This window comes from Netta rufina (assembly GCF_964035555.1).
Source record: "Netta rufina genome assembly, chromosome: 15".
Classification (NCBI taxonomy): domain Eukaryota; kingdom Metazoa; phylum Chordata; class Aves; order Anseriformes; family Anatidae; genus Netta; species Netta rufina.
Genome location: NC_140138.1, coordinates 15,311,116 through 15,448,986, shown reverse-complemented (window position 1 = coordinate 15,448,986; position 137,871 = coordinate 15,311,116). Strand labels below are relative to the sequence as shown.

The window sequence follows — 137,871 nt, the reverse complement described above, 5'->3', positions numbered from 1 at the left end:
TCTGTAGCTAGCGCAACGTTTGAGTTTTGCCTTTTCCTTCAGGACCATTATGCAGCACCACTTACTGGTGCTTCCAGATAGACCTTTCGGAGAGATTTTCACCCCAGCCATGCCTGCTGTCATCATTCAGCACCGAGTAGCTGCTCCCAGGGCTTCCAGCAGGGCTTTACAGCCGTGCATGCGGGACGTGAGTTGATGTGTATGGACTTAAACGGGCTCAGCTGCAATCCTAATGAACATCTTCAGGGTGTCTCCCTTAGCAGGCTCAGAGAGAGGAGCATTGGAAGGGAGGAAAAGGGAAGAGCTAGGATTTCTGCTTTGTCCCATCCGTATGCCGTAAAAGTCAAATTTTAAGAGCGTCATCAACATTAAATTGTAAGTTTGAAGCAAAAGTATCATGGACTATGTCTGAAAGGGCTGAGAGTGCCTGCTTAGAGGACAACCAGGGTTGGCATGGCTTTGTTGGGTGCCTTTTGAGCTGGGTCCCAGGTGGCTGGTGATGTTTCTGCATTTCTTCCCTGTACGTCGAGGTCCTTTCTCTTGCAGAGCAGAGCTGAGCTAACGCACGTGCACACGCAGTGTCCAAGGTCTGCAGCACGCTGGGCGTGGAGCGCCAGGTTGTCTTTCTCTCTACCACAACACTTGGGCTTTAATTTGGGGGAATGTGCTGGGAACTGAGAGCATCCCGTTTCGGAGAGCATCCCCAGCTGTGGTGCTGGGGGCTCTGCGCTGTTAGATGCCAGCTCCAGCCCTGCAGCAGCAACAGCCCCGGCATGGGAGCTGTGCTCCCTCGGGAAGCCACGCAGGGCACCCTCAGCAGCCAGGCTGGGAGCTGCCAGCCCTTGTCTTCTGCAATTAAACCACACCAGAAACCCTTCGGTTGTGTTCAGGGAGCAGCAGGGAGGGCTCCCACTGGGATTTTTCTTCCCTTGTCTGACTTGACATTTCATGCACCACCCTGGGATGCCTTTGGTCGTATCTCAGAGTCCTGGTGGGAACGAGTGCCATTGAGATGCCTTTTAATGAGGCTGAAGTGGTGAGGAACTGGTGATTGTGCACAGTCAGTATTTGCATGCCACTCCTTCGCAGTTCTGCGCCGGTACCCGAAACGTGATTAATTTTGTCAGTCGTATCTATTTGCTGGCTGAGGAAAAGCCTCAGAGGGATGCACGGCTTCTAAAATGTCCGATAGATCCTGGACAGGTTATCGAGTATTTTTAATTTACTGCGTTTTAGATCTACTGGGAGGGTTTCTCTTAAGGAAGAGTGCAGGCGGAGCCGCTCAGTGTTTTCTGGGCTGCAGGAATTCATCTCCGCGCGAAGCTGCGCGTATCAATCACTTTCATTAGCTGCGTTTTGTTCTGGTAATGTACATAAAGCTTTATTGCCGGAGAACGTGATCTGCCTTCACCTCCCTGCAGTCCTTGCTGCTTAGCAAAACATTGTAGTTAACATTAAAACCCCCTTAATATTCAGAGATAAAAAAGTTGCTGCATCTGCTCCGCTGGGGAAGGTGGTCACCAAAGCCACGAAGGATTTATGAGCGCAGGGTTGCAGAATGAGAGCTTACGCCTTAAACAGAGGGTATTCCTTAGGCTGGGCATTTGATTTATTTCCTTAATCTAAAACTATATTAACGAATTTGTGTGTTCTTGACAGCATTTGACATCAGGCAGCGACTTAGCAATATTCATCGTCTCTGCTTCTGCTATAATCGCTTCTTAAAAATGAGCGTGGAAAACGCTGATCCTGCACAAAGTTGCGCTAGCAGCCCATTCATTCATTGCTCTTGTGAAGCCCATTTAGTTAAGGTTTATTTTGACAAAATGTGTCCGTGGCGCTGCTCCGTGGCTAAAAACTGGGCTGTGATGGAGACAGCAAGGTGCCGAGATGCTGCTGCGGGTAGGATGGTGGGGACTGTGGTCCCCAATGACCTCGATTCGCATTTCCCATCAGAGATCTGGAAGGGACAGCGAAATCCTCTGTTCCCAGAAAGTTTGCTTACCTTTTAATTCTTTTTTTTTTCCTTTGCATTTCTGTTCTTTAGTTAGCGTAACGTGTGGGGGAGACCGCGTGGGCTCAGGACGCGCGGTTGTCTTTTTTGGAAATCAGCTCTTTTTTCCCCCCCCGCGGGTGCTTTGTAATTCGGAACAAGAGTCGGGAGCTAATTTTAGTCTCTTCTCCGGCGACGGAGCCCACGAGCACTTGTCATGTGTAGCAGCTCGTCCTTTGCAGCGTGCCTGACCCAGATTTGCCGCTGCGCTGCTCTCAGCTGTCACAAAGGAGTTAACCAACGGCGGGGAGGGTTCCTGTGCCGTCTGCTCGAGCAGCTTTACGTAGCCGGGAAGAGCTCCTCCAGACCCAAAGCAGAACGGGCTGTCAGCTCTGCTTTGGTGAAGAAAGGCAGCGTGCTGCACCGAGGGAGTTTCTCTTGCCCGAGTGAACCCTGCCGGGAGGTGCTGGAGGAGCCGGGGAGCTCCGCAGCCTCCCTGCGGGGTGAGCCGCGTGCCGTGCGAGTGGTGAGCCAGGAGAGCATCCCTCGGAGGCCTTTCCCATGGCCTCTCCTCCAATTTTGGGGTTAAACGGCTTCTTTTCGGCACCCTCCGCTTGGGTGTTGCGTGTGCTGTCACCGCTGTCCTCGGCGGAGCTGGTGTGCTGGGGACAAGCCGCCCAAACCCGAGTTACCCAGAGACGTTGGCTTCTTTGCAGATAACATCCCATAATTAGGGCCTGCGGGCGTCGATGTCCTCAGCCGCAGCGATAAAAATGTTAATGGAAAAAAAGCATTGTTGGTAAACAGAAAAAGGGATGTGCGAAGTGCTCGGAGCCTGGCGCTCTGAAACAAAATCTGCCTGGTGCTGGGGACAGATTGGGATGGGATGGGAAGACAGAAGGGCGGTTGGAGAAGATGGTACCTGCGGCTTTGGTTCTGACTTGAAGCGTTTAGAAGCCTTTTCTCGGTTTATTTTACGTTAGAGAGGGGAAAAAAGCTTTTGTTTGCCTTAATTGGATGCCAGGCATCTGCAGAAAACCCAGACTAATTAGGAAGGGAAGGTCCTTTTCAGGTTAAAGCTCCCCTTTTGAGGTCTCCTGGGCCACAGGCTTCACATTGAACTCTGCAGCCCTTCTATTTGCAGGTCGGGTTTGAATGCTGCCAGCGAGAAGCGCGAGGAATTCAGGGGATGTTCTAGGCACCGCTCGACAGAAACCTATTGATTTAGAAGGAAATCCCAAGGAGGAAATAGTTCTTGTCAACTGCCTGCTTGAAGTTACGGCTGCGCTGCTCTTGCAGTCGCCTATAAATTAAACTCCCAGCAGTTGGCATCTGCCACTGTCACAGTGCCACGGGTCAGCCTTCCCCCAGAATTAAACGTGATGCCCGAGCGAGTTACCTGCCGTGCGAGCAGGGAGGATGCAGCTGGGAGCAGTGCACGGCCCCGTTGTGGTTAGGGGATTGGGGACATGGCGTGGGACAGAGGGACGCAGCGCCCAGCCCCCTGGCGAGCTGATATCGAGGGGCTGTGGCACAGGAGTGAAGTGGGACTTTTTTTTTTTTAATTCTTTTTCTATATTTCTTTTACTGGATAGTTTCAGCTCAAAGTAACAGAAGATGGATTGAAGTACCTAATCAGGAGGACGTGAAAAATATATATATTTTTTTTTCTTTACAGAAAAGGCCACAGATGGCTCTCTGCAGAGTGAAGACTGGACGCTTAACATGGAGATCTGTGACATTATCAACGAGACAGAAGAAGGGTATGCTCTGTTTCAGCCTGCTTTGAAAGGTTCATGGACAGGCATCTCCCGTGTTGCATTCAGCACGTGAGGAGGTGCAGTGAGTCTGGGGCAGGTGCTCACAGTTTGCATACGAGTTGTTTGATTCTCCTTTTCCTTACACGTTTCAGAGAAGTGCTGTGAGACTCGGCACACTGTGAGCTAGGTCTCTGCTTGGGAGGGCTGGCTTGAAAAACATTTTGTTGGACTGGGTACCAAGTTTGTGCTTCTGGGATTCTTGTTTTCAGCAGGTGTATCTCTTCTCGGTGTGGCAGTGTTATTAATTTGAGCCACTTGAATAGAAAGCTTCTCTGATGCATCTCCTTCAGCATCAGAAAAGCTGTGCTTCTTGCAGTTTGCCAGAGAACTGGTGGCTGTGAAAAGTGTGTGAGAGCTTTCTAACAAGACGTGTTTCTCCTTCAGCCCTAAGGATGCCATTCGAGCGCTGAAGAAGAGGCTGAACGGAAACAAAAATTACAGAGAGGTCATGCTGGCTCTGACGGTGAGTGGAGGCAGGCTGGAATGCCTCTGAAGAGCAGATCCCTTTTCTTTGGTCACTTTGTTTTTTTCCTGGGACTCTCTTGAATGTGCACACTCTTTGCTTTAACAGTCACTGCTCTGCCCTTTTCCCTCCAACTGCCTCCTCGCTCCCTTGACAGGAGTTACTGGAAGCTTCGCATAGCATTTTCCTGACTCAATTGATTTCTGCTTTTGTCTGGGCTCTTATCCACCCCAAGTACTGACTGAGGAAAGTTGACTAGCCCAAATGGGTCTGTACCCTACGGGGCTTTCTCTTCTGCTTCCATCCCCGTATGTCCGACTGTTTCTCCACCCCAAGACAACATCTGTGGGCACATCTCCAAGTGATGATGATGAACTCGCCGTATTTTCAGCTTCCTAAGTAGCTGACGCGCAGTTTCCCTTGTGAGCGGATCTCTGTAGGAGACTCACTAATTTATGCTGATCTAATTTCCCTCAATAAAGTGTAAATCATATTCTGTGCACTTGCACGGCACCGCTAAGGTGTGAGATAATTTGCCGGTGACCTTTCCTCCTGATGGCTGGAGCTGGGCTTTCCTGGGTAGTGCAGCTCTCCAGAAATCGTGGTGTTGGGCAGGCTCTGCACCGCAGAGGGCTGAGGAATGAGCAGCAGGAACTAGATGGAGTTATGCTGCTGCGGGCAGGTGATCTGTATGGTTCTTTCACACAGCTCTTGTTGCATCTCCCTGATGAAGCGTGACTGTACTTTCTGTCTTCTTGCTATTTCCTATCCTGGATTGTCACTTTGACAGATTACCAAGGACCAAGCCACGAGATTAGCCATTGCACAGGAAAGAGCAAAATTCATCAGGAATGAGTCCGTGTCATCAGGGCTGATGAAAGTAGCTGAAGGAGCAGAGTAATTACAGACTCCTCAGATAGAGAGTTGCAGCGGTTATTAGGCATGGCTGTGAGGAGAAGTGACGCAGTGGATTTATCTCCATGCTAATCATGTTCTTCAGAGAAAAATCAACAGCTGTTCCTCCATGGCAGTTGAATGGCAAGTGGAACGTGCCTCCAGCTAGGTTGCAGGGGGAAAATGTGTCAAAGTATAACCTGCCAGAGCATTCGCAAGGGAGTGTTTTGAATGAGTGGAGATCATTCACCTGAATTCCCAGCCCGAAAACATGACTTGTAGCTCAGAGCAACTGGATCCAGCTGTGTCCCAGGTACACAGACAATGGTGGAGTGTCACAGCACGGTAATATCTCACGGTGACAGGATGTCCTCTGTCTTACCCGCTCTTGATGTGATGTGCTGTATTTAGCTGCTGAGCTGTGCAAGTTGGAAAGTTTTGCTTTGAAGAGGAAAAAACTTTTGCTTGTTTTCAAGGTAAAGAAATATAAAGTGGATCACAAAAGTGCCTCATGTATTAAAGATAGGTGAGCTATGTAAAAATGTGTGAGAAGGAAGCTTTTTGGCAATATTAGGGAAGAAAAGATGAAGAACTGAGAATAGAAGACTAAATTTCCCTCTACCTTTTTCTCTCTCCCATCAAAAGATATAAAACAAAAACAAAATCAGAAGCCAACCACATAGCTGCTGTGTGCGTGATCAAGCTTTGCTCCAACAATAAATGTATTTTTTTTGTGTGTGTAGGTGTTGGAGACCTGTGTGAAGAACTGTGGCCATCGCTTTCACGTCTTAGTGGCAAACCGTGACTTCATAGATGGCGTTCTGGTGAAAATCATCTCGCCCAAGAATAATCCCCCCACGATTGTGCAGGATAAAGTACTAGCGCTGATTCAGGTACGCAGCTTGTCTCTGCTTCCATATGTCGCTGCCTGGAATAAGGACTGTCTGCTTCGGTGCTACGCATCGCTAAACATGCTGTCATCATTAAAAAATGTAGCAAGATTTTTACATGTAAAAACAAACAATATCTCCAGATTGGCAGGGAAGAGCAGACAGGCACATGCACAGAAATTGTAGCCAGGGAGAAATGTCTGGATTCTAGTTAGAGAGAGAGCACTCTGCTCGAAAACAAGAGGACTTAATAAAAGATAAGTGGATGGCTTTGCAATTTAACAGGCAAATCTAGGAGCTGGAGACCTGCTCCTGTGATGGGCTTGTCATCTGAGGCCAGGAAATTTTAGAAGACAATTGTGCTCTTGCTGTTAGTTGAAAAACACTTGCCTTTCTGTCTGTTCCCCTGAATATAAAACAGAGCCATTCCTCTTCTTCTCAAAGTATTCTGAATTCCTTTTAAAGATGGCTACAGGAAAGTAAACGATCATATTGGAGATAAAATGTTTTTTTTTGTGTCCTTTCTCTGGTTATCTTGCAGTGAAAGTGTGCTGTCAGATCATTGTCTGCAGCAGGGACGTTCAGGCATAGGCCTGCCTGCCACTTTTCCTTCTGTGCAGCATAACAATAAACAGCCATGTTAATTCCACAAGCCATTAGCAACACATGAGGAAACATTGGTGCCTGCCTGGAGGAAATTTCACAATTATAGGAAGCTTTATCACTAAGCTCCTACAGGCTATTGCATACAGCAGAGATTAAAAGACACTGCATATTTAAAATTATGTAAACCTGCTGCAGTGTTTCTTGTGGGATGGTATTTACAAACACATAGCATAGTTTTCTAAATATATTTCAGATTTTTGTGGCAAAGCATGCAGTTGCATTTCTGCTGGTTTATTTGTTGTTTGGGTACACAGGCAGGACATTGTTGGAGCATGAGAATGTAAATAAGTGATTTCCAAAGAGGAAACAGTCTGGGTGGGGACACAAGGTGGGCATTTCACTGGGGCACGTGGGGTCCCTCTATTTCTGGTCTCTGATCTCAATGTTGTGCTATTATAAAGAAAGGGGAAAAAAAAAAAAAGCCTTAATGAAATCATTAAAAATAATTCTTGTGGATCTGACTGAGCCCTTGGGCTCCTGCCTGCTTGGGTGGGAGAGCTGATGCATGGGGTGATGGTCAATGCTGTTCCATAAGGAGAAATTTTGTTCATGTTTCCATGCTCGTTGCTCTTCTACACTGATTTAGAGGATATTGGTTATTCTGAGTCCTGGGTTTATGTGGGCTGCAAGGTATTAATGGAACTAAGATGGAGGTGTTTGCAGCATAACCAAAAAGCCCCAGTCCTTGCCTCAGTGTTTAAGATTAAGCAGAGCTTTATCTGAGCAGACGTAGTGCAGCACAGCTAAAAGCCTCGCTGTGTCCGGGTGCTAAATGCCTTTTGGTACAAAAAGCCTAGGAATTAGGAAAGTTGCCTGTGGATGGGTCTCATCTGCCCTATGGACACGTGCACCCGGAGTGTCCAATATGTCATAACCACTTTGCTCAGCTTAGGCTTTGCTCGTTAGAGCTCCCTGCAGTTGGAGTTACTTCTGTTCCAGGGGGGCTGAGCTCTTCTCAGCTCTGCTCCTCTAACATTACATTTATCCCCTTCTGGAGGCTTTTTACAATTTGATATCAGGGAATTAATACGAAGAGAAAGGAGGGGATTAATAACACAGACTTGGAAGCATGGAAAAAGGCTGTACAACCAGCACAAGTCTTCAGCCATATAGCTCTTGTACTCCCGGGCCTTTCCCTAGCAGGAGTAGATAAAGCTCCGTGCAATTTCTTATCTAGAGACTTGCCTGTTTTGAGACATTGGGCATCTTGTGTCTCACTTTCCCAACCCATTTCCCAGTGTACATAATTAGCATGTATTAGATAGTGTTTATCCTTCCTCCTTCACCTTGATAAAAGGCCTCTCTTCCTTACTGCTGTGTCCCTGCTAAGAGCTGCCATATCACCTCAGAGTTCGCACCACCTTGGTGCCACCTTGCTGGGCATCAAAGATGAAGCCCGGGGAGATTTTTAGTGGCATGGCATTCTTGTGAGTGTCTGGGACTGGAAAAAATGTCTCGTGATGGCACTGATTCGGAGGCTGGGTTTGCAATGTGTTTAATTAACCTTTTTGGGCACGCAGAGTGCCAAGTGGGGCCTAGACAGCAGCGTCCTGAAGCGCCTATCTTCGATCGTCTGGCCCAAAGCCTCCGAAGGTCTCAGATCTCAGTTTCAATCTCACCTCTGTCATACGCTGCTTTGGACAATGGCAAGCCTAAGCTCTCTGTGTAGCTCCTTATCTGTAAAGCAGAGCTAATATTACCTCTGCCTCGTTGAATTGTAAGCTGTCTGGGACAGGGATTGTCGAACAACGTGTGTAGCAGCGCTTAGGACAATGGTGCCCAGTCCTGGATGTGACCTCCACGAGACATGTAGGTACAGATAACATCCCCAGCTCAGGCAGATGAGAAGTACAAATGTAAGTATCTCCTTTCTCCAGCAGAGTTGTAGGAGAGGGAATATGTTAGAAAGGCAGAGTGCAGATGAAGTGAGTTCTGTCCTTAATGCCCAGGGAAGCAGGGGATGCATTAGTACATCCTCCTGGGCCAGCAAGCCTCGTGAAAGGAGGCAGCAGGCTTTTGCCTCTATGTTTCTTTTGAGTGACGATTAAATAAAACATCCCTTGCCGAACATTTTTCACTCTTACTTGCAAATAGAATTGAAGTGGGGAGCACCATTATGGAGAAGCAACGTTCAGATGACTCCTGACATAAATTGATAATGCAGAGTCGGTGCAAGAGCAGAGGTACCTGCGCAGTGAATGTCTCCGTGATAATTAGGGATGGTTTTGAAGGTCACTTCCAAGAAAACTGAATGGCTCGTTGCAGTCCGAGCTGGTTTCCATGGCTCACATGGGGCTGTTTGGACTTGCGCTGCATCAGAACATTAATTTACTCGAGCAAAGCTAAGAAGCAAACCCAGAATTGTTAGCTTGCAGGCGATAATAGGTTGTCTCCTGAGCACATAGGGTAGGAAATGCTCTTAGAATAGAACAAATTACAAATGCACATTAAAAGTTAATATTATTTCTTATCTTGTTTTGCTACCTTTGATTTCTCTCCTCTTCAATACGAAGCAGGGTTTAAAAACAGCTTTTAAAATAAAAATAGTCAAAGAACTGCTGTAAAAGGGATGACTAAATGAATTAAGTTCGGAGCCCACACACATCTCTCAGTAGTTCTGGAGCCCACTTCTACTCTACCTCACTTACGTGGGGGCTTGGGGGAGCGCTTCATTTTTAATTGAGTTAAAAATAGAGTTAATATTGCAGTTTTTCCTTCCCCTAAATTGTTAATACCTGGCAAGTTTCCAGAAAAAAAAAAAAGAAAGGGGGTAGACTCTTTCAGGATGTTACGTTGTGAACAGCTTCATGAGTACGGGAGGCTGGCTGGCGAAGAGAAGCACTTAGTGCTCCCGGGGAAGGAAAAGCTCAAATATGAATTGAAGTCTTTTTAGACACGAGAGGGCTCAAGCGGGAGAGATATTACGAGTGTTCTGCTTGTGGGAAATTCTCCCTTTAAGCTTGCTCTTTCTGACACTGCGGGGTGTCTTAGTGTTGGATATGCTCCATAAGAATACGGGCTTCATTAGTTCTGCTGCTCGTGGCACTGCATGTTTTGCGATATAAGAAGCTCAGAAACAGCCCTCTTTATTTAAGTTTGGTCCAAATAAATACTGACAAAAACTTGACAGATGTGTTTTTTTTCTTCCTCGATAGATGAGGATGTTTCACAGAATAAATTAAGGTTATGTAGGATTGCTGTGTGACTTCATAAATGTTGCCTAGATCGATTTAATCTTTCATGCAGGCTTTTTTTGGTGGGTCATTGGCCACAGGATATGAAGAAAAGATCAGCATGCAATCAGTGCTACGGAGAGGAGCTTGGAAGAGGCTTTCACTTGCATTTATAGATCCTGATGAAGCGGGGCTGTACGAAGCTAATGCGCACTGGGTTGCTGTCTGCGTTACAGTCATATAAAGTGCCTACGTGACTGTCTTGATAACGTTTGTAGGATCTTTCAGATCAGGTTTAATGATTACAGCTTCCCTTTGAGGCTGAAATATGTGAAAGCTTTTGTAGTTAGTACCCAAGGTCAGGATGTATCAGGAACTTCACTGGGAAGGTTTGTGGATAATCCCTCGTGTTTTCCAGGCTTGGGCTGATGCCTTTCGAAGTAGCCCTGATTTAACTGGAGTAGTGCATATTTATGAAGAACTCAAGAGGAAAGGCATAGAGTTTCCCATGGCAGATCTTGATGCTTTATCTCCAATCCACACACCACAGAGGGTAAGTTGCAGCATTGCAGTGCCGGGGGCATTTTCCAGAGACGTGGAGATAGTTGGGTAACTGTTCTTTTTTCTCCTCCTGTTTTTCTGAATTGGGCTTATTTTCTCACTTCTGAAAAGACCTTTTTATAGCGAAGGGGCATGTAACAGAAGCATAATACAGCTGCATTTTGGCTGGTTGATAAAGTAATGGTTTCTCCTCCCTGGAGTCAAGCATCATACTGAAAAGAGTTTTGAGGTTTGTACACTTGTCTCGTACCACAAACCCACCAGATAAATGCAGCTAATTTGCTCAAATACAGAGCAGAAGGATATGTGATTCAGATTTGCTTCCTTTTCTTAGTACTCTACTTGTTTCTGTTAGTGATAAGCCTGAACCAAAGCCTGTCTTTCAAAGGTGTACAGCGTCTGAATCTCCCACTGATCCCATGGTAACGTGAGGTCTTTATACTTTTGAACAGTTAGGCCTGTAAAGTTGACAAAACTGCTGCTAGTAAGTAACTTTATGATCACAGGTGTGCTGATTATTCACCCTGAGAAGTTAATGAGTCTTTGAAGTGGTAAATGCAGATGATCAGGGCTGAAAGATTGCAATCCTTGTGTCAAGATCAATTAAATCCGGTATCTATTTATCACATCATCTTTTGTAAGCCTGCAGTTTAATTCCCAGTTTTAAATTATTTACAGTTATTTATCCTGTTTTTATGTTTCTTCTCACTTTTCTTGTAAAGATAAATTAACTTAAATGCACGTGGGTTGGGTCAAAACATACGGGCATGCATTTTTGTTGCAGCTGGCTGTTTATGGGCTGGCCTGCTGGTCTGTTTTCATGACTACACTGACCTTTTCCACAAGGTACAATTATGTTCTATATTTGAACATATCTGGCCTGAGGTTGCTGACAAAGCAAGTGCCGTCACCATTCAGCTTTTGAACTCTTGTCTTTCTGATGTGGCAGAGTGTTCCTGAAGTTGATCCTGCAGCAAATATGCACAATTCACAGTCTCAGCAAAGGATGAGCACCAGTTCTTACTCTTCAACTTCTCCAACGGCGTATTCTGCTCCTCAGGCTCCAGCTCTGAACGTGACTGGTCCCATCACTGCTAACTCTGAACAGGTATTGGGATGATTATTCTTCTGACTGCGACTAAGCAGATCAAATTAAAAGCTAGTTTGCAGAGGAACTCTGGTTTTAACTCTTCTGACTTTAATTGCCTAAGAAGGTCTGGTTCTACTTAGTAATCTTTCCTCCTATTGTGCTGTAAAATCTAGGGTTATTTGTACATGTGGCCTCCTAATGGCAGCAGTTATGAAACCTCAGTCTGATACACCAATCGACACAGCAGTTGTGCTGTAGGTAAACAGTTACTCCCACGAGCCCCACGCCTTCAGAGGCACAGAATGTCTTGCAGATGCAGTAAGCCTTTCCGACAAGGACTTAAGCCTGCATGCCTAAGACCCTAGCAAATGCCCTAATATAAGCTCAGCTTTTCTCTGTGCAAAAATAGTAACTTCAGAGCCAAAGATCATGCTCAAAAGTTGTATATCTTTCCCCATATTTGAGTGAGATACACAAGGTATACTGCAACCAAAATCTGTTTTTAGCTGCTGTTTCCAATTACTTCCCTTCCATACGAGCGTAGCACATCTGGCTTTGTGATAATGACCAGTCCTACAAAGTTCTTTTCTTTTTCTGTTGCTTTTTCTAAAACTGTCTCCTGGGTAAAAGGTTTTTTGCCTTTAACTTTTTTTTTCCCTCCAGTAGAATACCCAGAGCTTCCGATATTAAGTCAGACAGAACCAGATGTATCACAAAGTCAGTTCTTGAAAAATCATCTGCTTAAAGCCACAAGCCTGTGTAGCATCTTGCTGTCTTTTTACCCCAAAATAGATTGCCCGGCTGCGCAGTGAACTGGATATTGTTCGTGGGAATACAAAAGTGATGTCTGAAATGCTGACAGAAATGGTACCTGGACAAGAGGATTCCTCAGACCTTGAGTTACTTCAGGTAATGCTTCCCTAGCAGATACGATTTTGATCCTTTCCATGCTTGAGTGTTTTTTGAGGGGGTGGCTTTTGTTGTAGTTCACTTCAGTGCCTTGGCTTGCTTGGTTTACATAACGAATTTGGGCTGTGCTTGACCCCAGTTAGTCTCATCACTTAATGTTCTTCATTTATTAAAGCTTCTAGTGACAAGGATTTCCTAACTTCCCTTGAAACCTGCTCCAGTGCCTTCTTGCCCATGTAGCTATTTTTTTTCCTAATGTTGAACATAAAGTCGTCTTTACCACAACACAGCCTAAAATTGCCATGGGCTCGGTAAGCACTGAGCGTTTCTGCTGCTTTCAAGTCCTCTGTCATCACTCATGCGATGGTAAAGCATTTCCAGTCACTGCAGGAAAGAACACTCTGTATTTCCAGCTGGACTAAATATTGCCAAGGGTCTGTGGATTCTCTGCATCTCGAAATATATGAACTCTCCCTCCAGATGTGCTGTAGCTTCTCCTGAAGCCAGTGGCTTAAGGCAGGAGCTCAGCTGAAGTTTCCTGCTGTCCAGAGGGTTTGATGGAGTACCCAGAAGAGTTTTATTTCCTGGAAAGTCTCAATCCAGAGCTGTATTTATTATCTCAGAAAACTGTATTAGTCTTGGGTCAAGCTTCATATCTGCTTCCCCAGGCTGGTGGTAGCGGTGTGCCCTTGGCTGAGGAACAAATGCAGCACAGATGAGGAATACTGTGATCTGGCATTCCAGCTGCTGCTCTTAACGTGGTATTTGCCTTTTCCATAGCTTCAGAAATAGGCTGCTGTTTTGATCCTCCAGCAGGGAGGATGGGCTCCCACAATAGTACATTTGGAGGGAGGCAGGGAATTGCTCTCTGTGATACATCAGAGCTTGAAATCCATCCAAAAGCCGGTCTCTCCCATGCAGCGGTATTGTGTGTTTGTCTCAGAGCCACGATGGCATCTGATGAGAGGCTTTGCAATAAAGAGCCTTTCAGTTCCTGCCCAATTGGGTTGGACGGCTCAAAGCAAAAGAAGCTTCCAGGAAACCATGACAGACCAAAACCGTGTAGAACGGTTTGCTTACATTCAGAAATAACTACTAACATCTTGACAGCGTAAGCTCACGGCGTAGCTCTAAGGTTAAAGAACTTGATCGTAAAATGGAGCAACAGCAGCGATTCTTCGTTCCAACTGGTTCCCTTCGACGGATGCGTCCTAAATCTGAATCACAGAGCTGGTGAGAACCCGTTTTTGATGACAAAGGGTGGTTAGTCTTTTGAAAGCTGTGAGCCGGGTGCCGTATGCAAGGACTCCTTGCTTTGAGGTTTATATAGCCATCCTCCTTAAATAATTCCTGACATTTTCTCCAACAATCAAATGTAAACAGCTTGCTAGAGAGCCAGCTCTGAGCAGAATAGATAGGTACTGTCAGCCCTCTCGGAAAGGCAGCAAACAAACCTCTGAAATGTCACAATCTGCTTCTAAAGTGATGGGATCAAAACTGACATTGGAGAACACATTCTTCAAGCTGTTAAGGCAGCTGGATTGCACTAGGTGAAATTTATCCAGAGCTTAGGATGTCAGACCAAGCAAGGAAAACAAACACATTTTTGCTTTCATCCCGAAGGTTGTGTACCAACAAGTCATCCTTGTTTAGTGCTGAATTTTTGCTCTGAAGTGGAGCTGGGGGGGGCGGGAGATGACGAAGGGACATGCTTTAGTTGAAATGTCAGTGCTTATTGAAGTAAAACCGTGGGTCTAGTCAGTGGCGCCGTGCCATATGTCACGTTTCTTCTTGTAGTTCCTCCTCGACATACCAGTCGGCTCTGACCTTTGGTCTCGAGGCCTTTCAGACCAACGGGGGTAAAAAAAAATTCTGCTAAGTAATTGGTGATCAAAGAGGTGTCCTGGAAGCAGGAGAACTCCTTCAGGCAAACTCACACCCAGGTTTCTTGGAATGAGACACTTCTAAAATAAATCCCCTTACTCTATATTCTTTTAAAACGTTCTTCTGAAACTTCCCACTGCCTTTTTGCCGTCCTTGCCTGTGGGCTCGCTCAGGTGATGGGAGTGTTTCTGTGTGCAGTGCAGTTCTGAGCGAGGCGCTCATCTTTTCATGCTCCTGCTCCTTGTAGTGTGTTCACCCTCATCTTCTCTGGCAAGTTCTGCGTCCCCAGCCCTTCTCTTCCAGCTGTGTAGCACACATTTAGCTACCTGTGGCAGCCCTGATGAACTTTTTTCCCCACTTGCTCCACCGCGTGCATCTTTTAGTTTTTGAGGGTGATGCCGTCAAAAAGAGCAGATGGAGTTTTCGTTGGAAACTCTCTTCTGGAAAGCTGTTGTATTACCATGTTTTATTCTTAAAACAGATCACTAAAGTACAGTTATTTATTTTCTGAAGAGCTCAGAGTTAAAGAAGAATCAGGATGTTGAATTGTAAATAGGCTCTCAAGGTTTTATGCCATCGTCTCTTGAAGGGCATGTTTGATTAGATGTGCTTTTGGGTGACATTTAATCATGCAAAGATAGACTTGTCTTAGTGTTTCTCAGCTGGGGGATATGTTTGGCTGTGAACAGAGCTCAACTAAATCTACTTATTGCTAGCTGCTTATCAGAACGTGTGTGCACAATGCATTCCTTGTAGGAACTGAACCGAACCTGTAGAGCTATGCAGCAGAGAATTGTGGAGCTTATCTCACGAGTGTCCAACGAAGAAGTCACAGAGGAGCTGCTGCACGTGAATGATGATTTAAATAACGTCTTCCTCAGATACGAAAGGTGAGGCACCTTTTTCTGTCAACTGTTTACATTCGTTCCGGGATTTCATTCAGCTGTTAAAGAGGTCAGTTGATGGAGATGGCCAGCTGGGCCAATGGTCCAGCGTAACAAAATGCGGAGAGCCAAACCCCAGAAAGCATTCACAAAATCCTTCTGTTGTCTTTTATGGTAACGTTCCGACTTCAATTGTTGCTTTAAATCCTAAGATTTTATTTTTTTTTGTCCTTGCAGTTGAATTTTTGCAGGGACTGTCTGTAAAATGCAGGGCAACTTGGTGCAAAACTCTTTGAACTGGCAGAGACGTGAGTCCGTCCGTCCCTGCTGGGTGGTGCTGCACGAATGTAGGAGCTTGGGGCTGAAAATAGCACAACCCCAGCTGCTGGTTCCACTTTGCTAGCTTAGGCTCTGCACAAATGCTTGTGCTGCTTCCTGGCTCAGGGAGGCTCCTGTGAGCTCTCTCTGCCTTCTGATCTCTGAGCTTTCTCCTTTCAGCCCCGGTGCAGGGGGAGCTGCCTGATGCGGGCACGGCCTCCGTGCGTGTAAGGCTTTTTGTTTTTAAAGAACGCTGAAAATCTTGAAAAAGCCCGGCTTGTGCAGAGCTGGGCTTTTTTGAAGAGCTGATCTGCAGGCATCATCCCCAGGGGCGGGACTTGGGTCAGAGGACTTTCAGCATGTCAGACAAAGGCGCTGTCAGCCACATCTGCTGCAGGAGGTGACACGTGATGCGGCAGTCTTGGGAAAGTTTAATCTTCCCCGTAATGACAGGCCTGGGGAGTGAGGCACTAAAGAGTACCCTTTGTTCCTTGTTCTTAGCACAGGGCTTTGTTTCTCAAGCCTTTAAAAATAAATTAGACTCCAGATCTGTGAATCTGTGCTGTCACGGCAGAGGCTGGAAAGAAGGCTCTGTGGCCTCAATTCTGTCTTTGATTTAGCCCTTCAGAGGAGATCGGGGCAAACTTTGAAACAAATGCTGGCTTTTTGTGGGAGATGGCGTGCGTTTCATGCACGAGCGTAATTCTACAAGGGGCAGAGTGTAACTGTCACTGAGGCTTAGTTTGGTCACCCTTCATATTTTTTCCACCTTCCTCCATCTGCAGCTTTGCAGCCCGTAGCCGAAGTGTTTGTAATCGTTGCAGACTGCGAGGTGAGCAGTGTTAGCAAGCTCTTCGTGGTACAGCAGCTGCACTGGTCTGAGCCTTTCAATAAATCCCAGCTCCTCCCCTGTTGTTCCAAAGGCTCCGCATCCATCACACTGATTTCTGGTGTGGGTACCAAGCTCTGGCAGTGACTGAGGCAGGAGCTCTGGCCGTCGCTCTGGAGCTTTGGATGTAAAGGAACGTGTGCTTCATAAGCCTTCTGGTGAGAACTAGGAGGTGGGAGGTGTCGTAGGTTTCCAGTTCAGGGAGCTGGATTTCCAGTAAAGCTAGACACCCACGGTTTCCTAAAATTGAAATTTGGGCCTGGATTTGTTTTTGCTGCCTTTTAAGTCTGCATTTTCCTGTTACTTTAAAAAAAAAAAAAAATTTCAGTTTGAGATTCTCCACGGCATTCTGTTCATCTGGGAGAAAACCCAAAGGATTAAATGATTTTTTATTATTATTATTATTTTTACTAAATAGAGAGGTAATGTGTGAAATTACTTTTGAATGAGGGGAGAAAAAAAAATCTAGCTTCAGAGAAATCATGATGCTTCTCCTGGTAAGGAAGGACAGACTGGGCTCAGATGGGCCTTGGGAGGAGGTAGTTCCCCCTGCTTTTTTGAGCTCTTGAAGGCTGGGTTTATGTTTGGGGTCCCAGCTGTACGGCTGGAGGGGGAAGGAGCAGAGAGGAGACCAGATCTTGACTGGGCAGACTTCTTCCCCTAACAAGCGTGAGGTTTTTTATCCATCATCATTACTTCCTGGGAAGCACCAGTCCATTTGAACGTAGACTCTGATGATCTTTGCGCTGACCCAGAATGGTTTAAGAAATTATTTACTAAGTACTGCTGCTCTTGACACAAGCTGCCTGGATAGGGCCGTGCTGGCATGCGTATGGCTTCTAATTTACATGTATTGCAGCAAGAGGGAGCTGTTAAGTGGGAGTAAGACTCACTGCGGTGCTCAACTTGTTTAGCTGGGAGCATCAATCTTACTGCAGTTGCTCCTGTCCCTTGGCTAACAGGATAGTCTATCAAGAAGCACTTAATGAAAAAAGAAAAAAACAAAGACAAATCCTACAGTGTTTTTCAGGCATGCGTGTGCTGCAAGGTCAGATTAGTCAACTTAATATCCACACTAGCGAGGATGCAACTCCTGTAGCTGTCCTCTCTTCGTCCTAGCTTGGAGTTAAAGCTTTTAAAGTTCTCTTTTGAAGCAATGAAAGCTAAGTTCAGTCACAAGCATTTCACGACTTCGTTATAAACTTGTATTTTTCGTTGTTTGTTGGTGACTTTAACAGTCCGTGTTGATTTTGATTTATTTTTTTTTTAACAGATTTGAACGTTACCGATCAGGACGTTCGACGCAAAATGCCAGCAATGGAGTAAGTACCTAGCTCCATTTATTGCAGCAGTGGTTACACCATACTAGCCATGCCAGATCAGATCAAAGTCCATCCAGCCCTGGGTCCTGCCTGTGGTGGTGGTTAATAGTGGGAACAAAGAGAAGAGCATAAGAATGTGGCAAACGTCAGGTGACACTTTTAGCTCAGGAAGGCGCTGCTCTAAAACATCTCTGTGTTTACAGTCCTTGATGGATTTTCTTTCATCTGTTGACTTTTTTGATTGCTTCTGAGTCTGGGCAGACTTCTGACATTCACAGTGGTCTAGTGCTAAAAGAGGTGGAGAACACAGACACATTAGATAAATCTGAGGAGATGTAGATTCCCTGCTGTCCTGAGCAGTCAAACAGTTCTTTACTGTCTGACCCTTTCTCTTCTGCACTCATCACCCTAGTACCCAAGGGAAGACTCCACTTGGAAGTACACAAGAAAGGTCTTTTTAGGAAGCAACCGTTATTTTTGGGGGGTTAAATGTTGTACTGCAGGAATAAATCTCCGGCATGTGTAACTCACTGTGCTTTTGTGCCCCAACAGGTACTGAACGAGGTGACAGAAGATAACTTAATAGATTTGGGGCCTGGCTCTCCAGCTGTAGTAAGCCCAATGGTCGGAAACTCAACACCCCAGTCTTCACTTTCTTCACAGCTTGCAGGGCTTGGTGAGTACCTGATCTAAGCAGTGTCTATGAGCACAAGGCTGCAATGCATGGATCTTTTCAAGCCTGAGCAGTCTGTGGGTCTTGAACAGCATGCTTGGGGCTGCTAGGAAATCCAGGTGTGTGAGTGTGGGAGCAGGTCTGAGCAATTGCTGAGATCCCTAGTGCGAACTCTTCTCACAGTGGGTTCTTGGGATTTACAAGGAGCCATTTTCCTCTTTTAGTTGTGGAGCAGGCAGCCTCCAGCCTCTTCTGGACAGTTGTGCTCAGCGCTCCAACTGCTAACCAGATGACGTTTGTAGCTGTATTGTTAGTGACTTCCTCTCACAGTCACGGCAGCGGTGCTTGCCCGTGGTTTGCTGTTTCATTGGTTCGTTTCTTTTGCAGACTTGGGTACAAACAGCGTCAGTGGCACGCTCGGCTCCCTACAACACAGTAACCCTCGTGATGACTTCGACATGTTTGCACAGACGAGAGGCAGTTCCTTGGCTGAGCAGCGAAAGAAGTATGTTGGAGTTTGTCTTTACTGTTTGAGTCATGGCCCTGCTGTTTTCTAAGGTCATAAATCTGAAACTTCTTTGCTTCGCTCCAGACTGCAAAAGTAGTCTTGATGTATGTTTTTGTGCTTTTAATCCAGGCCTTATCCTGCTGGTCTTTATGAGTACTAGAAAATGGGAAAGTTCTTACTTCTGGGCAGAGCAGACCGGCTGAGTAATGTTACTTGACCCATCTTAGTTAGTGAGCTCACTGGAAACTTGGAAATGAGCTTGCTTTTACTTCTGCAGATGCTTCCTCTCACAAAAGCTTGTCACCCCGTCCACCCAGCCAGTGCTTGAGGTAGAGGAGCTTAAGGGTCCTTCGTTGAAGGTCATGGATGTACTTTGGTGACTGAATTGCAGTCATCAGGGGCAGAGTTAATATCCAGTTAAACTCTCCCTTTGGCCCAGCAGCGAGACTCTCTCAGGATGTCAAGGCAGCGTAGCTTGCCCGGCTGCTGTACTATCTTTAATTTGTTTATATGTGAAGGGCTTGCATCTGCAGAGCTGCAAATCTGGCAATTTCATGGGTATTTAACAGGTCCAATTATTTTAATGTAAAACAAATCTGTGCACCTATTAAGAAATCCTTTGATCCTTGTCAAGTGAGATTCATTAAAAGACACTCAGGTATTTTTCTTTCATATGTTATTTCTTGCCTCCTCCTGGTCTCAAATTCATGAGGACGTAGTGGCTACCAGCAGTCAGAACATCATTAATGTCTTGTCTCGATCCACGAAATGTTGTTAAATAGTTTAGCTCAGACCTTAACAGCTCTGGAAAACTTCAGCTGGCAAGCTTACTGCGATCTCTCATTTGCAGTCATGAGTATAGCTGCTTGTAGTGCCTCAGCTGCAGTGTCAGTGTTGAGGAGATGTGCTCTACTGTAGAGACACGCGTTACCACTGGAGATTTCAGGCTGAGAGCCCTAATGTGTAGGCAGAAAGGAGATGCATTGCAGAGAGATTTAATGGAGTTCCCTCTGTCTCTTGCGCTAAATGAAGCGCGAAACTAGCCTTCCCACACTGCACCTCTATCTACTTCTCTGAGCTAATAGAACAAGGAGCACGCGATTGCACAGGGGAGGATTGCTGTATCTTCCTCGGACTGTACTCCGTGAGCAACAGCGAGGCAGTAAAGATGCGAGTGTGACATGCCACGATGTGTAGGTGAGAGCCTCTGGGTGCTGTGCTCAGAGCCTGGGAGAAGCCAGCACGCTGCAGGGGAAAGTGCTCGTCCTGCTCAGACCCACGGCTCCTGCCGGGGCAGATTTATGGGCAGGTGCTGGCATCTGCTTCAACTCCTGGTTCACCCCCTGCGCTCAGAGAAACGATATGGTTGCCTCTGTTGGCTGGCTAGTGCGTTTCCTTTCGATGCAGCAATTTAAGAAGCTTTTTAAAAATCCAGCCTCTGCAAACAGATGATGATTAACCAGCTCAGTGCCCTTCTTTGTACGCTTTGCTTTAGTTCTTGCTAGGTTTCACCTGTCTTCAAGTTTCTCTCTGCCTCCTCCCCTCCATGCGTCAAGGTCAGGCTTCCAAATGTCATCCTGAAAGCTCTGCAAAACACAGTCTGTAATCAGGCCTCCTTTCAGAGTCCCCTGCTAGCTGTTGGATGTGCTTATGGTGCCTCATAACCTATTTGCCTACCTTTCATAATGCCAATCTTGCTCCTTTTAATTCAACAAGCTCGCTGGAACCGATAGCCACTCTTTATACAGAGCACATTCCTCTTCTGGAATGCACTTAGCACACTTCAGGTCCTGTTAAGAAAAAGAACACGCTCTCTGATTGCAGGGGAAGTAAATCAGAGCAGCGTGTACGTTCTGCACGGGTGACTGCTGGACTTCCTTCTAGTTTCTGGGGTTTGTTCCTCTCTTTCAGCGTGACATACGAGGACCCACAGGCTGTCAAAGGACTGGCGTCCGCCCTGGATGTTCGGAAACAGAACACGGGAGTGGTAGGTGGCTGCTCTGCGGTTCGTTTTCTGAGGCTGTGTGTGGAATCCAGGCTGGAGACAGCTGCTTTGACTGAGACTTCTCATTCTGTATTCCGGTGACGTGCTGGTACCGGCTATTTTGAAATTGATATCTATGAGCAAGCACTTGCTCAGTAATGATTTCTAAAGAGCTGCTACTTAGTACGCCAGCCTAAAAGACTTCAAAATGAGAGCGGGTAAATTGTCCTGCGTTCACGCAGCTTGCCTGGGGGGTCCATTTCTTTAACTGGAGTTGTTGCTGAGAAGAATAAGTAGGGAACATCGTGTCAACACTGGCGTGCATCTGTTTGCTTTGCTTTTTCTTATGAAAGTTGGTGCAGTCTTAATCTGCTAGCCTTTGCTTAAAGTGCATGGATACAAAAGCAAGTTACAGGAGGAGAAATCGTGTAGACTTAGTGCTTCACATGCCGTGCCAAAGCTGTCCTTGCATGCAGGCTGTTCTGTCCCAGGGCAGGCTCCCACTGCCTCTTGTGGGCAAAAGAGCCCCCCAGGCTGCCTCATCACACTGGATGATCCTAGAAACTTGTCCTGGAGAGTGAGCTTGGCCCCTGTGTGCATGCCCCTATGAAGGCAGACGTGAAAAGAGCTTTTGGATCATCCCTCAACCCCTTTCTACCACCCTGCTTTTTTTTAGAACAGTTGCACACAGCTGGGTATGAAAGAGTGGAAGTTTTTAGATGGCAGAGCAAGTGCAGAGCCTTTCCCTAGGCCAATCCTGGTGTGTGCTGACCACTAGGGAGCACGGGAGAGCCAGCGTAGCAGGGGAGAGGCAGCCTGCACACGCACCCTCCGAGGAGAATCGCCTCCCCACGCCTTGGCCGATCCCACCCTGGTTCTTTCAGAAGTTGAAATGGGAGTGCTCTGGGCAGCTGGCACGCCTGGCAGCTTGTGCTGTGAGCCAGGGAGAGTTTTGTGCTTGGAGCCAGCTGGGGTCAGATCACAGCTGCCTGCCTGCCTTGGCCATCGCTCAGAGGCAGCAGGGCTTCAGCAGTGATTTCTTACGGAGCTCCCCCACCCAACAAACCTGCCTGCTTCTTGCTGCCCCCTCTTGCAAAAAGGGTAATTTAGAGCCCAGGTCAGTCCTGCGGCCAGTTTCAAGCATGAAAATTCATGCCAAAAATTCATTCCTGAAAGGAAAGGGGGAAGCATGGGGAGGCAGGGGCAGAAGTACACCGGGGAGTGAGAGAGGAATCCCTGGAGCTGGTGGTGCCGTCCAACCCCCCAGAGTCACTGAGCTGTGCTACTGGGAAGGCCTGGGGAAGGATCTGGGACTCTGCTCCTTGTTCCCAGCTAGCCAAAAGCAAGGGGCCTGCACTTAGCTACTGGGGCTTGGGGTCACCCCCGTGTTTATTAACACTCAGCTCAGCTGGAGGCACCGCTGTGACGTGTCATCTGCACCAGCACAGCTGCTCTGCCCCGAGTGCTATCAGTTCAAAGGGCTGAATCGAAGCTAATCTGATGGGTCAAAGTTTTTTGGGGACAAGCACTTCATGGGTTAGGGAACTTTGGGCTCTGAGATGTTGTAGGGACTTTCAGCCTCTTCTCAAAGGTCCTGATGACTGGATCAGGTAATCGGAATAGCTTGTTTTGAAACGCAATCCTTGGGTAGTTGGTAAACAAGGCTAGCGTTGTGAGGCTTGTGGGTGGCTCCTCTGAAGGGAAATAAAAAAACGAAACTTCCCTAAAGTTACCAGCCCTGGCATGTGTAGGAAAAAACTGGCAGCGCTCCCTAAATGAAAGACACGCGTTAATTTGGGCAGAGAGCTAATTTAAGAACAGCTCTAGGGAGGAGCCAAAAGCTTTGCAACACATTCTTCACACACGTCTTCTTCCAGCACAGTTGTCCAGTGCTAAATTTCAGCACATCCGACATTTCTAATGTAGTCATTCTCAGAAAGGTCTGTGGAGAGACGGCTGGTCACGTGGCATTAGCTGTCTTTTAATATGATTTAGCAGCTGGAAACGAGACGAGCTAAAAATATGCTGTTTTCTTAATATTGCTTTTCCATGTTGGGAATTGCTTTTGTTGCCACAGAGTTGTTGCGCGATCGCAACTGGGAGGAGAGGTGTCCAAGAAACAATTCTCCAGTGTTACGCAGAGACTGGATAAAGTTGGAGTGATTTTCTCCCCCCCCCTTTTTTTTTTTTTCCTCCTAGCACAAGGACTGAAATGAGAGATACGAAATCACAGCTGATTATCTGTTGTAATGGGGACAGGAGAGGCATCCCACGCAGGACAGGTAGCAGGGTGCAGGGACACAAACTCACACGTGGCTCTGCTCAGCCAGCCCCGTTTGGGCAGGACCAGAGAGCTGGAACTGCCACACGATGCTGGTCCCGAGCAAACCCCTCTGGAGCATCAGAGGTGGCTCTGTGCCCGCACCCCAGCTCGGGGACAAAGTTCTGGAGGACAAGAAGCCATCCTGAGAGCCCCTGCAGCGCTGTGCCACGCAGCCTGCAACCTGCACAGAGGGGACAGGAGGCATCAGCAGTCCTTTAACCTTGGCTGCTCTTAGAGGTGGGCAGCCTGAACGACTGCCAGGATGCTTCTGCGGGCTGCAGAGGGGGATGCAGCTGCTGCCAGAAGCTACCACGGGGTGTGTGTGGGTGTGTGGGTGTGTGTGAAGCTTTCGACTTGCTGCTGTTATGTTACTTTATCACGGGTGTTGCTGTGGTTTCTCTCTTTATGGACCTTTCTGTTCTCAACACAGAGGAGAGGTAAAGGTGGGAACTCAGACATGGAGCCCATAGACAAGTGGCTAATTACACAAGGAATGGTGAGGACTTCACCACGGAAGCGATTCCTCCTGCCCACCCCGGTCCCTTTACCTAGAATAACCACCCTTCATTCACCTCTCATCCTGCCCTACTCAACCACTTGAAATCAGACAGTACACGGAGTTTGTTTCCCACCTACATCGTTACCTGGGGCAAAGGGAAAATTTGCACCGATTTCTGGTTTGTGCAGGACAAAGGCCTGTGAGCAGCCTAATTATTTGTAGCATCACACACCACCTTTGGAAGAGGCCTGGGGATCAAATCGCTTCCTTGTACTGTCTTGATTTATTTATGCAGTATCCACTTTTCGAGGGATAAACACAAGTCTCGTGCAGCTTGTTCGTAAAGGGGACACTTTCTAGGTGCCTTTAAAGCAGCCTCTTCTGGTAGTGCCTAACTTTGTGGTCTGGAAAAAACATCTATAGGTTGTAGGATCGTGTTTAATTGAACTAAATAACGCAGGGGTACTTCAGTATGAAAAGAAGAGAATGGGAGAACTACGACCCAAATTGACATCTTCCACCCCAGTCAGGGAATTAAGCAGGCATTAGGATTCAGACTCCAAAAGGTACAACAGCGTTTCTGGCTTCAAGGGTTTAATTCCTGTGCCTGACGATGCCAGCGTTCTGATAAAATCACGCTTCTGGAGATCTGTCTCCAAATATGTGCACATCTGACCTTGTTTGAAGTCGTCCTTTTTCAACATGCTTGGAGAGAGAAGTTGGAAAGCGTGCTTTAAGTGCCGAAATCAGAGAGGTAGGTTAAAAAATAGCCTCTGCCCTGCCTTAAAGCCAAGTTCCAAGACCAATTTTGTATTTTTGGACTACATAATCCATCATTTCAAGTGTTTGAGAACAGTACCAGTAATGTGACCGAGCTGAACAAAGTCCAGGAAGTCCTATTGAGACCGTCCTGACTGCAGCCGAGTTCAGAAACGTGCGGTGCAGAAATCCCTCGGGGCTGGGACGTGCTTGCAGCCCAGTGCATGGGGCTGGGTGTCCGGATGCCTCTGGAACAGGAGGACCACGAATGCCCCCAGACAAAGCCAGCGATGCTTGACAAGAGAAACACCCCAGAGAATTTCAGGCTGGGAAAACTCAGAGCGTGCAGTGTCAGAGTGCACCGGCTCTGCGAAACACTTGGTGTTTTTCCTGCTAGGTTTAGGGCAATTCCAGGTTATTTCCGAGGGTCATTTTGTGCATTTGGGAGCAGTCTGCGTGCCTGGAGCATGCACAGTGCCTGGGCACACGTATATATTTTTTACAGCCCTATCTGCTGGCCTGTGCAAGCAGCCTGCTACCACCCGTAGGCACACGCAGATGCAGGTACCCATCCTTGCAAGACAGAATTTATTTCTGTGCCTGTTGGAGACCCTCAGCTCGTAACAGGAGCATGGAAGAGCCGTGCAGGGAGCAGCTCGCCCTGCCCCGATGCTCTTGGCTGCCTCACCCAGGCTCGTGCTGCTCGGAGGCTCCGTTGCAGCCAGCGATGCGCGGTGCTAGCGTTAGGTGTTCATCCATAATGAACAATCCTCTGATTGAGTGAGTTCCTCCTCTTTGCCTTTCCACTGTTTACAAGAGCAGGGAAGCATGAAATCGGCACCCCTGCTGTTCACACCGCTCACGCCACGGCGTTATTAAAAAAAAAAAAAAAACACAAAAAAACACAAACAAACACAATATTCCTTCGTTGGCTTGTGGTTATTCAGCCTGGAAAAAGGATACTGCACCACTCACGGAGGCAGAGGGATTTGGGGAGGGAAGGGGGCCCGGCTGTACAGCCAGTCGCTGCTCTTACAAGCTTCTCGCCTCGTTTGTACGCTCCATGTGAGAGAGAAGTGCCTAAAATAAAACCCAACTAATAATTAACCCCGTTTCTCTCCTAACTGGCTGTAGCTCTTACCTAGATGTGTTAATACGGCTGTAGCATTTGCAAAGCAGGTGGAGCAACCAGCGCCCCGGGTACAAACCCGGTGTGTGGGCTCTTTGGCAACTTTTTGTGCTTTTGAGATGAGGGGGAAAGAGGGGTGAGCTGACATTGCCCTAAACTGTGCCTGTACAACACCGAGACCACAGAAAGGGTTTTCTCTCCTGTTCTCCTCTCAGAAGAAACCTACCAGAGCTGTTGTCACATCCCTCTGACCTGACCTGATGTTTACAGACCCATTGAAGCTTAGGGTGGAGCTCTTCGCACTCCACTTCTGTGCGTCCCACTTCCCCAGCACACCTTCATGGGGCAGGCTCCTTCAGGGCTCCCCCGGGCACCCTCCTGGGGAATTTGGCAGCGTTGTTTCTCTTTCAGCTTAACCTCCAGCCCACTTCTGCTGGCAAGATGATGGCAGGACCATGGAGACACAAACCCCTTTTATCCACTAAAGCTAATGTAGTTTTATCCTCAGAAAATGTTCCTTTTTCGAGCACATCTCCGGGATTTTAGCCAAGCTGTCCAGTCCAGCAGTGCTTTTTGCAGGGCAGGCCGTGCTGGTGGTGTGCAGGGGGCTGCAGCAGCACCTCTTGGGCTCAGACTTCACCATGAGGCCACCACCACTTCTTAGCGCAGGTAATTCCAGTTCCCCTTCCCCTTAACTCGGGCTGCTCTTGAGATTTGCATGAATAGATCCATTTGGTAGAATAATGGATCACTCACCTGCCAGCTGGGTATCTGTTGCAAAAGCAAGAAGCAGCTGGTGTTTGAACCGTGTCAGGACAGACACTGGGACGGTGGCGAGGGAGGAATGAAACCAAACCAGAGCGCACAGAAGAAAAACAAACAGCTTTCAGCCTTGCATCCTCACCCCCAGCAGCATGCCAGGCCAGAGGGGAGGTTCTGCCCTGCTGTAAAGTTCTGTGGGCAGGGATTAAGTGAAATCCTTGCTGAGTTGATGTTAATTAGCAGCAAAGTAGGATGCTGCTAAGTCTATTTTCAGTAGAAAGATAGGATTTAGGATATGGAAATGATTTGGGAAACATAAAATTCTTGAAAAAAAAAGTCATCTTGGAGACCAAATTGCTTGAAATCATGTGAAGATCTTGCTTCTACATGTGGTAGGACCCCTCTCCTTTCTGAAGGCAAGCAGGCAACGTTCCCTCATCCTGACGAGGACACGGGCATCCCTGCCTGCCAAGCTGTCGGATTTTAGGGCCCACTGCAAGAAGCGTGATCCCCACACGTGGATGGGGGCATGCCTGTGGGATCCAGCTCTGCAGGTCGGGGTGCCGGCACAACAGGCTGCGCTGGGAACACCTGAGCCCTCGCCTTCCCCATCCACGGGGCGTAAACGTGCTTACAGGTAATCAAGTGGCTAATTGCAGCCCTGCACGTAAAGCCAAGCGCCTTCTACTCTCGAGGCCGGGCAGCTATTTCAAGATCACAGCAGCTCGAAATAGATCATGAGGGTTTAGAGGGGGGGGAGCTGGAGGAGGTTGCTCCAGTTCTGTAGGATTAACAGCCCTTTTCTTCCCTACTGCTCACCTAGGGGGGGAGCAGCAGCCAGCCCCGTACCGGTGTCAGCTTTGTTAAACATCTGGAAAGGAGTGGAATTAACGAAGCTCCTACAAGACAGTAGTCTAGCAACAATTAGCATGAGCCTTGTTAAACACTTTAAGAACATTAATGAGCTCACCTAGAGACCTGGATTGTCATTTCATACCTGCTTCTTTTTTTTTTTTTTTTTTTTCCGGTGGGATCATTTTTAATAGAAATAAAATGTGATAATAATAACCTTAAACTGTCTTTTTAAGGGTAGAATATTGGATTTCATGACTTCTGAGGAAATATATTGGCAATACTTTGGCTTTTGGCTCCTGGTGAGAACACCAACACAATCCAACTTATGTGAGTGTGAGCCCAAAACCCAGGTTCCTGTGGGCTTTGAGGCGTTGATAGCTCCCTTTTGTTCTGCTGGCCCTCCTGTTCCATTTCCCTTTCAGTCCTCTTGAAACGATCCCATTTGTAGGATTTTCCAAAGACTAAACAAAAAAAAAGGAATTTGAACAACGAGCCCATCGTTTATTTAAATCTAGTTAAAGCACCCCAAAATATTCGGTGACTTAATTTCCATTTACAGTGAGCGTAGCCTTTAAAAAAAAAAAAAAAGGGAATCCTGATATTCTTATAAAAACAGCTCTTGCAGCCAGCACTGACTATCTCGGGAGCTGTCTTGCCAAGACTGGGAGCTCCACTAGACCGTGGATGTTTGCATAATCAAAGTATTAACAGGACACTATCCCATTGCCATGTAGTCTGCGGCTGCCACCGCTGTTTGTTCCCATAAATTGTTGTCTTTGGAATGTGTAAACCGGCTAATTTATTTTCACTTTGCTTCTGTCGTGTTTTCGGGGATTAGCTCGAACAAAAGTCCCCTCCGCATTCTTCAATTTAGGGCTTCTGGAAAGGGGAGGCCTGCCAAACGCACAACAGGCTGGCAAAAAGTGAACTTCTGTGTGTGGTCAGTTCCGTAAATGGCACAAGGTTGTAGTTAAAACCTTTCATAACTTTCGGTTGCTCTTGAGAGCCCTCCCCCTCCAGCCCCGTTTCATTCTCGAACAAATTAAACCCGATATGTTTAACCCGTGATTTATGGGGAAAACGGGGCTGAGAGTCTGAGGAAAGGAAATGGGGAGTTTGAGCATGGCAGATACCGATCCTCGGCTTTTCTGGAAGTGTGGTGAAATTCCTGGAAGATGGGGGGAAGCTCGTTAAAAGGCCAGTGCTGAACAGCAAATGTCTGCCGTGCTCACATGTTTATCTTACAGCTCCCTGTGCTTCTTAGACGTGACCCGTGCAAAGCGTTTCCGCACTTCTAAGGCTCTTGTTTGTTTGTTGTATAAAGTAGGTCTGCCTGAAAGTAGATTTTTTTTTCCTTTTTTTTAAAAAAAATCTTACAAAACACAACAGCATAACTGCTTAAACTGCTGAGCTGTTCTCGGAGGATTCCTGCAGACCCGAGAGCCCGGTGATTTTGGGGAATCCATTCCTTGCTCGCTCACCTGGCGTATTTTCAGGACAGCCAAGATCTGAATCCCTCTTCCTCCTGATACAGCGCCCACCGGGCTTTTTAGAGCAGCTGCGCTGACTTTATTCAAGGAAAAAAAAAATTAAAATCCACACATTTTTTAATATCCTTAAAGAAATCTAGGTGTCTTTCGGAGCTGCAAACCAGCCGGCAGCTCGGCAGGCTGCACCTCCCAAAGCACTGCTTTCAGGTTGCTGGAGGCTGAATAAATTCATTGCTTCATATCTCTGAAGCCGGGTTCCCAAAAGCTGTTAAACTAACGAGTCGGTTCTACAAGATGTGACTTGTCCTTGGGAAGGAACACGTTGGGAGATGTCTGGAGAGCTCTCCCCTCGTTGCTCGCCATCCGCGCCAGCTCGCAGCGGCTTCAGCACACGGTGCTAGCACCGTACGTGCACGGCTCAGCTCCCCATTACAAATTTTAGTTATCCTAAACCTGCCCCGTTCCAAACCCAACTGCAGGAGCAGATTTTCTGCTTCGGATCTTCACGTGGTAGCCGAAAGCAAGGCAAAATGTCAAATCGCTGCCTCTCAGTCAGTGTCTGTCTGTCTGCCTCCCCTACAAGTCCCTGGGAAAGCTGCAGCTCCCTCTGGATCCACCTGCAAAGCCTCCGCCAGCTCTTCTGTTCCCAAAAAGCCTCCAGGGAAAGCTGTGGCCAGCCCCTGCCACCTTTTCTTCCTGGGGAAGCCTCCCCAGCCCCGCCAGGCTCTCTCGCCCGCCAGCCCCGCTGCTCGCCTGCCGTGCCCTGCCCTGCCACCTGCACGCCTGCCGCTGCTTCTCGAGTGTTCCTCGGGTTGTCCTTACTAGCCCCGTCGTGGTGCTTTCCTGTTTACTCCTTCCACAGCCCTCCGTTGTCTTTCAGCAGCGTAGTTCACCAGGAAACCCTACGGCTAGCTTCAATCATTTCCCCCCCTGCTGCCCGCAGCGCTTCGTGCCACGGCTGCGCCGCAGCGCCCAGCACACCGTGCCCAGTCCCCTGGCACACAGCACATGGTCAACGGTGTTATCACAGCAGGACGGGCCACCTTCGAGCCTTTTTGTGGAGTTATTTGTGGTGGGAGCCTGGTGGCTGTGCTCCAGCCGGCACTGCACGGTGCCAAGGGGCAGGAGCAGGGAGCAGCAGGAGCCGCAGCCCCGTCCTCCTCCTCGCTGCACCCTGGGGACTCCACGCTGTGCTGGCACAGGCTCGGACCCGCTGCCTCCCCTAGGGCTGCCTTTGGAGAGGAGCAGGGCTGTTTTTTTTTTTTATTTTTTTAGGTTTCCATAAGCTGCTGTGTTGAGGCTCGCCGAGCCCTGCGTGGTGCGGTGGGAGGAGGATCCGGAGGGAAACGTCGCTGTTTGTCTGAGGCTTGGGCCGCCTCCACCTTCAGAAAAAGTGAAATTGCTTTCATACGGGTGGTGCCAGAAGGCTTTGGGCCCCTCTTTCTGCTAACCCCTCACTGTGCCCGATACCCATTTAAAAAAAGAATTAAAAAAAAGTGTAAATTGAACATTTAAAAGCTTAACTGATATCCAGTATTCTACCCTGAAAAGCTTTTCACGATCAAGATTAGAATCATCAGTCCGTCTTGATGGTTTTAATATGTGGTCGAGAAGTTTACCCATCTTGCTGGCATCCAGTCACGTCATTCCTCATAATCTTTCTCTCGTTTTTTTTTAGCCTTGTTGTTCATAAGTTCCTTTCCGAGTGTTTCTTTATTTGAAATGCCATTTATATTTTGTTGCCTTTTTTTTTTTTCCAGCACATGTTACATCTCTGTTTTTGTTTTGTTTCTGTTTTTTTTTTTTTTTTAATCTCCTTTCTGGCATTTTCCATCACTCTGTGGCCATGGTTGTGGATGTGTTTTGGGTTTTGCCTGCCTTGCTGTTCTCTCGCTGCACTCCCTAGATCCCTGTTGCACAGTCCTCTGTCATGGATGACATTGAGGAGTGGCTCAGTACCGACTTGGTGAGACGCTTTATTTTTTCATTTTCCACACGATAATGAGATGATTTTCCATGCATTGCAGTTCCTGGTGTTTCTCATAACAGGGAGCAGAGAAAAATCCAAATCTCATAGCTTAATTCCTTTGGGGGGGTGTATGTAAGCAGGGGGCGATGGGGCTGTGCTCAGCAATCCAACACGTTTTTTTCTGCCCTGTTTTGTTCTCCCTTCTCCATGCTCCTTCTCCAGACATTGCGTGTTTCTGCTCCCTGCAGAAGGAAGCATTTAAACGTGTCCTAGGGTTACCTGAGTCCCCCACCAAACTTCAACCACGTGCTTAAAGCTACCCAAGGACAGGTTTGCTTCCAGGCTCTTGGAGCTATTGCATCAGGGCCTCGGTGCCTTCCAAATCAAGATGCTTTTAAATACGTGAGCAGGAAATCTTGATACATTTCATCATCACAACACCAATAATAGTAATAATAATAACAATAAAAATTTATAACAACGTCTCTCCAGTGTTTACAGCTTTCAGTTTCTCCCGAAAGATTAGCGTCTGGTAATTATCGAACAAACAAACCGAAGACATCAGTAGCTTTTCTTTCTGTCTGGGGTTTGTTTTGCTGTGCCAGGACACACGTGGGTTAGGCGGTGGCACAGCCAGTACACATTTATTCAGGGTTTGGGTTTGTTTTTTTTGATGCAAGCACCTGACTCAAATTAACCGAGAGCGCTTTGGGGCCGGGTGGTGGGTTGCAGTTCAGGCTGTTCTTTCCAAAGGAAAAGAACAAGAAAAAGGAACCAAAGTGTTCCTTTGTGTGGTCACCGTGCCCATCAGGAACACCTCCTCCCGGTGCTCCATGCTGCAGAGGCAGCTCCCTGCTCCCGCAGCCCTCCTCCAGCCAGAGCTGGGGGCTCTGACCCAGGTAAATTAATTTATCAGGAGATATAAAGCTCTGGAGAGGTACCGAGGGAGCTCTGTGCATCTGTTCTGCCCTAAAAAGAGCAAACCAGAGGTTAGGTGATCTGTAGGTATCCCCTCACCCCTTTTGGGGTAAACTGGGGAAAATTACAAGTGCATGTGGCTGCTGCAGGTACCCTGGGGAACCTCAGGACCATGGAAAGCTTTCAGATGCTAGGTGACATTTTGGTGCTCACACTCCCCTGGTGGGAAAGCCCGTGCTTTTTTTAGTGTCCTAACAGACTGACAAGGATGCCACCTCCTTGGACTCAATTTCCTCCTGAAAGAACTGTTGGAAATTCCCACCTGGAAGTGCACACAGCTGGTAGAAACGTCCTGGCCCCACGGCATCCCGGCCTTTGTACCTCACAGCCTGGGCACCAGGAACCTCTGTTATTTTGTAGGGCATCTAAAATGAACCCCCACGGGAAGAACACGGTCCCTAAATTATTTTGTGGCATGTGTGCTTTCTCAGCTAAAAGCACATTTTCTTTGAAAGCACCCCACACCCACAGACCTTTTTAAGGGGCGTGTGGGGGTGCTTTCTGCCTCGTGCAGCCCAGGTTTGGAGCAGTCCTTCAGTCTGAAGTGGAGGCAGAGCTGGGCTGCCTCTCAGCTCCAGCAGGGAACAATTTTGCAGCCAGCTGCCACCAGCAACCTTCAGAGGCATCTCTGGTGCTGCTCCTTCAGCTCTCAGCTCGGTGACGTGTCGCTCGCCACTGGCCTGCTGCGGGGGCCCTGCCTTTTCCCCGATTTCCCCTATTTGCTCAGCAGTTAGCGTCTGGAAGTGAGTGGTGGGAGCCGTCCCGTTGCATTTAACGGGTACGAGGGGTGAGAGCGGGGGCGAGGCTCTGCCTGTGTGTTCACACTCCTTTTTGTTCCAATTGCAGAAGGGAGATGAGCTGGAAGAAGGAGTGACCAGCGAAGGTAAGCGGAGATGCCCGTGGCTGTGAGCCATGCCCTGTTAGTGTCCAGACTGAATGATCTCTGATCCCTGCTGAGATGCCGGCTTCTCCCAGCCTGCTGCTCCCCAACAAATGCTTCTGTGTGCTCGGAAGAGAGCATTTCATTGCAAAAAGTTGGTGTTTATTGAGGAGCCCTCCCCGCTGTAAGCGCTTTCCTGCCATCTCCCTTGGCTGCGCGCTGTGTTGGTGCCCGGAGGGTGCATGTCCGAGCTGCTCAGCCCTATGGAAGGAGGTTTCCCCTCTCCTGCCGTGCTGATCCTGTAGGTTGGGCTTTCATCCCCCTTGCTGCCTGAGCTGGGGTGGCTCAGAGGACATCCGTGCCCTTTCCTGCAATCCCAGCCTGGTGGGACACCAGGGATTTCGGACCCCGGGGCTGAAGGCACAGCCCCACGTCTTACCCGCTTTCCTTCTTTTTTTTTTTTTTGCATTGCAGAATTCGACAAATTTCTAGAAGAGCGAGCCAAGGCGGCCGAGATGGTTCCCAACCTGCCGTCCCCTCCCCTGGAAGCCCCCACCCCGCCGACAAACCCTTCGAGCAGGAAAAAGCAGGAGCGCTCGGAGGACGCCCTCTTCGCACTCTGAGGATTTGCTCGGCCACCCCCTGGGCTCTGCAGGAGAAAAATCGCCGTCCGGCCACCTCGTCCTCTCTCAGCACTCGGCTAACAACGCCCCCCTCGCCCCCCCGGCTCCACCGATCGCTTCTCCTCCTTCTCCTCCCTCTCCATCTCCAGCAACCCCTCCCCACAAAGCCGACTTCTTTCTATTTAAGTCCGACGCTCTTCCTGCCAGACCACGATTTTCCAGCACTTGCTTAATCCCCTCCTTCCTCTCCCGGCTGCACAAAACCAGCTCTTGATGCTGAAAACCTCTTTCGAATGCATGAGTACGTCACACTGTGTTGAAACAAAAGCCCAGAGGGGAGAGAGCAGCCTTGCCCTTCGATTTATGTAGGGATCATCCTCTTCTGTAGGCAGGTCCTGCCAAGTAGACTGCTCTGTCGATCAGCATGTAATTGACTGAGCTGGAGTGTTCAGAGGGAGTGTGGCTTTATTTTTAGATAAAATGTTAATGTATTGGCTTTCGTGTTGGATTCGACAGCAAGGAGCAACTGTTCCCCTTTCAACATGTGCTTCACAAGTTAAAATCCTTTACTCTCCCACTCACACATCTCCTGCTACCATATGGTGGCCGCTTCTCCCCGCTTTGCGCGGCGCTCCGTATTCCTAATCTCACAGGGTATTTTCTTCCTTGTGTTTTATCTGGGCTTGCTCTAATTTGAAAGCAGGCTGCTGGCTCTGTCCGGTCGCTCTGGCAGTTGACAAGAATGAAAAGCGCCGAGCTGAATGGGTGCTGGAGCGTCAGCACAGCGAGCATTTTACTCTTTGGGAGAGCATTCGCGCAGGAGGATTTTTTAATTTTATTTTATTTTATTTTTTTCTAGCGTGTTTGCCTTTTTTTTAAAATAGCTGGGTTATTTTTTTCCTTACCTTAGATCCCTTCCTCAGTGGCTGCAGAGCCCTGCGTTTGTCTGGGCTGGCGTAAATAGCATCTGTGAGGAGAGGAGAACCCTACAGAGGCTCGTGAGGGAATGCTGGTGGAGGTGGTTATCCGTGGAGGGACTGGCCGTGGCCGAGCTGGAGGAGGAACAACTCCTTTCCTTTAGGGCCTGAGAGAGCGTTGGATGATTGTGGCCATGCTAGATGGAATCCTAAATGTTTTTGGAGCGTCCTTTGCAGCCCCTGCCCCTTTATCACTCCCAGCTCCTGGGGGGCTGCTCTTCCTGGGGGGATTCCTCCCCGTGCGCCCACCTCGCCTTGGCACGGCCGGGCTGCCCGGGCTGCTGCTGCGTGCCGAGCTGGCTCCGGTGCTGCTTCTAGACCACGAAGCCGTGCTGCAGGCAGCTGATGTGAGAGCGATAGAGGCTCCTATCCGGGCACGGTTAGTTCAGCTCCTAACAAACTCTCCCAGGCACGCCGCGCTCGGTGCCTCGCGACGCAGAAAAACCTCGTCCCTGGTGGGCTGAGGGCTGTCAGTTCCAGCTCTGCAGGGAAGAATTGTTTGGTGTCAGGGTTTCCAGGACACCCCAGGTCAGCTGGCCCTCTCTGCTGTCCCTGCCACCCTCCCCTCTGTCCTGCCCTGCCTGCCTTGGCCACCCCCAGCTCTGCTTTGCCCCCCCTGCTGCCCCGTAGCCCCCTGCACGGCTTGCAAGCGGCCAAGGAAAATCGGTGTAAGGATGGAGATAGCTTGGGGACCACGCTGCCTCTTCTCCCTGCTTGCTGCCTCACCCTCCACATCCCCGAAGCCCCTCTGTGTGAGTCTGCAGAGGGTTTCCCTCAATTTTTCTCCTCTCTGTGGCTGAAGGAAAGCTCCAGGACAGCCTGCGTTGGTGGCAGGCGTGCCCTGCTGCTCTCCCGCGCCACCCTCGCTCTCCGGCACGAGGTGAGCCCGATGCTCAGGTTCTGGGGTGCCAGACACCCCGCAGCCAGCTCCTGCCAGGCTCTGCCTTCCTGCAGCTGTGGCCCCGAGCTCCAGAAACCCGAGGAAACTTCTGCTGAGGCGCTGATGTGATTCCAGACAGCGTCTGGTGATGGCCCGAGCAGCCTCGCCGGCGCAGAAGGAGCTGTGGGTATTCCCGTCGGTGCAGAAAAAAGCTCCGTGGGTGTTTTTAGGAGTGTGCTTCTGCTTCTAAATCCTTGAAACGCGTCGACCCCGTAAATGGCCGCATCAGGTGATTCTGAGCATGTTAATCCAGCTTCCCTGCCAAGCCCAGGGCAATAAGCACATTGCTCAAGCGCGGAGCGGTGCCAAATGATGCTGAGTGGCAAGAACAGCACCGGGGCTGTCACCGGAGCCCCCCAGAGTCCCCCACAGCTGTGGATTTTCTGCCCCTCCTTCCCCCAGCCCTATGCAGAGACAGGGAGCTGGGAACCCTGCTTCTTCCTCCTAAGCCTGTCCCAACCTCGAGCTGTTGCTGCAGCAAGAACCCGCTCCCTTTTGGGAAGAGCTCACGGAGCTGTCGGTGACTCCCTGCTCCCTGCAGCTGGGGAGGAAAAGAAATGAAAGAAGAGGGCTGGGGCTGAGGGGAGGTGTGCAGCACGTGCTGGCACAGCTCGAGGGGACCCTTTGGTGCTCGTAACCCTCCTGATGCCTCGTGTTACCTGCTGGAAAGCCAGGGCCGTGCTCATGGAGGTGCTGGCGCTGTGCTGGGAATAGGACAGCACCCAGGGGATGCCTCCCTTGGGGGGCTGGGGGGACCCTCGGTGAGGTGCAGCCCCCCGGGCTGGCTCCCACAGCACCCAGCATGCAAGGAAGGGAAATTATGGCAGGGAAAGAGCGCGTGGAGGAGCCAAGGTTTGTCCTGAGCCTCCTTTCACAGACGGAGAGCTGCGCTGGAGCTCCCTAATGTCCTGTATCAGGATCCCCCACCTTCCCCGTCCTCGTGCGCTCTGCGGATAACCTGCAAGCTGGAAACAGCCTGGGAGGAAAGGGAAGGGGCTTTTCGCTTCGGAAGACTGACCCGTGATTAATTTTTCCTTCGCTTTCACCCTAAATTCCTCTCTGCAAGTGGCCGTGGTGTGAGCGAGAAGGGGGACGGAGCTTTGCGCCTGGGGAACCATCCCGAGGCTCCGCGGGCAGGCCGGGGGGCACGGCTTGCTAACGACACTAAATTATTCCCGGGGTCCTTCGTCAGTTCTAATCCAACCCTGTCCTAGGTTGAGATATTTATTTTGTCAGTGTATTCCCTTTCCGGTGTGTTTTTAACCCCTTCTGTGAACCCCGAGGTGTAAGGAATGAATGCTTTCTATTTAAATGCCTCCTTCGTTTTTTTTTTTTTTTTTAATTGCCGCGTGTAGATCGCAGCTGCTCCTTCGGCAGGTGTGGTAGCTCACAACGTGCCGTACGGACACCCAGGGTGCTTCGGCGAGGCTCGCAGAACTGCTCGTAAAAACGTGGCCCGGTGGCTTTGAAAGGGAACAGCCTAACTGGGGAGACTGGTGCGTACTGGGAGCCTCGTGGAGCCTGCTTTCAGGAGCTGGGAGAGCAAAGCCAGCAGCATTTCCAGCCGTCTCCTCCATCCCAGGGGTGCTGAGGTCTCCTTGTGGCTGCTGGGATCCTGCGGGGCGCTGCCTGTGCTATCTCCATCCCCTGGCCAGCCTCATCCAGCCCAGTCATTGTTTACCTCCTCCGTGCTAACCACAAGGCTCGCCGAGCCTACCCTGGAAAAAAAAAAAAAAAAAAGAAAGAAAACAACAAAAAAAAACAGCTCAGGACGGATATTTTTATGGAAATACTGAAGCAGGCAATCGGCGGGCGGATTTGTAGGCGTCCTGGAGGTCACCCTTCAGCTGCTGGGGCACCCACGGCTCCTGCCGAGGAGGGATCCCCAGCCATGCCCTCGGAGGCGATGCTGGTGTCCGCCAGCACAATTCACCCCAAAATGCAGCCTCTGGAGCAGGCTCCCAGCCCCGGCGTCCTCGCTGCTCCATCCAGGAGAGAGGTGAGGATGCGTTTTGCTGAGGGCCAGCTGGATTTGGAGCCTCACCAAGCTCTGGTCCTGCTGAGCCCGCGGCAAACAGGCGCCCACCTTGCAGCTCGGTGTTTTTATGAGTACGAGCTCCTCGTTCCGTACCCGGCATTACGAGCTGTCGTTAGCCCCACAAATGTAACCTGTGTAATAGCTTCTCTGTATATTACAGCTGTAGGCTTTCCAGATGAAAGCGGATAATATTTATTTACTGAAGATACTGGGTATTTTTTTGTTGTTGTTTGGGAAGGGGGTAGGGAGAGAAGGGGGACGTAACTACTTACAGAGATCGACTGCGTAAAGAGGAACAAAACGCAAAAAAAAAAGAAAAAAAAAAAAAAAAAAGCGAAGAAACCCAACACTAAAACGTTGCTGTATTCACCTAGCAAGTGTTCACTTACGGGAGATACACCTGTATTAATCCGCCGTCGTTTAACTTGTTCCAGAAATCATCTCTACTTTGGTTCCTGCATGTGAGATTCTCCAATAAACGCACTACTCGTGTCACCGGGCCCTGCGCTCTCTGTCCCTCGGGTGTCTTGGCTGGGGACGGGCACGGGGGGTGCTTGGGGGACACCTCTTGTGCCCGGGGTGCCCTGATGGCCCTCAGGGAGTGGCTTGGGGTCAGCTTTTGGTGACCTAGAAAGCGGCTGGGGACGAGCTGCTGGGCGCTGCGGTGCCCCCAGGTTCCCAGCCCCAGCTTCTCCTGACTTACGGGCCAGGAATTTGCTTCCCACATCCTCGTTTGTGAAGGATGGGGGTGCTGAGCTCGTGCCTGTGTCAGAAGCGTCCTGGTGGGCGCACAGCTCGGGGAGGAATCCCCAGAAAAAGCTCCGGGGGGAAACCTGCAGTGCCATGCCCTGCGGTGGGCACCAGACGGGTGCGCTGCCCCCCCCTGTGCATGGGGCAGAGATCCCCAGACCCCAAAATCTTCCTCTACCTCCAGCAGGGACCCAGGTGCCTCCGGAGGGGACGGCTGCCACCTCAGCCTCGGGTAACGAGGGAGAGGCTTTGGATCCGCTGGCAGCACCCGCTGGGGCACAGCAACCCCGGGCACGAGGGGCAGGGAGGGACAGGGGTGGTTGGGGGCAGCGGGTGCCAGCTGCACGAGGGGTGCTGGGGTCGGGGTGCTGGGGGCAGCCCCAGTGCTGCGAGCCCGAGGTGGCCACGGGCGCAAAGTGGCCACAAGAGTCCAAAGTGGCCACAGGAGCCTAAAGTGGCCACACGAACCCGGTGTGGCCACGTGCCCAAAGTGGCCACATGAGCCCAAAGTGGCCATACAAGCCCGATGCAGCCACATGAACCCGATGCAGCCGCATGAACCCGATGCAGCCACACGAACCCGAAGTGGCCACATGAGCCCAAAGTGGCCACATGAGCCCAAGGTGGCCACTCGAGCCCAAGGTGGCCACTCGAGCCCATCCATCCGTGCGCCCAGCGCTCGCCGTGGTGGCCGCGGTTCGTTTCCCATCTCCTCCTTGCCCCGTGCCGGGGAAGTTGAGCGTCCCGGCGGCTCGGGCAGCACCACGTGGCCCCGGCGGCGGATCCCGGCGGCCCCGACATGATGTAATCGCGGGCCCCGCGCCGTGATGCAGGATCACTCCACTCCGGCCGCCGCGCTTATTGGCTGCGTGGCGCTGGTTCTACGGGCGGGGTTTTTTTTTTTTTTTTTCCTTACCCCCCGCGCAACCCAACCGAGCTTACCCTCGGGGAGCCCCACCCCGCGTGGCAGCCCCTCCGCCACCACCCAGCCCACCCGGCCGGCCTGGGACCCCCAGACCCTCGCCCACCGCCCCGCGGGTGCCGTTTGGTGGCCCCATGGTGTGGGGGGGGGGCCCCGGGGAGCGCGGCCTTTCTGTCTTTTTTGGGGGGCGTGGGATGGGAAGGGGCCCTGAGGAATCTAGGTTGGAGTGGGAATAAAGCTGTTTGGGTGGTTTTGGGGGGTTTTTTGGTTCCCCCCCCCCCCCCAGTGTCTCGCGGTGGGTTATTAAAGGGGTGCGACCCTCGCGTTTGCGCTCGGCTGCGTTGTGGGACACGGCACGTCCGCCCCCACAGCAACCCTAATAAAATGGAAGGGGGGGAAGAGATAGCGTGCAGCCCCCCTGAGGCACCCCATGGCAAGTTAGGGGGCTCCTGGGGGGGGTTTCAACAGCCTCCGAGAACACCTGAGCAGCTCCAGCCAGAGTGGGGCTGGGCTGAGCCCCCCCAGCTCCGCCACCACCATGGGGTGCCCCACGCAGGGCTTTGCACAGGGGTGCACCGGGGGGGGGGGGGAGGATTTTAGGGTGCAGCCAGCTTTCATTACTTATTGGGCAGCCTCTGTCCTGCTTGGCAGAGCAGGCAAACTTCAGAGGGGCTGCTGGCGCAGTTGGTTTCGTTTTCCCAAGTTATTCCCGGAGCTGAGACAAAACACAAGGGGATCCCCCAAAATCCCAGCACCCCCCCTCTGTGAGCACCCTCTGGCTGCGCTGGGCCCCTCCGAGCTCCCCTGGGTGCACGATGCTGGGGCAGCCCAGGTATTTGGAGCCCAGATATTTATTTGGTGCACGGTTATTTATTTGGTGCCCTGGTATTTGGTGCCCAGGTATTTATTTATTTGGTGCCCACGCATTTATTTGGCACCCAGGTACTTGGTGCCCAGGGATTTAATTTGGTGCCTAGGGATTTATTTTTTTGGCACCTGGATGTCTGGTGCCCAGGTATTGATTCAGTGCCCAGGTATTGATTTATTTGGTGCCCAGATATTTATTTGGTTCCCGAGTACTGGGTGCCCAGGTACTTGGTGCCCAGGTATTCATTAATTTGGTGCCCAGGTATTGATTTGCTACCCAAGTACTGGGTGCCCAGGAACTTTTTGCCTGGGTATTGATTTATTTGGTGCCTAGATATTGATTTATTTAATGCCCAGATATTGATTTATTTAATGCCCAGGTATTGATTTGGTTCCCAGGTTCTGGGTGCCCAGGTACTGGGTACCCAGGGCTTTAATTTGGCTCCCAGGGATTTATTTGGTGCCTGGCTGTCTGGTGCCCAGGAATTGATTTATTTGAAGCCCAGATATTTATTTGGTACCCAAGTATTGTGTGCCCAGGAACTTGGTGCCCGGGTATTGATTAATTTGGTGCCCACCTATTGATTAATTTGGTGCCCACCTATTGATTAATTTGGTTCCCAGCTATCGATCCACTTGGTTCCCAGGTGCCCAACAACTCTCTACCCAGGACCCTGCTGCAGACACGGACACCCCACAGGGGGGGAGCAGCACCCCGAGGAGGGGGTGCCGTTGCCGGAGCCGTTCCGGGGGCCGTTCCCGGGGCCGCCCCTCGTCCCGCCCTCCCCCCCCCACCCCCCCCGGTGGCTCCCGCCCCTCCCGGCCGCAGGTCCCCGGCGCTCATGGTGCGAGCGGCCGCGGCCGGGCGGCGCCGCCGGTGCTGAGCTGCGGGGATGAGCGCCCTCGCCTTCGACGACGGGAGCCTGGACGGGCTGGCCCCGGCCCTGGGGCTGCCCGGGGGCAGCGACATCGACACGGCGCTGCTCAGCGACATCGACGGTGCGGGGGAGCCCGGGGAGCCCCGGGTTTTGGGGAGGTGGGGGGGGGGCACCGGGTTATGGGGGCGCTGGGATTGAGGGAGGTGGGGGAAGAGGGATTGGGGGAGGGTTACAGGGATTGGGGGGGGGCTGGGGGAAGCGGGATGGGGGATATGGGGGCAGTGGGATGGGGGATATGGGGTGCCGGGATGGGGACGGCTGGGACCGGGGCTGCGCGCTCGGTGCGCACCCAGGGCTCGGTGCGCACCCGGGGTTCGGTGCAATAAGGGGGGGCTCGGTGCAAAACCGGGGTTCGGTGCAATGGGGGGGGCTCGGTGCAATAGGGGGGGGGGCTCGCTGCGATACCGGGAGGCCACGCGTGGCCGTGGGGGGTGCAGTGCCCGCTGCCCGGTGCTCGGTGCCCGGCCGGGAAGCCACGCGTGGCCACGGGGGGTGCAACGCCCGGTGCAATACTGGAGAAGGTGGGGGGGGGGGGCAGCGGGCTCGGTGCAACACCGGGGGCTCGGTGCAATACCGGAGAGCCGTAGCACAGCCCGGGGGGGCCCGGGGGGGGGGAACGATTTGGGGTTTTTGGGGCGCGGAGTCGCTGCTGGGTTGCGTCGTGCTCGATCCGGGGGGTTCGGGTACCGGGTGTCCCCCCCCACCCCCGTCCCGGGGGGCTCGGTGCCGGTGTCGGGGCAGCCCCGCCGCCCCCCCCGTCCCCCCCCCCCCAGCCTTGTGTCGCCGCCAGCCCCGCCCCGCGGTAGCGTCACCGCCGGGGTTACTCCCGGTCATTCCTCCTGGCTTCCCGGGGCGGGGGGGGAAGGGAAGGGAGGAAAGGGGAGGGGGAGAAGCGGCCCCGGGGCTCTGCGGAGCATCCCCGGGCCCGGAGCCCTCGGTACCGGGTCCTTTAGGGAGGGGGGCTGCACGGTGGGGATGGGGCCAGCGGGATCCGCTCCCCAGCACCGAGCTGTACCTGATCCCATAAGGGTTCCCATAACCGTACCCGTTCCCATAACCATTCCCATATCCATACACATTCCTATTCCCATTCCCATAACCGTACCCATAACCGTTCCTGTTCCCATAACCATTCCCATACCCATAGATTTTCCCATTGCCATTCCCATAACCGTTCCCATACCCATACACGTTCCTATTCCCATTCCCATAACCATTCCCATACCCATAGATGTTCCCATTCCCATTCCCATAACCGTACCCATAACCGTTCCTGTTCCCATAACCATTCCCATACCCATAAAAGTCCCATTCCCGTTCCCATAACCGTACCCACAACCGTACCTATTCCCACAACCGTTCCCATACCCATACCCATTCCTATTCCTGTTCCCATAACCATTGCCATACCCATACACGTTCCCATTCCTGTTCCCATAACTGTACCCATAACTGTACCCATTCCCATAACCGTTCCCATACCCATACAAGTCCCATTCCCGTTCCCATAACCATAGCCACAACCGTACCTATTCCCATAACCATTCCCATACCCATACCCATTCCTATTCCCATTCCCATACCCATTCCCATACCCATACACGTTCCCATACCCTTACCCTTCCCATACCCATACCTGTTCACGTCCCTGTACCCATTCCCATACCCCTACCCCTACCCATACCCGTTCCCACCCCCGTCCCCATACCCATCCCTCCCCCAGCACCAAACAGGTTCCCCGGCCGGCAGCACGTGGCGCCCGTCCCGGCTGAGCTCACCGAGCGTCGGGGCCCCGAGGCATCCCCGGCACAGACCGGCCCAGCCGGTGGAGCACGCGGCGGGGTGGGGAGAGGGTGTGGGGCCACCCAAACCCCCCCGGCACCCCGCAGCACCCACGGGACGCTCGGGGAGGTCGGTGCCGGGATCCCCCTCTCCGGGGCCGTCGCGGTGTCCCCGCGCTGGCACCGAACTCAAACCCAAACCCAAAGGGGTGACCTTTAACCGGCTGGCAGCAGCGGGGGAAGCGATGCATCCTGCCGCCCGGCTCCCCGCGAGGACTTTGGCTGCGGGGTGTCGTGCCCCACAGCCGCGCTGGCGTCCCCTCTGCCCTCCTTGGCCCCGAACCAGGGCTGACACGGTGCGCCGGGTCACCAGCGGGCAGCCACCGCCGTGACACCCCGGTTTGTTTGGCCGTGAGCCCCGGGAAGCCGTGGGGAGCAGAGGGACGGGGGTGTGGGGTGAGGGTGTCCCTCTGGGGGTGTTTCTCTGGCCCCATGGAGAGGGTCTGGGTGTGTTGGTGGTATTTATGGGGAGGGTTTTCTAGAGATTTTTGGTAAAGGGCTGTTAGAAATATATATGGTCCTGGGGGCTCTGCACGGCCCCATTGCCCTGCCCTTACACCCCACATGGGGGGCTGTCCCCCTGCTGAGGGGCTTTGGGGGCCCTATGGGGCTGCCCCCAGCTGCTCGTAGGGTGGGGAGGTGAGAAGCCAAAGGGGTTTTGCAGTGCGTGGCCATCTGCCCCACCTCCTGCCCCCCCCCCCGTGGGTTTGTTGTGGTCCCCACGTGGCCACAGGGTCCCTGCGCCCACTCTGGGGGTCCTCTGGTGGTCAGGGACCTGGGTGCTCTGCGCGCACCAGGACCCACGGGTGCTCAGCCCTGCCCCACGTGCTCCCCCAAAACAATGGGGTGGGGGCAGCCCTGGCACCTCCAGCTGGGGGCAGAGCCCCAGGGCTGGGGCAGCTGCTTGTAGGGTGCCACGGGACGCAAATCCCTGCTGGGTATTGGGGTGGGAGGGAAGAGCCCCCCCTCTGCGCCACGGGGGAGCCTTGGGGGTCTCTTGAGCTGTGGGGTCTGAGGCTTAGAGCCCCCTGGAAAGCCCCCCGGTGCAAATAGGGGCGCTGACCCCTTATAGGGGTGCAAAGCAGCCCCCTCTCCATGCGGGACATCTCCTCCATCACCCACCCGCAGCAGGCACGGGGGGGGGGGGGTGCTGGGGCGCAGGGGGTGGCGAGGGGCACCCCGGCGTGCCCGGGATGGATTCGGGGGGCTCGTGGCGAAGGTGTCGAGGGCGGCTGACCCCGAGTAACCGCGGCGGGTGCCGGTGGGGTGCCCGCGAGTTACCCGGCCTGGCTCACCTTGGCGCGGCCGCGGGGCTGTCTGGGGGCGGCCGGCGGGCGCGCGGGCGGCGATTGGCGGAGTCGGCATCACCCCATCGCCGGCCCCGCTCCAGGCCTGGCGCGGGCGGCGATGCAGGGAGGGCCCCGCGGGGAGAGGAGGCGAGAAAAAAAGGGCTCCGAAATATCCCAGTGCCTCCTCGGCACGAGGTTGAGAGGAGGCCTCGGTCTCCGCTCGGAGACCCCCCGCTTGCGCCCACCCCGCCGGCCGCGCGGGAAGGTACCCCCGGCCTCATCTTCATCCTCCCCGCGTCTCAGGGGGGGCTTCGCCGCGGTCCCTTCCCGCTGCCTGGGGTGCCCCGGGGTGTGGGGAGCCTCGCTGGGGGTGTCCTGGGGTCTGGGGGTCTGGGGGTGCCTCGGTGGGACCCCCCCTCCCCGTGGGTCATCGCGGTGGAGGCAGCTTTGGGGTGTCTCCGTGCTGGGGGTGCCCAAGTGGGGGCACCCCGATACGGGCATCCCCTGGGGGAATGGAGGGGTGTGGTGATGGGGGGGGGCTGGGGCACGGCTGTGGGGGTGTCCCCGGGTCTGTGCCCCCCCCGGTGAGGGGGGCAGACCCCCGAGATCCGTGCTGTTTAACCCTGCGCTTGCCGTGCTGCTCTGCTGGGGGGAGAGCGGGGCGCATGCGCTTGGCACTGGGGTGGGGGGGGCCGGGGTGTGGCACCTCCCTGTCCCCACCTGAACCTGCTCCCTCCCCCCGATATGGGGGCTGCTTTGGGGGCTGTCGGGGTTCCTGGTGTATGGGAAATGAGGGAGGGGGTGTGTGCCCCCCCCCCGGGCTGAGAGCAGCCCCGCTGAACCCCAGACTGGGCTGGAAACCTCTGAGCCGGGGGGGGGGCAGACCCCAGCCCCACCATGTGAGCGCCGTGCCTCAGTTTCCCCACTGTCAGAGCGCCTGGGGGGAACAGGGCACGGCCCTTCCCTGGGAATTTCTCTCTGGAGACAGCCCCTGGCTGTGGGGATCCCTCCCCAAAGCCCCGAGCAGGCCTGAGCGCCGTGGGGCTGGGGACCCCCGAGGGTTTTGGGGACCCCTTGGAAAGCTCCGGGCCCACCGCTGACGGGCTGCGGGGGGGGGCTGTTTTGCAGACATGCTCCAGCTGATCAACACCTCGGACAATGACTTCTCGGGGCTCTTCGACTCTCCCTTCGGTGCCCCCGACAGCACCGTGCCCCCGGGGCTCCCCCCGGCCCCGAGCACCCTCGGCACCTACCTGGGGCCCAGCAATCCGCCCCCCGCCGCCCCCCAGGGCAACGTGTACCCGGGCCCCCCGGGGCTGGCACCCTTCACCCCACAGCCCCCTGCCCCTCTCCTGCCAGCCCCCGGCCCCCCAACAGCCCCGGGGGTGAAGGAGGAGCCGTCGGCCGTGCCCAGCAGCCAGCCCCAGCCCGGCGTGATGCTGCCCCCCCCCAGCTTCGTCCCCGCGTCCCCCGGCCAGTTCAGCCCCCAGCCCTTGGTGGGCTTCCAGAACCAGCACGGCTTCCCCGGTGAGGATTTTGGGGGTGCACAGAGGGGGTGGTAGAGGGAGGAGGGGGGTGCCTGATTTTGGGCAGGGGGCTCGGTGCGGGGGGGGGGGTCTGGCTTGGAGCTGGAGGTCCCCTAATGCCGCCCTCTGCTCCGTGCCCAGCCGTGCAGCCCGGGGGGGCCGGGCAGAGCCCCCTGCCCACCCCACAGCCGGTCCAACCCGTGGCGACGCTGCCCGGCCCCGTGCAGAGCGTGGCACCCCAACAGCTCCTGGCCCCCGGACCCCCCCCTGCCGCCACCACCGCCACCCCCCAGCCCGTCTCGCCCCAGATCCAGCCGGTGCCGGTAAGCCCAAAACCGAGGATTACGCACGTCAAAGGGGGGGGGGGGTCTGGTGGCACCCCAGCCCCTCTGACCACCCCCTCCCACCCTTTCCCACCCCCCCAGGTGCTGCTGCAGCCCCATTTCATCAAGGCTGACTCCCTGCTGCTCACGGCCGTCAAGACGGACGCCGGCAGCGCCAAAACCTCCGGCATCGCCTCCCTGGCCACCAGCGCCGGCGGCACCGCGGCCCCGCTGCAGGTACCGGTAGGTTCCCCCATGGAGGGGCTGTGGGGTGGGCTGGGGACGCTCGGGGACCCCCCAGGTGATGCCTCCCTGCGTCCCTACAGGCGTTGGTGAGCGGAGGGACCATCCTGGCCACCGTGCCGCTGGTGGTGGACGCCGAGAAGCTGCCCATCAACCGGCTGGCGCCCAGTGGGAAGCCGGCGCTGGTGCAGGGCAAGGGGGAGAAGAGGACGGCGCACAACGCCATCGAGAAGCGCTACCGCTCCTCCATCAACGACAAGATCGTGGAGCTCAAGGACCTGGTGGTGGGCACCGAGGCCAAGGTGGGTGCGCCGCGCTGCGCCGGGGCTCTGGGGGCAAAGGGCGCAGGGGCTGGGGGTGAGGAGGGGGCTGCTGGCAGCGGGGCTGAGCCCCCTCCCCTGGCCTCCGGCAGCTCAACAAGTCGGCGATCCTGAGGAAAGCCATCGAGTACATCCGCTACCTGCAGCAGAGCAACCAGAAGCTGAAGCAGGAGAACCTCAGCCTGAAGATGGCCGTGCAGAAGAGCAGTGAGTGCCATAGGGCGGGCAGGTGCTGTCCAGGATCCTTCTGTGTCGTCCCCCCCCAACCCGTCTCAGCCCTTCCTTGCTCCCCGCAGAGTCCCTCAAGGACCTGGTGGCCTCCTGCAGCAGCGGGGGGGCCAAGGCGGAGGCCCCCATGGAGGTGGTGAAGGCGGAGGTGATGGAGATGCTGACGCCGCCGCCCTCCGACGTGGGGTCCCCCTCCCGGGGCAGCCCCCTCTCGCTCAGCGGGGGCAGCAGCACCAGCAGCAGCGACTCGGAGCCCGACAGCCCCCTCTGCGACCACGGCAAGGTGCGGGGGGTGCACGGGGAAGGGGGTGTCCCCAAGGGGCCAGGAGCCAAGCGGGGAGGGATGCTGGAGTGGGAACCCGGCCCTTTGTCCCTTAGGGTGCTCCTCGCCCCGTGTGGGGCTGGAGGGAGGGGTGTGGGGGATGCAACACCCTTGCTAAGGACCTCGTGCACGTATCCTGCACCCCGTACCCCATATCCATGCCCTGTGCCTCGCCACCGTGCTGCACGCCCAACCCCCATATAATCCATGCCATGCCCATACCCCAAACCCTCTTCTCCATGCCCCATGCTCCATGCCCACTCTTCTGCCCCATGGCCGTGCCCCACGTCCCTATATCTGTGCCCGTGTCCCTGTGCCCCATGCTCTGCCCCATGTGCCCCGTTCCTGAGGCTCACAGAGGGGCTACCCACGCAGGTGAAGCAGGAGCGCCCGCTGCCCTCTCCCGGCAGCCAGGGCATGCTGGATCGCTCCCGCATGGCCCTCTGCGCCTTCGTCTTCCTCTGCCTCTCCTTCAACCCCCTGGCCTCCCTCCTGCGAGGCTCCAGCGCCCCGACCCCCGTGGGGAGCCCGGGCACTGCGGGGCCTGGCAGGAGCATCATGGCCGAGCCCGGCACCGCGGGTAAGCGCCGGCACAAGGGTGGAGGATGTTGGGGTAGGGGTGGGTTGGAGGCTGAGTGGTGGAGGCTGTCGGGATTGGGGTGGGTGGGAGGCTGTGAGTGGGGTAAAGGCTTTGGGTGGAGGAAGTTGGGGTGGGCTGGAGGCTGGTGGGGTGGTTTGGAGGCTGTTGGGGTGCAGGGTGTTGGGGTGGGGGTGAAGGCCATGGGGATGGAGGCTACTGGGTGGGCACCATTGGGGTGGAGGCCACTGGGGTGGACACTATGGGAGTGGAGGTCACTGGGGTGGACACCATGGGACTGGAGGTCACTGGGGTGGGTACCATTAGGGTGGAGATCACTGGGGTGGGTGTCATTGGGATGGAGGCCACTGGGATGGGCACCACGGGGGTGGAGGTCACTGGGGTGGGCACACTGGGGTGGAGGCCACTGGGGTGGACACTATGGGAGTAGAGGCCACTGGGGTGGGCACATTGGGGTGGAGGCCACTGGGGTGGGCACTTTGGGATGGAGGCCACTGGGATGGGCACCACGGGGATGGAGGCCACTGGGGTGGGTACCATTAGGATGGAGGCCACTGGGATGGGCACCACGGGGGTGGAGGCCACTGGGGTGGACACATTGGGGTGGAGGCCACTGGGGTGGACACCATGGGGCTGGAGGTCACTGGGGTGGGCACACTGGGGTGGAGGCCACTGGGGTGGTGGGCACCATTGGGATGGAGGTCACTGGGGTGGGCTGGATGCCGCTGACCGCGGTCCCCGCGCAGAGGAGCCGTGGGGGTGGTCGCAGTGGCTGTGGCCCACGCTGGTGTTCTGGGGGCTGAACGCGGCGCTGGTGCTGGGGGCGGTGGTGCGGCTCTTCGTCTGCGGGGAGCCCGTCACCCCCCCGCACTCCGAGCCCTCCGTCCTCTTCTGGCGCCACCGCCGCCAGGCCGACCTCGACCTCGAACGGGTAAGCCCCGCCCGCTGCCCACAAGCCCCGCCCACTTCCAAAAGCCACGCCCACTTCCCGGTGCCCCACCCATCGTGGCCCCGCCCCCCGATGCTCCCCACCCCTCTCCCCGGCTCTGTCTCCACCCCCTCCCTGTGATTGCCCCGCCCACTTTCCCAATGCCCCGCCCACCTCATTGCTATTAGCCCCGCCCACCCACATTGGCCACACCCCTTCCACCTGGCTTTGCCCCGCCCACCCACCATGACCCCACCCACTTCCACCCATTCACACCCCTTGGGATGGGGCCACGCCCCCACCTCCTGACCACGCCCCTTTCCCTGACCCCTCCCACCTCATGACCCCACCCACATATCCTCATTGGCCACTCCCCTCTCCGTGACCACGCCCCCACCTCCTTGACCACACCCCCACCCTCCTTGACCACACCCCCTGTGGGTCCCCCAACCTCCTCTCCTTGACCCTCCCCTCCCCACACCCCCCAAAAAACCTGACCACGCCCCCAAGCCTTAACCACGCCCCCAACCCTGACCACGCCCACAACCCCTAATCCCGCCCCTAGCCCCGCCCACCTCCTTGGCCCCTCCTCCCCATGCTAACACCCCATTGTGGGGGGGGTCCCCGCAGGGCGACTTCGCGCAGGGGGCTCAGCACCTGCGCACGGCGCTGGGTGCCCTGGGCCGCCCCCTGCCCGCCTCCCACGGGGACCTGGCCTGCAGCCTGCTCTGGACCCTCCTGCGCCACCTCCTGCAGCGCCTCTGGGTGGGCCGCTGGCTGGCCGCCCGCGCTGGGGGGCTGCGCCCGGACCCCCCGCCCCGCGCCCACGTCCGTCAGAGCGCCCGCGACGCCGCCATGGCGTACCACCGCCTGCACCAGCTGCACCTCGCGGGTAGGCGCCGTGCCATGGGGATGGGGATGGGTTACGGAGGGGTTTTTTTGGGGAGGGGGTGTCGCCACGCTGCCTGCTGATGCCCTCCCCGCCCGGTGGGGGTCCCCGCAGGGAAGCAGGCCGGGGGGCACCTGCTGGCCATCAACCTGGCGCTCAGCGCCGTCAACCTGGCCGAGTGCGCCGGCGACGCCGTGTCCGTGGCTGCCCTGGCTGAGATCTACGTGGCGGCCGCCCTGCGCGTCAAGGCCAGCCTGCACCGCTGCTTCCACTTCTTGGCCGTGAGTTTGGGGGGCTTCAAGGGGTGGGGAGCGGCCCCATTTGCCTGCGGGGGGCTTGGCGGGGTGCCCGGCGGCGTGTCCATCCCCAGATGTGCCGTGGGACCTGGTGGCTCGATGTGGCCGCCTGTCCCCAAACTGCAGGGCTTGGTGTCGTGTCCCCCTCCATCAATGGGACGTGGGGACCCCCTCCTTTCCCCACCCCAACGTTGTGCTCTCCCCGCAGCGCCCCTTCCTGTGCAGTGCCCGGCGCGTGGCCCTGTCCCACGGTGGGGCCGTGCCCCCCGCCATGCAGTGGCTCTGCCACCCCTTGGGCCACCGCTTCTTCGTGGACGGCGACTGGGCCGTCAAGGGCGCCCCAAGGGAGACCATCTACAGCTCCGCCGGCAACCCAGGTACCCCCTCAACCCCCCAGTACCCCCCCTTATCCATTTCGGGGCTGGGGGCTGACCCCTTTTGCCCCGCAGTGGACCCGCTGGCGCAGGTGACCCAGCTCTTCCGCGAGCACCTCCTGGAGAAGGCGCTGTGCTGCGTGGCCATGCCCGAGCCCGGCCGCCCCGCGGCGCAGGGAGAGGGGTGAGTGTCGGGGTGGGCACCCCTTCCCTTTGCTCACCGGGGGTCCAGCCCTGCTCACGTCCCCTCTGCTGCCCCACCAGGCGCTTTTCGGATGCCCTGGAGTACCTCCAGCTGCTCAACGGCTGCTCCGACGCCAGCGGCGCGCCCGGCCCCGCGCCCTCCATCAGCTGCGGCTTGGCGGCGGTGACTGGTGAGGCCGGCGTCCCCCGGGCACTGCGTGGGGGCAGCGGGCTGGCCGTGGACACCCCGTTCCCATGTCCATTTCTACCCTGCAGGCACCGACCCCGTGTCCAAGTGGTGGGCGTCCGTCATCGGCGCCGTTATCCACTGGCTGCAGGGAGACGAGGAGGGGGCCGAGCGCCTCTACCCGCTGGTGGAGACCATGCCCCGGGTGCTGCAGGGCTCTGAGTGAGTGCTGGGGGTGGCGGGGCGCAGGGTGCCAGCTCTTCTTCTACATCCCCTTTTATTTGGGGTCGGCGCAGCCCCTGCGCCTGCTGGAGGGGGCTTCACCGTGCTCACCGAGGGGTCCGTGGTCACCGTGCTCCCCGTCCCCGTGCAGGAAGCCCCTTCCCCGCGCCGCGCTGCACTCCTTCAAGGCTGTCCGGGCCATGCTGAGCAAGCAGGACGGGAGCCAGGCCAGCCTGAACCACTGCGAGAAGGCCAGCAGCTGCCTGCGGGAGAGCCTGGAGCTCAGCAGCCCCCCCAAGTGCACCATCGACAAGGTGAGGCTGGGGAAGCTGGGAGCGGGTTTTTTTTTTTTATTATTTTTTTGGGGGTGGGGGTGGGTTGCCAAAACGCAGGAGGCGTCCCCGGCCCTCGCGGGGGTGCATTGTAGTTGCATTGCATGTGTCAGACTGGGAGTGCAATGCCCCTGCCATGCAGCCCGGCGGGGGTCCCGCGCAGCGCCGCCCGCCCACGGGGAGAGGGTGTCGGGGTGCGCCCCGTCCGTCTGTCCCGCTCACTGCCCACCCCCGCTCCCCTTTGTGTGTGTGTCTCCCCCCTCCCCAATTCCTTGCAGGCGGTGCAGCTCCTGCTCTGCGACCTGCTCCTCGTCACCCGCACCAACCTGTGGCAGCAGCAGATGAGCGCCAGCCAGCAGCTCCGCGGCGCCTACCAGGCGTCCGCCCTGGAGCTCCGCGGCTTCCAGCAGGACCTCAGCACCCTGCGGCGCCTGGCGCAGACCCTCCGGCCCGCCATGCGCAGGGTGAGCCCCCCCTCCAGCCTCGGAGAGCCCCGTGGGGACGCGCACCGTGCCCTCCAACCCTCCTCTTCTTCCTCCTCTTCCTCCTCCTCCTCCTAGGTGTTCCTGCACGAAGCCACCGCCAGGCTGATGGCTCGCGCCAGCCCCACGCGCACCCACCAGCTGCTGGACCGCAGCCTGCGGAGGAGAGGGGTGCAGGGCAGCAAAACAGGTGGGTGAAGGGTCTCGGGGAGCCCCCCCTGCACCGGGTACCCCACGGGGACACCCCGCTGCTCGCCACCACCGTGTTTAGGGGGTACGGCATGGATAGGGGGAGCTCCTCCCCCAATATTTTGGGCGGCGGGGTGCCCAAATAGCCTCGCGGCATACCCGGAGAACCCAAAGGGCTGGTGAGGGACTGGTGCCCGCTCTGTCCCCGCAGCTGGCGAACCCGAGAGCCACCCCACGCCGCGGGAGCACGCCGAGGCCCTGCTGCTCGCCTCCTGCTACCTGCCCCCCAGCTTCCTCTCGGCCCCCGGGCAGCGCGTGGGGATGCTGGCGGAGGCGGCGCGCACGCTGGAGAAGCTGGGCGACCGCCGCACGCTGCACGACTGCCAGCAGATGATCATCAAGCTGGGCAGCGGCACCACGGTCACCTCGGGATAGCCGGGGGGGGGGACGGGGACGGGACAGGGGATGGGGTCACCCCAAAGCCCTCGCCCCCGCTGCAGGACGGGCTGAAGGTTTTTGGAGGCGCCGGGCAGGAGGAGCGCCGGGGTGCCGCGTCCCCTTCGTCACCGTCCCCAGTGGGTGCTCCCCGCGTGTCCCCAGGACGTGGGGACATCTAGTGACACTGTCACAGTATTGCATGGCACTGGGGTGCTCGGCCACCCTCCTCCCCGCTGCCCGACACCCCCTTGCTGCACCCCGGCACAGGGCTGGGGCCCGTCCTCGCCCCCCTTTCCCCTGCGCGCCCCTGCCCGTCCCCCTCTCCGCAGTCCCCAAGCCCCAGGGGGGGGACACCCCAGCGTTGGGGAGGGCAGGAGGGCTTGCCCCGTGGTGGCAGCTATGGTGGCACCGTCTTGTCTCCCAGGTGGTGCCCGTGGTAGGAAAGAGGGGCCCCCAGTCCCTCCCCGTCCCTCCCCAGCACTGACCAGTCCCCCCCCAGTTTGGAGCTGCTGCAGCCGGTGCCGAGCGCCAGCTCCGAGCGCTTTTGGAGAAGGGGAGGTTCCCCCCCTTGGGGGTGTCGGGGGGGGCTGGTGGGTGCCCCCATCCCCTCCCCTCGCTGCTCACACCTTGTACATAGCCCCCCCTCCCCGCCACGCCCCAGCATCCCCCCCCCCCATCCCTTTGCCTCGCCTTTTTAAACGGTATTTTCATAGTTGGAGAGTTTTGTACAGACAATTAAAGCTGATTATTTATACCGCTGCGTGCTGGACTGGGCTCTGACACTGGAGGGGGGGCAATCCGAGATGGGTTGGGGCAAAAAGACCCCCCCCAGGCGGGTGGGCAGCCTGTGGGGTCCCGCTTTCCTTGCACAAAATGGGATTGGGGGGGGGACAAAGGGGACAGGGATGGGGCCACCCCAAACCCACCCCCCTGCCCCAACGCGCGTGGGGAGCACCGGAGCTGCTGCCCCCATACCCAAGCTTCCCCCCCCCAAAAAACCCCAACCCCACAGCGAGCCTTTTTGGGGGTGGGGGCCACCTGGGGACAAAGGGCCAGCGGGGCAGGCAGCCAGGGAGGAACACAGGCCACGAGCAGGGCGCCACGTACTTCCAAAACAATCGTTGTATCTTTATTGACGCTCTGAATGCAATGACCTGTTTTTTACTCTTAAGGAAAATAAACATCTTTTAGAAACAGCTTGTTACACACAATCTTCAGTGTGAAGCAATATACTAATAAGAACACTAGTCTTAACATTTACAGTCTTCATATATATTATATATATGTATATGTATACATATATATACACTATATAATGAGGCAATATATAATACACACGGTTTACCATTTTACAGTCATATGTACAAGATGTCACTAAAAATAGCCAGATTTCAGGCAGCGCTGCCAGGGACACGGACGATTTTTTTATATTTTTTTGTAATTGATTATTTTTATTAGTCTCTTTTCTCCCCTTTTATTTTTTTTCTTTTTTTTGTGTGTTTTTCGCCCCCGTGTCCGAGGCAGGCTGCTGAAACGACAGACATTTCTTGGCCAGCAAACCTTGAGGGTGAGGGCTGGGTTGTGGGATGGAGGGGGCACGGGGCTGCCCCTTTCCCGTGGGATGCTCGGCGCTGCTGGGGGGGCAGCTCACGCCTTTTAGGACGGGGATTTGGGGTTAAATCGCCCTGGGCAGCCCCGCTGAAGCAGCCCGGAGTGGAGGAAGCCAAAGGGAGCTGGTGGCGAGGGGCAAGCCAGCGCCACACGAGGGTCTCCTCCGTCCCTCCCCGTGGTGTCCCACGTCCCCGTGGGGTGGGCTGGGGCAGCCCAAATGCTGCCCACCCCAATGGGGACCGGTGCTGCCGAGTGGGAGCTGCTGCTGGGCTGTTTGCGCCCACCTGCACCCGGCTGGAAAGCTGGGTTTGCACCCGGAGCTATGGGATTTACACCCAGAGCCTTGGGGTTTGTACCCAGGACTATGGGATTTGCACCCAGAGCCCTGGGGTGTGCACCCAGAGCAATGGGGCTTGCACCAGGGCCATGGGGTTTTCACCCAGAGCTATGGGATTTGAACCCAGAGCCATGGGGCTTGCACCAGGGCCATAGGGTTTGCACCCAGAGCTATGGGATTTGCACCCAGGACCATGGGGCTTGCACCCAGAGCTATAGGGCTTGCACCCAGAGCTTTGGGGTTTAAGCCCAAGCGCAGGGGACAAAGCCCATCCCCAGCGAGCCAAGGTCTCGGCGAGGCAGAGCAGTAGGAGGGTGGCCTTTTGGGGACCCCAGCCCAGCAGCGCCAGCCCCCCACAGGGCAGGAGGAGGGCGGGTGCAAGCAGAAGGGAGGAATCGGGGCTGGGGCAGCCCCCGGTGGGGTCACAGCCGCTGGCGTAGGGCTGTCCCAGCGCTGTCCCCGTCCTGGGGAGGCCGTGCCCAGCAGGGTGAGGAGAGGGCAGGAGATGGAAGAACGAAACGGGAAAAGCCAAGTGGTGTTTCAGACAGCAGGCCGTTGTTGTTTTCTTTTCTTTCCTTTTTTTTTTTTTTTTTTGTCTTTTTTTTGTCTTTTTTTCCTTTTTTTTTTCTTTTTTTTTTTTTTTTTTTTTCCTTTTCTCCGTCGCGCACATATATACAGACAGACACCATGAGGTTTGCTGAAGGCAACATCTCAGATCAGATCAGTGTGAGATACGGAGACCCCGGGACCCACGCAGGGTCCGGCGGCCCCAAAGTAAGACAACAGCGCCGGGACCCCTTCGTACACGGCCCCCCCCCGCCCCCATCCCCCCCCCACCCCCCCACCCCCCCCACCCAAACCCACCACCCCTGTGCAGCTCACGTAGTCCTGGAGCAGTCTCTGTGTTCTCCATACGGATGTCACCGGGGCTGGTGACCCCGCCACGCCACCCCGGGGGGGCTCCGTGCCCCCCGGGCCCCGTTTTTCCACCCCGGGGGGCTCTCCCCACCGAAGGGGGGGCCCCGAGGAGAGAGGTTGGGGGGCGGCCGGCAGCGCTGCGCCCACCTCGGGGGCCACGCTCCTCCGGTGGCCCCCGACGGCTCGGTGCTGGGGACGGTGGCGCTGCCACCCCCGCGGGTCCCTCGCTGGTGGCGGGGGTCGTCGCGCCTCCCGCGCCGCTACACGGGCTGCCTCTGCGGGGACAAGGGGACAGGGGGGTTAATAGGGTGGGGGGGGGGACACACAGCACATTGTCCCCAAGCTGGCGGGGGTGTCCCCATCGGGATGCAGCCCTGCGAAAAGCGCTGAGCCCGGAGGACGGGGTTTTGGCACAGGTTTTAAATTGTGTCCCCCCCCCACCAGGTCAGTGTTAAGGGCAGGTGGACAAAATCCCATAAAAAACCCCACAGACTGTCTATGGGGGTATAGCCCCTGTACTGGGGGTCTCATGGGGAGCCCCAGGGAAGCGATTGCCCTGTGCCAAGGAGGGGGACGTCCCCGAGGATGGGGGGGGGACACGGCGTGAAAGCAGCTCTGCCTTCCCCTGGGGGTGCACCGAGGGTCTCCGGGCTCACCTTATGTTTGGGACATCGCAGAGAGAAGCTCTCTTCGGTTAGTAAGCAACCTGCGAGGAGAAAAGGCCGTGTCAGGGGGCTGATGACTGTCCCCGAGGAGCAGCAGGGACGCAGCCCCCTCCTCGCCACCATTTGCACGAAGATTTGGGCTGAGAGCAGTCAAATTCGGGACACCAACCACAAAATTCGGGACACGAAGCACCTCGCCATCCGCCACGGGGAGCCCCCAGCCCACCCCGTCCCTGATTTCAGAGGGCGCTGGGGGGGGGGTGTCCCCACGACCCCCCCCGTCCCCGCTGCTGGGGCTCACCTGTGTCGATGGCACACGCGTAGTGGTAGGTGTGGGGACACCCCTTCTGGCAGCAGCCCACCGTGGCTCCCGCTTGCTGGCAGCTCGAGCACTTCTTAACACGCCGCGGGGAGAGGGAGAGAGAGGCAAAGAGAGACAGAGAGACCTCGTCAGAGCCCAGCGCCGAGGTGACGAGCCCCAAACGGCCCCCGGTGTCCCTGCTGCTGCCCCGAGTTGCCCCCCAGTAGCATCCTCCCTCCAGCGCCACCGGCTGCGGCCACCCTCTTTTGGGTGGAAAATGCTGAAAGCAGAGAGTGGGCAGGTGGTGAAGGGACGTGGCCGTGCCATGGCTCGGGGGCAGCGGGGGTAGAAAACCCCGGGGGTCCCCACTCCTGCCCCGTCCCTGTTGCTGGCACAGGCGGGGAGGGTGGCAGCCCATGGACGGACCATGGGGATGATGGATTGGATGTGTTCAGCCCCAAATCTGCTAACGGGGGGCCTGCCGGGCACAAAGACCCCATATCCCCATGGCAGTGTCCCAGCAGTGTCCTCCCTAATTTGCCCTCCCAGTGTCCCCATGCTCCTCGCGGACTGGACAAGGAGCGGGGCAGGGCCGTGTCCGACCCTCCCTGAGCCGCCGCACGGCGTGACAGCACAAAACCACTTCTAAGGCTAAAAAGGAGGATTTTAGGCCTTATCAGGGAGGCAGCAGCACAAATCTCCCAGGAAGCCAGCCGGGTTCATCGAATCCCAACGCCAGCCCCGGTCTCCCAGGACGGCTTGTAATGCCCGGCAGCTTGCTGACCAGCCCTATTAATTTCACCCCCGCTGCAGCCGTGTGTCCTGGGGGATTCCCCTGCTCCCGGGCACTAACACGCTGTTAGCCCTCGGTCTGCTCCAAAAACCCTACAAAACGCGATGGGAAAGGCTGCTCCTGCTTCTCCCTGTTGTCTGGGGACACCCCGAGCCCTGCAGCCAGCTCAGAGCACCCAGCACAGCGAGCCCCGGGGCTCGTCTGCTTCATCCTTCCTAACTGCGCCACGGCCGAGCCCATGGGGAGAGCAGCAAAAAACTCAACAGGGCTGAGCCCCAGGCCCTTTTGGGGACCAGGAGGACGGGCAGGGGGCATACGGGCAGTGCCCAGCTCCGGGACCAACTTCTCTCTGCCACACGGGGCCGGCTCGGCCACCACCGTCTTGGGGTGGGCCAAAAATGGGGTTGGTGACTCCGTTTGCTCCGGCCGTGCCCGTTTGGAGGAGCTGACGCCTTCCATCCCCTCCGTTCCCCCCACGGCCTCTCCGCTACGGGTGGGAGGGCTCGCCCCGCCACCCCGGGGTGCCGTGCCGGGTGGGTGGCTGAGCTCTTACCACGTCGGCAGCCGCCTTGACGGCCTCCTGCAGCCCGTAGAGCTTCCCCGCCACCAGGAAAACCCCAGCGGTCCATATGGCACAGGCCTCGTGCAGCCAGTGCTCCTGCGTGTCGCCCGCCCCCGGCTCCTGCGGGGGGGACTCGGCTTTGTTACATTCGTGCCTCCGGGGCTTTTCGGCCGCCTCCTCGCCCTCTGTCCTCTCGTCACAGCAGTAGCAGCTCTGCAGCCTGCGAAACATGCCCCGGGGGCTGGAGCGGAGCGAGCTCTGCTTGGCAGCCTCGGTGGCACCCTCCGGCCTCGGCGGCTTGCCGCCGGCTGCCCAGCTGCTCTCCGTCCCTTTCGGCCCCCGCTCCGCCGCGCCGGCCTCCTCGCCCTCCGCCCGCGCCTTCTCCTTCAGCCGCGACTTCTTCTTGGGCAGGCAGTCCTCGGGGTAGTAGGGCCCGCACAGGTCCCCCAGGTCCTTGTAGTTGGCGGGGTTGCGGCACAGGCAGCACACCAGGCAGGCGGCGCTCAGCGCCTTCGACACCACGGGCCCCATGTGCATGGTGGACGAGGCGGGGAGAGCCGCCCGCGGCCGCGGCGCCGTGCCGGCGGGCCCCCGCTGCAGCCGGGCCTCGTCGCCGGGCGAGTTGACCACGGTGCAGGCGGTGGTGAAGTCGCCGCGCCGCTCCACGCGGACGTAGGGCGCGAAGGGGGGAGCCCGGCTGTCGGCCCGCAGCCGCTTGCAGGAGATGTACTTGAGGCGGATCTCGGGCTCGGCGGGGTGCAGCAGCGGCGCTTGCTGGGCTTGCCGCCGCCGCTTGCCCCGGCTCTTGCACCGCGACGGCACCGCCTTGGCCTTGCCGTGGGCCAGGCGCTTCCGCTGCCGCTTGGAGTAGCCGTTGTAGTTGGCGTGGTTGGCCCGCGCCTTCGGCCCGCGCGCCGGCCCACCCGCCGAACGCCCCTCGGGGCCCTCGCCGCCCCCCGCCTCCTTCTCCTCGCTCTTTGGTTTCTTGCCCTCGTCCCCGCCGCCCGGCCCGGCCGCCCGCTCGCGAGGCGGTGGCAGCGGCAGCGCGGGGCCCAGGGGCGCCTTGGCCATGCCCAGCGCTGCCGCTTTGCCCTTGCGGTTCCTCTTCTTGGGCAGCAGCGCCGCGTTCTTGGCCACCACCGCCGAGCCGGGCTGCGCCGCCACCACGGCCGGCACGCACGTCTCGCCCTGGAAGCCGTCGGCGGAGAGTTTCTTCCCGCTGCCCGGCTTCCCCTTCAGCGCTCTGCCGTGGGCGTTTCGGCAGAACTGCTCGGCCGACGGCGCCGCGGGTGCTTTCTGCGCCGCCGCCGGTTTGGGCAGCCGCGCGTCGCCCACCGCCGGGGCCACGCCGCCGTGCTTCACCGCCCGCTCCCGTTCCGCCCCCGCTGGGCTCAGGGAGGTGCCGTAGGTGGCCGCCGCCGTCGCCGCCGCCGCCGTCGCTGCCGCCGTGGCTGCCGGCTTGCAGGCGAACTTCTTCAGGTTGGGCGAGGTGATTTTCTGCACGATGGCCTCCAGCTTGAGGCCGCGGCCCTTGCGGGGAGGCAGCACTTTGGTCTTGGTGGCCTCCTGGAAGGCCGCCCGGGAGGTGATCTTGATGCAGACGTCGGGGGCCTCCTTTGGCAGTGGGGGTTTCGGGACGGCTTCCCCGGGGCTCTTGGGGGGCAGCTTGGCTTTCACCTTCTTGGCCACGGGCATCTTCTTGAAGAGGCTGGGGGGACCCTCGGGCTTCTCCTCCTTCATGCCGCCGCTGTTGCTCCGCAGAACCAGGTTCCTCTTCTTGGCGGGGATGGGGGAGATGAAGGTGGATTTCCTCTTCAGCGAGTGCAGGGGCCGCTCGGACATCTTGCTGCCCACTCCCGGCCCCGTTTTGGGCAGCTTCATCCGGGCTCCCACCTTGCCCTCCTTGTGGGGGCTGCCCGGAGGGGCCAGCTTGAAGGCGGGCGGGAGGTGGTTGTTGGAGATGAGTTTTTTGGGTGCCTTGCAGTTCTTCAGCCGCACCTCCGCCGCCCGCTTGCCCCGCCGCCTCTTGGTGTAGAAAACCTCCTGCGTCTTCGTCCGGGAGCGCAGGATCATCGACCGCTGGTCCCTCTCCCCCGCGTCCGCCGCGTCCCCCTCCGGCGGCGTCGGCCCCGCTGCCTCCTCGGCGGGCACCAAGCTGGGCACCAGGAGGGTGGCATCGCCGCCGGCGTTTTGGACCACTTTAGGAGCCGGCCGGCCGCTGCGCTTCCTGGCTTTGAAAGCCACCCTCTGCTTCACCCCACAGGCCGGCTTCTTCCCCAGCTTCTCCTGGTGCACCGGCACCTTCAGCCCCTCCAGCGGGGCCGGGGTGCGGGGCTCGGCGAGGGCGGTGAAGGAGCGGGTGCACATGCGTGCCGGCAAGCCCTCCGCCGCAAACCTGGGCGTCTGGCTGTGGGCGTTCTTGCTCGGCATCTCCACCTGCCCGTCCGGCCTGACGCACGCCACCGGCAGCTCATCGAAGGGGCTCGGCACCGCGCCGCCAGCACCGTCCCCCTCCGGCAGCCGGCAGTGCACCCTCTTGTTGCGGAGGCTCTTGCCCCTCGAGACAGGCTCCGTCTTCCCCAGCACGGTTTCGGGCACCAGCTGCTTCTTCAAGGGTTCGGCATCCGCCCCCTCCGGGTGAGGTTTCTCCCCTCCGCCGCTCTCCTCGGGCTGGATGTGGGGCAGGGAGGACTTGAACCAGCTCTTCACCTTGGTCTCCGTGCCCACCGCGGGGCCCAGCAGGATGACGGACTGGCCGGAGAGGCGCGCCGAGGGCGCCGAGCCCTCCTTCTCCACCGTGCTGACGGTCTCCTCGGCGGACACGGGCACCTCGCTGGCAGACAGCACGGCGGGCATCTCCGGGGGCTTGGGCGGCGAGGCGTCGTAGGGCACCGGCTTCTGCTCCGCGCCCGCCAGCTCGCAGAGCGAGGAGTACTCCTCCGCCTCCAGGTCCGACTCCTTCAGCTCCGGCGACGAGATCATGGGGATCTCGCCAAAGTCCCCGGCCGAGCAGCAGTGCCGGGTGTCCTGCAGCCACCTCTCGCTGTCTGCCTTCGTGGCCTCGTCGTAGGTCAGCGTCTCCTCCTCTTCCTCCTCCATCGCCTGCTGGGCAAAGTCCCGGGCCGGCTCGCTCTTGGCCGGCTGCTCGCCGTCGCACAGATCCAAGCTGCAGGCATTTTTTTTCTCCTTGCAGGACCCCACCATTTTGCTGGGGAACAAGCCCTTGGGGAGGTCGGAGGCTTGCAGGCCCGAGCCCAGCTCCTTCCACCTGAGGCACGCCTCGCCCAGGCTCTCCTCCGGCCACTCAAAGTGCTCCATGGCGTTTTCGGAGTCCACCGAGTTGGCCGTGGTGTTCGAGTAGCAGCTGAAGCTGGAGGCCCCCGCGCTGGAAGTGGCGGCTGGGATGCTGGGCTTGGAATTGAAGGCCAGCGGGGCCGCATCCTTGAGCGAGTCCTTGGTCTCGGTGGCCGCGAACTCCACCTGGGGACCCTCGTACACCTCCTCCCCAAAGTCCTTCCCCGCGCTGCCCCCCGAAGCCTTGTCCAGCTTGAGGGGCTCGGTGAGGGTGCTGGAGTCCCCCTGGCTGGGCCACGCGCCCTTCACCATGGAGTCCAGGCACGGCCGGTGGTTCTCCAGCTGGAAGGGGGACTTGGTGGCCTCCTTGCTCAACATGGGCGAGTTGGCCCAGGCTTTGTCCCCCTTCTCGCTGATGGCGTCCTGCAGGACGATGATCTCGGAGGCCAGCTCCTCCTGGGACAGCGCGCTGAGGAGCAGCCGGGGACAGTCCCGCTCGTTGGTCACGTACTTGGTGAAGGTCTCCAGGGGCAGGCTGGCGTGGATGCTCTGGAAGGAGTCGTCCGATTTGGTGGACATATCATCCGGGGAGGTCACGGAGCAGGTGGACACGGACTCGGGCTTCGCCTTGGAGTTGCTGTTGACGCGGGCAGGGCTGCGGTTCTGGTTGCAGTAGAGGAAGCTCCTCTCCAGCTGGTCCTCCGAGCCGCTGAGATAGTCGGCGTCCTGCGTCTCGGCGTGGACGGACTGCGGGGTGCTGAGCGGGTCGGACAGCGGCGTCCCCACCTGCTCCGCGGAGTACGTGCTGCTCTCGGGGCTGCAGTGCTGCCCCTTGAGCTGCTCGGGGGTCCTCGCCGGGGTCTTGATGCCTTTTTTCTGGGGCACGGCCGATTTGGAGAGCAGCAGCTGCTGGACGGTGTTGGAGATGTTCTCCACCTGGGAGGTGAGCGCCGTCAGGCTCTGCAGGCTCAGGTCCGACAGCAGGTTTTCGGGCAGCTTCTCCTTCGGCAGGTTCTTGCAGTTCCCGGATTGAGCATCCGGGCTCGTCCCGTCGGTGGGAGAAGGGTTCAGCAGCGGCATGAAATGGCTGTGGTCGGCGATGCCGGCCGGGAAGGCGCCGGCGTTCAGCGGCTGCTGGCTGTACTGGAAATTCTCCAGGTTGGGCATCAGCGGGGACGGCGTGGAGCTGTAGGACGGCGACCGGCCGACGGAGCGTGCCGGCGAGTGGCTGGCGCTGGGGCTGAAGGTTTGGTAGTACTGCTCCGGCGTCCGGACGGGCGGCGCGTCGCCCTGGCAGTAGGTCTGCCCCGGCTGGTTGTAATGCTGGTACTTGGCCAGGTTTTGGTAGTGGAGGGTCTCCGGGGCGTGATGCCTCCCCTGCAAGGGCTGAGGTTGGGGCTGGGGAGGCTGCGGGGGCTGCGGGGGCGGTGGCGGGGGCTGCGGGGGCTGCGGCGGGGGCTGCGGGGGCTGCTCGTAGCCGATGCGGTTGGGCTGGTAGCCGTGCAGGTTGGGCACGCGGGGGCCGGGGGCCAGGCTGGCGGCGCTGCCCAGGGGCCGCTCCAGCGGCGGCTGCCCCGAAGGGGCCGTGCAGCTCTTGTAGGAGTGCGCCGGCTGGCTGCCCCCCGGCACCGAGGAGTAGGTGGAGGAGGCGGGGAAGGACTGCGAGTGCTGCCCGAAATGGGGGCTCTGCGGGAAGGGCATGGGCGAGGAGACGTCGTTGGGCAGCTTCTGCCGCTGCAGCTTGGGGTAGGGGAGCGCGGGCGGCTGCTGCTGCTGCTGCTGCTGGAAGTGAGTCCGGAAGGGCAGCGGGGTCGCCGCCGCCGGCTCGTGGTAGGGCCGCCCGCCCGCCGGCGCCGCCGTCTTCTTCATCAGGCTGTCCTCATACTTGGCCACCCCGCCGGGCAGCGCCTGCGCCTGGCTGCCCCACGCCTGCAGGCCCTCGTCCCCCGAATAGCGGGCCGGGTAGGGGCTGTTCTCCTGCACGGCGTAATTGGAAAAGGCCGGCCTGCCTTGCAGCTGCTGCCCCGCTAATTGCTTGTTTCCCCGGTGGTATTTCTCCACGGCGCTGTTCTCGTAGCCCGAGTACGGCAGTTGCTGCTGACTGTAGTACTCCTTCGCCACCAGCCTCTGCCGCTCGCAGTTCGGCCCTGCCTGACTTTGATGCCTGTAATTCTCCAGGCGTGATGTATCTTGTGAAGTCGGCTGGTAGCTCTGCTGGTTGCCATGGAAACCACACCTTTCTCGAAAGGACTGCATGGCGCGGGCTTGTTATCTGCGAAGAGAGAGAGGCGAGAATTCAAATGAAGCACCGCCGCCGCCGCGGGCCCGGGGAGCACGGCCGCGCGCGCAGGGGGCACCGCGGGCACCGCCGCGCCTGCCGGGGCAGCGCCTCGCTGGCACTGCGTCACCTCGCGTGGCCCCGGATCGTGGCACCTGGCGCTGCATCGCCTCGCCTCGCCTCACCCTGCACCGCATCGCCCTGCGTGTGTTGCATCGCCCTGCACTGCCTCGCCTTGCACGGCCGTGCATCGCCTCGCCTCGCGTTGCATTGCTTTGCAGCGGCGCAGCACCTCGCATTGCTTTGCTCTGCATCGCCCTGCCTTGCCTTGCAGCGTTCTGCATCGCCCTGCATCGCCTCGCCTTGCACCGCTTTGCAGCACCATGCGCCTCCTCGCCTTGCCTTGCGCCTCTTTGCATCGCATCTCATCCCCTCGCCTTGCATCGCCCTGCATCGCCTCGCCTTGCATCGCTTTGCATCACACCTCGTCACCTCGCATTGCATCACCTCGCCCTGCCTTGCATTGTTGTGCATCACCCTGCACCACGTTGCCTTGCCTTGCACCAATTTGCATCGCCCTGCATCGCCCTGCACCACCTCGCCTTGCCTTGCCCTGCCCTGCACCACCTCACCTTGCCTTGCCCTGCCCTGCACCACCTCGCCTTGCCTTGCATCGCCCTGCACCGCATCTCGTCACCTCGCATCTCACCGCCCTGCATCGCAGCAGCTGGCTTTGCACCACCTCCCAACGCCCTGCATCGCATCGCCCCGCGTCGCCTCACATCACATCGCCTCGCCTCGCCCTGCAGCAGCTCCCTACGTCTCTCCCTGCATCGCCCCGCTCCGCAGCACCGCGCCTGTGACCTGGGGGACGTCTGGGGCCCTGCTGCCTCCTCTTGCCCTGCTGATGCTGGTGGCAGCCTCTCCCACCCCTGCCACCTGCCCCAGCGTTGCAGGGTGATTCCTCCACTGCTCTGCCCGGCCCACAGCATGCCATGACCCCACCACGCTGTGCTGGGGTCCCCTTGTGCTCCATTTCATGCACCCGCTGCTCCTCGCTCTGGAAATCACTTAACCAGTAACCCCTCCTTGCGTGCCCTCCCCGGGGACTCCAGGATCCCGCGAGCCCCTCCGAACACCCTGCTTATTGCCACTATTTTTAATTATTGCCATCATTACTGGAGGCAGCAGCGCGGAGGGACAGAAGCGCGGGCTCTGCTGCAAAAAAAAAAAAAAAAAAAGTCATTTCAACTTCCTGGGTCTGCCCGTCTGTGCCTGCTGCCGCCTCCCGCAGCCCCCCCGTCCCCCGTCCCCAGCCAATAACCCCTGCATCGGTGCGATACCATCTGGAAGCTGTCTGCTCCCGCCAGCAGACGTCTATTAGCCGAGCGCCTCGGCGCAGTCGTCATTAAATGTCCCCATTTCCTCTCCCTGCTCGCGCTCGGTGCGGGGAAGCACCTGGGTCACCGGTTTGATCTCGGAGGCAGCTTGAGGGGAGGGACCCCGTGCGCTACCGAAGGGCTGGGTGGCGCTGGGGACGCATCCTGCCCGTCCGCAGCGGGTTGGAGACGTGGGGTCCCCCCCTTCTGCACTCCCCCGGGGACTTTCCTGATGCCTCTCCCTCGGCCCTGCCGCAGCGGTGACCCCCACGCAACCCACGCCGTCCCCTCCAGCTTCATTAAGGTGATGAGTTTAATGAGGGGAGGCCGCCAGCTCCTAGGGGCCACCCTCTCAAGGATGCCCTGCCTCTCACCCCACTGACACTACAGCACCCTTGAAGCACATCTCGGTGCTGCCTGCACCAGCCCAGCACCCCAAAACCACGATCCTGTGTCCACATCCTCCCCCCACAGCCCCTTTTTGGTCTTTTTCTGCGTTTCCCCTAAGTCCTGCAGCTTCATCTCGCCGGCCACACGGGCAGCTGGATGCGGTTAAGGCGTACATCTCGGGGAAAAAGACAGGTCAATTAAAATCCGGCCAGCCCGCTGCTAACGCCCCTCGTGCCGAAGTGGTGTGGGGGCTGCCCCGTCCTGCTCGGGAGGCTGGGGGGAGGTGGGGGGGGGGGCGCGGGGGCTGCGAGAACAAAGGGAGCAAAATCAAAGCCAGGCCTCTGGGGCAGCCCGGAGCGGCGGCGAGAAAATTAAAGGGAGAAAAGGGCCCCTACAGCTCCACGTGGAAGCAGGTTTGAAAAATGGGATCGGCTCGAGAAAAAATCCCGGTCTGTTGCTTTAAGGGGTGCTTTCTCCCTCCTTTCTTTCTCTTTTATTATTAATTATTATTACTTTCCACAAAACAGCTGGGGCAATGCCAAGCTGAGCAAAAAAGCACCCGGCGCGAGGGGACGTGCCGCGCACGGGGGGGACGCACGCAGGGGGCACGGTGGGTGTGCAAGGGCTGGAGGCGTGGGGGGAGCCTGCACGTGTGTGGGGTGTGCACACGTGCAGGGCGTGCAAATTGCAGGGTGTGCATGCGTGGAAGCCCCCGGGGCAGGATTGGGCCACGGCCGTGCCCGCACACCAACACCCAGCTGGGCACCACCAGCCTCGGTCACGTCCCCGCGCGTGGCACGGTCTGGGCTCACCCTGCGCCCTCAGGGAGCTCTTTTTGGGGGCCGAAATATCAGGGGCTGGATGAGGCCAGCCAGGCGGGAGGTGCGGATGGGGGCTGCCGGTGGCTTCTCCATCCGAAATGGGATGAAAACCCGCTCCGAGCAAGGTGCTGAGCCCAAGGGGGGGGGACACCCTCCCTGCCAGCAGCACCCAGCCCTGCCCGAGGAGCAGCTCTGCCCTGGGCTGTGCCGCAGCTCTGCTGGCGGAGGGACCGAACAGATGTTGCCTCCTGATGGAGGCTGTTTCCGAGCAAACGCTTTAATGGCATCAAATCAAGCTGTCGACAGCAGCAAGGTTAAGTCCCTTTCCAGGAGGGGGAGGAGGAAGCGGCCGCGGCCCTGGGGCTGCGCGCACGAGGCCCCCCCTGCCACAGCCCTGGGATGGGAATCGAGACGGGGGGCTCCGTGGGTGACCCCAAAAGGGGCTCCGTCTGTCGGAGACGGTGACGTGGGGACACCACGGTGCCCAAAGCCAGCACGAACCTGTCCTGCCACGCAAGGAGCCACGCTCGCATCAGGTTATGGCCACCCTCAGCATCCCATCCCCTCAGCCCCCTTGGAGAGGTGGCCCCCGTGGGCACCCCGCACGGCCCCACAGCCCCCAGCACAGCCCTGCTGTCACCCTCTGGGGACACGCAGGACCCGGGGGACCTCCCGGGGCTGGTGCATGACCTGGGGCCACGCACTGATGCCCGGGGCTGCCCCGGTGCCAGCAGCAGGGCACAGCGCTGTGCCCCCCTGGCCGCTGCAGGTGCCCACCCGCCTCGCAGCCTGCCTCCCGCTCGGCTTTGCGATGCGTTGCCTGGGCTTGGCTGGATTTTCCTCCCCCTTCCCTCCTTCCTTCTCCTTCCTTCTCCTTTCCTCCCCGATGGCTGGCAGGGACAAGGCAGCGCTGCAGCACCAAGGGCCGGATCCGGAGCTCTCCAAACGCAGCCCGGGAGCTGGGTAAGCGCCCAGACCCCCACCCTATCGCCCTGGGGACCCCCTCCCTTAACCCCCAGCCCTGTTTCCCAGCTGCTGCTCTCCCCGCGGGGCCTCATCCAGCGCGGGGCTGGGGCCGTGCTCCCGGGCAGGCCGTTTCTCAGGCTTTTCCTGATGCGCCACCGCCAAGGACTCGCCGACTAAAAATAGCGGCGCGCTCTGCACCAGCGGCAGCACCGTCACCGCGGACCCCCCCCCGTTCCACGGCCCTCCCCACTCCCTCCTCCCAAATCCCTGCCACGAAACCCCCCTTGCCATGCACCAGAACCCCCCCCACAAGCCCTGGATTTTTTTTTTTTGGGGGGGGGCAGCGGTCGCTGGTCCCAACCCTGGCCCCCCCCCCCCCCCCCAGCCGCCTCCGCAGCTCTCAGGGGGGAGAAAAGCGCCTATCGAGGAGTGTCAGCCCCGGATTTGCTTAATTGTGAGCTGGTGGAGTTTAAAGAAACACTTCCTGGCAGGCTGCCACACCGCAAACTGCTTCGTATAATTTTATTATTAAGGGAGGAGAGAAAAAGGGGGAGAGAGGGAAAGGAAGGGGATGGGTGGGGGGGGGACAGCGGGATCTGAGAAATGGCCCCGAGGAGCCGGGGGGACAGACGGACACCCCCGGGAACACGACGCCCAGAGGGACCCGAGGGATCCCTGGGGCTTCCCCGGGGCCAGGATTAAAGCGTCCGGGCCTTTTGGGGGCTGCCCCCGTGCTTCATCCCCCTTTGGCCCCAAATGGTGCCCCCACAGCACAAGGGGACGGCGCCCATCTCGCCGGGGGTCAGGCACCCCTTTTGGGTGCCCCCTCTCCAGGGCACCCCGTTAATTCTCTGCCCAGTGCACCCCTTAACGCACCCACACCCCCACGTACCCCATTAACTCTGCAACGCCCCCCATTAAGGCACCCTCCCCACCGTACCCCTCCATGCACCCTTTTTGCACTGCACCCCTTTATGCCCCCTCCCAAACGCAACCCTTCAACGCACCTTGTGCCCAGCGCACCCCAATAACACCCCCTCTCTCCAATGACCCCATTAATGCCCCCCTCTTCAGCACATCCCATTAATGCACCTTCTCAGTGCCCCCCATCAATGCACCCCATTTCCAGTGCCCCCCATTAATGCACCTCCTCAGTGCCCCCCTTCAATGCACCCCCTCCCCAACACATCCCATTAATGCCCCCCCTCTCCAGCGCACCCCATTAATGCCCCCCCTTTTTAACCCTCCCCAACACCCCCCTCCATCACACCCCTTCCCCAACGCCCCTCTCCAACGCGCCCCACAACCCGGGGTACCCGCGACGAGGGGGATGCAGAGGGCAGACCCCAGCCCCTGGCTCTTTCCTCCCCCCCTCCCCAAACAGCGCGGCCCCCCCGTTGCGCAGCCGAGCGGAGCAGCTGCTCCCTGCACACTCCACTTGCCCGCAGATGATGATAAATGGAGCTGGGGCTGCGCCGCCCCGTGCGCGGGGGTGGGCGGATTGCGGGCAGCCAGGAGGAGGGATGGGGTGCGCAGCCCCCCCCATACACACACACACACACACACACACACACCCCGGACCAGCTGCTCCTCCCATCCGGCTGCTGGGGAATTCCCTGGGCAGGTCCCCCCCTCCCCTCTCCAACCCCTCCAAGATCCTCCCTTTTTAATTTTTTTTTTTTTTTTTTATTATTATTTTTGGAGGGGTCGGTTTGGAGAGATGGGGGCCACCCAGGGAATTCCCACCGCGCTGGGGCAGCGCCTTCGCCACCGCGCGGTGCCCCGTTTGGAGCACGAAGCCCTTGATCCTTTCCATTCCCCCCCACCCCCCCCAGCCCCCCTCCTGCCTTGCTCTGCTCCTCCCCAGCGAGGAATTTTGCTCGGGAAAACATCGCCTGCGCTCATGACTCAACGTTTCTGCTGGCCTCCGCTCCAACGCCGCCTGCCAGGGGAAGCCCGCGGCCTCCCCAGCCTCAGCCCCTCGCCTGGAAATCCGGCTCGGCCCCTGCCCCCAGCTTCCTCCATCTCCTCTTCCTGTCCCTTTTCCTTTATTTTTATTTTTTTTAATTATTTTTTAATTTTTTTTTCCACGGGTTTATCCGTGCAGCCGGACGGAGGCTCGGCAACCCGGAGCGAGTCGCCGTTGTCTCTCCTTGCCTCTGCAAAACGCCAGCTGGCAAGGAAGGGTTTTGGGGAAAAGAAGGGGATTAAAAAATAAAATAAAATAAATAAAAATAAAAATGCAAGCAGCCAGGAGCTGTGCTGCAAAGCAGATGCTCAACCTGAGCTTCCCTGGGCAAAGCCTCCCTCCTGCAGGCGAGCGCGCTCCGGAGCAGGATTCAGAGCCGCGTGTTCCTCGCTTCCCCCAACAACTGGATTGACATCAACCTTGAGGCGCTCACGGGAGAGAGGCAAACAAGTCGATCATCGCGCAGGAAATATGACCGAGGTTAAAGAGGGACTCGGCTCGCCCAGCCTCCCCACCTAAATCTCGCTGCAGACCTGCCCCGAGCTCCCGCGGCGGGCAGACAAAAGCAAGGACACGGCCAAAAGGAGCCCTGCCGGGGGCTGCACACCCAGCGTGGCCCCCCCAGCACAGCCCACGGGGGGGGGACACACGGCAGGGGAGGTCGCCCACCGCCGCAGTGCCCTTCTGCAACCCTCCAGCCCCCAAATAAATGACCCGCGCGGGCTGGCGGCGGCGTGTCCCGGCATCCGGCACGCTTCTGCTTTTCCTCTTCACTCATTTTCACTCATTGGGATCTTCCTGCCTTTTTTCCTTCCTTTTTTCCTTCCTCCATCCCTTCCTTCCTCCCAGCCTGCTATCGGGCCGGCTCACTTTGATCCCACTAATAATTAACCGGTCTCGTAATTTATAGGGCCACCAGCACCAAAACGCGCGGCACATCCTTGCCCCCCAGGCTCAGCTCCTGCCTGGTCTCCCCTCTGCCACGGGTGCTGTCCCCCTCCCACCCCATTTATTTTGGTGACCCTATTAACTGGTGACCCTTTACCTGACCCTACTGCCCAGATTTTTTGGGGTAACCACAACCACCTTCACCCCTGGAGCATCCCCCAGCCTTCAGTAGCCACAAGACCCCAAAACCCACCTGGAAGGTGCAACCTCGCCCCTCCTGGGGGACAGACCCTCAGGCGAGTCCCCTCCCTGCCCCGTGCCTCATTTTCCCTATAAGCCAGGAGCAAAACCAGCCCCGTGCCAGGGCAAAACCTTCTGCAGGAAAACCCTTCAGGAAAAAACCTGCAAAGCCAGCAGGTGCTGGGCTGCAGCACGCTGGGCAAAGACCTGCCCCCAGCACCCACCCCCTGGCACCAGACGCGCACCCACGGGTGCCGCCACCCCCCGGTGCCGGCAGGGCTCACGTCCACCCTTCAAAAACGCGCTCTTAAATCTTCCCCAGCAGGCGAGCAGGCCACCCCCGAGCGTATTTATTGCTCGCTGTTATACCATCGCCCTTTGGGCATAAATGGATTTACCTCTGAACGCTCTCCATTTCCCCTCTGTGTCCTTTCCGCCTTATTTCAATCAATTTTAGCCACCGCCTGGCCCTGCTCAAACCCCCTTCCCTATTATTATGGCAAGGCCACGGGCTGAAATCCCTGCTCCTGCTCGCTGCGTGCAGGATTTGGCCACCTCCTGCTGCAGCCTGGCCACGGTGGCTCTTGGTGGCCCCGTTCCCAGGTGATGGGGACCAGTGCTGGTTGTGTCCCCCCGTGCCCAGCCCCGCCGCCTTTCGCCTTGTCTTGGAGGGGGGAGAAGGGGCTGAAGGTGCCGGAGACCCCATAGACCTGCCCAGGGTCCCCTTCTACAGGGTGCTGAGCAGGGAGCCAGGGGACAAAAAAAAAAGGGAGAAAAAAGGAGGAAAAAAAAAAAAAAAAAAAGAATAAATCGACGTTTGATGTCGCGTGATAAATTATTTCGGTATTACACATTCCCCGTCTCCAAATCCCGAAGACAAATACGCGGGCAGGTTAACCAGGAAAGCAGATTTCAAAGGGCCTTCTTCTATTTCCCTATTATTGACTCTGTCAATCATCTCGGGCGAGACCCTAACCTTTAGCACCCTGCAAAATCTGCCTGTTCCTTTTGTTCCTGCTGGAAAAAAAAAAAAAAAAAAAAAAAAAAAAGAGGGGGGGGGCGGAAGGGGGAGGGGAGAGGAATTTGGGGCAGGGAACTTCCAAAAGGGATGATTAAGGAGTTAATCTGCCTGAAATAGATAAGGAGCTTAGAGCTGCTGGTATTTTACTGTCCAAGTTTGGATTCAGTGTGTCTTAAACACTGGCTGGAATGTACTTAGATATGACCAAAGTACATGTCCCCCCGAGGAATTACTAGGTTGCCAATTAGATTTGCTTCCCAGATTCACTCAAACCTTCACAAGCTTCTTCAGAGCAGGAAAATTGCTGCCTGTCCCCGGGGAGGCAGGGGGGGGGGAGGCGGCGGAGCCGCGCGCACCGCCAGCGCTGCCCTCCTTATGAATGAATAAATCACGGCGGCGCGGAGGCAGCCGGGGGGATTCGTGGCAACGCGGTGCAGCCGAGGAGGAGGAGGAGGAGGAGGAGGAGGAGGCGAGCCGGGGAAACCCGCACCCGGGCACGGGGCACGGCCTCGCCGGGGCTTTCCCCGGGGGTGCCGGGGGCGCTGAGACCTTCCCCGTGGCGATGCCAGCGAGGGGACCGTGGGGGGAGGCGGAACAAAGAGCTGGGTGATGGTGAAGGGGAAGGGGAAGGGTTGTGGTTATCCCCTGGTCCTGGTGGGGTGGTGGGGTGGTGGGGTGGGGTGGTGTGCCGTGGCGTGCCGTGGCGTGCCGTGGTGTGCCGTGGTGCGCCGTGGTGTGCCGTGGTGTGCCGTGCCACCCTGTGCCATGCCGTGCTGTTCCATGCCATGCCGTGCCATGCGGTGCTACACCACGTTGTGCCATGCCATGTCATGCCATGTTGTGCCATGTCAAGCTGTGCCGTGCCGTGCCATAGCCACACGTCCCAGGAAAGCCCCGGGGATGGCCGCAGGGAGCCCACCGGCACAGCCTGGGCAGGGGAAGCGCCACCCAAAGGCGCAAAGCTACCGGCAGCGGCGCGGCGATAAGAAGCAAACGGCCTCCGGCACAAAACCAGCCCTTTGTCCACATGTTTTAGCTCCTCCACTCCATCCTTCATTATTTACAGCCCTCTGCAGCGTGCTGGCGTGGAGCTGGTGAAAACAACGCACTTTGGGGATTTCTGTGCCCATCACGGAGCGGGGACCCACCAAGGGACCCACCAAGGTCCCGTTCCCACCCCGTGCCGTGCCCAAATCCCCTCCAACAGCTCCCACTCCCCCGACACACACACACCAAGCTCCTCCACGAGTCTGCCAGACCCAGGATGAGTTTCTCCATGGGTTTCCCAGCCCGGGGCCTGGCTGGCCCTGCCCCGGTGTCCCCCCGTGCCGCTGGAGCAGGCGGCGCGGTGGAAAGTTGCTGGAACATCAGCTCCGGCTGCAGAGTCCTGGTAACAGTTGCTATGCGAAACATTCAGAGGTGGAATTTACTGTCACAGTTAATAATAGATGAAGGTTTTAGAATTTTTGATGCTTTACATTTTAAGCCGTTTGATTTATAATGTTTCAGAAAAGGAGGGGAAAGAGCAGCGGGAGGGGAGGGTGCGGGGGGGAAAAAAGGCAGGAGCCGAACGGTGGCGCGTGGTAAACACGGCGAGATGGCCGGGGCTGCCTCCTCTGCCCACACGGGGCCACGGGCGAGACCCCAGCACGGCTTTCCATGGGGTCTGCCCCCAAAATCACAGGCAGCATCCCCACGGGAAAGCAGGGCACAACTGGGACCGACCCCCTCAGCCTCCGGATTGCATTTCTTATCCTGTTTTTTTTTTTTTTTTTTTTTTTTTTTCCCTTTCCCTCAAACCTCCGCATCTCTCCTCGTTCCGCAGGCGCGCCCCCGCGGGTGTTTTCGTGCTGGAGGGCTGCTGGGTTATTGACTTGCTGGCGCTGCTCTTCCCTCTTGCAGGTGTATCTCAAGTGGGCGCCGTAAATAGCAGCGAGCCGCGCGCCCGCGGCGCCGTGCCGGTGGGTCGTGCTGATTAGGAACACGGTGCCAAAAAAAAAACCAACAACACCCAAGGGGCTGGTTTCCCCTCCACATGCGCCGATGCCCCGGACCCCGCTAAGGTCCTGGGGTTTGGGGATGCTGGAGGGGCTCTGCTGGAGAAAAAGAGGCTGAAAGGTCCAAAGGGGGTGTGCGGAGCTCTCCTTGCTGGAAAGGAGAGAAGGCACAGGTGCCAGCACTGCGCATGGGAGCGCCGTGTCCCTTGGTGTCCCTTGGTGTCCCTCGGTGTCCTTTGGTGACCCTCAATGTCCCTTGGTGTCCCTCATTGTCCCTTGGTGTCCCTCGGTGTCCTGCGATGATCTCCGAGGCCACCCAGTGCTGAGATGCTGAGGCTCGCAGCTTTCCAGCCCCTTGCTCCAGCTTCTCCCAAATCCCGGAGCGTCCCAACCCAGGCTTGCAAAAAATGAGCGTGTTACCTGGCAGATTCAATCCCCAGAGGCACAGCTTCAGGTAAAAAAGAACGAGCAGGAGCAGCTGAACACCCAGGACCTCCACCGGGCAGAGAAGGTGGCAAAGTCCCGATGAAATCAGGGAGGAGAAGCGGGGTTTCCCCCTGGGTGAGGCACGGAGTGGTTTGGAGGACTTGGAGGATCCAGAGGCGCTGTGACGGGGCTCCACGTGGCCAAGCAGTGGCAGAACCGTGCGTCGGTGGTATCGCTCCCATCCCCAAGCCGTGGCCCCATCCTGGCTCAACCACGGCCACGGGGAGCAGGAGGGAGGCTGGGGCCCCACAGCCAGCCCCGATCCGTCCCACTGCTGAGCTGAAGCAGGATGAAAACCTCCTGGCCGCTGGGAGCCACGCTTGGGGACGCTGCCATGAGCGAGACGGCCAATTGTGCAGCCGTCTGGCGTGAGCTGGCGTTGATTGAAAGCTCGGGGACTCGCCGGTGCTCCCCGCACCCGCTCCCTCCAGCCGGCACAGCGGGCAGAACCCCCGTCCCCTCACCCCGATGCCCCGGGCATTTCCCATGCCCTAAAAATCTCCGTGGCTCCCTCCCGCTCCCCGCACGGACACGGGGCTGCCGGACACGGGGGGTGGCAGGGACGCGTCCCCCGGTGCCCCCCGGGCTCCCCGCTGCCCCCGCCGCGGCTTCCCCGCAAGGTTTGGGATTCCCACGGGTCCCGGGCTGAGCGGCCCCATGATGTCTCAATTAGGGGATTGTGTATGGTGCCATTTACATATGCACAGCCTGCAAGGAGCGGAGTATAATTTCTTTATAAAGCGGCTTTGACACGTAGGGTAGCTCGCCTTAATGAGGGGGATATTCCACAAAGATCCGTTACTAATGGGCTCGAGCCGCCAGCAGACGCCTGCCACCACCACGGCCAGAACCCAGCCGGGGTCCCGGTGACCCCCTGGCTGGGCTGGGAGGGCTCAGCCTGCCCCGTTGTCCCCATCAAGGGTGGGTTTTGGGGGGTCCCGATGGTTTCTTGGCATCCCCGCGCCTCTCCTGCCCGCCCCTGCTTTGCCAGGGAAAAACCCTCACGGGTCCCAACGGGAGTGGGATCCCAAAACCCAGCACATGGGAACTGCCCGACCCGTCCCAAAAGGCAGCGCCGCCAGCTCCAGGAGGGGAATTTCAGGCCAGTGCAGCTCCGGCGTCCCCTGGTGCACCGAAAATCCCAACGCCCCCAGCCCTGCTTGGCAACCAGCCCCCGGGGAGCAGCCGGGGCCACTCACTGCCACGGCGATATTTTTAAAAAGCAGAAAAGGCCTTAAAAAAACAAACCAGACTCCTGCCAGGGAGCTTCACGGGGCCGCTGTGAATCCCTCCCTGACAAATTTGGTGCGCGGATCCAGCCCTGCAGCCCCCCCCTCAGCCCCCGGGACCCCCGTTAGGGGCCGGTGCCTCGTTAGCCCCCGCGTGGCCGTGACTCGTTTGCGGCTGTGCCCCGGCCACCTCCTGGCTCGAGGGGAGGCGCGGGGCGTCCCAGGGCACTGTCACAAGGTATTAAGCCGCGGCGCTAAAAATAAGCACCGGCAAAAATAACCGAGGAAATCGCAGTCCCTGCCTACCCCCGGCGGCACAGCCCCCGCCGCCGCCGCCGCGGCGCAGCTCGGGCTGGGTGGGATGGATGCAACGCGTTTTCCCCTCCCTCCGCCCCCATCTCGAGGAGTAAAACCCGCAGCCACAGCAGGGGAACGGCGACGAATCCTCCCAGGAGGTGTTTTTCTCCTCGAGGTGGTGCCCAGGGGATGAGGCCGCGGGGATGGAGGCGAAGAGACCCCCGGTCACCACGTGCCTGAGCACCGAAGGACGGATGGATTTGGGTGCTGGGCGGCGAGGTGCGATGGGCAGCACGGGGCTGATCCATGTCCCGCAGCCGTCCCCGTTCCCACAGCTCCCCGAAACCCATCGTGTTCCCCTCGCTCAGCCCCCTGCTTGCTGCTCAGCACCGGGGAGCAGCCCCTCCTGGAGATGTCTCGGGCACTGCGGCCACCCCAGCACCCGTCCGACCCCTCAGCGTGCCCCGATCGGGTCCCACGTGGAGATTGGGGACGGGGACACGGCCCTGGTGGCCCTGGGGGAGCGGGGGCCAGCTCCTCGAGTGGGATCAGCCCCGTGTCCGCAGCCGAAGGCGTGCGTCCGCCCTGGTGCCTGGGCTCCGGCTGGAATGAATGCATGCACATACCTCTGCCTCAGCATGTGTGTTTGCTCTTCTCTTCCGCGGCTGTGATTGATTAAAGGATCAGGGACATCTGAGAATGGAGGCAGCAGCGGCAGCAGCAGAAGCAGCTCCCTTTGGACTTGGAGAGCTTCCTTGCCTGCTGCTTGCTGCTGCCGTTGCCTGTCAGGCAGCTTTTAATCAAGGTTTGCTTATATCTGCAAAGGCCTTTCCCAGAGGGATGAAGGGAGGAAAAGAGGGGGGGAGAGTATATTAACATGCCAGCCACCCTCCCTCTCCCTCTCCTTTGTTTATGGAGAGGGTCAGTGCTTGGAAACGTCTGATGGGGACAGGGAAAAGCGCTCTGGGGGCGCTGGGGGGGTTGGTGGCGTGCAGCGGCTCTCCAGGTGCCGTGCTGGGGCTGTGGGTAGGACGGGCACTGAACCCGGCCAGGATGTGCTCGGTGGCAGCCCCGGCACGTGGAGGGAGCAGGAGCTGGTGGCCTGGGCTCGGTGGCTGTCTCCTGGTGGCCCTGGGCTCGTGGCGTGGCTCCAGCGGGCGCTGCAGCGGCACGGCGGGGACACAGGGCCCACGCTGGGCATCCCCAAATTGGGGGGGTCTCAGCGCAGTGAGAGCAGCACCATTCATTGAGTAAGATCAGGGGAACGCAGGCTCCACCACCCACCCTAACCCCACACAGGGACAGGGTCTGTTATCACCCAGCAGCCACAGCCAGGAGCTCTGGGGTGGCCACATCGTGACACCCCCACATCCCTTTGACACAGAGCACTTTGGTGGCAATATCGGGGCTCCAAAAGAGCCAACACCACCCCGTAGCTGCCCCAGAGCATCCCCAGGGATGGTTTTGGCCACAATCCTGGGATTTTGGCACTGCACAGCCCCGGCAGCAGCCGTGGGTCACCCTCCCCAAGCAGCCTCCGAGCGCATCGGCACCGGTCACGCCTGGCAAGCGGCGCAGGAGGACGGGTGACCCCAGCCCCCGTCCCCCCCCATCGAGAGCGTGTCCATCTCTGCTGCTGCTCAAGCGCATCACTTAGGCTCTCCATGTTATCTTATTGCTCAGCTAATGACCTGCTAAAAGTATTATGTGAAAAACCGCACTCTTAGCCAGCCATTAAACTGGTTAGGACCAGCGGGTCATGCTTTATTGCTTTAATAACTGAGTTTATGAAAGGTCGTCTCATAACTGATAACATGCATAATTTTTGTAACTTAATTAATGCTGCTAATATACTGGAGTCTCCATCAGCTGCTGGTGCAACTGATGTGCAGTTTGCATCCCGAGCGGGGCCGGTGAGCGCAGCACGGAGTCCACACGGAGCAGGGTGCGAATCCTCGCCCAAACCCTGCCACTTCTCCACCTCGGAGAAATGCTCTGGATGGGAAGGGGATCGCTGCGAGCACGCCGAAGCAGGGAATGCGAGCAGAACCTGGCCAAAATCTGTGGTGAGGATACGGAGAAGTGACTTCTCCACCTCCCCTGCGCTCAGGAGCCACGGGTGCGTGCACGACCTGCAGCTGGGGAGAGGTTTCCCCAGGAAGGATCAAAGCCTCTGCACGATGGGAGTCACTCCAGCAACCCCCCCACGTGCCCACCTGAGAGGGGAATTGGGCAGGAGTCAAAGCCAGCAAGTGAGCTTTGCCCTGAGGAGGAATTTGGGGCTGTGCCCATGGTGGTTTCTGTGCCGCGAGCACCGGCACTCATCCTGCTGCTCCCCGCGCTGGCACTGGGCAGGTTCCCGGGCGCCACACATCAAACACAGCCCCACAGAGGTAAATGTCACGGAGCCGGCTGCCTTTCTTCCCAGCCCTGTATTTTTTAAGGACAACCTCCTCGACGAGAACACATTTTTCTCATTAGGAAAAAAAAAAAACAAAAACAAAAAAACAACACAAGAAGGCAAACAGCTTCTCCCCACCGGCCGAGCGCGCGCGCGCACACACCTGGAGGGCTGCGTGCGTGCGAGGGGAGCGGGGAAGCTGCCAACCGGAGGCATTTTCCAGGGAGCAGAGCCGGGCCCTTCCCCTGCAAAAAATGTAAATAGGAGCCCAGGTGCATGCGGCGTGCGAGTCACTGATATGCTGCCACCAGCAAATATGGTGAGCTGCGAATCCCCGGCACCGCGCACCCGGAGCTGCGAGCGCGAGCTGCTCCAGCCGCCTGCTTAGTTTTGCAAATTCTTTCCTGCTGGCTGAGAAAAGCCAATATGTCTGCTGCTACCGTTACATCGCAGTAATTGTTCAGCGCTGGTTATCATCCTGCCAGAAAGGCACGAGCTACCGCTGGGGCACTCTGCTTGCTGTAAATGCAGCTAGATGATTTCCTAGCAAATGCAAGTTTTCCAAGGAAGTGGGTGGAATCTGCTTGTCTCTGATTAGACAGCTCGGGTGTTGTGTTGTTTTTTTTTTTTTTTTGTTTTGTTTTCCTGGTGCTTTGGAGAGAAAGGGAGAGAGGAAAAAAAAAAAAAAAAAAAGAGGCATGAAATATGTGGCTTTCCATCCCCTCTGCCCTGAAACACAGGCTCGCACGCATCCCGGCGATGGTCCCCCTGGGACGCGCAGCTTTGCCCACACTCTGAGCAATGATCCTGTGGAATGAGGCTATGATCTTTCATCAATCACCGCCGAGCGCTTCTCCCTCCCTCGCACACGCGCTGTGCCCGCTGCTGGAGCACGCTCCCGCAGCTCCGCGTGCCCTCCTGCCACCCCAAAATTAAAAGGCTGGGACGGGGGGATGGAGCCCCTTGGCACGGGCAGGACCCCCGCAGCCCCATGGATGGGGATGGGAGGAACCCAACGGTGGATAACGCGAGGGAGGGGGGATCAGGATGAGGCCCGGGGCTGCAGGCAGGTAGGTCTGCCCCCCCTGCCCTTCCCGGGGAGGAAAAAGGAGGGGAAATGAAGATTTCCTGGTGTCTGGGGGCTCGGAGACCTTGACGCCCGTGTCCATCTGGCTCGTCCCCTCTCCCGGTGGCGTGCTCCCGCGGCCCCGTCTATCCGTGAATACCAATTATGGTTTGGGAGAATGTATATCTGAGATGTGCAAATACAAAAGGCAGGAAATAAAAGTCATCTCTTACTGAAGAGGAGAGGTAACCATGACTACCTGGGACCTCATTTAAAACTGTGCCGGCCGCAGGCTAAAAGGCAACGCTTCCTATTGTTACACACGTTTACGGAAAGCTTTGAAAACCCGAACCCCCCTCAAAACCAGCTGGGAAGTAAGAATGGAAATGAGAAACGGATGGAGGGGGGGGTGGGGGGGGGGGAGAGAGCGAAAGATATTTATTTCTGTTTGCGGGCTGCTTCTGCATCCCCCCTGCGCGAGCCCAGCCTGCGAGCTGGAACTTCAAATGAGCATCGCCGAGGGAGCAGCAGCGCCGGCGGCAGCGCCATCGCGGCTCCAGCGCCACGTGGCAGCGCGCCGGGGGCTCGCACGGCACCGGCACGGCCACGGTCAGAGCACCGGGAGGGCATCGAGCAGCAAGAGAGCCCGCGGAGAGCTCCCACGGCCACCAGTGTGGCCGGGATGCGCCGGGGGGTCGGGGTCCCTCGGTGCCGTCCCCGGCCCCGCTGCGGCGCGTCTGCTTCCCAACAGGGCCGGCTCGAGCGTTTTCTTCTTTTCCTTTCGGAGCAGGAGCCGAACAAATGGTGAGGAGTGAGTAATGAATCCCCCGGCTCCCCGCACAAACGCCCTTTGATGGTGGCTGTGAATGGGGCATTGACGGCGCGGGGCCGCCCGGCGCAGCACGCTGCCCGCCGCCTCCTCCCCACCTGGGCACGGCCGGGTCCTGCACCCTACAAGGGGGATAAAAGCCTGCGGGAGGTGCAGGGCTGGTGCCCAGCCTGGGAAGGATGGGAACCACCAGGATCACCGAGCTGAGCCTCCGTGCAAGCTCGTTTGCCGGCCGCAGAGCCATCTGCTTGCTCTGACTTTTGTGTAAGCGCGACCTGGGCCATCCATCCCAACGACCTTAAAAAGTCTCCTTCAGAAACCAGCAGTTTTCCCAGCCTGGGCATTGCGCCGCTCTCAGGTACTAATTTAGCACCAAATTCCCCATTTTGCTGCTTGGTTCAAGGCTGCAGCCTCCAAAAGAGGAGCTGGAGGAAGCAAGGCCACGCCGCGGAGCTCCTAGGCTGCCGCCAGCTCGTCTGAGGTTTTGGGGACTTATGGGGGGATGGGATGGGGACAGCCCCCCTGCATCAAACAGTGCCAGGGAGGGACGTCCCCGCAGGGCCAGGGCACAGGAGCTGGCAGCTCCTGCACACCTGGGCTGTGCTGGAGGCACCCTGGAGATCCCACCGGGTGCTGCTCCATTGCCAGGGCGGGGAATGGAGCTGTAGGTTGGGGTGCCAGAGGGTTTGGGGCAGAGGGGTGATGTCCAGTGGTGCTGAGCACCCAATTCTGCCCCCATCCAGCCGGCGTGAAGCCTGACACGTGTGTGAGCTCGGAGCACGTTGGGCACGTGGATGTGCCCCTTCGTCCCCAGCACCCCGGGGAGCTCACGCGGGGCCCACACCTCGGGCCACACACCCAGGCTGCAGGCAGGCACCCAAGACAGGAATTATGGGCTGTACAAAAGACAATGACAGTGAATCTTGTTACTGGCTTTTCAGCAAACGTAATTCCTTTTTATTAGAAAATTAAAGGGTATGAAAAGCTTTCCAAGGCTGAAGAGCTGAAATGTGCTTTCATAAAATATGCGGCGTCTGATAAAACGGATTTCCTTGTCTGCCTGCCCCTGCTCCCCGCCGTTATTCTGCCCGGAGAGGCGATGCCTTTTGCCAAAAAATTGACCCTGCCCTGGCTGCCTGCCCCCTGCTGCTACAGGAGCACCCTGAGGACCAGCACTGCCCCCCGGCACCCCGGCTGTGAGACACTCACCTAGCTTGCGCCTGCTTGAGGGTCAGTTTTTAATTTTTCAAGCCAAATAAAACTCTGAAGGGCGATTTATCCCCTCCGGGGCTGCAGGTAAAGGCTGGTGAAGGCTCCCCCAAACCATCACCCTGAGCCCAGCCACGACGATGCAGTAATTACGGGCAGGAGGGCAGGTAATGAGAGGCAGTGTCGGACAGCAGGACACAGAAGCTGGGTCACTAAGGTAACCCGAGGAATCTCATTTTCTTCCCTTTCATGTTTCTCCCTCCTGGTCTTTCATCGTTCCCAGGGTCCAGGCCAACCTAGGAGGTTCCCAAGCACGGCGGTGCCCATGGTGCGCCCACGAGTGCGGCAGTGCCGGGACGGCGGCACAGCTCCAGCCTCCACCTCACCAGGGCAAAGAGCGCCTTGACAGCCCTCTGCGGGCACAGCCAGCACTGCCAGAGCCTGGCTCGATGCTTGGGATTTGCATCTCCACCCAGGGCTTTTCCCTGCGCAAGTCCTCAGGGATGAACACGAGGAGATGGCCACGGCCCTGGGATGGCGCACGGGGACCTCACTGACACCACCGTGCCGGCGGGGTGGGCGCAGGTTGGCACCCCCCTGACATTCATCACCTGGCGGAGACCTGGGGAGGTGAAACATCAGCTGGGAGCAGAGCTGGCAGTCCCGGCCGCTGTCCCCAAATGACTCTGCAGGGACACTGGGGTGACACAGGGATGGGGACAGGCGCTGGGTGGCCAAACAGCACCGCTGCCCACGCCGCTCACACCACGGCAGCGCGCGCGTCCCGGCGTGCCCTCTCCAAGTGGCACCCGTGCCCCTCGCGCCGCAGCCACTTCTCCTTTGCTCCCCGTCCCCTCCCCGCGCCGCCGGCAGCGCCGTGCGTGTGACCGCGTGCCGGCGATTACCACAGGAAGAGCTGTAACGCTACAGCGAGCCCCCGCGCTCAGCCCTGCTACAAATCAGGGTCAGCCGGCAGCGCTGTTAGACAGAGCCTGCCTCTACGTGCTCCTGCTCCTAATGCCTTCCCCAGCGCGCCTAACGGGGACGCAGAGCAGAGCGGAGAGGCCAGACGGTGGCTCAGCCCCGCTGTCCCCCCCCTGGGGGTGGCTGTTCCCACCCCGGATGGCCCTGGGTGAACGCTGCCGAGGCACGGCCAGGGCGTGTTTTCTCCCCGGCTCGCTCCGGTTTTACCTTTAACATCTGCAAATGCGGTTAAAAGTTTGCCGAGCCTATTTTTAGAGCCTCTCACCACATGCCATTTCTCCATCGTGAGACAGGAAATGCTGATGAGGTTGATCGCCACGGAGCTGCTTTCTCCTCCCCGGACGGCCCCCGAGTGCCTTCGATCCGCTCGGTGCGGCGGCACCGGCACCGGGTTCAACCCACTACGAGGCCACATCCTGCACCAGCAGCCCCCAAAACCCTCCTCCTGTCCTCCAACCTCATCAACCCCGCAAAATCCCCTAACCTTTGGCTCTCCCCGTAAAGCCAGGCCGACCTCAGAGCCCCCACCTTGCTCCGCGCCTCGGTTTCCCCAAAAGCGACCCCGGGAGCGGTGCCAACGATCCGGTGGGACGTGGGGACGTGGCGGCACCGGGCAGCGGGTCTGCGGGCACCCAGCCCCTTTCTCCCACCGCCCTGCTTCGTGAAAAAAAAAAGGATCCAGGGCCGGGGAGGAGCCTGGGTGCCCCGCCAGGTTGCAGCCCTCGTGCTGCGTGCCGCAGCCCCGCGCCTGGCTCCGTCGCGCGGTCCCGACAGCCAGCGAGTGCGGCTGGCGCTCGGCGGCGCGGGTACCTGCTGTTTGAATGTCAACACCTCATTTATACATCTTGATTGGCTCTCATCAGCCATGCTGCGTTACACCTGATTGCTCCGAGCCGGCGCGGGGTGCCAGACTGCAGCGCGTAATTTCATTTAATTGGCCCTCCATCCCAAGCAAAATAGAGGAATAAAGAAACAATAAAGCAAACACCCCTCCCCCCCCCCCCCCAAAACATTAAAACCGCTGCATTTTAAGGGTTGTTTTCCCGTTGCAAACCGAGGGGCAGGAGGGGAATGTGGGGGGCTGTGGGAATCCCTTCCCCGTGGTGCTGGTCCCCAGGTGATGCTTTGCCAGCCCGGGGGCTCCCTGCGCCCGCTCTCCCCCTCGGCCCGTGGCGAGCCCGCCGCGTGTGTCACGCTCGCCTGTGCTCCTTCTCCCGCACGTTCTAGCAAACCACTGAGGCTGAAATTTCAATTAAGAAGGAGAAATAATTACCCGCCGCTCCACATTTCCTCTAAAATGGTAGCCAATGCCAGCAAGCCGAGTCATCGCCTCCCACCGCGTCCTGGCGCGGAGCGGCGGGCTGGCATCCCGGTGACATTTTCAGGATAATGCCGGCCCAGCAGCCGCTTGCCGGTGGCCACTGCCACAGGGTCCGAGCCCACGGGCCCGTGGGGGGCAGCTCAGGCTCCCCCCGGCCCCAGCTCTGCTTTGATTCACCCCGGTTATGGCCCAGCCACCCCGTTTCTTGCGTCGTTTTATTGTAGCGCAGACGGAAATAAAGGGAGTGGGGCTCAGTGGGAACAGACCCTAGTAGGGCTGCGAGGGGCACGAACCCCATTCGGAGGAGGCTGCAGCATCCCACAAGTGTTCCTCTCCATCAGCCAGCCCGTAACAGCTGGGGGAGCCCCAAATTCGAGGCACAACCCCACTGCACATCCCCCTGGTCCAACCCCAAGCCAGCACAGCTTGTGATGCAAACGCAAACCCCAAGCAGCTGCCAACCCATGCACGGGGAGGCTCCACCATCACCAATGATGAAAGCAGGGGCCTGAGGCTGTGTGCACCTCGAAGGGCAGCAGTTCCCATCCCACCTGCAGCACCCCTGCCCTCAAGCCCCCCTCTGCTCCAGCCCAAATGCCCCCCTGGGCACAGAGCTGCAGGAATCACGGGCTGCCGGGTGCTGAGCATGGCACAGGGGGTGCTCAGCGGGCAGAGGTGCTGGGGAAACGGGTGCTCCCCTCACCCAGACAGATAAAAACGCCACTGCCCAGCAGCTCGGAGGTAATCTGCTTGTGCTATCATGTGCTCGGGTAGCCCTACCTTGAGTGAATAGTAATTACGCTCCGGCAGCCCCGGCTGCCCAAGGAGCCGAGCGCGTGCTGCAAGGATTAACTGCACAACGAGCTGGGGTGCTGGGCTCGGTGCCCCCCGAATGGGACCCGTCCTTCGTGGTGATCCGTGCCCGTGGAGCAGAGATAAACCCCGTGGTTTATCCTCTGTGACCAACGGGGATGGGGGCACGGCCCCCGCGGGTCCCCACGCGCCTCCGAGCTCCCTGAGGCTGGAGGGGGGGGACAAAGGAGAGGGCTGGGAGCCCCGTGACCCCCGAGGCAGGAGCCCCGGGCAGCGATCACAAGAGAGGAAAGCGGCAACCTCAGGCTGCAGATTAGCCTCGTGCTGCGGAGGCAGGAACCTCCCGGGGACTCAGCATCTCGCCGGAGACCACACAGGGAGCCCGTCACCACCACCACCACCACCACCACCACCACCATGTGGGGACAGCTCTGCGGCGCCCGGAGCCCCCCGGGGACACGGGGCACAAGCCGGATAGAAAGCAGGGGCCACGTTTTTCAACCCCTTCACCCCACGGCCCCACCAGCCCGGTGGCTGCTGAGGCTCCGAGCGAGTTTCGGTGCGCTTCCCTTGACTCGATTCCCAGCTCGGCGTGGAGGAGACCTGAATTGGCCGGCAGCCACGGCGCTCAGCTCTTCGTGTCCCTCCAGCTAGACACATTCCTCAGCACTGCAGCTAAGTGCAGCGCCGCCTCCGAGGCCTTCACCCCTCCTTCAAGGATAATTTATGCCCCCCTGACCCAGCTCCCCCTTTTAAATCAGGCTGATCAATAGAGGAATCAGACAATCCTTTTAAGAAACTATCTCAGCTGATCCTTCCAGCTAATGATCCCTGCTCTCCTCAGGGCTGCTTGCAGAGACGTAGCAGGCGCTGCTGCTGGGGGAAGCAGCGGGGAGAGGGAGGGAGGAAAGCCATGGAGCCAAATTCGGCTTTTACCCAGCACTCCTGGTCTGCAGGGGTGTCGAAGCAGAAACGCCACCCCCTGGCTTTCCAAACAACGTCACGCCTTCAGCCCTTGTCCCTCGTGGGACTCCCAGTTCATCCCATTATAAAAGCCGCGGGGACTGGGACCTGCTGTGGCAGAGAGGCTGAGCAGGCTGGGAAAGAAGCAGGAGCTATGCCCAGCACGGCACCTCTGCTCGGAAGTGCTTGGGAAGAGAAAGGCTCGGCGAATTTATACAGCCGAGCCTCCAGAAGGGCTTTATTGACGACGGCTGCATTTCTATTTAACTGGCAAAGTAACAGGGTTAACCAGCGGAGAGGGAAGCATCAGAGAACGCTTTAAGTCTTCAAAGTAAATCAGCTCCTGGAACAAACGCTCTCGGTAGCCAAATGTCCCCTTCTCCTTTGTGTGCGCAGGGCTTTTGACATTTATTACGCCGCCGGAGAGCCACCCGCAGGAACCATGCCTTTTTCTCATCTCAGGGCCATTTCTCACCCCGCCGTGCTCCCACCGGGCTGCACCCCGTGCCACCCACCTGTGTCCCCGTCCCCTTTGGGACCTCACCCCGGGAGGTGCAAACAGGACGTGGCCGCGGGCTCAGCACCCTTGGAGCATCTCCGACGTCCCCGTCACCTCCGCTGCCACCCGTGCCCTGTGTCCCTGCCCCGTCTGCGGGGCCAGGCAGCCCGCAGGCGAGGCAGGAGGCGAAGGCAGCGGAGCCGTGCCGCAGCGCAGCGCGGCGCAGGTCCTGCCACAGCAGTCACAGTGAATTACAGGGTATTAGAGCCCCGCGCCGCGCCGCTCGCGCAGCAGCAGTCACGGTGAAGGACACGCTATGATAGGACTACGCTCTCCTCAGGAGAATACAGGCTGCTGAAAGGCGGCGGGGTTAGCAGGAGCTGGAGATCCTACAGCGCTGCTCATGGTGAAGGACACGCTGGGACAGGACTAGCCGGGGATGGGGTTTAGGCACAAAGGATGCGGTGAACGGGGGTGGCTGTGCCTCGCAGCACGCCGGGGGATGGACCACGAGGTGTCCATGCGCTCGCCAGCCAGCAGCCATAAACATTTTTAGTTATTCCTTCCTCCTGTCTGTAGCATCGTATTTTCGTTCACCCTCTCCACCTGGGAGCCTGGGTGATGGGAGCTGAGGTGGCCCAGCTTGGATGGGACCTGCAGGTGCCACGGAGCATCCCCAGCACGTGGGACGCGTGCGGTGCCCAACCTGCCCTCCGCAAAACCCACATGTCAACGAAGAATGGGAACGGGAAAAGCCTCCCTGACATTAAACATCCCTCCCCACCGCAGCACGAGCCCCAAGCACAGCTTTTTGTCGCTGCCATAAATGCGGCAGGAGCGGTGTCCCCTGGTGAGGCATCGAGCGGTGACTAAGAGGAGATGACAATGAAGCGGAGGAAGCGAGGTCTGGCTGCAAGGCAACAAACCGAACCCCAGATCGGGCTCGAAGGGATTTATTGAGGATGTTTCCCCCCAAAACAAGCTGGAGCTCAAGCCTCTTTGGCAAAGCACACGCGGAGCCTTCTGCACGGCCCCTGCAGATAAATCTACCCCGCTGAAATGTGCTCAGTGGTCAATGTGGTAGAAGTCGTGAACGACTTGACAGATCTACGCGTATTTACGGTGCTTTGGCACCAGGGACACAACCAGTGGTGATTTTTTTAACCCTGCTCCACCACCGGGGCGTAATGCAGCCGCACCAAACCCATCCGAACGCCTCTTGGCTCAACCGAGGCGGGGAGCCGGCGAATTCCCCACGGAGCCGGAGCGAGACTTTGGGCCAAATTCATCTCCGATGGATCTCCATCAGCTTCACGGAGTTACAGCCACAATTTGGCCCATTCCTGCGATGTAAATCTGCTCATTCTGCTCCCAAACAGTCCAACGATGGCCTCGTTTGTGGAGGGGTCTCTGTGGGTACCGTGCCAGCCGTTCCCGTTTTTATTTCCTCTGCTGCCCGGGATAAAACACGAGTGAGGGGGGTGTCTGGTGGCTCTGGAAGGAAGCAGGAATTTCCTTCTGCCCTTCCCAGCCTTTTGATAGGCAGGTGGGGATGCGAGCAGGAATAACTCAATCAAGACAGCGCAATTTTTAATTAATTGGTGGATCCCTTCACCGGCTGATCGCCTTGGAGACAAAAGGGAAGACTCCTTTAAGACTTGTGTGTGCCTGGTACTCTGAGCCTCCCCTTTTCACCAGCGGATCTTTGGTCTTGAGAGCTGCACAAAAGGAAGAATTCCTTGATCTTTTGCCTTGCCTTTTGCTCAGGCACATGAGGGGGAGCTGGCTCGGTGTTTTTTTTTTTTTGTTGTTGTTGTTTTGGTTTTGTTTTTTAAGGATTTCTTTCTGTTTTTTTTTTTGTGGAGGACACGAGACCCCCTCCCCCAAAACGCACACGGAGAGGGGTGGGAAAGGGGAAACAAAAAAAGGAAAAAAAAAAAATAAAAAAAATCCCTCAAACCAAAGACCGCAGAGCATTTCTCCCTGCTCTGTCGACACCTCCTGCCCAGCCCGCTCCATCCCCAAGGGGAGGGAGTTGAAAGGTTCAAGCTACATCAAGCGGTGAGTAATGCAGCGGGAGGCTCCCGCGCGCTGCTCGGGGCCAGGCTCTCGCCCCCTGCAATTGCTCCCCAGCCCGCGGCGGCTGCGCGGGGGCCGGGGCAGAGCCCCCCCCCATCCCCTCCCCTTCCCTTTCCCTTCCCTTGCTCCCCTCTCCAAGTGCAAGTGCGATGCAGGAACTTCACAGGCGGTGACTGACACTACAATTATCGATTGTCGGCTGCGAAGGCTTGCTCTCGCCTCCCCCCCTCTTCTCACTTGTTTTCTTGTGTGCAGCAGAGTGCCAGCCTTCAGAGACTGCTGCTGGAAAAGGCTCGGATTGACGGGGTGTCAAGATATCCACTGCCCGTGGCTGCTCACGCTGCCTTGCAGGGGGAGCGGGAGCGCGCTGCTCCAAGCCGCCGGAGCTCGGCGATCTCCCAAATCCAGAAAGGAGCCCTCGAGATGAGCCCCCACCGGCAGCTTTTCCAGCCTCAGCTTGGGGCTGGGATGCTGGGCTGGAGGAGAAGCTGTGTGCCATGACTGCGGGGTCCTGCCTGCCCAAAAATGAAGGTGCCCGGGAGGGCGAGAGGTGTCCGGGCCAGGCGAGGTCACTCGGCGAGGCAAGGACGGGGACAGCAGCCACGGGCACCGAGCTCCCTGCCCGCACACGCTGGTAAACCTCCAAAGTCATCAAAAGCAATAGGAGCTCTGGCACCGGAGCAGGTTTTGGCCCTGGCACCGTACGGGCTCGGAATTAATGGATGATGGGACTCGCTCGGGCAAAAGCTGCAGAAAGACCGGGCGCATCCGCTGCTGTTGGCACCGAGGGCACGGAGGGACCAGAGCGGGGGCTTTCCTGGCAAAGCAGCAGCTCCAGCTGCCCTCCCGGCTCCTCCACTGAAGGCTGGATGACACCTCGGGCCCCCCATCCCCTTGTCCCTTGCTTGGCCAGCCACCCCATTACAAAATGGGGACGGTGACCTGCCCACGGAGCGGGTTGCAAAGCCTGGTGGCATCTGGGGATCACCGCTAAGCGCGATGCAACAGAACCGGAGGCCTGAAATGAAAGCTGTCGGTGTCGACACCTGGTGATGGGAGGACTGGGACTGACGATGGAGACTGACTAAAGGTTTCCAGGCCTGGGAGGGGGGGGACAGGGGGGCAGCAGGGACCTGTCCCCAGCAGCTTTCTGCTTGGGGACACCCCTCACCGCCCCACGGTCACAAAGATGCCATCGCCCAACGGGACCCAGCACAGGGAGCAGGGGTTAATGAGACCCCGCAGTGGGGCAGCCCCGTCTGCAGGGCCCCCTGCCCGTCCCCATCCCAAATTTGCTGGGCGATGGAAAGGGCAGGAGGAGGGGGAACTCTCCCCAATCCCACCTGGCACCCCGGGCGTGCAGAGGTGCCGCGTGGCTTCGGCACGACGCCTGCCCCCTCCGGGTGACACTGGGGCTGCAGACAGCACCCTCGGGTCCCCATGAGCCACCCCCCCGAGCCCTAACCCCCCCAGGGCTCCCCATTATCGCCTGGAGCCCCAGCAGGATCCATCCCACAGCCCGGGGGTCCTGCACAGATGAGAGCCACCCGCAGCCAGGCTGCAGCACTCTGGGGGGGTCTCACCGCTTCCTTGGGCACTGCGCATCCATCAGCAGCCCCCGAGCCCACCCTGGGGCACCCAGCATGGGTTGTCCAGGGGTCCTCACCCACCCGGACCCTTGGGGGGGGTGACAGGGGGACAGCATCGCACCCAGCCCCGGCGCAGCCAGCCACACGCCGGCCCCCCCAAAGCAAGAAAACAGCGCGCGGCATGAATAACAAAAGCAGCGATCAGTAAAGGCTCTCCCAAGAGGCCGTAAGTTCTTCAATTAGAGCTCTCATTATAGGAACGAGAAACTCCACTCTGTCTTCTGTGCGGCTAACACTTTTTTTTTTTTCTCTTTTTTTTTTTTTTTTTCTCCCCCTCTCTTTTAAAGAAAAAAGGGAGGGAGGGAGGGAGAGGAAGGCTGCATCTCTAATGCAACAGACAGGTCTGCCGAGATTCACTTTGGCTCTTATTTTGACTTTCATCTCAAAGAGCTGCCCTGGGAATCCATTAAGTCCAATTTAAATCGGCTCTCCGCCCTCACGGCTTCTCCCCGCCTTCGCCACCACCCCCCCCCACCCCCCCCAACCCCAGGCTCCCTTCTCCCCCTCCTCGGATGCAAACAAACACAAAAGCCAGGCCACGCAGGGCGAGCAGCGAAGGGCAGGAAGGGCAGACACCGAAGGGCACCCCCGGCGCTGCTCCGGAGCCTCTCCCCGGGGACCGCAGCGCTCCCCGGGAGGTCGCTTCCATCTCCAGCTCCAGCTCCGTTTCCGAACACATCAAAACCCTCCTGGAGAACCCCCGGCCACGCTCCGCTACCTCCCCGACCCCACCAGCACCGCCGACACCTTTTGGGTGGCCGGGAGGTGCCACCGTCCCCGTGCGCCCCTCTCCCCCTTCCCTCCCCAGGGGCGCATTTCCATCTCCTTTTATTCTTTCCCCGTACGGCCAGCCGGCTCCATGAAAGCAAACTTCCCCTGCCCATAACCACGCGCTTCGCTCCGGGTTTTTCCCCCCTTTTCTGTGGGTTTCACGCTCGTGGGATCATTTCTTCACCTCCTCAACCCCCCCCCCTCCAACCCCCCCAGCCCGCAGACGCACGCACACACGCAGCCGGCGAGCGGGCGAGGGACAGACCCCTCGGCTTTCATCTACGACACAGTCATTCAAGCTCCGCTTCTGTCGTATAAGCAGTTTTCCAGCTTCCCCCCGCCCCCTGCAACGCACACGCTCTGCATTGCATCCTATTCATATGTTTTCAATCATTGCCATTTCGGTATTTAAAACAAAAGCGCACATGCCCCCCCCCCCCCCCCCCCCTCCTCTCCTCACACCCCCTTTCCCCAAGCCGCCGGCACGCTCCGGTTCGGAGAAGCGAGCCCCCCCCTCTCCCCGGGCTCGTCAGTCCTTGGCTGGTTTGTTTGTTTATTAATGTCAGCGGATGAATTTTGGGGGGGATCAATTTTGCCGTGGGAGAAAAGGGAGCGGGGAGGGGAGGTGGAAGTCCCGCTGCGGGGCTATCCAAAACGCACAGCCAGATGTGCGAGCCCCGGGATCCAGCAGCCTCGCCGCTAAATCCCTTTCTCCTGCCCCGCCAGCCCCGCTTGCCCACCGAGGAAAAGAAAGAAAATAGATCAAGTTCTCACGTGCAGACAACGGCGGGGGCAGCCAGGCGCCTGGCCGCGGTGGCACCGCAACTTTTGCAAGTCGAGCGGCGTGCACGCCGCCGGCTCCCGCAGGAGAAGCAGCCCTCCCTCCCCTCCAAGCCTCCCCCTGCCCCGTTTTTTTTTGTTGTTGTTTTTATTTTTTTTTATTATTATTTTTTTTTTATTTGAACTTCAGGAAAAGTCGGAGGCAGGACGAGCAAAACGCATCCGTCTCCTCCCCGCGCCGAGGCACAAACATCCCGAGCCTTCAGCCCCCCCCGAGCTTTGTTCCGACACCCATCCGTCGGCAAGTCCGTGGGGTTTCTGGACCGGTTGCAAATTTCTTTATTACTTCCAGCAAAGCCAAGCAGCCCCCTCCCCTGCGGGCAGGACACACACACACACACACACGCACACGCACACGGACCAGCACCGTGCATCCATTCGGTCGCCGCGGCACACGAGTTGCACAAGGGAAAAATAAACCCCGGAGAAAGCCCCGTCCGCACAACCCCCCCCTCACCCCCTCCCGCCTCCAATCCTGCTGCAGCCTCGATAAAAAGACAGAAAAAGGCAAAAAGCACAAAGATGTAGCTTGCAACAATACCTGCGATGTTCCTTGCTCTCTCCTCTCTCTCCTGCTGTCTCTCTCTCCTCCTCTTCCAGAGCACAGTAGCCAGATTAGATCCTTAGAAAAAAAAATGTGAGAAATAGCACAATTCTCTTTTTTTTTTTTTTTTCCTTTTTTTTTTTTTTTTTTTTTTCGCTTCCCTTCTCAGCAGCCCTTCCGAGCTCCTTCACTAACCATTATTCATAGACCACTAGGGGATATAAGGTAATTAGAAACGGCCCTATAGCATCCAGCCTGAAAATGTAATGCCAGCGGTAGGAGTGGTGGAGGGCTCTGGCTGCGGGCGGCTCCAGCAGACAGGAGAAAGTGCTCGGTGGAGCTAGGGACGAGGTGAGAAGTGGGGCGGAGGAGAGGGCGAGCGGCCACCGTGCCGCTGCCTCCTGGCCCCGCAGAGACGCGGCCGGCGGCGGGCAGGGGCGGCCGAGGGGTTTGTTTGGGTTCTGGGGGGGGGGGATTTTTATTTTTTATTTTTATTTTTTTTTTATTTTTTTTTTTAAATTATTTTTTTTTTTCGGAGCGGGTCGCCGGCTTGCCGTGCCCGCGCGAGCTGCGCTGTGTGCGTGGTGTGTGTGTGTGTGTGTGTGTGTTTGTGCCAGGAATAGCAATCAGCAGAGGCAGCACACAGAGCGCAAAAATGCCATCATGCAGGGTCAACAGAAAGCTGCAGACATTTTTTTTTTTTCCCCTCTCTCTCTCTTTTTTTTTTTTTTTTTTTTACAGGCTTAATCCTCTGGAGCGGGGGAGAGCGCAAAGGAGGAGGCTGCTGCCTCCTTTATAGTTTTGATTTTTTTTTTTTCCTCTCCCAGCCTCGCAGGATCAGATTAACCCCCCACACACACACCTTTTTCCCTTACGTGTGTGTGTCCCCCCCCAGCCCCACCGACACCTCCCCGGCCCCGCAGCGGGGCGATGCTGGGCTAGGTGGGCTCGCACGGCAGCGGGGATGGGGAGAAAAAAGGGGGGAGGCAGCGCGGGGGGGGGGGTGGAGGCAAATGAACAAATCACACCTGCAGCTCTCGGCGCGGCACAGCCAGCTGCAGCCGACCGACAGGAAAAATACAGGCTGCCGGCGCCGCGCATCTGCGGGGATTTAGGTGCGCGCTGCCCGGCTGATTTGGGGTCGGCGGCAGCTCGTCGTTGGGCACCCTCGCTTTTTTTTGGGGTGCTTCGAGGATGGGGAGGAAAGGGAGAGCGTAACAAAGAGCCCTCCTTCCCCGCACGCTGCTTTGATTTATTTCCCCAGGGGAAATAAAAACCCGGAGCAGAGGCGAGGAAAAGGGGGACGGACCCCGGGTGCGGGGTAAGGACGGCGTGGGTGGCCCCAGCACCCCGGGGTGCAGCCCCGCGTGCGCTCGCTCCGGCTGAAAGGGTGCAAAGGCTCAGCCCTGCTCTGGGCTGCGCTGCTCTAATTGAGGCAGAGCTGTTCACCTTGATAGCGCAGCGCGGCACGCGGGGGGCTGGAGAGCTATTTGATCCGCTTCCAAGGTGCTGCCTTTCCGTTCAACCCCTTGCTCTTGAAGGATGGATAACCAGGCCCTCTCTTTTCCCTGTTAATTACTCGAGATACCGCGGATCAAGCTGCAAAATAGACCGAAATCCTCCTAAGGGGACCCAGTGGCTGACGAAGCAGACCGCTCGCTCTCGTCTCCCCAGCCCCAGCCCCACAGCTCCAACCCCACAGCGCGCTCGAGGCCACCCCGGCCAGCCCACGTGTGCCTCTGCGGGATGGGAACACGAGCTGGGACCTCGTGGCTCTCCGGGGACTGGGTGCTTATCCCCCAAACCACCGGCCCCAAACCCATCGTGGGGAATTGCACCGCCACCATTCGGTGCTGTGGGCTGCAACCGCAACCCTGCCAGCCCAGTACAACCCAGTACAACCCAGTAAAACCCTGTAAAGCTGGGGTGGGATGTACCCAACAGGCAGCAGCCCCAGCTGCTCCTGTGGGATGGGGAGGAGACCGAAGGATTTGGAAGTTGTACACCACAGTCCCGCCAAGTCACGATCCGGTGCAGCCGGGTCACGTTTGAAATCCCCAACTCCTGGGATCCCGTGGTTTTGGGGGAATCTCAGCCTCATGTTTCTGAGACCCTGGCTTGTGTCAAGGAGTGAGGTGGAAACCGTAAGCCCCCCACGAGCCCCCTGTGCAAACGAAATCACCACCGAACGCTTTGCGCATTACACGCTGGGATTTTTCCGGCAGCTCTGGAGCTCTGCGGCAGCGACGGACGGGTTCAGAAAGGCTGATTTGGGGATTTTTCAGCACTTCTGAGGTGACAGTGCCAACGTCATCCCCGTTCATGTGCGTGACGTGCTGCATCTCCCTCAGCCTGACCCCACCGTGCCCAACCATCGCCTAGCAGAGCAATTAACGCTGCTCGTTAAACCCCCAAGCTCCTGGAGGATGCCGCTGCGCAGTTGTACCAAAGGGAAAGTTTCTTTTTGACAAAACCCAGCCCAAAACCCGTGCCGTGCGCGTTGGCTACGGCCCTCGTGCCCCTCGCATCTGGCGCCTGCCTCCGAGGAGCAAATCTCGCCCCTGAGCTGCCACGGAGCCGGCACGAGCGGCACGGAAAAGCCTCTCCCCGGCGCCCGCCCGCGCGCGCGGAGGGCAGGGCTCACCTTGCCAAGAAAAGTCAGAGGCTTCCCTGGAAGCAACCCCCCCGCCGGGGGCTAAAAAAATAATGACTCATTGCCATGTCATTTCTGGAGCTGCTAAAACAAAGGCGCTCCGGCTCCGGAGGTGTCTCGCCACGGCGACCTACAAAGATAAAGCTTCCTCCCTGCTCCTCCTCCTCCTCCCGGTGGGAAAAATGAGTCCCAGCCCGGGTCCTGCCGGGCTCCTCTGGCCCCACAGCTCTGTGGTTCCCATGTGGGATGCGTTTGGTTGCTCTCCATCAGCTGAGCCCCTGCAGCCAGCTCTTGGTTGCCACCACCCGGTGCTGGGGCTGCGCCCTGCGCCCCCCGCTCTTGGTTCCTGGTGCGCGGGGACCCCGCGTCCCCTTCTCCAGCTCCCACCCAGATCCACGCACCAGCTCTGAGCGGATCTGATGGATTTCCATCTCCTAACTTCGCCCTTCGGGCTATTTCTAATGAGCTTCCTGGTGTTTTTTTTAAAAAAAACTTCATCTCGCAGCACAGCAGCTCTCGGGATGGTTGTGCCTACAAGGATGCTCCAGATCCATCATATCGTGGTCACCCAGGGGTGCAACGGCACCTTGCTCCTCACCAGCTCTGCCTGGTGCTCGGGACGAAGCCATGAGACCCTTTTCCCTCCCTCCCGAGCTGCAATCAGGCTTTTGGGGCCTCAAAAAAACACGTTATCCTGGTGCCTGCACTGCCATGATGTTCACCAGTGTGCAGCAGCATCGCCCTAGGTGAGGAGCCACCAAATTCGCCAGTGTCCCCCCAGCCCCACCATCCCCTTGCTGCCCCCGTGTCCCCATCCCAAACCTCCCAGCAGCTCCATTCGCCTCCCAGGCTTCCTAGGAGAGGAATCGGGAGCTTGGCTTTCTGCTCTTCTGGTGTTTTAATGAGTTTCTGGGTGCCCAGCACGTCGCTGCTGCACGCCACGACCCCTCCAGCACCGTTGTGCTCCCTCGGCGTGCCGAAACCCCTCATCTCGAAGGCTTTCCGTGGTGGGAGAGCGGCGATTATTTCCCTCAAAAGGTCTCTTATAATGGAAACCATCTCTCCATCCCTCCTCGGCCTCCTCCCGCCGTGACCCAGGCTCCGTGGAGAGGAGCTCTGCTCCGAGGCAGCGCCGTGTTTCCATGGAAAGAGTGAATAGCCGAGTCTTCCCAGCGGTTTATTAGAATTCCTTTTACTTCGATGGAGAGTTTTAGAGCAAAGTAAAAAGGCTTTAATGTGGGGCTAATGGAGCCCCTGGGAAGTGCAGGAAGGAAATCTCCCCTGGAGAAGAGGAGGCGTGAGGAGAGGGAGGGCAACATTCAAGACAAATTCCTGGACAGGTTGAAATTTTTTGCAGAAGCCATCTCAGGCAGCGAGAAATGGAAATGAATGTTTGTTTTATTTTTAACAGATGTTACAAAAGACCTGCCAGTAATTCAGCGAACGATGCAAAACCTAGATCCCACTCACTTTTCCCGGCATGTCTTCCATTCCCTCCCTCTCCTGCTCTGTAAGAATGCTTATTTGCATTTAACATATCATATTTAAAAAAATATATTAAGCAATAAAATAACAATCTTAAGCCACTTCATTTCCTCTTTCCCTAAGGCTTTGGTTTCAGTTTAAATCCTTGGTTGTAGCAGCTATTAATTGTTTTTAATAAATTTCCCTGTCTCCTCCCGTTTCCCAAGCCCGTAGCCTCGCCACCGTAGCGGTTGCCCTCTTTGCCTTTCCCCTGGCCCGTTTTCTCCTTGCTCGTGCCCTGCTCCGAGGGACTCGACGGCTTTTGACTCTGCAAAGTGTCGGGAGCACAACCACCACCGCTCCCTGCCCGCCGAGACCCAGCGGAAAATCCAGGTCTTGGCGGCTGCGGGGAGGAGCTGGGGAGGTGGCGAGGGGAGGAGGAGCCCGTGGCTGAGACAGGAGCCACGCTCGGCCCTGCTCTGACCACTTTCCATGCCCTAAAAACCGGGGGCAGACTCCAGCTGCTGTGTGAGTTGACATGGACGTGCCACACGCCGGGGGGAGAGGCGGCGCTGAGCCCCCCAGCATCGCCCAGAGGCTGAGCCCAACCCCGCGGCACCCACCCACACGTGCAGGTTCCCTGGGAGAAACGGGGCAGGATTTGGGGGCAGCCAGCGGCCAGCTTTGAAGGGGAGCTAAACCCAAACGTGATGCCAGGGTGGTATTTTGGGGGGAAAGGGTGAAATACGGCACACGGAAACGGAGCTGGGAAGATGGCACCAGGGCGGAGGAGCTGAAAGCAGAGTGCGCAACGCCGTGCCCTGAACGTGTGCCCTGAATGTCTCAGCGTGCCAGGCCTCCTAAAAATTAGCCAGTTTGCCAGCTCCGGGTTTAACCTTTGAGGACGGTTTGACCTTTGGCGACGAAACACAAGCCGCAACGTGCCCGCTTTTAATGCCTAACCACAGGAAACCGCTCCTCTCCTCCCCGTACGCCTGAAAGAGCAAGGTCCTGCAGAAAGCTGCGGGCAGGAGCCCTGGGCACCCTGCCTGCCCGGCGGATATTGCCCAAACGAGAGGGAATCAGGCTGATTTTCTGTCCCATTTCCCTTTGGCTCCCCTGCACGCACAGCCCAAGCCATATTTGAGCCACGGCGATGCCTCGTCTGCAGGATCCCGAGCCGGGAAGGAGGAGAGGGGCTCTGGAAAGCATCTACGGGGCAGCACGGATACACGGGGGGTGCCTCTGCGCCCTTCACAAATCCTCAACTCCAATTTCCAGGCAGAAAATGGCATCCATGTGCAGCTCCAGGTGACGGGGGAAAGCTGGCTGCTTTCGCCGAGCTTCCTCCTCTCCCCGTTCCGATCCTGCACCTGGTTAGCAACCGTCGGAAAGAGGTTAATCACAGCCCTTAAATCAGGAACCTTGTTGCGGTATGCTCGGGATGCACATCTGTGCTCTCCACGTCTCCTCCCCGCCGGCATTTGGGAGAAGGCGCCATGCCAAAAAAAAAAAACAAAAACCCGCAAACGAGCCCAGTTCCCCCCTAAAGGAGCGCCGAGCATCCCAGCGCGTGGCACCCCGCTAATCCCCGGCCCCACTGGCTGCGGGTTGGAGGGGTCCTGGCTCCTGCGACGTTGGCAGAAAATGTTTTTTCGAGGGTTGGGCTTTTTCTGGCCGTGATGGAGGGGCGGAGGTGTCAGCACCCGTGGGGAACGATCCGGACTCGGCGCTCTCAGCAGGGGAAGGGCTGCAGCTCCCGCAACCGGCAGCCACCTGGCTCTGCTGCTGGCGTTCAAGCGTTGCAAAGCCCGGCCTGGCCTCGCTATTTCTAGATTCGTCCCAGGGGATCACCCTGCTCTCCCCGTTTTGGGAAAAACAAGCGTTTCTGAGCACCGCAGCTCTTCCGAGGAGAGCCCAGCTGGTGCTCGGCAGCGCTCACCGGCGGGGACGGAGGCTTTTGCGCGCGTGCACGCACACACACGCGCGTGCACAGCCGGGAAAATGGAGAGGAATTGATCCTGGAGGCTAAATCTCTTTTGTTCTAGCCCCGTTCCTGTAACTGGATCTCCCCGGGTCTCGGCGCAGCGGATCGCATCGCTTTGCATGCCTTCTCCCGCTGCCAGCTCGTCACATTCCCCCGCCGGCGGCGGGGAGGGGACGCGCGAGGGGCAGCGCTGCTCACGGCGCTTGTTTACCTCGCAGCCGCGCACGAGGGGCGCACGGCGGTAATGAGCAGAAGCCAAGAGGGAGCAGATTGCAAATCCACGGCACGAGACCACCCCCGGCTCGCGGGCTGCCCCCTTTTTCACGAGGTGCCCCCGTTCTCCTCCCCGCAGGGCCACCCCGTGCCCCGACAGGCTCCTCTCCTGCCTTTCCTCCCCGGTGCCTCGTCTGGGCTGCAGAAATGCTGATTCACGGAGCCCAGCAAGGGCAGCACCGAGGAGGCAGGCGAGGAGCCCCGGCTGAGGCTGCTGCCTCTGCACCGTGCTGCCCGTGTGCCACCCCGGGCGCTTTCACACCAGTGATTAGCGCCAACGCCGCGACGCGAAGACGCTGCAGATTAATCTGCTCTGCGCTTTTTTCCTAGCACCTCTTACCCAGCGGCTCTCGGAAACGGTAATTCATGCCCCCGGAGAGCGAGCTCGCTGGTTTTATCCCCATTCTGCATGGGGGGAAAGCCAGGTTAAAGGATTTATGTGATGTGCCAGGGACACAGAGAGCGGCTGGGACACCGTGATGGGGACAGGGATGTCCCGGGCTCGGTGGCCATGGGGAGGGAGCGCAGGGAGGGAGGTGAGGCGGGTGGCTGTGCCCGGGGGATTGCTTGGCTTTCCAAGAGGAGCTGCCAGAGCAATGGGGTGTGCACCCTGGTGGCATCCTGGTCCCCAAAGCCATGGTAGGCACACTGTGAACCCGCCTGCTGCGCCTCACCTCCGCTCTCCTGCCAGTGCCGTGCATCTGGTGCTGTGACCCTGCCTGATCACAAAAGTCCAGCGGCCCCTGCCCGAAATTGGAGACAGCAAAATGATGCTTTTTTTGGGGGCAGGCTGTGGCGATGGGGTTCCCAACAGCCCGGGGCAGGCAAAAGTCCTGCAAAAGGAGGAATTGGATGCCCGAGCCTCCTGCTTGGCACAAGTCTGGCTCCCTTCTCTTTAGGGCGACCACAAAACCCTGCAGAAGAGCTCAGGTAAACAAATCCAACCTATTTTAACCCATCCTGCCCGTTCAGCTGAATTCAGCATCCTTCCTCCTCCCTGGGGCCGCGTTTCACCCCAGAGTCACCCGCATCTCTGCGATGGATGCGGTGATGGGAACGCTTTGGGACACCACGGGCTGAGCAGCACGACATGACGCGGATTCTCCTCGCACTCCTCCCCATGCTGTGGCCATCGGGGCTGGCTCAGCACCGCTCAGCCCAAGCAGGACCCGGCCTGGAGCAGCTCATGCAGGAGGCAAGAGCTGGTGAGCCAGGCAGCGAGGCCAATGCCTCCCCGCGCCCTCTCCGTGCCTCTGCGAGCTGCAGTGGCCAGGGGACGACAGGGCATGGGGAAAACAACCCTGGCCACTGCTGCCTGCAGCACCGAGCCTCAGACCTAAAACCACCTTTCCCTTTCTCCCCCTCGTGCTCTGCAGGGCCGTGTTTAAGCCGTGCCGCTCCCCTGATCCCCCTGTGCACGGGTGACCGCCTGCCCGCAGCTGGCGCGGGTTCCTCTCGGCTCACGGGGGGGCTTCTGAATAGATTTCCACCATGCAAATGTAAAGGCCCCAGTGGGTTTGAATAGGAGCCCTTGAGGTATTATCTCAGCAGTGCCTCGAGGCAACCACCTGAATCCTTCCACGACTCGCCGGCCTGCTGCAAAAACCCGAAATGTCTCCAGCGGCGGGGGATTACGGGCAGAAGAGGCTCCCGGGGACCCCACAGACGGGGGAGCTGCTGCCGGCCACGCACACCCAGCCCTTGGAAAAGCAGGCATGGTAATGCCAAGACACCCAGGCAGGAAACCGAGCTGAAGTTTTCACATTAATCATATCAAGCTCTATTCTTTTTCATCTATTTCAAGGCGAGTCAAAAAGAGGTTCACACTCTCCCCTGGCAAACCACAGAGGATGACGTGAGCCTGTCTCTTGCATTGCAAGTAGAGTGTGTCAAGCAATTAGCAAGTAATCAGGAATTCAGATGTGGTGGGCAGGATACGATCCCTCAAAGAGCTGGCAGGAGCAGAACCCAGCCCGGAGATCCCCATCAGGCGGGGAAGGCAGCAGAGGGAGCAGGGGCTGTTGGTGAGCTGTCCTCGCGCAGACACCGTGCCAGCAGAGCCTGCTGCCACAAACCACCTCGCCGTCAGCCTGTGCTGGGGCTGAGAGGCCCCAGAGATTTCCCCTCACTCATTTCCAGCCTCGGCAAGGTGGCCAGGCCAACAAAAGGTGCTGCTCCCCCGGCATCCAGCACCCCTTCCCGATGCGCTTCGAGGTTGCGCCAATTCTTTTTGCCGTCCCCATTCCTGGCCATGCTCAGCACCCTCCCGACACCTCAGCGGTGCCCTGCTGAAGCCAGCATCCCACAATTTGTGCTGGGGTGAGAGCCGGAGCGAGCCCAGCTCAGCACCCAAACCCCACGGCGCTGGGCACCGTGGGGCACGGCACCCACCGCGTGCACCCGGGGCGGCGCGGCACGGGGCCGGCGGCGAGGATCCAGAAGGAGCAGGCGGGTGGCAAGGGGGACGCCTCATCTGCCAGCCGCCCCTCTCCTGCCATTGCCAAGGTAGCACAGACAATGCTATCTGCCGGGGCCGTCAGCCGGCCCTCCTCCCGCCGCCCCTTCAGCCAGCAACCTCTCCATCTGTCTCCAGATGGGGTGTTTCTACCACTCCAGTCAAACCAATTCAGAGTGGAACAATGATGCTTTGTTAACAAAACAATTTTTGTGTGTCAAGCCCTCCTTCTTGCGGTTTTTCTCCCCCCCCCGAGTCCCCAGTGGGTCAGCTTTGTGTGGCGTCCTACATTTTGTTGTTTCTTTCACATTTTAAAGGCTCCATATTTTCGTACAAAAGGTGCCTGCGGAGCAGCTTTTATCTGCGAGGCAAGATTTGACACATACGCAGATCACAATTGCGACAGGAGGTTCGTGATGTGGTGGTTAAGGGTGGTGTCAGGACCTTCAGAGTGATGAAGCATTATTTCCAGTGATTTTTGCCTCCGGGATAAAAATTAGAGCTGGTCCTACGGCTGCGTCTGAGGCTTCTGCGAGCTGCAATCACCCAGGGGCTGACGGAGGGGAAGTTTGAGGGAAGATGCGCTCGTAAACCTCATCCAGCATCCCCTGGCGTGGCTGTGTGAGTACAGCCCATTTTCTCCCTTTTCTCCCCGTTAAAACCTCAGCCTCACCGTGGCCGGTGCCCCACGGGGAGTTCCCGGGCTGTGCTTGACTTCTCCCCAGCTGCACGGGTTGGGATTTGCCCCTTTGGCCAGCAGCAGGGAGGAAATTTCCCTTTTTTCTTCTAAAGACGTCTCCGCAGCACAGGCCTCCACGAAAAGCAGCTTTCCCCTTCCTTTCCTTTTTTTTTTTTTTCATTTTTTTTTTGTGCCCTGAAGCAACAAGCACACAAACCACCTCCTGCTCCGCACACAGCCAGCAGCTCACAGCAAACACCCGACCCACCGGCTCCAAAGCAAACAGCCCTGTGCTCCTGAGCGGGCTGGCAATTCCTACACAAGTGGGACTTTTTCTTCCAGCTCTCCCCCCCGCAGTCCCCTCCTCCTTCCTGTCCTCAGGTAACTGCATCTTCATGGAAACACCACCGCTTCTCCGAGCCACCCCCTCCTGCTCCGTGCCAACACCTCGCTGCTTTCGAGACCAGAGCTGTGGGGACCTCCTGTGCCGTGTCCTCTCCTCCAGCCCTTCCCAGCTCCGTTTGCAGCTGCTGTCTCCCCACCTGCTGCCCTGCGCCCTGAGCCCACCAGGAATGAGGGATCCCTCCCAAAACGTGCTCTGAAGAAGCCTCCTCAGCCCTCTGGGCTCGGTCAGAGTTTGTGCCGTGCGTCTCCAGAGGAAGGAATGTGCTCGGAGAAGGGAGAACCAGGATAATCCCAATCCCCATCCCAATTCCCCGTTTGGAAACTCCTCCGCAGAGCGGCGCACCGGACAGCATCTCTCTTCCAAGCCAGCAGCTCCGCATGGATGGACCCTCGCTGCACGCTCGTTTCTGCACGGCTGCGAGCTGGGGAAGTCCGGGCACTTCAGAGAAAGATCTGAAGCGTGTTGCAGGGCAATTAGCCTCAGGGATGCCAAAACCTGGTTGTTTGGGGGCTCGGACGGAGCATCTCTGGCCTGTGCTCGATGGAGATGACTTCAATTTGCAGTGAGGCTGATGGGGCTGGCTTTGGGGAGCGTGCTCCCACTGCCGCAGCTCGTTTTGGGCGCGTTGCAAGCACCCACCAGGGTGCTGAGGACCGGTGCTGAGCGGTGGCACCGTGTCCCCTTCCCCACACCTCCCGCTGGAATCCAGCCCGGAGCCGTCTCTTCACGAGGACTTTGAAGGAAGCCCAGAATTAAGCCTCCTCGGCGCTTTTTTTATATGTAAAATGCCGAATTTAGCTGCTAATGGCAATTCCCAGCAGAAAAGGATGGTTAGCAGTGGCTGGGATATTTATGAACACTTTCTAAGCAAGCGCTGTGAGGCAGGAAATCTATCGGTCCTGTTAGGCAGCTGAACACCAAGTTTCAGCTCGGCTTTTGCCCATGGTGCTCTGCCACACACGTACCCTCCCCGTGTCTTCGTCAGCCCCTTTTTGGTGGCCATACACAGGTGTCACTGGCCCCTGCCCGGCCCAGGGGTACAACCAGGTCTCCATCCTTCCCCAGACGTTCAGGGGGGTCCCATTGATGGCAAACAGCTTGTGGGGTACCCCAGGGGTCTCCTCAGCTGCGGTGTGGGGCTGACACGTGCCGTGCCCGTGCCCTGCGTTTTTGGGAAGCTCTCACTGAGAACACGATGGTTTTCCCCAGCAAAGCCAGCGAAGAATTTACCCAGGGAATTTCTCTTTCCCGGGACAGAAAACCAGCTTCGAGCGGGCTGCTAGCAGCTAACCGCAAGCTCCTCAGCAGCGGCCAGGGTGAAAGCATTCCCACTCCAGATCTCCTTTTATGTCCACGGCACGGTACTCCAGTGGAGGGCTCTCTTGCTAAGAAAAGCCGTGCTAACTCCCAGCAAGGCGCTCCAGGTACGGGAGCCAGCTCCCCTGCGCGCCTCCCTCGGTCCCCCTGAGCAGCCGAGGTGTCCTTAATTCCTCCTCCCATCCCCTCCAAGCCCTGGCTGGCTCAGCTCTCAAGCTTCAAGGCTGCTTCTCCTCCCCAAACGCTTCTCACGGGGTTTCGGGAGGAAGGCAGCCTGCTCGAGTCCCCCAGCCCGCTGCTGGGTGCTTCTGGGGCTTTCTGCCCCGCGCCTCCTTTGTCCCGCACGCTGCGGGCAGACAGACAGAAGGTTCCCACCCGAAACCCACCTCTCCCCTCTGCCTTCAGCTGAGCCCAAACAAAAAACAGATGGAGAACGAAACGCTGGCAGGGGGAAGCATATGGGTTGCACTTGCGGCAGCCCTCCTGGAGCTGCGGTGTAGCCCTCCTGCCGCGGGGTCCCAGAGGGTCCCGCTACCCCCCTGCCCTGCCAAGCAGCCTGGAGGTGGAAGGGACACAGGGAGGGAAGGGAAACCAAGAGGTTGGCACCTGAGGATGGCCCAGGAGGAGCAATTTCATCCTCCAAGCAGGATCTGCACGATGCACAGCACGCAGGGTTGGGCACAGGACGGTGGGGGACAGCCAGCAGGGGACACTGAGCTGTGTTTAACTGAGCCCCATCCATCCCACACGCTCCCTGGGGAAAGTGGCCACAAAATTAAGTCGGTGCCCTAACGAATGCACCCTGCTTCGCCCGCCGTAAGCCACTCAGGTGTCTTTAATACTGGGGTTTCGCTCAGCGCCTGACTTTGTGACCCTAACCATGTATTTTTTAGTGTTCTTGTGCACGCATGAGCCTATCTTCTTCCACCGCAGCCTCATCCTTTCACCGTCTTTCTGGAGTAAACAACTCCCAGACTTTTCAGTGTCTGTCCTCAGGGCTGCATCTGTCCCCTGAACGCTCCCCAGCTTTGAAATGGAGCCCCTGGAGCCGTGGCAAGCCATGCAACATGGCAATGGGGTGGCCGCAGAGCCAAGTGTGGCTCCTGGTCGAGGTTTCCTGCTGAGCACCACGCTACTGGGGCCTCGGTGGTGGGCACCCGCTAACCCCACACGCTGCTGATGCTCTCCATGCAGTCCCGTGGCAGGAGGAGAGTGGAGAACCCACGGTGGGCTTGTGGAGCACACTCAAAATGCCCTGATGGATCGCCCTGTTCACACTGCGTCCAGGGAGAACCACGCTGGGGACGGGGACGGGGATGGGGAAGCACCCAGAAGCTGCTGGGAGCAATCAAAGCGCCGCGTCCTCCTTCCCCTTGCTTTTGCTTTCAAAACCCAGCCGCCCCCAACATCACTGTCACTGAGAGCAAAGGCAAGGAAGCTTTCAAATCACTGTAGTAAGCAGAGAGGGATGAGGAAAGGAAAGGAAGAGCCCTCTGATGGGAATGGGGCTCCTCTGCGGGAGGCTGGGCTCCCCCTCGCCCTCGGTACCCAAAGATGCTGGGCCGGTGGCTGCTGCGGCACAACGCGCTGCGAGAGGGAGAAGAAGAAACAGGAACCACCTTAAGGGAGGGGAGCCACCAGCAGAACAGTTTAAAATGACTAAATACTTTCCCAATATCACGGCTCCACGTAAGCACTGCTGTAATTGCCCTTGGGATGTTGCACAACCGGAGGGAGGGAGGGGCAGGTGCTGGAGGGGCAGGCAGGGAGGGAGCCAGCCCTGGCCTGCAGCACCCAAAGGGCAGGGGAGCCCCCCTGCTGCCCCCCAGGAGAGCAGCTCCACACAGCACAGGGACGTCTCCAGCACCTGGATTTAGCCCTGGAGGGGCCGTTCCTCGTTCCTCGGAGCCAGAGCGCTCCCGGGGGACTCCCTCCTGGCTGCCCCAGGGAGCAAGAGCAAAAGGCGAGGAACAGAGGAGGCACGGTGCGCCGCGCGGCACAGACAGCGAGAGGCAGAGATAAGGGCTTCATTCAAGCGCTCTCGCTCTCTGGAAGTCTCACGCAGAGCAGCTGGTCTTTCAGACAGTCGCACGCACGACATGCGAGCGCAGAGCGGTTCCATTTCTGGGTGCTTTTATTAGTGGCACTCAGGCAGGGGCATCCACTCGACCCCCCGCGCAAAGGAAAACGGCTGACTCATTCTTCCAGCGATGCTCGAGAGCAGGACACGGCGCTCTGGAGCAGCAGCACGGGTCCTCCCCGCGCTTCGCAAGCCAGATCCCCGGATCCGGGCTCAGACACCACGCGCGTACGCAGGCAGCAGCTAAACCGCGGGATGCGCCGGCTCCCTGGATAGAGCACCCGCAGCTTTCGCTTCCAAAAGCAGCCCGCTGATGCTGGAGGCGGGAGGGAAACCTCTGAGAGCTGCAGTCCCGGGGTTTAAAACATCTGTGGGCCACCAGCCATTAAAGAGGATGCTGGGCTGGTTGGCTGCTCTCGGGTCTTTACGCCAGGTTCATCGCTGTGCCGGCTGGGCAGCGTCCAGCAATGCATTAAGTGATGTGACTATTTCTGTTCTCATCACAGGTTTGCTCTCATCCTCTCCAGGGTGTGTGTGTGTGTGTGTAGGGGGGGGAAAAACACATTCATTATGGAGCGTCTTATTTTGGTGAGGCTTTTCCTCTCCCTGCGTACGCGTGCCGTTGGGCTGGCGGAGGAGAAGGTAGGGGTTTGTTTTCCCAATATCCAGCATACCCAGGTATTTCTCTTCGAGGAGGCAAAGTCAAAGAAATGCTAATCAAATATCCAGGAGTGCACAGTGCTGACATCTGCACCTCGCTACTATATGGCCTTTCATTAGCATTACCTAAATGTGCAACCGTACAAAGAGCAAGATTTCCTTAGCAACAGGGCTGCCTTCATATTTCCTCCCCACTACCCCCTGCCCTTAGAAGAAAAATGACTTCAGCTCTTTTGCAGAGCGGCGCTCGCAGCCGCTCGGCGCTGCAGCAGTGCTGCGCGGCGCTGCCAGCCTTGCTATATGCTGCATCTGGGACGCCTTCCTCTCCACGCCGGGACCCGCCAGCCATAAAGCAACCTCTTGACTTAGCTCTTCTGCACAGCCACCATAAAACTCCTCTCCTTTCCTAACCGAGCATATGCAAAAGAGCGCTGTAAAGGGAGAGTGGGGAGAGCCTCTCCTCCAGATGACTTACAGCTCCCCTTGCACAGGGGGGGGGATGTCCAGCACGCACGGTGATGCCGGCACCGGTGGCTGCCCCAAATTTGCTCCGTGTCGCCCGGTGCTGGCTGCCCTCCTGCCCAGACCACGCTTGCAGCCATCTCTGCCTCGGGCAGGGAGCTGCCAACCCCCTCCTGCCCGGATCTGGGCCAGGAAGACTGAACACTTCATCCTCCGCGCTCTCCCCCGGTGCCACCGCCTGGTGCGCTGGGCTATTTTAGGAGATCGTCTGGGAGCCTGGCACACGCACCGCGCTGCTGGGAACTCCCTGCTTCTGTTTCTGAAAGCTGGAGGCTGGGATCCTGCTGGGGCTCACCCCTGTGATTCCCGAGGTCTGACCCTCCTCTTGCTGGGACTGGCGCGAGGCTGCCGAGTCAAATGGCACCAGTCCCGGTTAGCAGGGTGAAAGGGGAGGAGGACCATGCCCTCCCCGGCATCTCAACCCCTCCAACTGGGGCTGTGACCACGAAACCTCCCCCCCTGAGCCCCACCGGCGCTTCTCAGCGTCCTGCCACCATTCCCCGCCTCTCCCACATGGATACTCTCTCCCTTTTCCATTACGACGGGGTCTTTGATTGCGCGATCGCATAACTATAATGAGACAAATATTTATTTTGCAGATATGGGTTAATCAGACCGAAGGTATAGAAATATTTCATGCGCTAATCAGAGTACCTTCAGCAATCAGTATAGTAAATAACTCAGGTAAATTAACATAGGAGAGTTCCCTTATCAGGTTTTAGCCGAAGATATATGTGCATTAAGGACTAATTTGCCCTCCCCCCTCAGATTTGGGCCGGAGCCCAAGACGGGGTTCAGACCCAGGGCCCTCCCACACGCTTCCACGGGCTCTGGGGGGGCTTTTGCTCCTGGCGGGATCAGGCGCCGGGATGAATATTCAGCAGCGCAATCGCCGCGCCTTTGTTTTCTGAGCCCTGCACCTTTAAAATTCCAAGGGCTCCGCTGTTTGCAGCTCAGACAGCCTTTTTGCATTCAGTTCGTCGCAGGCTGACACAGAAGACACGATGGAGCAGGTTGTGTCTCCTGCTCTGAGCCCTTCACGCCGCTCTGGCAGCGTGCAGGGGCCATATTAAGAGCCGCCAGTAATTAGCGGATCCTCCCGCCCCAGCGCGGCGCAGAGCAGCCGCAGGCTGCCGGGGCCACCGGCCACAACGGGGCCAAAACGGTGAGATTTTGGGGCTCCAGTGCAGAGGGGCTGAGGGCAGGATGAGCCAAGTGACAGCAGGCCTGCAACCGGGGCAATCTCCAGTGCCACCACAAATTAGCAGTCCCTGGAGAGACCTTACATGTAAGGGCAAGAGATGCGCAGACCCTCCAGCCTCTACATCCCCTGCTCAGAAACCTGTGTCCCCAAACCAAGCTGCTGCTTTTCTGTCTCAGAGCGGCTCCTGCAGCAGCATTTTCCTGGGTTTCCTCCGAAAATGCTCCCGCAGAGGAAACACGGAGGACCTGGCGATTCTGCCCTCGCCTCCGCCGTGTTTTGGGATCCCTGCGAACAAAAAAGCACTGGAGGAATGGCAGGCATTATAGTAACGATGGTGACAAATTTAATTAGAGCAGGAAGCTCTGGAGCGGATTTCAAATGGCAACACGGCATTTTGTGTGAAAGCATTGCACGGCTCCCCCCCCCCCCAGCTTTCAGCCTCCCCGCCGCCGCCACCGGGCTCCTTCCAAAGCCACCCCACCCCGCAGGATGCGTCCCTCTCTCCTTTTCCCACATGTCGTCCCCTGCGCCCCCCAAGGACTGACACATTCCCGCGGTCTGGAAAATGCAACTGTAGAGCAATTCAATAATACAGCGGCCAGATGTGCAACAGTATATCCAACGTGTCATTCAAAGGAGCCCTTCAGCAGAGCCGAGACATGCTATCCCGCAATCTTAACTAATACATCCTGGGGCCCTGGAGGAGTTGATGGATATATACAATTCCCTTTCCTACAGCTGTGGTCCCTTTTAGAGGGGGCATCCAGACTCAACAATAGCCCCGCTGTTGCTTTCAAGACAGAACCTCTTCAGACAGACCGGGCTCGATCCCGACCCCGCGGCCGCCCGCGCCGCTCCGTTGGGGTCGGCGGGGTTTCGGCACGAAGGGCTGGAGGCAGGATCCGGCCTCGTGCAGCCAGCATCCGCAGCTTCACCTTGTGCTACAGCCTCTGAGAAACCTTGGTAACTGGTTGGAATAGAACCACCTTGGGGAAAAGGCAAGCGGAGAGGAGCAGGTAATAAGATTTCTAACTGGTGCTGGTAGAAAGAAGGAAGTAATATAACAGTTTAATTAATCTATGCCTATTAGCGTTATTAAAGAAAACAGGGAGCTATTGGAGATTTACCTCGGAGAATATCATCAAACGGGGACCTTCTGCAGGGAATTTTATGTCTCTGTGCCCAATTTATAACCAGCACGGAGGTGTGGTGTTAGTGACAGCCAGCGCTGAAATGTCACAGTGCTTAGAAGTCATTAGCTGGGGACACAGGGAGAGAGAAAGAGAGGATGGAGGAGGGGACAAGGGAGAAATAGGGAAGGAAGGAAAAGGAATTAATTTAATTAAAAATATCTTTAGAGCCTGTCTCTTGATTTGTGTGGTTTTGGGGCTTGGCAGAGCTGCTGAGAACGGTGTGGAAGGAAAATCAAGGTTGCTGGGGCTTTTTGAAGCTGATAAAAAAAAATAAGCACACTTTTCATGTTCAGGAAGATAAATCCCCATTTTCTCAGTCTCAAGACAATCCAGTTATTTACTGACAGTTTTACTGTGAAATAAAAAGGGCTTTAAGCTTCTTTCTACTTGATGTCTCCATAGCCTGAATATTATTAGATCCCAGCCTGGTGCAGCTGGAGTTTTGGTTAATAAATTTAACGTCATTAGACAGAAAAGCCTTCTACTGAATGTTGCAATTCTCTCTTTCTTTTTTTTTTTTTTTTTTGCCGTTGCAGTCAGACTGTATGTAGGTGGTAAGAATCAAAAGAAAGGAAGTGCGCCTGGCAAACAGGGGAGCGCTAAAAAAAGGTTTCGCTTGGGCTGGGGCTGGGCACGAGGGTGTTTCGCCCTCAGACGATGCTGGGCTGAGCCCCCCTGGCCCCGATGCTGTGGCAGCAGTGCTGTTTTTGTGGCATCTTGCTGCAAAACACCACGGTGCCTCGCCGGGCGCTCAGCCCAGGTGAGGGGATGGCACCGCAGCAGCCATGTCCGCCGCAGCTGCAAGGCTTCTCGGGCTGGTGTTAGGCTGGGGTAGAGAGCTTGTGAGAGGCGATGCCACAGTGCTCGGGGCCACCTCGATGAGGCCACCACGGGGCTGTGCGTAGGGTGGCTTTTTGGAGAGGAAAAGTCTCGCTTTCCACCTGAAGTCTGCCATCAGCGAGGCCAAAGGCGACACAAACACAATTCAGTGGGACAAGCTGGGGACCAGAGCTGAGGGATGGGCAAGGAGAAGGCATGCAGCAGGGCCTCCATCTTCTCCTGTGGAGAGCCAGGTTGCTGCAGCCCTTCAGAGCAGGGCTCACCCCTCTGGAAGGAGAGCTCCCATCCCAAACCCAACATGGCCCCCTTCTCCCCTCAGGGCGGCCGCCATCTTGTGCCTCCCCCTGCCTGCCCCTCTCCTCAGCTGTGGTCCTCCTGCTGCTTCCCCTGCCATGGTGTCTTCTCCTGTCACGAAATGCACAGGCTGGGAGGAAGACACTGAGGAAGACACCGATGAAGATGCTGAGGAAGATGTCATGCCACTCTCATTCCCCCATCACATGCCTGACCCACTTCTTCCCCAGCTCCCACCTCGCCATCCCACCATAAACAGGCAGACGCCATCCCCGCCAGCAAGCCTGAAGAGTGGTGGCGTTACGGGGATGCTTCATTATGGGGAGAAACCAACACGGTTTGGGGAGACCCAACATGGTGGGTTGGTTCTCTAACCCCTAAACCCTGCAGGCGTTGGGGACATCAGGATAGGGCTGCGGGAGCGGGGACGTGAAGGACCAGGATTCGCCTCCCACCCGGTGGCCCTGCAGCTACGGGTTCACCCTGTGCGGAAAAAGCCTCTGCATCTGAGATAAGCCCTTTGACAAAATAAACAGCGTCGGCTGGAAGGAGAGAAGCAAGAGAGGGGTCTGGGGGAGATAGCGAGGGGCCGGGCGAGCCGGGGCCGGCAGGGACGGTTGCGGAGCCAGGGGCTGCCGGGAGGGGAAGGAAGTGGTTGTTGTGGGAGTAACGTCAGGAAGAGCCTCCTGAGGGGCCCCGGCGGGCAGGGAGAGGGAGAGATCAGAGAGTTCACGGGACGGGGACGGGGACAGGAGGAAGCGACGGGGCAGAGGAGGCCAAGAGGAAGAGTCCTGCATGGGGACGGGGAAGGGGACATGCCCCAGTGCCACGGCGGGCGAGGAGAGCCCGACCACTGCAAACTGATCCCTAAAATAAAAAGGTGTTTATTTTTTATCTTTTTTTTTTATATTCTTAAATCCTCCTCTGGTGAATAAAAGCAAAACAAATAATCGCAAGACGCGAGGACGGGTAATTAGCAGCAGATGGCTCGCGATGACAGGTATCTCGGTACCTGTGCACCCCTACTTAACAGCCTTCACGCTTGGAGGTGCTCCCAGACCCGCCGCCTGCGCCAGCCCAACAATTGCAGCCCGGCGAGAGGCACGGATACGGGCGTGCAGACAGCAGCGCCCGTGAGCTGCTTTAGGGAAATCCAGTTCCGAGCCAAGGCAATGCATGCAGAGTCATTAATCTAGGTCTAGTGCCAATAGGGATGGCTTTGCATTAGCGCCGGGCCCCTTTGTAGTTCAGACAATCGGCCGTATTCAAACAGCGCGAGATAACGCTGCAGAAAGCTGAGACCATCGCAGCTCATTCCTCCTGCTAGGGGTGGGGGGAGAGGATTTCCAGGCAAAATAGCATTGCATTAATGGGACTGCTCAGTATTCTGCACAGACGCTCGCGGATAATGTCTTTGCAAACTAACTGCAATAAATTAATTAAATTAATCTACTATGCCGTGCTTGTCCCCACCCAACATCAAATTCAAGGATGATCAGGGCTTGCCTTATCCTCCATAGCCTACGAAAGAATCTGATCTCACTTGCTCTAGAGTTTCTGAGGCACTGAATTGCAAAGTACCACCTGCCTCACTAAACTAATCACCAGCCTGGTGGTTTAGATCACATCAGTTTTACATGTAATTAAGACTGTCCAGGAGGGCATGCAGCTGCTTACATGGTCGTTCCCTCTTATACAGCAACGTGCCTCCTGCTCAGATAGGTGCAATTAAACAAGCCTGTTCACAGTCATTAAGCATTAATGCACCTCATTAGCATAAGAACTGGAAGAAGCTTTGATGCAGGGAACCCCGCAGGAGAAGGAGATAGAGAGAGATGTACATACAGACAGGAAGGCGAAGGGCTGGGCCACCACCTCCTCGTGGCCCCGACCATCCATTCCAGCTCCATTTCTCCAAAGCAATGAGCCATGCCGTGCCCTCCTCCCCAGAAATGGGACTGGGTTATCTTTCTCTCCCCCTCCCCCCTTTCTAAATTATGCCGGTGGAAAAAAAAAAAAAAAAAAAAAGAGGAAAAAAAAAAAACACACCACAAAACTGTTGGGATATTAACCTAGCGAATCCATTAATAAGCTGAACTCTCTGTTGGCTTTGACACAGCACACTAAAGCTTTAAAGAGACAGGGCCCCAGACGCTGGAGATAGGGGCAGAGACAACAGCGCTAACAAAGAGCCACTGTTGCCACGGCCGTGGCCATCTCGGGTAGGTCCAGCTGTCTTTGGTGTTCTGTTTTCCAGACACAAAGAGCAGACTGAACCGTTTTGGTCTGAATGGCTTTCATTTGATGGTAGAGAAAATGAGAGGGAAGAAAGAACCTAAGTAAAGTGTCCAGGAGAGAAAAAAAAAAAAAAAAAAAAGGGAAAAAAAAAAAAAAAAAAAGAGCATGGTGCGCTGCAGGTCTTCGGTGAGAAAGGCTGCAGCTCCCTGGAGCACAAAATGGGGCTGTCTCAGCCAACGGGCACGGTGCAAGGGGAAGGCGACGTCGCGGTTTTGGAGCCGTGCGTGCCACCGTCAGCGAGGCTGCGTGGGTAAGCAGGGATGCACGCTCCTGGGAGCCAGGCTGCCCGTCTCCTCCACGCTTCCCCGGCGCTTTGCACAGCACCGCGCAGGTCTCCAGGCGCTATCAGACCTCAGATAATAAACAGCTTGTCTGACTTGGTTTTAATCTCCAAGGGAAAAACGTGTGTTTGTACAGCACCTGGCACCACCAGGCTCAGAGCCTGTTGGGAGACTCCAGGCTGGACCACGGCGCGTTGGTATGCGCAGCCTCGGCAGGCTCTGCTGCTGCCACGACAAGAAACGGGCTTGCACCGGGAGCATGAATCAGCTGGAAAAAGCGCATCTCCCAGTGAAATGGCTTCGGGGAACCGCCACGCTCACACGCTGCCGTGGGGCTGTTCCGCAATCCACACCCCAACCCAAACCGTACCCTCAGCGCCTTGCCTCCATCCCGAGCCGGGACGAGGACGTGCACGCTCCGAAAAACCTCCCTGCTGCAGCTGCAGAGTCAAGATGCCAAAGTCGTGCCCTTGTGCCTCTGCCAGAGGCCAAATCTGCATCCCGGGCTTGAAAAACAGGTCTACAATTTCCAGTCCAGATCCCTCTGTTATAAAGCACGGCTCTGAATGATGGAAACGGGAGCTGAGACCAGTTAGATGCGTAAGCCCACCCACCGGAGAGCCCCGCAGGCTCGTCCCTATAGCACGCGCCCTGTTCCCCTGTCTAGTCCAGTCCGTAAGTGATAAAAGCGTCCACAACTGCAGCTCTCAGCTGGGAAGAAGAACAAACAACCCAAGCAGATCTCACCACTGGGAAATGGTTTCTAAGGGTCTCCAGAGATAGCCTCTTTCCTACGCTCATTCCATTAGTGCTGTGCATGCTCCATTGTCCCAGTCTCTCCCTCCTTAGCGGTTACATCCTACAAATACAAACAGATTTCGAATCCCCTGTAGCCATTTGGCCCATGTTGATAATAATTTTCCCTCCTTGAGCACCTTTTATCTAGAGATCTGAAAGCATCTCCCTGGCATTAATAGTCATTAGCTCCTCCACCACCACGCAACGTAGGGTTAGAGCCGTCACGTTTTACAGCTGGGGGGAACTCGGGCACGGCGGCGCAGGCGGTCCCGACAACGAGCAGCACATCTCATGCCCCGTTAAATGGCACACGGCCGGGGGCACTCGTCCCCTGGCTGAATCTGCGCTGAATTGGGCCCTAAACAATTTGCCAGCAGCGTCAGAGAGAGGAAGAGATCCCAGGTTTGCATCTGAGTCACCCAACCCTCTGTTTTCCCGTCTGTGCGCAGAGAAGTCAACGGAAAGTCTCCCGTGGACTGCAGTGGGAAGTTCACGCTTTTTGAGTCAGTTAAAACAGCTTTTTTTTTTTTTTTTTTTGCTTTTTTTTTTTTTTGGAGGTTGTGGGGTGGGGAGTAGCGGTTAAGAGGCTTTTACTGTGCAGTCGTTTTGATAAACTGAGGGAGCCAGGCTTTTACCCAGCAACAGGCTGGGAGAATGACTGATGGAGACCATGACCCCAGTGAACCACAGCCCTGCTCCCCTGGTCCCTTCCCATTTGCCTTTTGTGATTACAATTAGCCGTGGGGGCCGGCAGGTGGAAAAAAAACATCACGAAAAGGGCCCCCCCAACCCCCCCCCAGCCCCGCTCCCACCCCCTCATTGTCTGCATGAGGCTGGCTGAGCGTCTGCACACTGCAGTCCTCTGCCCATTGTGCTGCTGAGAACATGCGAACAGACGCTCTCGGGCGATGGGTTTTATTGAACGCAACTTCAATGGCAAATGGAGAAAGGAGGAGGAGAAAGGGGGGGGGAAAGGAAAAAAAAAAAAAAAAAAAAAAAAGAAGCCTTGAAAATCCATGCCAAAAAAAAAAAGAGGTGGGGAGGGTGTTTTTTTAATGCAATCAATGGCTCCTTCCTATAACTCTGCCTGTTGTGAGGAAATTTCTTTCCAGTAGCAGCCAGCAGCAGTCCCAAGGCTGTGACATTGCTGTAACGCTTGGAGCTCAGCTCTCTATCTCTGGCAGCAGCCCCGTCTTTTTGTCATTATTGGCTGTGATTGCAGGGGGTGCACGCCAGCTCTCCGAGTGCTGAGATATTGCTGTCTTCCCCTCCCTCTGGACAACCTGCCCTCGGAGAGAGGAGCTGGGGAGGGCGGCGGGGAGGAGACGGGGGTGAAACCGGGAGCTGAATTCTCCCTGCCTCCCCCGAGTAAGCTCCTATCCAAACCCACACGGATAGGTAGAGGTCCCCAAGGCCCTTTCGGAAAGCTCATTAGGAAAGTAGTGACAGATGCATTAGCTATTAAAAAAAAAAGAGGGGGGAGAAGCTATCACAGAACTTTAAAAAAAACACAGCAGCAGCCGCCCGACAGTTTTACTGCTGTCAGATCCATTTTTTTTTTTTTTTTGGTGGGCACGATGCAAAGCAGGAGAGGTTTGGGGAAATATCTGGTGCCTCAACCCTTTTCCCAGGCTCTGGACTGTCAATAAGCCAGCCAGGATATTTCTCAGACCCCCAGGGGGGGAAATACCAGCTCTGGGCCTTCGCCTGCCCATTGCCCTGCACCTGCTTGCCCTCCCTGTCCTCCTGGAGAGGGGTTTGGGAAAGGGCTGGAGGAACCTGCTGGGATGCTACGGGTGGCCAAAAAAAATGCGTGTCAGCTGCTGCCATCACCGACTGCAAGCTGCAGCCCAGGGAGGACAGGTCTTGGCATGAGATGCTCCCTTCCCAGATAAGCAGGGGCTGCTGAGCTGGTGACAGAGTCCTGCGTGCTGGGACCTGCTGTCCCTGCAAGCTCTGGCCCGGTGTAAGGACGGGTACAGGTGACACTGTGCAGCTGCACTGGGCTGTGAAACCCAGGAGAGTGGCAGCACCAGGTTGCAACTCAAACCCATCAGAGATTGGGGAACGGGTGTGCTAGTGGGATGCAGCAGCAGGAGCACTAAAAACTGCCCCCCTGCATTGGGACCAACACCTCTGGAAGCTGTGGAGCCCTGCACAGGGGCAGGTAAAGGACAGGGAAATACGGGGACTGGCTCAAAACTGGGTGCTCAGTGTGGGGGGCCGGGCTGGTGAGCTGGGAAGGGCAGGGTATGGATGGGGAGGCAGGAGCAGGACGATGGCACGGCCTGGATACCTCCATCCTACGAACCTAAAAGGTTCTCCTACACCTGCGTGGAGAGCAGAGCCCAGGTACGAGCAGCCCAGCAGATGTGGCACCTGCGTGACAGCTCCCGAGCAGCGCGAGACGAGCTGGGATCGGCGTCTGAGCCTCTACGACAACGCTCCTCGCGCAGACAGCAGCGGGGCCAAAAGCACCTCTTGCACCAACCCAATCCCAGCACCAGCTCCTAACCCCGTTTGTGGCATTTTCCTCCTGCCATCCACGGCCACGGGGTGCTCACCCTAAGGGCACGGCTATTTCCAAAGCACCAAGAGGGGCACCGGGGGTGGTCGTGAGCCCGTGCCACTTGATTTCCCCTCCTGCCACCTTCAATCTGCAGCCGGGAGGCAGAAAGCTCGCTGGAGGAACAGCACCAGCAGACACCGTCCCCCTCGGTTGAGTTTTAAATGGCTCTCGGATCCCTTCAGACAAATCTAAATGCACCGATCCTATTGTGTGCATAAATCTTTGCACCGGGCCTGCACGCCTCCACACTATTGATAAAGAGAAACGAGTCTTAAATATTTAATGAGCGAATAAACCCGTTAAGAGGATATGATTAACTGCACGCCACAGCTCTGCATTTAAGGTGTCCCTGCTGTACCTTTAGAGGGGTTTTATTTTTAAGGGAAATCGGCAGCAGCAGCTGGTGGAAGCGAGCAGCCGGGGCCGCCCGGGTGCTGCACCACCGGCAGCGCCAGCCCAGGCATAAATACACTGTGGGGGCCCCCGCTGCCAATGGGGGGGGATCAATGGGGCCATTTGGTGGATGGGGGGCAGAAAATAGAGCCCGGGAGGGTTTTTGAGGGGTAGCAGGAGGCAGTTTGGGGGTTAGAGTAAATGCCCGGATCCCAAACCTTCCTGGGCTGGTCTCCCAGCGGGACGGGGCTGCTCTCGGGGCAGCGGGAGTCCTTGGAGCTATTTCCAGCCGAACCACGGAGCTGGAGGATGACCTTGGGCAGGCCACTTACGGTCACTCTGCCTCGAGCCGAGCTCAGCGCGACGCTGCCGGAGACTCGTCCGCTGCGGGTGCGGAGCAAGGAAATATTGGGAGCCAGGAGCTCTGCGCTCTCCTCCCCTCGGGACCAGGAGAGAGCAGCCTCAGGTACCCAGCAGGGCACGGGTACCAGCTCCCTTCCACGCCTGGGCCAGCCCACGGGATGCTCTCGGGCACACGGAGAGCCGTAGACGGGAGATTTTTATAAACGGAGCGCTATAAAAGTCCCCCAGCAATGTGACTTTTTACGATTCAAAATTATTTTGATCGTTATTTTTACCCGAGCCCGGAGAATAATACAAACGAAATCACCATGAATCATCACTCAACTTCTTAAGAACGTTAAATTTAGCTGTTTTTGTGCCACCTTTTTGTTTATGTTCTCCAAGCGTTTCTTGCCAACGAGTTACCGGCAAGGATTTTTGGCCAGAAAGAGAAAAAAAAAAAAGGAAAAGACAGACTGTTAATTTTAAGCAGCGACGGAAGATATCGGAAGAAAGTGAATTTAAAATTCTTAATCGCAACAGTTCCCTCCCCAAAACCTCGAGTCGAAAAATTTCGCCCGCCCAATCAGGAAGCCAAAACCCACCATGTGATGCGAGATCCCAATTAAAACCGCTCCAGTTCTCGAGACCGAGTACTCACAAAAGAGCAAAGACCGCGAATTATTTGCGGAAATTATCCGGAGGACAATTTTGAATAATGAATACGACGGGGGGGGAAAATCGCAGACACTTGGAATGCTTAATGCAACTACCAAAAAAAAAAAAAAAAAAAAAAAAAAAAAGAAAAAAAGAATCGCGAACAATTTGCGAGCAGAAAAGAGGTGAAAAGCGCGGAATAAATCATTTCTCAGAGTCCTTCCCCCCACCAGCGATTATGACATACGAGCGGTGCCCCGGCACGGCTGTAAATGCTGCAGAAACCCGCTCTGTGCTGACAGATAGATGGAAGTCACGCCTGGAAATGCACCTAATGGGGGAGGCTGTGCTACCGCAGGCAGGTGAGGGACCCCGCGCCCAGCACCGGCTGTAAATCGGGGTTGAGACAACCCGGGACGTGCCAAGCAGGAGGGAAAGATGCTCAGGGTGATGGAGCCGAGCAGGGAGCAGCGACCGGGTGCGTAACCACGATGTGCCAGACCCCGAGAGGCACGGGGCACTGTTAAGGGTGAGCTTCTGGACTGTGTGGCTGTGTTTGGCACGAGGGGTGGGAGATGCTGGCTCCTCCTGGCTCACCGGGTCCTGGCTCTGTGCTGGGAAACGCCGTCCTGCAGCACAGGGACCTCGAGCACCCAGGTACGTGCAGGGTCTGGATTTTGGCAGCTCCCACCCTGCCTCGGCCATCCCTTCTCGTACCAGGGCTGAGCCAACTGAGAGCAGCTCCCACGGCCACCTCGGGCACCTGGAGAGTGAAGAAGCGATGGCTGCTTAAACCCGAAAGTCCCCCGTGCCCAGGCACCAAACTTCACATCTTTCTTAGATTGACAACAGGCAGCTTTGCAAAGCATCTCCACCACCGAACCTGGAGACCAAACCTGCACCAGGCTCACTTTTCAGCCGTGGAGAGAGAGCTGCTGATGGGAGAAGGCACACGGAGCTCGGAGGAGAGGTGCTGGAGGACCCCAGAGACACGGCGGGGCTGGCACCGTGCTGGGACCGGCGGGTGCAAACCCCAGGGGATTGCTGCGAGGGGTGAGACCTCGCAGTCGCTGCCTGCAGAGCCTGCAGCTGCCCCCCCCTGAGCCGGGCAAAGCCTGCAAACGCCGCTCACGTGGGAGGCACTGGGGCCTCTTCCTGCCCGAAAATCGTGCGCGGCACAGCGCAGCAACGGTCTGCTGGAGATGGAGCCGCGCACATCCCAGCCCGCTCAGCTGACGTCGGGCAGGGTAACGAGAGGTTACAGCCTGATCACAAGACACGCTGACGAGGCATCTTCCCCTTCTGGGGAGGAAAGTCAAGTGCAAAAGTTGTAGCAGGAGCCCGGCTGCCTCCTGTGCCGCTGCCTTCTCGCAGCTCGGCTGGCGGGGAGAGACGGTTCCTCTCGTTTCCCTTTGAAATGGAAGGGAAATGCAAAAAAAAAACCAAACAACTCTGCGTTTTGGGGGCGAGAATTAGGGAAAAACATGAAGTTTTTTAATGCTTTGGGCCAAATATTCCCCAAAGGCTCTGCAAACGGAGGCTGGATCTCTTGGATTCGCTCGGGTTCAGGATGTTTGTACCAACTCGCACCAACTCTGCGACGAGCCTCGCAGGGAAGCCTTGCTGCTCGCTGCCCGGACTGAGGCATCAGGAGATCTGCTCCTAAACTGAGTCATTATCTGCTGTTAGCTCACCTGGAATCCCTGCTTCCTCACGTTATTGTCCTGCAGAGGGAAACAGCTCCTTAAAAATAAAAACGGGGAGGAGCGAGCTGTCCCCCAAAGCAGGACCATCTTTCCAGAGGGCTCCGATGGGTCCCCAGCATCCTGCATCACAGGCAATTAAGAGCGTCGTGGTGGCTTCAGGGTTTTCATCTTGTGCCCCTTGATTTATCACGGATTCCCTGTTGAGCAACCAAACCATCCTGCTCCGCTCCTGCTTTTCCAAGCCCTGCTGCTGGATGTTGTGGGGCAATTTGCAGAGCGTGGGCGTTTGCTTTGTGTGTCCAGGGAGAGCAGAGTCCCCTTGGAAAGCCGTGCCAGCAGGACTGTGCTGCTGCTGCTGGGCAGGGAACCAGGCAGGGCCATCCAGCTTCTCCTAAAAAAGCCTCGGAGTGAGGCGTTTGGAGGATGGAGGGGTTTGAGGAGGATGGAGAACATCCGAGATCCCCCAGGCTCTGCTCCTGCCTGTCCGGTGGTTCTCCCCAGCACCGATTTGGGTGGTACGAAGGTTGCCTTAATTCCTTTTGGGGACAGCTCGTTGGGATGACGACTGACAGTGCCCAGGGCACTTCTGTGCCCCAATCTCTTGCAGCACCTGCCTGCTATCGTGCTGACTTCACAGACGGGGAAACCGAGGCACAGAGCTGGCTCTGCAGATCCCCGAGGCTCCGTGCTCCAACGCCACCCCCCAGGCGACCCCAGCACATCGCCCACAACCCACTGAACGCCCCCAAATCCCCCCCGAGACGCCTTTTGCACCCTCTCCATCCCCAGCTCGGCCTCCCCGAGCCCCCATCCTTCGGCCCTCCTCTCGAGCACCCGTTTCTGTCTCCGTCCCCGCCGAGGCTGGGGGGAAGCAGCATCCCCCCCGCAGCCCCCAGGATCGCTCAGCCCCGCCGCGGTGGTGGCAGCGGGGCAGACAATGACATTTGCTGCGGGAGCCTGACATTGAACCCAGGCAGTCAGCACGGCGGGCGTTTTGCTGGCAAGGGGAGCAGCTCCGCGCCGACACCGTCAGCGAGGGGACAGGAGAGGGAGGGGAAAGGGAAAAAAAAAAAAAAAAAAAAAAAAAAAAAGCCGAAGCAGCAGCCAGACAGCTGCCTCTTCCTCCTCCTCCTTTTGTGCAGAAATGTGTTTTTGTTTGTCAGTCAAACAGATTGTTTTCTCCTTCTTTGCAGGCCAATTGTTTCTGCTCCTGCAAGATAAGGGATTGAAAAGGGCTATATTTTTATGGCACTGAATCCAGGCCCTCCGAATTGGAGGGGAGACATCAAGTGGGAGGAGATTCCTGTTCAAACCAGCACTCCTCTCCCCCTTTCCACTCTCCAATCCTATTTCCACCCCCATTTTCCTCTTTTTTTTTTTTTTTCTCTCCTTCCTCCTCCCGCCTGGAGCTGCCTCTCGGCCCTCTCGCTATTTAATCTCCGTGTCTCTGGTGGACTCGGGAGGTTTGCACAGCTTCGTCCTCTTTGCACCATCTGCTGAAAAGAATCCGTCTGTCCTTCTGCCGCTCTGTCCGGCGGCTCCTCCTGCCATCCTCCCCCAGAAAAAAAGGGGAAAACGGGGCTGCTGCTGCTGCTGGTGAGCGTCCAGAGGAACAAAACCCAGGAGGAGGCTTCCTTTTTCTATGGCAGGCTTGAAAGAGCAGCCCCCTGTGTGGGGCAGGAGCGGTATGCAGAGACGAGGGAGGAACGTGGTTAACAAAAGCCAGCCCAGGCCGAGGGGAAGATTCCTCTCCTGACTCCAGAGCTGGCCGCAAGGAGCCCGCTGCCATCCTTCATCCCATCCCTTGCTGGGCTCCCCAAAATCTGCGATCCAGGCGGGATGGCGTTGACTCACGGTGAGCACGGAGAGCAGAAACGCCGGAGCAGTGACCCCAAAACGATCGCCAGCATCGAAGCCACGTCTTCAGAGTCTTCAGAGCAGGTCCCCAAGCCAAGAGACCCGGGGAAACCCTTGGTCCATCAGGGCTGGAGGCGACCCCAACCTTGCCAGCCGCGGTGACGGGGTGGGGATGCTCTGTCCCAAGCACAAATCCCTCGGTCACATCGCACGTGGCTGTTCGGTGCCGAGGACCGGAGGGGAGGTTTTGCCTCCCTTCCTCGCGGGAGGAGAGCCTTGAAGGGGGCAGCGTGGTTCATATCCAGCTCATAAGCCTCTCAGAGCTCAGGCTCGAGGACTGAGATTCACTCAATTAATTTTGCTTTGGCAAAAAGTCCATTTTTATTGCTATTTCATGCCTTCAGTATAGATTTTCCCTGCTCGTCTCAAAGGGATAATAAAACCCGACTCGTTCTTTTTATAAAAGTCTCACACTCCCTCTCTCACCAGGCTCTGTGTTCCCCAGCTAGAGATGTAAATTTAAAGGGGAAATGCTGTCACTTAAAACAAAACAAAACCAAAAAAAGCAACTCAGAAAGCCGGTCTTTGAGCATATTCCAGCTCTCAAAAACTAGGCCGTGCAACCAAAGCAAAACCCAGCAGCAGAGCGGGCTCCGGATGCGATCCTGGACCCCCAGCGCCTGCACCTGCCTCCCCCCCCTCTGCCCTGCTGGTGCCCAGGGAAAATCCCAAACCTGCGCGGTGCTGAGCAGGGAAATTGTGGGTTCTGAGCGTATTTCCAGGTGTGCAAAGCCCTTACACCCACCCCAGCTTGGGCGCATCCTGCCCGGTCTCCAGAAGGGTTTATCCACGGAGCATCCCCGTGTGAATAAGGGAAACCCTAATTCCTCTGCCCCGTGGGGACAGGACACGAGTGGAAACCAGGCAGTGCTGCTGCAATCGGTCACCAGTGAGTGGCAGCCACCCCTTGGGGACAGGGCAGCGTCCCCAGCACCGCTCTGTGGGAGCAGCTCAGACCCACGTATCCACCAGGACAGGCTCAGGCTGTTCCCTCCTGCTCCGGCCGCGCGTCTGAGCCGGTGACGCGCACAAATCCGCCGTCTCCGGGACTTTCCTTGCCTGGCTGGAAACCAGGAGCGCATCCAAAGCGGAGCAAGAGGAGACGTGCACGTGCCTGCGCGCTGCCAGCCGCCGTGCCACCGCCGCAGCAGCCGAGCCCTCGGCCGCACGTGCAAATGTTTCTTCTTCTTCTCCCCTTCCTCCTCCTTGCACCCGCGCCCTCGGCACGCCCCGGCCGCGGTGAGCTCAGCACCCTGCTTGCGTCTGCAGCGCCCGCGGCGAGAGGAAACCCACAGCTCGCCCTGTTCCTGCAGGTGTGCCTCCAACCGCCGAGGGGCTCGGGGCAACTCGCGCTGGGACGGGGAGGAGAGGAAAAGAAGAGGGTGAGGAAAACCCCCGGCGATGCCTGCGCTCGCCGGCTAACCGATGGCCCCGTCGCCTCCTCCGGGCGCAGCGCGCCGTGCCCCCGGCTCCATCGGTTAAACCGAAGCCGTGCCGCGCTTCCTCTGATGGGCAGCACCAACCGTCCTTCCCCGCCGCAAGCTGCCGAGCCCCAAAATAATTCTGCAGCCCTGCCAGGGCCGCTCCGACAGCTCCCGTGTCGCAGGAGCAGGCAGCCGGAGGTGGGCCTTACGCTCTCCTGCAGAGCCCTCGCCAGAGCTGGCCCTCCAGGCTGGAAAATCCTTGGCGAGCTGTGACAACCTCCGCAGCTCAGGCAGAGGCGAGAGATGATTAAGGCTGGCTGAAACCTCGCAGGACCCTGCCGGCTGAGAGGCCCCCCGTGCACGAGACAGAAACACCCCGGGGCTGCTCCTCGCAACCTGCGCCTCCCCCTCACCTTCGCACGGGGCCGGGCACGGAGCAAGGCCAGGAACCAGGTCACCGCCGCCCGTTTCCAGGCAGCAAAGGTTTGGAAGAGCAGAGGATCATTTAGCAGAGCGCCAGCGAAGGTTCAGAGCAGAGCCTTCAAATTACACGCTACAGAGCACTTTCCCTGCCTAAAAGGTCTCTGAAATGACTGTGGCGGCTCGGAAACGCAGCACTCTGCGTGCAATCGTTCCCTGGGGCTTGCAGAGGAGACGGAGCTGGGAGAGGAGAGGTGGCACCGCGGTGCCCGGCACGGGCAGCCCCTCCAGCAGCCGAGGACACGCTGCTCCTGGGCACCCAGCACGGCCCCCGCGCCGCTTCCCTAAAGCTCCCCGGCAGTTTCTACTGCTCGTGCTATTTTTTTTGTTATTGTTGTGCTTTTTTTTTTTTTTCCCTTTCTCATTTCTCACTTCCTGCCTTGAACTTCACACAGCTCCCCGGCCCCGGAGCTGCCGTTCAGGGCTCTTGGTGACCCCCAGCACCACGCACAGCCCCCCACGGAGCCCCCCCAGCACCACCAGTGAGCTCACCAGGCCTCCAGGCGATGCCACGGGGCTCAGACCTGATGTACACCAGGGGGGGAGCAGGGAGCAGAGAGCGCTCGGGGGGAACCTGTCCTCTCCATTTCCCTTCCCATCCTTCTCCAGCCCGTCCCCCAGCAGCTCGAGCTCCATTTTCACCAGGCGGTGACAGCCACCAGCAGACCCGCTCTGAGCGCGCAGCCCCGGGGCACCACACGCAGCCAGCCCCCGCCTCGCCACCCCGCGTGTCCCCTCATCCTCTCTCACGGCTGACAGCTCCCACATCCGCAGAGCCACCAGCACGGTGCTGCTCAGCCACCCCGGGGCAAGCTGCCACCCCAGGAAAGGCGGCTGCAGCATCCCACAGCCACAGTTTTGGGATGCCCTGCCAAGTCCCAGCACCCAGCGAGGAAACTCCTGGAGCCTCCAGCAGGCTCCGGCGATGCCCAGAAGCTGGAGGTGAGCTGGGAGAGCCCTCCGAAGGTGCTGGCACCACCAGAGCTGCCTGCCCTTCGCCTCACACATGCAAAACCCTCACTGTTGTTTCGGGGAGGGCAACAAAACACCGCTTGGGGAGGTCACCAGAGGACAGGCAGCCAGGGGACCGCTCGCCGCCAAAGGGGAGCGCAGGCAGGAACCGGTGGCCACAAGAAGCCTTCGCCAAGCCAAATCTGCTCACATCTAAGGGCCGGCACCAGGCTCGGTGAAAGGCGGCGGGGAGCGAGCGCGCACCCCAGCAGCTCCCCGCTCTGACGTCAATGAAAACCTCCGGCAGGTCCGCGACGTCAGCCGCGACGCATCGCGACCGGCCCCAGAGCCCTCGAGGTGCCAACCCCCTAAAACTGGGGGGTCCGCAGCTCCCTCGGGATCCCCAGCTGGGAGAGCACCCAGGGGGCCGAATGCTTGCAGGGGGTGGTGGCAAAAGGGTGGGCACGGGGGCAATTGCAGCTGAAAGGCAGCTCCAGCAGAAAGATCTCAGGGGGGGGGCGCAGGGGTCCCAGCCCACCTTGCTGCAGGGGGGCTTCGAATGCACAAAGTTGCATCCTCCTGAGCTGGAGGATGCTGCTGGGGGGGGCCACAGGGAGCTTAATTGCCCCTCCACGGCCTGGGGGGAGGCAGTGAGAGGTTCCCTGGCCCCTGTGCCATCACCGAGCTCCAGCCAAGGTTGTGCCTGGGGAGAGGGGGGGGTCCAGAACGGGAGGCGGTTGCAAATGCAAAGCACGGCACGCGCAGCGCAATGGGAGCACAGCCTGAATGCAGCGCAGGGGCCGTGGGGATGGAAAGGGAAGGAGGAAGGGAAAAGGGAAAGAGAAAGGAGAGGGAAGGGAAGGGAAGGGAAGGGAAGGGAAGGGAAGGGAAGGGAAGGGAAGGGAAGGGAAGGGAAGGGAAGGGAAGGGAAGGGAAGGGAAGGGAAGGGAAGGGAAGGGAAGGGAAGGGAAGGGAAGGGAAGGGGCTGCAGCACACACCACCGGTGCCACCGCGGCTCCAGCAGCAGCAGCACGGCCGCAGCCGCCAGCGCGGTGCAATCGCAACGCGACGCCCCCCAGGCTCACCGCCCCGCGCCTGTCACCCCCCCCTTCCCCTTCCTTCCCATTTCCCTTCCCCTTCCCTTTTTCCCCTTCCCCTCCCCAAACCTCCCTCTCTACCCCGGGCCCTCCCCGGGCGGCGCTCCCGGTGCGCAGCGGCCCTGCCGGCGGAGCGCATTAAAAAAAAAAAACAAAAAAAAACCCTTTTCCTCCCCGGTGACCCCCCCCCACGGTTCCTCCCCGGTCCCCCCCCCGGCTGCAGCAGCCTCTTACCGGGCGGGCCGTGCCCCGCTGCGTCTCAGCGGCGGCGCTGGGCGGGGGTGGCCCCGGCGGCCATCCCCGGGCGGCCGCGCCGCTGTCCGCCGCCGTGCGAGCCGCCTCGGCGGTGTCAGCGGGCGGGAGCCCCGCGCGGCGCCGGGAGGGAGGGGAGGAAAGTCGGGGGCATGACCGAGCGCCGTCGGAAGTGCATTCGTTGCCCGTCGCCCTCCCCGCGACGGCGGCGACATCTGCCGGCGGGGAGCGCGCACCGCGAGGCGCGCACCGGGCTGCGCGCAAAAATAAAAGGGGGTGAGGGGGGCGCGGCGCAGGGCATCGAGGGGTAAAAGGGGGGGGAGGGAGGGGTGCTGGGCATCGCGGGGTGGGTGTGGGGTGATGGGGGGGGTGAGGGGTGAGGGGGATCGGGAATGGCGGGGGGGGTGTGGGGTGATGGGGTGAGGGGTACTGGGTATCACCAAGTGCGCGCGGTGCACAGGGGGGTGGTGGGCAGCGGGTACCGGGCATCGCCGGCTGCATTTGGGGTGATGGGCACTGGGTACTGGGCATTGCTGGCTGCTCTCGGGGTGCTGGGGGTGATGGCACCGGGTACCAGGCATCACCAGCTGCACCTGGAGCACTGGGGGTGATGGGCACCAGGTACTGGGCATCACCAGCCATGCACCACGCTCGGGGTACCCCCGGCGACACGTTGGGTGTGATGGGCACTGGGTGTTGCCAAACACGCACCGGGTATCATACGCCAGGCACGCAGCACTGGCTGGCATGCACTGGGTACCGGGTGCTGGGGACCCAGTGCAGCACGGTGGGTATGGGTACTGGGTGGCGCTTACTGGGCTGCATGCAGCAGGAACTGGTGCCAGGCACAGCAGGGGGGAGTGCACTGAGCACCGGGGACCAAGCAAGGTTTAGGTCCAGGATTCTGCAGCATGGTTTAGATCTGGATTTGGAGCTGGGTCTGTGCCTGGGTTTGGATTCACGTTTGGGTGAGGGTTGGGCAACGCGTGGATCTGCACTTGGATCGGGGTCTGGGTTTGGATCAGGATTTGGATCTGCTCTTGGATCCACGTCTGGATCTGCATTCAGCTCCTCATCCGGATCTGCTTCTGCATTTGAATCTGGAACACGCAGCCTCCACAAAAACACAGAGGTGGCACTTCTGACACCCCCCCAAGCACCCTGCAGCAGCCCCACAGGTGCTCTGAGCACCACCACGCCACGGGGCGCTCACCTGCTTGCTGGAGAGGGTTTGTGCACCGTGCCCTGAGCACCACGGGGACCCCCAGGGAGGAGCTGGGGGCTGCAGCAGCCGTGGCAGGAGCCGTGGGGAGGGACAAGATGTTTGTGCACCGGCCCCGCTCGCCTTGGCCGGTCACCAGCCGTGCGTCTGGGGCTGAACGTGCTCCGAGGAGGGGCTGGGGTCAGGGAGGGGGATGAGTGCAGGAAACATATTAAGTGAGGAAAATTGGCTGCAGGCAGCACTGCTGCCTAGTGCTTACTTGGTATTTTCCTCTCCGTCAGGTGTCTGGTATAAGCCCTTTCTGGGTAGCGGTTGCAGCTGGTTAACTGTTTGTGCTGCAGAGGGGCCGCCAGCCTCCAGCACCCGCTCTGCACCAAGCAGGGGGGCACCCAGCACCCCCCCAAAGCTTGTGGCCCCTGGAGCTCACGCCCGAGTTCGGCCCCAGCAGCTCGTGCAGGTATTTTAACAGGGAGCTCCTGGGCTCTTGCAGCCCAGCTGCTAATTTGTAATCCCCTTCTCCTGTTAAAATAAAAGCCTCTCTTATTCCTGCGCGCGAGAGCCAAAGCAAAACTATGAGGAAGTGCCCTGTTTGCAGAACATGCTGTGAAACGCACAAAGGAAACGAAGAGAAAACAGCGTTTTGCACGTTTTTTAGCCTCATTTCAGCTGGGACTTGGAACCGCAGAAGGGAAATCTTTTCCAGCAGGATGTGCATAGCACGGGGGGGGGGGGGGGGGGGGAGGTGGTGCTGAGCTGCTTGGCTGCTGGCGTCCCTCTGGAGCAGGGCCACCTGCCTGCCGGGGCACAGCAACCTCCGCGATGTCCCCGGGGGGTGCCAGGTCCCTGGGGGTCCCGGGTTGCTGCGGGGGCTGGAGCAACGTGTCCCCACGGGGCCGGCAGGGCACGGATGGAGGCGGATGGCAGGAAATACCTGCAGCTCCACCGCGGCCCCGCCAAGCCCAACAACGGGGCGCGTGTTCGCAGGGCGGCCGCGGCCCGGCGGGAGGAGCCTCCGAGGGACACACGGGCCATTGTTCCTCGGGCACGGGGCGGAAATTCAGCTGGGCCCGTGGTGTGACGCTGCTGGGCTCTCTGAGCCCGGGCTGCGAGTGGAACCGAGGAGCCACCAGCGTGGGTCAGGATGGGAATGGGTCAAATGCAGCGCCCGGTGGCTGAGCTGCATGTGCCGGCAGTGGGGCAGGCACCAAGGGGGCTCGCTCACTCCTTGGCTGTGGCGTGGCACGTGCCTGAAGGTTTTTGCCTCCCCAAAGCTCTTGCAGATACTCATCTTGTCCCCTCTCAGAGCTCTGCTGTCTGTCTGTCTGTCTGTCTGCGCTCTTGCCGTAACCTGGAAAGACATCTCTCATGTGGTCTGGTGCTTGGCAGTTCCAACAAGCACTCCCTGGTGTTTTCCTTTCGCTTGCACAGCGCCTTTTACCACTAACTCCCCCCAATTTCTTAGTAAAAAGCAAGAAAAAGCCTTGCTGAATGCGCCCAGTGCTGCAAATCCCTAATTACCCTCAGCTCCTCCTAAAAAAAAAAAAGGGATTCCCATCGAGGAGCACCGCTGCCAGGGGCAAAGGGCTGCAGGCACCGCAGGGCAGCCAAAAATGCCGCTGCTCCCTGCCACCACCGCGGGGACACTGAGAGGGTTTTGTCCCGTTGCAGCTCTCCCAGCCAAATCCCAAAACATCAGCACTCGCCTTCCCCCGGCTTCCAGAAACGAGGGCGTTTCTCGGAGGCAGGCTGCGAGCCGGGGGCGAGGAGAGGACGTGCAGCTCTCCTCTGCGGCCCCCGCGCTTTGCCCTTTCTCAGGAACTGGCCAGCTTGTTCCCATTAGGAGGAGCCGAGGATCCAAGTAGTCCTCAATGGCCAGGAGAGGATTTGCTGATCGTTGCCTGGGATGATGGTGAGCGAGGTGCCTGGCACGGAACGATCCTTTTATGGTAAAATTAAGGCCGAGCGCTCATGCCGATTTGCATCTGAAGTTGATTGATACGTGGCATTAATGCACACCCAGATAATTTTGTGTTTGGAGATCGCTGAGCAAGGAGGAATTTTTATTTGGGGTCAAAGATAAGGGCATGGTGCGGAGATGAAATATGCAGGTTTTTTGATCAGTGTCACAGGCGGCGCGTTCCTCGTTGCTGGGCAAGGTGGTGGCAGGCCCCCACCACCCACTCCTGTCCTCGCTTTTAAGTGCTTTGGGTCCGTGCCCGAGGCGAGGAGCAATCCCCTTGCTGTCAGTTCCAACTTCCTGAGCGCTGGAGTTCCCCATCACGAAAAAAAAAAAATATAGAAACCTCGCTTTTATTTCATGTATTTATATTTTTGGGGGCAGGCAGGAGGATGCGCCACCGAGAAGCGTTATCTGAACGGCGCGGTGCAGCTCGCTCGTTCCGGGAAAGGTGCGGGCAGAGCGCTGCCAAGCCGACAATGCCTTTCAAACCCACCTCTGGCAGCCTGCACCGAAGCCGTCAGCAAAACCCCGGCCCTCCCAGCTGCTCAGCGCCGCTGCCTGCCCTTGTGCCAGCCCTCGTGACACGTCCCCGGGTGCTGCGAGGTGGCCGCTGTCAGGCAGGGAGGCGCACGGGGTCCCCTCGCCGTGCTCGACCTCTCCGTTTTGCTGCGTGCCAAATGCAATTGGGATTTTTGGGGAGCCTGGGAGGGGCCCACCCTGGATATCTGCTCCCTTGGCAGCGAGGACACGGGCTCAGCAGGGGCTCGGCGGTGCTGGTTTGGTGCTTCCCAGGCTGTGAGGGATGAGGAGCTGGGGGCTAATTTCCTAAAAACATCCCCGTGCTGGGACTCGGAGCAGCCGGTGCCCGTCCATCTTCCAGCCAGAGCTCCCGGGGCTGCTCTGGCAGGGGCAGGAAGCAAGAGGCAGCTCCATCCGTGGGGCAAAGTCAGCCCTAATGGAGGGAATGGGGCAGGAATTAATTAGGCAGATCCTCAAGGGCCGGGAGCTCGGCACAAACACCAGGCCATCTGCGGAAGCCTGGGGTCCCCTTCACCTCTTGGATCGCGTCCCAGGACCACCGCATCCCCTCCGACAGCAGGGCAGGGTGGCAAACACCTTCTTCATCCTCTTCCATCCTCCTCCTCCTCCATCAATGTGATGGGAGGAAGAAAAGGACGGGAAAGAGGAGGGAGCAGCGCCGAGGAGCAAAAGAGGCAGTGCTACAAAGAGCCCCGAGCAGCCACTGGTGCTCGAGGCCATCCCCACTGCGAGGCCGAGCGGCTTTTTCCAGGCCAGGCAGGGGAAGCCCGGAGGAAAAGGGACAGGGACGAGGGGAAGAGGGGGCAGCCCCGGGACGTGTGCCCGAGCCCCAGGAGGTTTGCGAGGCTGCCGAGCATTTCGGGGATGAAAGCTGCCCCGGGGCCCCTCCCAGCCAGCAGCAGCGCTGCGGGCATCGCGTTTGTCTGGCTCGTGGCTTCCTCGTTACGTCAAGAAGGAGGTATATATATTAAAAAAAAAAAGGCATTGCAAAAACAAAACGAAAAAAAAAAAAGGGAAAACCTACAACAACACAAAACGCAGCGCTGGCTCCCCCCCAACACACACACACACACCATCTCCACCACCCAACAACAACCAAGAAAGGCAAGATCTTTCCTAAGCCCGGAAGATGTCACCATAGAAACAGAAATCAGAGCCACTCCAAGGATCCTGCCGCCTGGGAAGGCGATAAAATGTTTTCTATCGATTGCTGTCGGGAAAGTCACTGCTGATAAGCCATCCGAGGAGAAATGGAGCAGGGACGCGGGGATGGGGGGAGCTCTTCAAAGGAGCCTCCTGACGGCCTCTTGGCTCGCCCTGTGGGGAGCTTGGGGTCTGAGAGGTGCCGGGGGTGGGTGCAGTGCCCCGGGCTGTGTGCGTGCAGATGGAGAGGTGTGAGCCCCCCGTGCCTTTGGTGTGCCCTGGGTGTGCTCTGGCAGCTCTTCATGGCACAAAAGCACCGCATCGGGGTGGTTGGTGGAGGTGGGGGCACTTTGTTTTGCTCCTGGTGTGGCATCGCCAGCCTTTCACGTCCCCCTTTCGCTCCGAAATGGCCGTGGAAAACCCCGTGGCGCTGCTTTGGCTGGGCAGCACCGTGCCCACCAGCCCCGTGCCCTCGCAGGACTCGGTCCCAGGTTTACCTCCACGCAGGGGGACCCCACGCACACACCCCGGGGCCCTCAGCACCCCCCGGCATCACCTCCGCAGCTCGGAGCATCCCCAGCGTGGCTGCGGGATCTGCCCCGCAGCTCTTCCCGGGGCGCTGCTCAGCGCGGGGGCCGGCTCGCGCGCCCTTTGAAGAGACAGCAAATCCTATTATCTGCTCATTCCTCTCGCAGCGTGAAATCTCAGAGCATTCACCAGCAGCTGAGTGTGGTCTGCCGCCTGCAAACCCCGCGTTGCCTCCGCTCCCGTGCGCACAGGGTAGGGGTGGGGGGTCTCCAGGTCGCCACGGATGCGCCCCGAGATCCGGGACCCTACAAAACGGGGACCCTACAAGCCTCCAGCAGCAAGGTGCGAAGGATTTGGGGTTCAGGAAAGCAGGGTTTGGGGCTGATTTCCCCTCTTCTCACCCGCGGGGAGCCGAGCTGTGGCTGCAGCCCGCGCAGCCCCACGTCATTAGGGCCGGGAAGGTGGCAACCCGGCGCGCGCTCCCCATCCCCGCGGCAGCTCTGCTGCCAGTAATTGGCAGCAAGAACAGAGGCAGCTAATCCCGGCCAGCGGGGGATGCAGGCACGCTGATGTCTGCCGTGAAAAGCACCCTGGCAATAGGAGGAGCTGGGGGAAGAATACACTCCTGGGCACAATCTGCGGCCCCGGAGAGCTGGTTTTGTGCCACCGGGAGCATTTGCCGGGGATTTTGTTAATGATGCAGGCGCAGCCTTCCCAGCTTGGCCCGTGTTGAAGCCCTGGCTCGCGCGAGCTGAGGCTGTTTGGCTTGAACTTCGACCAGCTGCTTTCCACTGCCTGGTGGATTTTTGCCTCCTGACTGGGTGGCTCCGCGCGATAGGGGAACAAAGGAGCGGTTAGGGGGGGAGATTTCCCCCCCGGGGTGGATTTTTGGAGGGGGAAGGAAGGGTTAAGCAAGGTCTTGTTACTGGGTTATTTTAGGATGGCAGCGCTGAAGGGACCGCAGGAGGGTTTCTGCGCACAGGGGAAGATGGAGTTTAATCAATATTGACAAGAGCCGTTCACCAAAACGCGCTCTGTCGCTAATGAAAGCCAGACCTGGTGACTCCCCGGGGAAGGACGGCTTTGGGAAAAAAGGAGAAGGAGGCACTGGGAAAGTCACGGCTCCCTCTCATGCTGCTTTTAGAAAACCAGGCTGCATTTGGGGTTGATTTTCCCAGCCTGCAAAGACTTTGGCTCATAGGTGCGGGATGCCCAGGGCTGGACCCCGTGGCATGAAGCGAGGGCCCCGTCCCCACAAGGACCTGTCCCTCTGATGGCACAGCACATGGAGAAGAAGCCAGCTGGGGGCTGCAGCCACTGCAGCTGCCTCCTGGCATTTCCCCACTGCTGCCAGCTCCGTGCCGGGGCTGGGGCATCACCCGGGGCCACCACCATAAAAGCGACCAGCCCAGGCCGTTCCCAACCACTCGTGCCCTATTTCTTTCTGCTCTGCTTTCCTTTTTCTTCCACCCAGCCATTTATCTCTGCGTTTCCCCAGCCTCAAATTGAAGATCCAGGCACTTTCCTGCTCCGGCACAGCGTGGGTGCAGCCCAGAGACCCGACCCCAGCACGGGCAGGGGGCAGTGGGCTGAGGTGGGATCCTTCTCCTTCTGCAGGGCATCCCCCAGGCTCCCGGCACGGCCACGGGGCTGTTCCCGGAGCAGGGGGAGGTGAGCGAGACACAGTTGGAAAGGAGGAAGGTTTTGATCCCCCGCCAAGCCCTCACAACCCTGTCCAAGTTCACACTGGCAGATAATGAGCTTTAATGAGCAGGTCACACTAATTGGTAAGTGATCCCAGACCCATCTGTGGCAGAGGCGGAGGAAGAGCAGAGGCAGCACGGGGCGAGGAGAAGGGATGGGGCTGCCTGGGCTGGTTTGGGAGCAGGGGCTCTGCGGGCATGGGGACAACCCCGGGCAGGGTTTGCAATCAAAACCCCGAGCAGGGTTTGCAGGCACAACCCCAAGCAGCACTTCTGAGCAGGACAAGCAGGGTTTGCGAGCAGAACCACGAGCAAAGGTTGCAGGAGTCCTTGGCCAGCTTTGCGAGCATCCCCAGGACAAGGTGGGTAGCCAAAAAAAGAGGCAGGGGCGTAGCTTGCCTCCCAATCCCAATTTCTTTCGCAAGCACAAACGGGGCACGGGGAGCTGGAGGTTTTCACACAGCAGCGGGCAGGAGGAGGCCAGCTTGGCCCCGCGGCCCCGAGCCCAACAGGGCAGAGTGGCAGACGTATGGCGCTGACAAGGCAGTCCTAATCGGAGATCATTGTAAATTCCCCTCTCAAATGGAGTGGAAAAATGCTATTAAGCTAATATAGCAGCGCGGGGGAAGGACGCCCCGCCACCGCGGTCTCCAGGGAATCGAGGCCGTAAGGAGGGGAAGGAGCAGGAATATTCGGGGCAGGGGGAGCTGCCCGGCCCTGCCCTGCTGCTCCCTGCCTCAGTTTCCCCAAGAGGCTGAGGGATGGGGAGCTCTGCCCCAACCCCAGCCTGCTGCTCGCTCTCTCTGATCCATCCTGCATCACCTGCGCTCCTTGCCAGCAATTTTTCCACCTTTCTGGTGCCACAGCCCAGTGCATCCCAGTATAGCCCAGCACCGCGCTGTGCAGCCGGGGCAGGTACGGCTGGAGCCGGGGCTACCTAAATTGCATTTTTGGGGTGCTGGGACCCCCCCAGGTGAGGCCGGTCCCCAACCACAGGCTCCTCGCCTGCAGCACGGGGTGCAGCAGCAGCCGTGCTCCCTTCCCGACACTAAGTGGCAGCCTCTGCCCGGCTTTGGGGCAGCACCCGGGCAGCAGAGCCTGGGGGCTGCAGGCAGGGGCAGGGAGATGCAGCCTGCTGTGGGGCTGCAGCATGGCCAGGGGGTTCAGGAAAACCCATAAATGTCAGGCTGAAGGCAGCGTGCTGGGTGTTATCCCCTCCGGCACGGCCACGGTGCCAAGCTGAGCCCTGCGCGGGTGCCACCAGGAGCACAGCAAGCGGCTGGCAGCTCTTGGCACCAGCTGCTGAGCTCCACTCCCCACGCGCTGAGCAGCGTCTGGGGATGAAAACATGCAGCTTATACCTGCCTGATACAGGTATTTCCAGGGGCTGGCATCCCGCCGTGGTGATTTGTGGTGCTGTAAAGCAGCACAGGGACAGAAATAAGTCCTGGGAGCCGCGTCCTCACCGTGCCCGCGAGCGCACAGTGCGCCCACGCTGTGCAGGGTGCTGGGGGAAACAGGGCTGCTTCTGCTGCAAAAGGGGGTGAAAGAAATTCAGCAGCCAGCCCGGGGGTTGTGGTGGAAGCCCAAGCTTCTCTCCAGGTTGGGGCCAGCATCACCCAAGGACGCGGTGGCTCCGGCCCTGCTGCCCCTGGATTGCAGCTGTGAGCACCGAAAACGCTCCAAAAGCGCAGCCCCAGCTCGTGGCGAATTCCCCCATCCAAAAAATAAACACATCCTGGAGAAACCCAGCCTCCAGCCGAGCTGGGGAGGACCAGTAGGTTGTGAAACCCAGTCCTCCGCCACCCCTAACCCCACTGGCTTCCCACTTTTCCCTCATCTCCCAGCTGCCGTGCCCCAGCCGGGGCTGCTGAGTTATTTCCCTCTCTGCCGGACGATTTGTGGCCACCCGCCTCCGCTCGGGGGGGATCAGGGCTGCTCGCAGGAACCATCCAGCATCTCCCCCCCTTTCCCCGGCATAAATCAGCGGCGGGCAGCTGATTTCAGCAGGGCTGATTTACGCCTCGGGAGGACGCTCCCAAGTACCTCCGTGATTTAGCAACCCCATTAGGGCCCTGCCACTTCTGCGGGATGGACGCAGCGGGTCGCTTTGTCTTCTCCTGGCGGCGATGAGCGGGGACAGCCGGCTGCAGCCCCCCGGCCCCGCTCCCCGAGCAAGGGGAACCTGAAAAGCTCCTCGCTGATTTACAGCAGGCAGGAGAAGCCGGTCCCATCTGCTTCCCCAGGCACCTACTCGATATTTTTTTTATTTTTTATTTTTTTTAATAAAAGCCACCCATGAGAGCTAGCTGCAAGAGGCGACGGGGCTGCTGTGGAAGCGTCTTTCATGGAGACGCTTCTCGGGGAGGCAGAAGCTGCGAGGCAGCAGGAGCTGAATTTGCCTCCGCAGGAACCCTGGAGAAGCAGAGGAGCCGAGCGTCACGCCGCAGATGGGAGGATGAGGCAGGCAAGCCAAAAAAGTCACCCAAAAAAAAAAAAGGAAAAACTCCTGGCGGGGCTCTCTCAGCCTCCTTTCCCCAGCCTTGTGTGCACCGGGGGCACGGTGCCGCTCAAGGTGCTCTGTGTCCCCTTCTCCGGGCACACAAATGGAGAAAAACCACACAGGCAGCACCGCTCACCCCTCAGCCAGGCTGACAAATGACTGAACGACCACAGCAGCACTTTGCAGCATCATTTTTTTTTTTTTCCCCTCTTTTTTTTTTTTTTCCAGCAGATTTAGCAGCAGACCGGCTTTTACGGCGCGGCTCTCCCTGCCGTCGCCTTATCCATCCCCCGTAACGCACCCCCCCTCTCCGAGAAACGAGGGAAGCAGTTAAAAACGGGCCATTTCAGGGAAACGGCACTTCGCAGCGGCACCCCCCTTACAAAATGGCTCCTGGAGGAGCTGCTGCAGCCCTCCGTGCTCTGATTGCGAGGCCAGGCAATTAGCAGAGGCAAGCTGGGCTCGCAGGTGGGGGCTGGCTGCTGTGGCAGGGTGCTGAGCCCGGCAGCAGGGGCTGAACAAGCAGGGCTGAGCTCGCCCAGGGTCAGGGGGGAAGATTTGCAGGTCCTGAGGGTGGGAGGAGGGCTGAATCCGTCCCTGGGCTGGAGGCTGGATGGTTGGAGGAGCACCTGGGGGGCGGCTGTGCGCAGGAGGCTTTGCCTGCCGCAGATAACGCCAGCCCAGCGAGCAGGATGGAATTAAAACTCCCCGTGGGGAAAACCTGTCTCGCGGCTGGCTTGGCAGCCTTTCCGCCTGTGCCTCGCTCGTCTCGGTGGCAGTCTCAACACCGTGGGCTGCTCCACGGCTTTTTTTTGGGGGGGGGGAAGGTTGCTGCTGCATCGCCCCGGCACCCAGATGGGGCCCCCGGGGCGCAGCTTCTCCCATCGCACCTGGGTACAACCAAAAGCCAGGGCTGGGTTGGTCCCTTGTGGCACTGTTGCCACCAGGAGCATCGTGTCCTGAGCATCTTCCCTTGTTCCCTGCCGGGGACATCGCCAGGATTTGCCACCCTCATCCCCAGAGGTGGGGCTGGCCCCATGGGGCTGGCCCTTCCCTGCCACTGCTCCCCTCGCAGCCGAACTGGAGCAGCTTGCTGGTGGGGAAAAGGAGGCTTCAACCTAAGATTGACCACAGGGAAAAAGGCTTTCCTGCCTAAGTATTAATTGAGATTAATTGCAGCCACGGGGAAATGATTTGCATTCGCTAAATCAATCACCTAGTGCCCAGCACCCCGGGTGCATTTTGCTTGCAGCTCACCACTTGGCTTGGGCACGTGGCCAGCCTTGACTTTTCCTGGTGTTGCACCCCCAGCGCACGCTCCCACTTCCCTCCCCAAGGCCTTTCACGCATTTCCCCCACCCCAAAGACCCTCGAGACCTCCCCTGGGCAGCTGCCTCTGCCCCAGGAGGGGAGGAACACCCGACAGGACCTCAAAGAGCATCTCTACTAATGCACAGGGGGGTCTGTTCCCCTCGCCTTCTGCCCCCTGCATCTTGCAGCAGGTGTCCTCAGGTTGTTGGTGGTTTTATTTTTGTTTTTATTTTTTAATCAGTGCTTAAACACGCTGCATCATGTGCTGACATGCCTGAGCAGCAGCCCGTGGTGGGGTTTCATGGCTCCATCCTTCCTTTCCCCTCGCCTCTGCGGTGCAGCCCCGTGCTGAAGGCAGGATCAGCTTTGTTGTACAAGAGGGGCGCTGGGTGACCCATCCCATAACCTCCCCTGGCCGAATTTCCCCCATTCCTCACCTCTCCCTTCCTTCCCTTCCTCCTCCAGGAAAACCAAGCTGCCGGCAGCTCGGTGCAGCACTGGGCTGCGACGCTGCAGCCTTGGAGAGCCGGGGGCACACTGCGTCCTGTGTGCTCGGACAGGGCTGGATTTACTTCTGGCCATAATAACCACGCAGTGCCACGGCCCTGCTGTGCCACACCACTTGGCCAAAGCATTAATGCTGTTGGAAATCCTGGTGAAAACCAAATCGTGCCGGCCAGGCGAGGATTGGGGCCGCACGCTTCGCCCGGCACGGCTGAGGGCGGCGAGCGCGTGATGTTGTTTCTCCCTCGCGGTCTCTAGGATTAGCTTAATAGCACAGGGAAATAACAGGATGAAAAATTTGCTCCCCTCCAAGCACTAAAAGCCAAGTTTCAAGGTTAATTGTCTGCCCTGTAGGAATAGCTTTTGCACGCTGCGAGGGGCTTAATTAGTGTCATTTTAGCCAAGCAGGGAGAGCGCGCCCTAAACCCGTCCTGCGTGCCCCCGAGCCCATTTTCCTCTCAAGACGGCGGTCAGAGAGGTGATGGATTGCAGGCAGCCTCCCTGCACCAGCACCCTGCTGGGCTGGATTTGGGGCCGATAAGGAAACCCCAAGATGTTCTTCTCCAGCTGCAGCCTCGTGCCCCATCCCTGTGCCTTCTGCACCCACAGATGCTGCGGCCATGGGGTCTGTGCCTGGCACTTTGCGAGCTCCTCGGGTTACCCCGTTGTGCTGCAACGTGATGGAGAGGGGGAAAACAAACAGTTTGCAGCCCAGCATGACACGGTTGGGCACCAGCGAGGAGCCAAGGCGAGCCATTTCCCAGCGCCCGGCATCATTCCTCGCCGGCTCCGGCTTGCGGAGCCCGCAGGGACGGCCGTGACCTCCTGCGCAATCCCGGCCAGGAGCCTTCCCTGGCCGCCTGCCTGTCTGGGCTGCAGCAGACCTTGGAGAAGAGCAGCTCGTCGGGACTTCAAGCTTTCCCCACGCTGAAGAATTTGCTGCAGCCCCCGCTAAACCCATCTGCTGGAGAAGCCTCCTCGTCGCCAGCCCCCACTGGGGCTGGGTGAGGGATCCGTCCCCTTCTGCAGGAGGGCTCCAGCCTCTCCTCCTTCCCCCCCTGCCCTTTGGACTCCAATTTCTCACCCAGCTGCCGATGTCCAAACGGGGCCCCAAGGGTGAGCATGGCTCCCCAGCAGCATCAACAAACACAAAACATCCGCCCCGACAGACGGCACCGCTGCGCGTCGAGCCCTTCCAGCCAAGGCTGTTCTCCCCTTTACAGGGATCTGGGGAATAAAAAAAATAATAATAATAATTAAAAAAAAAAGGCAAATTATTGGTGCTCCAGCCCCACATCCTGGCAAAGGGGACTTTGGGGTTTCGGTGCTTCCAGGCAGTTTCTGGCTTCCGCGGGTGTGTGAAAAAGGAGAGACGCAGCAGAGGGAACAGGGACAGCCTGAGGGGCCTCTTGTCTGTAGAGACAAGGGGATTAAACGCCTTAAACCTTAAACAAGGTGGTTAAGTACCTCCCGGCCTGCTGCAGGGGCTTTGGTTCAGAGGGAAGGAAAAACCCAGACCTCTTTTTTTCAGGCCCTGTTTTCGACCACACAGACCATTTTGTGCTCGTTTATCCTTTGCCTTGCCAAAAAGGTTATGGAACAGGACCAAAAGGTCGGCTCCAGCAGCTTCTTCTCCCTGAAAGCTCCTGAGCTGGCACCCAGCAGTGTCCCCCCCTCCCGGGGTGCCCACGCAGGGCTCCCTGGCGACAGGATTTTGGCAGGGTGAGGAGGGGGTGACAGGGTGCTGGTGCTCGCAGCTCTCCCTGCCTCTGCTGCCGGGACTCCCGGCAGCGAGGGGCAATGCATTTTTAATTCATTTAAGGGAATTAAGCTCGTCTGGGCCTGTCTGCTCACGGTTTTTCCACTTCCATTAATTTCTGAGCCGCTTGCCTGGTTTTCTCGGGGTCTGGCAGGGGGTTTGGCAGCGCAGAGCTGCCCGATTTCTTGCAAAGGCAATGAACGCAGGTGGCTGAAGAGCGGCAGGACACCCTATTAGCCCTGTCCCCTGTGGGTGAAGGATGCTTCTGGTCGCCTGCCACACGGGTCCTCCAGGGACCTGCTGTCTTGTGACCAGGCACCAGTTTGGGGATGTCTGGGGGAGCTGGCACGGCTGCAGCGCTCCGTGCCGGTCCGTGACCAAGCAGGACCGGTTTCTCCCAGCTGAGAACAGTTTCTGGCTGAAGGTTAGGGGAAAGTGGAGTAAAAAGCCCTTGGGATATACCAGGGAGAAGGTGGGGAAGGGCTCTGCTGGGCTCCTTCACCTGCTGCTGCTGGCAGCAGAGCCCAGCCGGGGCGAGCGCGGTGCAGAGAGGCTGGGGGTGGCACCTGGCGAGTTGCAGCTCCCAGTTTAAGGTGCCTTAAAATCAGAGAGAGCATGTGATGAACCAGGGCCGGGCTGCAAAACGGTGTGAGATTGCTGGGGACGGGACACAAAAACCACGCAGACCCCTGCAGGGTGAGCCCCCGGGGAATTTGGGATCCTTTGGATCCCAACCAGCCGTGGGTGCGTCGTGAGCATGGTTTCAGCTCTGAGTTTCTCAGCTCACCCCCGTCCATCAGCCCCTGGCCCCAGAGCAAGCACAGGAGCCGCGGGGACCCCCACAGGGCAGAGATTTTGTCCTTCTCCTGCTGCTGGATGGAGCCACGACGGGGCAGGGGAGACGGCTGGCCATGGGGTTTCTGCTGTCCCGGGGTCCCCAAGCTTCTCCCCGCTTCCCTTCTGAGACATTTCTGCTCGTAAACAGCTGTGAATCAGAGGGGAGAGGAGAGAAGATAAAAATAACAGCAGCGGGAGCGGGTTGGAAGTAAATAGCAGCACAACATCAAAGAGGAGGGGGAGCGATGCTCCGAGGAGGTATTTATAGCCAACTCCGTGCTTCCTGGGGATAAACCTGCCTGCCCCAGTGGGAGCCCTCAGCCCTCGCCCCCACGAGCACATTTCTGTCCCAGATCTGCACGTCGCCCTTCCCAGGGGGCCTGGGGTGCTTTAAGCCCCAGGTGGCACAGCACCCACGCAGCTTTTAGG

The 137,871-nt window shown here is 58.0% G+C and overlaps 3 protein-coding genes across 5 annotated transcripts; 2 read left to right on the top strand and 1 right to left on the bottom strand.

Annotated features, from left to right (window-relative positions):
- Positions 1 to 3,676: 3,676 nt before the first annotated feature.
- Positions 3,677 to 37,617, top strand: TOM1L2 (target of myb1 like 2 membrane trafficking protein). Of its 2 annotated transcripts, XM_084296202.1 has the most exons (14): positions 3,677 to 3,756; positions 4,198 to 4,276; positions 5,914 to 6,063; positions 10,318 to 10,452; positions 11,410 to 11,568; positions 12,343 to 12,459; positions 15,100 to 15,233; positions 17,708 to 17,756; positions 18,309 to 18,432; positions 18,817 to 18,934; positions 20,849 to 20,924; positions 30,645 to 30,704; positions 32,532 to 32,568; positions 33,040 to 37,617. In XM_084296202.1, exons 1-14 carry the CDS (start codon positions 3,719 to 3,721, stop codon positions 33,186 to 33,188), a joined length of 1,425 nt encoding a protein of 474 aa, XP_084152328.1. In that variant the 5' UTR covers positions 3,677 to 3,718; the 3' UTR covers positions 33,189 to 37,617. The 2 variants fall into 2 exon arrangements, with proteins under 2 accessions (XP_084152328.1, XP_084152329.1); XM_084296203.1 differs by lacking the exon at positions 30,645 to 30,704.
- A 2,902-nt stretch (positions 37,618 to 40,519) lies between these two features.
- SREBF1 (sterol regulatory element binding transcription factor 1) lies at positions 40,520 to 52,820 on the top strand. Of its 2 annotated transcripts, none has more exons than XM_084295772.1 (19): positions 40,520 to 40,681; positions 44,879 to 45,277; positions 45,418 to 45,599; positions 45,702 to 45,836; positions 45,926 to 46,144; positions 46,255 to 46,369; positions 46,459 to 46,673; positions 47,088 to 47,292; positions 48,057 to 48,241; positions 48,869 to 49,130; positions 49,242 to 49,408; positions 49,632 to 49,800; positions 49,873 to 49,981; positions 50,062 to 50,171; positions 50,257 to 50,389; positions 50,541 to 50,703; positions 51,000 to 51,185; positions 51,282 to 51,393; positions 51,604 to 52,820. In XM_084295772.1, the coding sequence occupies exons 1-19, from the start codon at positions 40,576 to 40,578 to the stop codon at positions 51,825 to 51,827; spliced, it is 3,396 nt and encodes a 1,131-aa protein (XP_084151898.1). In that variant the 5' UTR covers positions 40,520 to 40,575; the 3' UTR covers positions 51,828 to 52,820. The 2 variants fall into 2 exon arrangements, with proteins under 2 accessions (XP_084151898.1, XP_084151897.1); XM_084295771.1 differs by having other exon boundaries at positions 45,702 to 45,842.
- Positions 52,821 to 54,657: 1,837 nt separating this feature from the next.
- On the bottom strand, positions 54,658 to 123,539 carry RAI1 (retinoic acid induced 1). Its single transcript, XM_084295849.1, has 6 exons — positions 123,415 to 123,539; positions 90,238 to 90,318; positions 57,009 to 62,583; positions 55,663 to 55,756; positions 55,353 to 55,402; positions 54,658 to 54,971 (listed from the first exon to the last, which is right to left on the bottom strand). The coding sequence occupies exons 3-6, from the start codon at positions 62,565 to 62,567 to the stop codon at positions 54,957 to 54,959; spliced, it is 5,718 nt and encodes a 1,905-aa protein (XP_084151975.1). The 5' UTR covers positions 62,568 to 62,583; positions 90,238 to 90,318; positions 123,415 to 123,539; the 3' UTR covers positions 54,658 to 54,956.
- Positions 123,540 to 137,871: the final 14,332 nt, after the last annotated feature.

Excerpts from the sequence above, each read along its gene's own strand:
- SREBF1 (XM_084295771.1), top strand. The coding sequence starts at position 40,576 with ATGAGCGCCCTCGCCTTCGACGACGGGAGCCTGGACGGGCTGGCCCCG. Across the intron at positions 49,409-49,631 it reads GCTGCTTCCACTTCTTGGCC|CGCCCCTTCCTGTGCAGTGC; the intron begins GTGAGTTTGGGG and ends CTCTCCCCGCAG. Across the intron at positions 51,394-51,603 it reads GGTGCAGGGCAGCAAAACAG|CTGGCGAACCCGAGAGCCAC; the intron begins GTGGGTGAAGGG and ends CTGTCCCCGCAG.
- RAI1 (XM_084295849.1), bottom strand. The coding sequence starts at position 62,567 with ATGCAGTCCTTTCGAGAAAGGTGTGGTTTCCATGGCAACCAGCAGAGC. Across the intron at positions 55,757-57,008 it reads TCAAGGCGGCTGCCGACGTG|AAGTGCTCGAGCTGCCAGCA; the intron begins GTAAGAGCTCAG and ends CGGCGTGTTAAG. Across the intron at positions 55,403-55,662 it reads CGCGTGTGCCATCGACACAG|GTTGCTTACTAACCGAAGAG; the intron begins GTGAGCCCCAGC and ends TTCTCCTCGCAG.
- TOM1L2 (XM_084296202.1), top strand. The coding sequence starts at position 3,719 with ATGGAGATCTGTGACATTATCAACGAGACAGAAGAAGG. Across the intron at positions 12,460-15,099 it reads CAGACCTTGAGTTACTTCAG|GAACTGAACCGAACCTGTAG; the intron begins GTAATGCTTCCC and ends CATTCCTTGTAG. Across the intron at positions 20,925-30,644 it reads GGAAACAGAACACGGGAGTG|ATCCCTGTTGCACAGTCCTC; the intron begins GTAGGTGGCTGC and ends TGCACTCCCTAG.